Source organism: Fundulus heteroclitus, chromosome 23 (genome assembly GCF_011125445.2).
Source record: "Fundulus heteroclitus isolate FHET01 chromosome 23, MU-UCD_Fhet_4.1, whole genome shotgun sequence".
Classification (NCBI taxonomy): Eukaryota; Metazoa; Chordata; class Actinopteri; order Cyprinodontiformes; family Fundulidae; genus Fundulus; species Fundulus heteroclitus.
In genome coordinates this window covers 14,165,145-14,309,323 of record NC_046383.1, presented here as the reverse complement: position 1 = coordinate 14,309,323, position 144,179 = coordinate 14,165,145, and the positions used below count along the sequence as shown (strand labels likewise).

The 144,179-nt window shown below is 40.3% G+C and overlaps 1 protein-coding gene and 1 long non-coding RNA gene across 6 annotated transcripts; both read left to right on the top strand.

The window, feature by feature from the left end:
* Positions 1–34,054: 34,054 nt before the first annotated feature.
* On the top strand, positions 34,055–114,602 carry pitx2 (paired-like homeodomain 2). Of its 4 annotated transcripts, none has more exons than XM_021323768.2 (4): positions 34,055–34,161; positions 107,296–107,364; positions 111,887–112,086; positions 112,967–114,602. In XM_021323768.2, exons 2-4 carry the CDS (start codon positions 107,319–107,321, stop codon positions 113,522–113,524), a joined length of 804 nt encoding a protein of 267 aa, XP_021179443.1. In that variant the 5' UTR covers positions 34,055–34,161; positions 107,296–107,318; the 3' UTR covers positions 113,525–114,602. The 4 variants fall into 4 exon arrangements, with proteins under 4 accessions (XP_021179443.1, XP_012732373.1, XP_035983115.1 ...); XM_012876919.3 differs by lacking the exon at positions 34,055–34,161 and adding an exon at positions 104,824–105,243; XM_036127222.1 differs by lacking the exon at positions 34,055–34,161 and adding an exon at positions 105,912–105,935.
* Positions 114,603–115,767: 1,165 nt separating this feature from the next.
* LOC118557276 lies at positions 115,768–128,001 on the top strand. 2 transcript variants are annotated; one of them, XR_004927754.1, is made up of 4 exons: positions 115,768–115,863; positions 124,743–124,846; positions 126,125–126,197; positions 126,329–128,001. It is a non-coding gene; the product is annotated as an uncharacterized LOC118557276 (long non-coding RNA). The 2 variants fall into 2 exon arrangements; XR_004927753.1 differs by having other exon boundaries at positions 124,615–124,846.
* The last annotated feature ends 16,178 nt before the right edge of the window (positions 128,002–144,179 follow it).

The following is a 144,179-nucleotide window of genomic DNA, read 5'->3' as shown; positions in this document are numbered from 1 at the left end:
TGCCACTGGGCAATGCAAAGAGGGACTGAGAAATTAATGGATTACTCAGTCAGGAAAGAGGAGTCTCTTTTCTACTTTGTTGGGCTTAGCGACTAAGTCTTTGAATATGAAGCATAAAAGAATTGCTCAAAACTAACTGATTATTTTGGTTGCTCTCCTATAATTAGCTGTTTCTAGTGGAGGGTTGGGCAGGTTTGGTGCAGTTCAGGTATCCTGTGCAAACAGGAGGGACCGGGGTTTAGTGATGGGATGCCGCCAAAGCCGGGATCAGCAAAAATACTGTTAATTTTAGCTGAAGATTCAAGGAGCTATGGCACAACCACAAACGTTCTAGCAATCTTCCAACCCAACCCTTAATCTGAACAAACACAATTGGTTACTTAAACGGACTGTGCTTCATTACTTATTATTTATAGTAAGAACTTTTTGGTCTATAGTTAAAAAGGCCAATAGCAGAAAACAACAGAAAATAGGTTGAGAGGAACTTTAGCATCCTAGAATAATACAGCTGTGTTACAACCATTGAGTTCTGAGGTCCTGACTGAGTTCAGCACCGAGACAACAAATTGCAAACAGACTATCTTCTTTAGTAGCTGGTATGTTTGCTGGAATGTGTCCTTTCTGGTGAACTACAGAGGTAACCTCTCACAAGTCACAAGTCATAAGCTGAAATTAAAGGCAGTTTGTTTTCTCTAGCTGGGCCTGATTAGCAAAGGCAACAGCCGCTGCACATGCAGCATTTATAAACTTTCTTAAGAGCATAAGTGCAGTTTACTTAGTCTCTTGTCACAAAGGCAAAAGGTCAGCAAGAGTTTGAAGTTTGGAGAGGCACATTAAATGTTTGTTTACCCCTCAGAGTTATTTTTGAGTCTTTATTGACCACAGCTGGCTTTTGAATGAACAACAGAAAATAATACACAGGGATTAGACCAAGCCCAACAAGTTATCACATCCAATAACTCGGCCCTCTGAAACAAAAAAAGTTATGTCCAGATGTGTGCATATATATATATATATATATATATATATATATATATATATATATATATATATATATATATATATATATATAATAAAGATAATTTAGGTCATCAATTAATTAACGATTTCAACAACAGTGGCTTTTATGGTTATGTTTTGTTTTACTTTCAGGTAGTTTTAAAAAGCTGTGAAATTCAACATGTTGTGAATTGCGGCTGAATAAATAAAAATGAACTGAATTGAAATAAAACAACATAGAGCAGCTGTGCTTGATGTGACCAACAATTTTTTGACATTTGGCTAAAACAGCATCAAATCCTCTCTCCATTGTTGACTGTAAAGCGTCTGCAGTGCCAGGCAAGCACTGGGGGGTTGCTGCCACAATATATATATATATATATATATATATATATATATATATATATATATATATATATATATATATATATATATATATATATATATACACACACACACACACACACACACACACACACACACACACACACACACACACACACAAAGCATATGTTTATCTCTGTAGTATGTCTATAATTCAACATCAGACTTGTTACAAATGTGACATCTTAACGGGGAAGAAGGGTGAAAAATGTATAACAGTGCAATGGTATAAGGATTATTAGTAGTTATTGTTTCACAGGGTCTCGTCTTTTTCTTGTGAAAAGTGTTATTTGACCATCTTGGCCTGAAAGGTCTTTTTTCTGTACACAACAATCCTGGTATAACCTTTAGGTGTTAGGTTATAGTCCGATTTGTGTTAGTGCTCTCATAGTTTTCTTGTTGGGTTCTTATGTCTTTCTGTTCCTGCAGTATTCAGTTTTCTTTGTTGTTTGTTAGATTTTTGCCTTATTAGTTCAGTATCTTGAGCTTAGGTTTCAAATTTATTTCCTTTTGTTCTGTTCCTCTCATGTGAATTAGTCTCCTCCTTCCCTCAGCTTCTCTGCCATCTCTCTGTTTTACATAACCACCTGACTGCTCTCACAGGCACTGAAAAAAAAAAAAAAACTCTGGCACTATGCTTAATGCACAGCTTGGCATGTACAAACATCAATGTTGCATGAAGGACTGCAGTAAGCCACGCAAATTTTGACCTGCCATGAAAATGGGCGGCAGGAATGCAAACTTTTTCAAACAACAATAACAACCACTAAGTACTAAAAACTCATCCAAATACCCTGAAATACAACCCTATTCTGTTGTCTTTGACTCAAGGATCATCACACCTGATGTTTGCTTTGATGTTTAAACCTGTGCAAAAAATGGAATCACGTTTAGCCCCACACAACATAACACACCTAAAAAATGAAGAAAGCAACCTCAGTCAGATGTAAATTGTAAATATGTCTGTTTTTGTCACTTGTAGATGTAAATGAGCATCTTCTGTGCACCAATGCACATGAAGAGCATATAAATCATCTAAGGCAGGGGCTCCCAAACCTTTAAGTCTGTTACCCCCAATATAATGGTACATAATTTTATGAGAACTCTTACATAAAAGCAGTCTTTCCCCTGTACAAACAAGAAAATACTAAATATTTTTAGTACATCATCATCAAATTATTATTAGTATCAGGACTTGTGTTACTTTAGTCTCATAACAGTATTACAATTATATTTTTTAATGTTTATTCTGGTACACCTACAGCTTTATTCTCATACCTTACACATACAAAAAAAATGTTATTAGGGCAATAGCAAATTAAAGAAATAGATTATTGGCCATGAGGGATTAAATTGCCACAAAAGAACTCAAAGATGTAATTAATTTCAAATATTTCCGAGAAAGAATTCGGATGTCCTTCGATGTTGAAATGCTTTAAATATTCAAGAAAAAGCCTATAATTTTCCACGATGAAAGGCATATTTTTGCTATATTAATACTAGGATATTCTCTGACTTCTCATCATTGTAACCCCCACATGTTGTCTCACGACCCCCACATTGGGAGCCCCTGATCTAAGGGGCTCTTTAATTCTCACTGAAAAGGAAAATGGGGTCAGATAAGCAGATTAATTACCAACAAGTCAGGTGTGATGATTCCTAAGATGGAGACAATCACATGTCCATACATTTCTGCATAAAGTTGCCTGTAATTGTGGAACGGTGGCAGCGTTGGCTGCTGGCACATGATGATGATGATGATGATGATGATGATGAGTGGCTTATCAGTCGGTTTAGACTGCCCAGGGCAATTATTCTTGAACTAGCCCTAGCTTAAAATTTATAACATGGCAATCTTTTTTTTCTGCAAGAAAATAATGTAATGTTGACTTACAGTTTGTGTGGAAAATATAATGCTGTAAGAAAACAAAGAAATCTTCCAACCTTCAACAGTAAAAATGAGGGTGGAACAAAGAACAAGCGCTGAATCCCAAAGTCAAAGATCTTAAAGCATTTCATTCTGCATTTCTCCACATCCACATCCATCTGTCACACCTCCCACAGCATGATCCACTCATCATCACATGTAATTTGATTTTTCAATTGACAATGACAATGATGGAGATTGGGATAATCCCCACTATGCATTCCAAATGGAATATTTCCCAGTAGCCTGTATTGATCGGTACTGTTATTTGCCAAGAGGATCAGGGTGATAATTAAAATCTAAACACATTTAGCATCTGACTTTGAAGCTTTTATTACCTGGGATAGTTCAGTAGTGAAAAGAAAAGGTCATCTTTTGCACGAGAGGAAAGGATGCCGATGAGTTTGACAGTTCGGTTTGTTTAGGATATTACAGATTTTGATTTATTGCACGGAGAAAGATTAGTCGCTGATGATGTCTTTACTTTAGACATCCCCCCTAAATAAGCAAAGGTCATAAACTAGTGATTGGTGCTGAGAATCCAAAGATGAGGGGCGATTATGCAGACTTTGTCGGAGACCAGCAAGATAGTAAGCCAACGAGTTTAGCAAGTGTTTGTGCTTTGTTCAGAGGTGGAAAAAAGCAACATGTCAATTTAGAAGCAACAGCCAGTTATTAAAGGTTTGTTGGTGCAGTCTGGATGAGAGAACATGTCACCATTTCACGCTGAACACACCTCCTATAATGCAAAAAGAGATCCCAGTCATTCATGATTAACTGCTGCTTTACTGTTTTTAGCTTTCTGCAGTTTTTAGAGTTTTAATCCAAAGTAAAACATTCTCTCAAAGCAATGTCATGGGGGAAAAGTGACGGTTTGAGCCCAGTGGCAGGCGAGGGCTGGGCCTGGATATGCTAATTCTGGGCATCAGATTTGGCTCAAAATCAGAATAAATCCCCATTATTATGGATTGTTATGCTAGCAAAGTAAATTCCTGCATCAAGCTTTACCACCAATCCAAACTAGAGTTGCTTTTGTTTATTTCATTTCCCAGACTATATGCAGGTGCAAATACAGGAACGTTTATTTGTTATTGAGGCATAATTTAAAGGAAAAAAAAAAATCAACTCACAAATATTTATCAGGTTTTTGGAAAAAACAGGATGCAGACCACTTGAATGGGCCGGTGAAGACATGTTGCTTGCTGTTATTTGTTAGGCGGGGCCCTCAATCGCTCCCTGAAGACGCAACACTTGAGAGCGGAAAAAGGTGTCAGGGGCCCCGGCTTGAGCCCGATGTCAGAATGATAGATAAGCTCTGTAATTTCAAATAGCAGCTGTCAATGTTTTGTTACTGGAGACACAACGAGGGCCCAAAAGCTCCCACGGGTCAAAGCAAGAAAATAACTGTCACATCAGTTACTTTAATGAGAAGTATTTATTACTTTTGTAATAAATAAAAGTAATAATAAAGGACAAACAATTGGGAGGCACCTCATGTCTTATCAATAAAACCTGTTACTCAGTTATTAGCCGTTAAAGGAAGCAACGTGTTTGTGTTCTTTAATATGAGATAAAATTATGGCTTTGATATTTCTGTGTTGTTGGAAACTGCCGAATAATAAAGGAAGCAGCTAAGTTTGAAACTATTGGCACTTCTTCGTCTAAACACGCACAGAGTTGAGGTCGGGGCTGAGGTTATGTTGTTATTCATTTTTGCAAACGGCATCCTAATTCTGCACTTACAGAAAAAAGGCCAGGTCGTCAGCACAGAAGCAAACGTTGTGCTTTAAAAAGCAGCACACTTCAAAAATGTTATCTGTCATATAAATTAACCGAATGGCTACAGGCCCCACAACCGGAGCAAACACAAGCACTCCCCTGGGGGAGGCAATTTAAGCGAGGAGAGGAGGCGCACGGGGCGTCAGGCCACAGCCTGGGCACATCCAATCGACCCTAAAGACGATCTGCTGTGAGATGAGGCAGAAATTGATGGCCACATGTCAATGGGACGGAGACAATGAGGACGAAAGGTAAATGTCCCAGGGTGGATGTTTATACATGTGCATGGCTGAGGTTTACATTGGACCTCTCACCGAGTGTGTAAATCACAAACCTCCTCACACTCTGACACCTTTTAAGACCTCTTTGGAGGATTTCCCCCCGTTTTATTAAGCAGTAACGTTTTATGAAATTCAGTGGAAGTGGATCTATGGACCGCCGTTGGAACGGCACCTTTTATATGTGATCGAGACAAATGATAAATGTGTCATTACTAATGAAATTGTTTGTGCAGGCCACTGGGGAATCTGGCCAGAGAAAACTAGCTTTCTTTTTTTTTCTGAAATAGGTTCAAAATAGCAATAATATTGTTAGTCAATTACAGTTAATCAGAAAAAGCAGCTAGGAAGTGTATGGTGACTGTGGAGGAGCCACAGGGATCCACAGTTCAGGTGGGAAAAGTATTAGCTGTACCCTCAACAAATCTGGCATTTACAGAAGAGTGACAAGAGGAAAGAAGACACAAATTTAACTTTTTGGCTTACTTGCAAATGTACTGTGTAAAACTTCTGCACATAACCCTAAATCCACCGTCCTAACAGAGAAACATGGTGGCGGCTGCATCAGGCTGTGGGGAGGCGTTTATTCACCAGTTAGAAAAGCAGATTAGTTGTTGGGGAGATGGATGGAGCTAAATCCAGAAAAAAACATGCAAAATAAATTCCTGTTAGAGGTGACAGGAGAGCTGAGACTCAGGTGGAGATTTACCTTGTTGTGCAATTAAATACATTTAAGTTATTTAATCACATAACCTTCAGTCTGCCAGGGATTGTCCTGTCAATATTGTCCCAATTTGGCTCTGATTCTTTTGGCACATATGAAACAAATTAGTGATAATTTCTCTTCAAATATAAGAGTTTATTATCAAAATTAATTCACCTTGAAGTCAAACATATTTTAACCTTATAACTCATGAACTAGGTTAGTGAAATGTAACTACTAAGCAAAATTAAGATTAAAGGAACTAATGACCTTTGTACACACAAAAAGAACAAAACGTCAAATAAAAATGGTTCAAAGCCATTTCCATAAAATGAATTAATGATTTTAAAGTCCATTGCAGATGTTTAGAAAACCAAAGTTCATGATTAAAAGGTCAGGCCAAATTAGCCTATTATTTATTTGTAATCTTCAATAAAGGAGATTAGAAATAATTGTTCAAAAAATATATTTTTAGTACAGTTGCCAAACTTACACAGAGTCATAGCTCCGTTGATCTATCCATTCCCTTAGCTCTTAGCAGTAATGACTTTATGGGATTCTTCATAAATAAAATTTATTCCATTAAAAATAAAATAATTGGCATCCTCCCAAACATGATTACCTCGTCCTCAGTAAGTGAGGCAGCATTGGAGGAATCTTTAGAACCCGCGCAGTGTCTGAACTGTTTAAAAGCAGTAGAGCTTTCTGAGCTATCTAAAATTTTAGCTTCATCTAAACCTTCTACCTGCATGTTGGACCCAATCCCAACCAAGTTGTTTAAGGAGATATTCCCTCTCATCAGTGGTCCTATTTTAGACATGATTAATCTATCCTTGGTACATAGATATGTACCCCTTGCTTTTTAAGTAGCTGTTATTAAACCTTTAATTCAGAAACCATCTCTTGATGAAGATGAGTTAGTAAAATACAGACCTAAATCTAATCTCTTTCTTAATGTTTTGGTTCTGTAGCCTGTTAGTGCTAGCTTCAGGTTTTAGTTTTGACACACAACAAAAACAAATTATAAGGAAACGATACCCAAATTGTTTCATTCAAATTAGCTTTCCTTGTTCCTCTCTGCCAAACCTTAATACCTGGATTGGACCTCTGGTGACAAGGTGACATCCAAAGGCAATGAGCTTTCAGCGGCGCCTGGCTGAACCTTTTCTGGGGAACTTGTAAACCGGGCCATGAGCGATAAGGGGCTACTCTAGTTTTTACCAGCTCCAGGACGGTTTCTGTGCGGTTCTCGGCTTTCCTCGCGTTGGAACCTCTCCCTGTTAGGAGAAAGATCGCAGTCAGTTTGTTTCTGTTTGCTGTCTGCTTGTCCATTTCGTAAGAATTACACTGTACTCAATCTGGGAAATTCCAAGGTGTCGTTGCTCCCCAGCAGGTTGGGCCTTCATCTACGTTCCCCCGGTGTGAACCTGGCCATGGTACACTGTGTGGGTCCCAGGAGGGGAGTGAGCCCCCTCCCTTCTTGGGCGAGCTGTTATCTGTGCGTTATCCTTCCAGTGTTCCTGTTTCTCATGGCTGTGAGGCAGAACAACCTTTGAGCAGGACGACCACCCCAAGCATACAGCCAAAGCCGTGCAGTCATTTACATCACGGTATATTCATACCTGTGTTTGGGGGGTCTTTACATTTAGATTTTTTATTTTACAATTAGGGAATGCTTTTTGTTGATCCATCACATAAAAAGTTATGATAAAATTTGTGGCACAATTTTAAAAGCCTTAAAGGGGTATGGACATTGTGCTTTATTTTAATTTGTTTTCTGTCTCAGCTTGTGTCAGACTGACCAGTTTTAGTACAAACAAATAGTGTTAAATCAGTGGTTCACACATGGTTTCAATGCATGGGAAAAAGAAAGTACACCCTCTGTCAAATAAGTGCAAATTATCTGATTTTTACCAGGTTTAAATATTTATAAAACGAGACACTTTAGAGTCCACCACTGTTCATTATTTCTTAAGCCCAGTGGCCCCTAGTTCTGAGGAAGGAATTGAACCTTTTTTTCCCCTTTTTTTTAGGTTTATTACTGTAAATTCCCTTTGTTAAATATAGCAAATTTGGTATCCACAGATTAACTAAGATTAAACCAAGATTATTTAAATTGAGTTTGTAATTGCTGAATAAAACGTGATAAGATGTAAGCATATTATTTTAAGCAAAGTAAAAAAAAGGGGGGAGTAGCTACTGGAGTTCTGGTCTTTTGGAGGTAAAACAAAAATAAATTCAGGAGGGAAAGGTTTGTGGAAAAACTAAGTACACCCCGAAAGCTTGGATATGTACAAAATAGGTAAAACTCTAGAACTTAAAGGGGAAATATTTACTTTGACCAAATCTGTCCTTTTTTTCTATCATTACAATTACAATTCAACAACTGAAAGCTGGAATAACATGGATCAAAAACAAAAGCTGAAATATTTAATCAGTTTTGGATTAAACAATACAGTTTTATTTAATTAAAGCAAATAAAAAACTACAGTTTTAATTTCACTGAGTTATTTTAAGTACTCTCGACTGACAACCCTGGGAATTCACATTTTACATTTATTATATATTCAGTTTTGTCCTGGTAAAAAACAAAAAAATTGCCTAACTATAACTGCAGAAGCCTTCTGCTACTCATAGACAATCTTTATTTCACGGTTATTTCTCTAACTTTACAGACTATGAAGAAATGTAGACGGATTAATTGAAATCTGAATCACTAAAATGACTTCTTTGGGTCAGGCACACAGCATGTTTTAGTTGACATTTCAGTTGCTCCAGTCATTTGCATTGTGTTTGACTCCGGATGACACCCCCCATACTGAGGGCTCCGACATCAGTGTTTTTGATGAGCTCGGTTCAAAGAGGAGCCGGAAACACGACTTAATCATAGACCGCAGGACCCTTGTCAATCCCTGAAAGAAAAAAAGAAAAACCTCCAGCAAGGTGAGGTCTGCTTCCTTCAAATGACTAATGTGTCATAAAGCAAATCTCTGACACCTCCTATTAAAACAGATAACTGATATAACGTGTCTGTAGTCTGGCAATGTGTTAAAACACGATGAAAAATGATTGCTTTGTTGGGAAGGACTGCAGATTGTGAGGTTTAAATCCTGCTGCTAAGGTGATGTCACAAAAAAAAAACCTCACAACTTTCACAAGTTGACCCCACAGTCTGACATTCATGTGTTTATATCGTTATATATAGTTTTAATCAAATTACAATGGAAAGGTTTGCGTTATTCAACACACACATTTTATACACACTTATATGAATAAGTCATTCGTAAAGTCAGATTCTTGTCCAGTTCAACCCAAATTATAATATAACACAAACATATACAGTTCAGGATATAATGCCATCAGGTCTGAATTTATGTTTCTAATCTATCAGCTGATTGCAAGGAGTCTCTGATTTAGCAGCAGCCCACACTCAGGTAGAGAAGGGCTGTGATTGGCTGTTACCATTTACCAAATGATAGGATAGGTCATGATTATGGTCCAGGTGATGAAGTTTATGGGTGTCAAACTGCATCAGAACTGGATTTCCCCGCTCCACATGTGAACGTTCCCCTGGTTTCCCTCCACACTGGTTCTGAAATATAAAAAGTCGACTTTCAAAGTGTCAAAATAGGGGAATTCACCATTTTCCTTTTGTTAGAAGGCGTTAAATGTTTAAACAGGGACATAACTTCTCATGTATATTTGTCCCTTCATTAAAAATAACACAATTCTTAGAAAAAAACAAGTTAAAACCAAAGTGTTTAAACTTCCGTTTTTCAGCAAAGGATAAAAATCCTCTTCAGACATAAAGATGTCTGAAAAACACGCCATAATGTGGCTGAATTAAAACTATTTTGCAAAGAAGAAAGGCCAAAACTTCATAGACTCAATGCCACTTAAAATGAACACTTGTCAGTTAAGTAGAGAAACCCGTTATTGGGTTTAGGATAAATGTAATCGATTATATGAGGCCTGGATTGTTTAGCTTTTTACAAACAGAAATAAAAATCCTCATTTGAAAATGGATATTTGTTTTGAATGTGTTGTAGAATCTGACAAAAAAAAGACTGAGGAGCTTTTTATTTCCACAGCACCGTGTGCTTTAAGACAATATCAGTGGACAGAAAACATCAACAATGAAGCCAAACTTTGGACAGTCAGACTAAATTTATTTAAAGTGTTCAGTAAAATTAATGAATAGTCCACTTTGGGTTTTATCCATTTTAGGTCAGATTGTAAAAAGAAAATGCGAAAATATCAATTTCATTCATTGGGAAAGTTTTGTAAATTCTTGATTTATACTTAATTATCATTTTGTAATTAAAAATGGCCTCTTTGGACTATTCACAAATGCTTTGATTTATTTGTGTCTAACATGTGATTCCCATCTTATGAGGGCAATCTTCTACCTGAAACACAGTGATTCTTCACTGATAACCCATGTAAGGGTCTTTGTTCATCACTCCATCAGGGATCCAAAAGGATTGTTAGTTTTTCTTCTCTTCTTCTTTTTCATCAACTCTATCCTAATATGCACGGCAGATGTTTTTCACATGTCGTTGTAAAGTCGCTCCGGGTCTGATGTGCAGAACCACACTTACCTATTGCCTCAGCTCACAGAGCCAGGTACTCAGTTGTCACCTTTTTATCTATCGTCTCAAGGTCAGAACATGATGGGTGGACGGCCAGACACGAGACCGAGGTAATGAGTTTGGAATGGCATTTAGAGAAGTGCGAGGCTGCAGAATCACACCGGACTCATCACAGTATGGATTCAGAAAGAATGGGTAGTGTTAATGAAAGTGGATGGCTCAATCTTTGCAGCAGCCTGAAAATCTCCCCCCCTGTTAGCTGCAAAAATGAGAGCACAGAGCAAACATGTTAGGAATTAAATACATCTATGTGTGTTGGCTATTTTCCTGAGCGAAAAGAAAAGAAAATCTGATTAGTTGCTTTGAACGGCAGCATCAAAATCTTCTTTGCTTGAAGTCAGAAGAACTGCTGCAGTGAGGGGAAAGATACTGTTCGCTCACCAAACTCTTTTTTTAGCTAGCATTGTAAAAGGAGTTGCTTGCACAACGATTCCAGATTTCCAGTTTAATTGAGTGGAATATTTGCGCGAGTGGCGGTGCAGGGAGCTACGTTTGGCCTGAGTGTCCCGTTTGGGCAGAGGAAACGTGGCCAGGTTGCAAAAACAAACCAGGATTTGAGAAAAATGCAACCACTTTCATGCGTTCTGCACCGCTGTTTGTTCTTGTAAATGTCCCCTCGCACCCCGGGGCATATATCCGCTCTCATGGGCCGGCGCGACAAGAGAAACAATCATGTTTCGACCGTTCATGAATGATAGTTTTCAATTGTACTGTCAACAGCAGAGGAGAAAACAGATTTTCTTTTTTTCCCCGAGACTCCTTCTGCTCTCAATCTGCTGCTCTGCCATGAAAGGAGAAAATGCTTGTTTACCCAGAAACCAACTGGCCTCCCTGATTGCCATCCCAATGGTAATGGCCAAGGATGAGGGAGATCAATAGCTATCTGCACCCATTCCTGAAGCAATAACATTCAATAGGAAAACCCATTTACTTTTACTTAACTTTGCCTTATTTTGTTTTACCATAAGGAAAGCCAGTTCTGATGAAGATGGGATTTAAATGGACGGCAGGTTATGGATCTTTTACAACCATATTGCTTTTTTTTTTATTGGAAAGTGAGTAACAACGAGCATAATAACTGACACAGGAGAGGTGGAGTGGTGACTAAATCTGTCAGAAAATATTTTTAATCAACAGCACAGCGTCTCTGGTTCTGTGTGACTGACGCTCTTTATTGGCTTGTTTGACCTTGAAGAATGGACGCTGATCTAGCCCAGAAGCTTTGGTGTTATAGCCAAGCAGTGATCACTGCCATGTAAAGCTAACATCAATCCAAGAGCCAAAATAGCATAAATAAACTTAACAAAAAAGAGAAATGTTTCTTTTTACAACCTGCAGCTTTTTTTTTTTTGCGTATTTCTTCAAACCTTTTGGTTGTAAAATTAATTAAAGGGTACATTTGTGTGTTCTAGTATATATATGCGGCAGCACAGGCCTGTCCTTAGGTCTTACTGGGTGAAAACAGGAAGTTTAATAAGAGCTTGTGTGTTCTGCACAACTCACCCCAGAGCCACACTCGCAATCCTCCTGCAGTCAGAGCAGCCAACTTTCCCAGGTGAACCAGCCTCACGTCTAATTCTTCTCAGAGCTCCCAGATAAAGAATTTTTTTTTAAGTTGCTTTATTGCAAAAACCATATAACAACAGACCAATTTATATTATTTCATCACAGCGCTCTGCACGTGTAAGTGAACTGTAGCATGAGTTTCCACCTCAGCTGCTTTGCCCATGTTGTCGTGGTGCAAAGTGAATGAAGTTTCTGTGTTCTCTGAATTCTGTCGCTGTTGTTTGACTCCATCATTCAAACCAAACATCCATCCTGGCTGCCCTCCACATAACCTTGCATCTAACTCCAAAGACTTCCCCGAATCCTTCGGAAAGCTTCTGGGAATGATATTTCTTTACTTTGGCGCGGCGCTGATCTGCTCTAGATATTTATTTTCTTTTTTATGGCATCAACACATCCACCAGAACTACTGTGGACACTTTGGTGGATTAGCTTTGTGTCGCGTTTGCTCCCATTAGGTGATGCTTTGTTTCTGCTTCGTGAAAAACAATAAAAACTTACAACATTTTGAATAATTGCAGCTGTTTTAAGAGAAATATAAATTGTACCTTTCCTGTCTGGGCATTGAATTTGAGGACCCTTTGATGTCCCTGGTGAAATATGTATTAAAGGCCTTAAAAAGTCTCCTCATCTCTCCTGCAAATGTAATTTGTGTTCAACTGTTTAACCGGAGAAAAACATCTTATGTTAAGAGCTAAATGTTTTAAATAAAAGTCCCATAAAAAATACAACTGAGGGACTTTTGTAATTCATAAGTCACTTTTACATGTTTTTTTAATACTTTTAATAAGTAGTCCATGACTTCCCCGGGCCCCATGATGCTTAACTACCCAAAGAATTTGGAAAGACAAGAGATCATGTAATCGACACAAGGTGGATATGATCCTGATCTCCGCCAATCAGAGAATGGATACAAGAAAATAGAAGATTCAATAATCTGCATCCACAGCCAGACCTAAAACAAAGTAAAACAATGGCTCAAATCCACTCAAACCTGTCAACATTAGAGCAACTTTTGCACAACTTTTGTATTTAGTCTGTCTTACATTTTCTGTATATTTTTTATGATTATATTTCACTGCATGTATTTGTTTTGTTTTAGGGGCCTGGTCTGCAAGTTAGCTATTAGCTAGATGACTAATGGACACGGTTGCATTTCAAATTGTAACTATGTTGTTTTTTTTGTTCGCTCCCTGTCAAATAAACTTATTAACTTAATAATTATGACTTTTAAACAACTGAAACTAAATAAAGAGCTAAACACAACTTGTTTTAATCACCTTCAGGGATGTTTTCAGTCATCAAGTGTCCTTCCAGAGTTTAAATATGGAGGCACTTTTATTTTTTTAGTTTTTGCTGTAATATAGGAAAATAACTTTTTATGTAATCCCTCAGCTACACTGAGCCAGTTACCGACAAAGGTTAAACTTTTCCCATATTAATCAACACACTATAACAGTAGCAACACAGTGAGATTAATCATGGGATAAAGTTAACCCAGTCAACAAATGACGAGGCGGCCACAGCTGCAGTCGGAGTTCAGCACCTCTCTACGCTTCGCTGTAAAAGGTGATCAATCACGCTGCGTCTGCAGCGCAACAACTTTGCTTCCAAATTTATCATCATAGCGGCTTCTGCAGGCATCCGTTCCTGACATCATGCCATCCTTGTGCATACGGACGGAGACGGGGGATGTCAGCTGTAAATTAGGTGGCACTGAGTGTCCCCTCGCCGTTCCAGCTCCGGTTAATCCAAGCTGCTGCACACAGAGGACACCACAGGGTATTTAGATGGTGGGCTTAGCAGCAAATCAGTTCAGACATACTGTAGATGTAAATGGGCCATAAACAAGAACTGTGAGCTCCACAGTCTGCAGCGATGATGTCTCGCCAAACTTATTTATGTTTGGGTCAAAGCATGAATAATCTTAGCACTTTTTACCTCAGCGAATCTCTAGCTGGCACCAGCGTTGGTAAATGTGAGGCAGAGCCACTAAAATACAGTGGCGATGAAAGGTTTACGTCACCAGTGGACATGGGTGTCACATTTATTTGCGGCTTTTTATGATTTATTTTAACCATCCATTTTTCCATGCTGGGATAATTATCCAAAAAACATTGTCAGTTTATTGCATATTTTCTCAAGTCCACCAAGGTTTTATAATTGTGCATGCATGCAGCCCAATTAATATTAATTTAGCTAAATGAAGCTCACCAAAGCACATTTTTCAACCATTGTTACCTGCTGGCAAAATATTTGACCTCTTTTCTACGAACAGAGTTGATTTAAACTGGTTGGTTACCAGCACAAGGCCGGCTTTTTTAGAGTATGGACTAAGCTGATGATCTAGTTTTTCCCACAGTAAAATTCAAGCAGAAGGACACACACACACACACACACACACACACACACACACACACACACACACACACACACACACACACACACACACACACACACACACACACACCTGATCCTGAACAGTTCCTCAACTCTCAAACTAATGCAAATTTGTTACAGAAACCCAAGAACAACCAGGGCTGTCAAAAGTATTCCCATCTATCACTCAAGTGGAAGTATGGATACCCGGGTTTAAAAATAATTCTCTTCAACTCAAACTTTTACTCAAGTCAAAGTATAAAAGTCCTGGTTTCAAAACTACTTCAACTATAAAAGTCAAAGTGATTTCAGAAAAAAATGCCATTAAGGACAAAAGTTCAGATTGTCTGCCCTACGAGGGCCTATAGTGCACTACCCCCCCCCCCCCCCCCCCCACACACACACACACACACACATTATGATTATACTGTTATATTAAAATGTTGATGCTACCTGTTTCACCAACATATATGGCCACTGAAAATGAACCATTTTATTATTTGTTTAATTATTAGGATCCGCGTTAGTTTCCACCAAAGTGGTTACTAATCTTTCTGGGCTCCAATTGAAACAATACAAAGTTGTTCGTACACATAAGGCACATTTGACATTAACATATGATATGCACGTAATTTATCTGACATCACATTTTATAAATTGCACACATAGACTTGAGTTTAAACTTAAACTTAAAACATTAGATCTCAGTGCTCTTTTAAAAGAAGGTATGCTTTATAAATATCTAATGTTTTTAGGCAACTTGTTCCATTCTGCAACAAGTTTGTCTTAGCACAGTTTATAATAAATTTAGTGTCTGGGAAAATGATTATGTATCTGATCAGAATAAATAAGCTTTTCATAAAATGATTCAGGTCCCCTTGTTTAGTATGACTTTGTATAATGCACATATATTTAAGAACCTTATGTTGACTAGTATTAACATGGGTTTCATGGAGCAACGGTCTGATAACTGGATGCCTAAAAGTAATGTAATGGTGCAAAAAGTCAAACTGCAGAGCAATCAATAACATTTTATTTGTTCATCCATCCATCCATCCATTTTCTAAACCGCTTTATCCCTCATGGGGTCGCGGGGGGTGCTGGTGCCTATCTCCAACGTTCACTGGGCGAGAGGCAGGGTACACCCTGGACAGGTCGCCAGTCTGTCGCAGGGCAACACAGAGAGACAAACAGGACAAACAACCATTCACACACACACTCACACCTAAGGACAATTTGGAGAAGCCAATTAACCTAACAGTCATGTTTTTGGACTGTGGGAGGAAGCCGGAGTACCCGGAGAGAACCCACGCATGCACAGGGAGAACATGCAAACTCCATGCAGAAAGACCCAGGGGTGTACTCGAACCCAGGACCTTCTTGCTGCAAGGCAACAGCGCTACCCACTGCGCCACTGTGCCGCCCATTTTTATTTTATTTTATTTGTTATTGATTGTAAATGTACATCCAAGTTGAGCTGCAGAAATCTATGAGAGCAACAGATGTAAGATAACTAAACTGGACAAGAAAATTAGAGCGTCCTGGGCAGATTTAGTAACAATAACCCTCATGTGGTTGTCTTTAAACTTTGGATAAAACCATCTTGGAAAATTCTTCCAGTTCTTCAGGAGTCTGCCCTTCCTGCCTACTAACCTCCTTCTCCTGGTGCTTGGTTTGCACATTTAGCTCACATTCTCTCTATTCTCTGCTACAGACATCTTCACGGCAGCGGTAGCAATGTTCTGCATTAAGTAGGTGGAACACCATCTCCAAACTCTTACTTTAACAAATCAACAGCTAGATAGAGCTTTCCAGATGTTTCAAAAGGGAAGTCAACCCTACTGAAGATTTCTGAACTACATTGAGAAGTAAGAAGAGCGGTCAAATATTTCACCTGATTCATGCCACAGGCTTGTTGGTGTGTGTGTAGTTTCTCATCCACCAGCTGAAGTGCAGCCAACCATTAATTGGTGTGTATGTGTATACCATTGGTAAAATAGGCCATGAGCATCCTCACAGAAATGTAAGAAATACTTTGTGTAAAAGTCTGTCTTGCTGATGAGAAGCTCAAGATGTCTCCCGTGTAGAGAAACCAGTCACATATCTTGCTCAGCTGTGATTTAGACATCTTTCACACAAACTTTATTCACAGGAAGATAACTTTCTGTGATCTCCAGTTCCTACCAGGTTTTCAAATGGATTCAAGCCAGACTGGGCCATTCTAGCAGTTTTCTTTTTTTCCTCTAAAACCCATGACGTTGTCTTTGCAGTGTCTTTGGGACAATCGTCTTGCTTTGAATTTCACATCTACTCCTCCTTCAGATCCTGCCAGTGCCAGATGGCCACACCACACCTGCCAACTTAACTTTTGGTTCGGTGAACCACTCTTCCTTCACAGATTTCAGCTGTGGACTCACCGTAGCTAGTCCAGATCTCCTGCAGTAAACTGGAGCAACTTTCAACACCCTTTTTCTTCAGCAGTGGAGTCTTACGCAGTGAGTGTGTATAGAGGCTAATGTGGTTCAGTGCATTGCTAATTGTTAAATAAATAATTCTTCTTATTCCAGGTCTTTTTTTAGGCTGTTAATAAATACTATTGGATCCTGGAAAATAATTTCAATTTGTCTGTATGACTGACTTTGTAAAGTGCCTTGAGATGACATATGTTAAGATGAGATAGACTTTTTTGTTCTCACAGTGGAGAAATTCACGTGTCACATTGTCTACATTAGAGAAAGGAGTCCGTTCAGCATCAGTTTGCTTGAATGCTGGTGTTCTGTCAGAACAGCATATGTTGTCAGACCGTATTCAGCCATATGATATCCTGATTTTTTTAATTTACCATTTAGACCAGACGTTTTATCAGCCGTTTTATAAAAGGTGAATTAATGTAAAAACACGAGCAGTTTTGTTTTTTAATTTTAAAAAGAAAAAGAAAATTGGACCAAATGTAAATTCAAGCACAAATGTTTTTTACAATTAAAATCAACTTGCATTTCAAATTAATATTGCATAACTTATGTGTCTGTCAGTTTCCACTATCATCAAATAACAGAACAGTCAAAATTGATTTTCTCTTTAGAAAACTTTAATAAACGTCATGTACTGTTTTTGAAGATCAATATGCTGATCTGACTGTTCTAATACAAGAGGGAATAAATCTTCTTTGTGCATTAGAGCAATGTATGCCAATCTGACAAGTAGTCAGAGTTTATCTGCTTGGTTGTGTCTCTCTTCTTGATGAAGCCACTTCAGGAGGTGCAATTATGCTTTGGTGTGTCTACTCTGTCCTCTCAAATCCCCCGTCAGTATTCGCAGAAGGTCATTCACACAGGTTTCTTCCTGTTAAAAGAGGATTTTTCTCTCCACTGTTGCTTCATGCATGCTCGGTATGAGGTATTGCTACAAAGTCAATTAAATTAAATTTTATTTATATAGCGCCAATTTACAACACTTGTCATTTCAAGGCACTTTACAAAGTCAAATTCAAATCACTGAGTCGTGGAGGATTTGAAAGAACTGACTTTGTAGAATGCCTGAGACGATGTGTGGTGAATCAGCGCTATAAACTGGATTGAATTGATTTTCTTTTGAATCCAGCTTATTATTTGCAAGTATTTCTTTGCTTTTAGCTGTCATGTCCCTCTGTGTAATACTTTTGTAATGAGAAACCTTTCTATTTGTATCGGTCGCACATAGCAGCAGGAATGCTTTTTAAATACTAAATGATTTCAGCAGGGTTTTATTTTGTTTCTATGCTTCACTACTGTCATTGTTGCAGATATCTGGTGTGAATCTCCTGTTACTTGAAATATTAGAGATATATTTGCTTAAATAAACATAGACATGTTCAACACCTATTTAACAATCTGTGTTTTTGTCTCTACGTGCATCATTTTGAATCTGTTTGGACTAGATTCAAACTTGTTTTTTTGCAGATAGCGTCCCACCCTGGCTGTTATGTTGTGCAACATTATAGTGTCTAGATGGGCAATGATAACACCGCAACGATCTAAAGACTTTAATCAAAGATCATTGTTAAATATTTTAGTACTAAGTCCTAAATGAAAGACTAAATAGGGATCTAAGCAAGCATTTGTCTCTCGCTGCATTCCATGCCTTTAAATAAATAGTTCACAATCTTTAATAGCAAACTGCCGCCTAAACAGCTGCAGCCCTCCACCAGCAACCTTAGGACAGCTGGTTGTGCACACAAACTCTCACACGGTGCCATTTCCACACATGCACACGCACATTTCCTCTCAGCCTCCCTCAAATCCTCTTCTATCCATTCCAGGTGGAATTGGGTTGAACAATGGCATGATGGGAAGGGTGTTGTCTGCCGGGCTTGGTGGATAGTGGAATCCTCCCCAAGGTGACCTCTGAAGAGTGCTGAGGGAACGAGTTGAGGGCTTTGGTGGCGTAATGGACCGGTGTCACTCTGGCCAGAGGTGCTTCAGATAGTAATGGTTTCACAGAAACTGGTGGGAGGGAAAATAAAACTTCACCGTCACAGTTGTATTATTCTTGGTCTTTCTCTTAATCTTCTCATTGAAATCTTTTTAAATAATTTATAATAATCTATGCTTAACAATAAAGGATATCCTACGTGTAAAAATTACACATTTTATTGTTTTTTTCAGACAAGAAAGAGACAGAAAGTGATTAAACAAAAACCCAGATGCATTAAAAAAAACATGGACCTTGGCATCCGTGGCAAATGTGCAAAAAGTCCTGAAATAAAGTTTTAATGAAAGATCATAATTGCAAACTCAAAATTTTATTCAGAGCTAAAAAACAATCAAATTAAGTTATTTAAAAAAATCCTCCATGACTACTGATATGAAGGAAAATTAACTCAAGCATTTTCTAAATTTCAAATAATTTTTGTGTGTGTGTGAGCACAGTTTCTAAGAATTTCCTTTTAGTTTCCTTGGGGTATAAATATTTTATTAAAAATATAATTTAATCAGATAAAGGACCTGTTGAGATCAAGGCCTCTCATGCAAGGCTGACCTGGCCAAGAAAGGCAGCCACGCACGTCACGGCGAACAGCAACAAAACAACTAAACATGTAGTGTAAGCGGTTTGATGAATACAAGTCAGGAGCCACTGGTACAGCAACGATCTAAACTTTAAAACAATAAAACAGAAACAGTTTAAAAGTACCAACTGGTTATGTGAGAGTGACACCAGGAAAAGCCTTTTCCATCTGACCATCATGAGCTAAACTCTTCTGGGACTTTAACTGGAACTGTGTGGTTTGGTCAGATGAGGCTCAGCTGAAGGTTTTAGAAACAAACCGTCCAGGTGAGTCTGATGTGAAACAGACGATGACTATATGTGTGGAAATTAACCCCATTTAAAGTACAGTAGATGATCTGTGATGCTGCGGGCCTCTTTATGAACTCAGACTTATAAAAATACATAAAAACAAACAACACCGACATGATTAACTGAGCACAAAAATCCACCGTGTTCCATGGATTGAAGTAAAAGTTGATTTTTTGTAAGTTTTTCAGTGTGAGATGATGCTGCTGAGATAAAAGTGACTTGATTTCAACCCATATTACCCGTCTTAACATATTTGTCTGTCTGGTAGTATAACATTATTTATATTCTCCACACAAAAGTAGGAAAATATACTAAATGCTTTCAGAGAAGCCACAGGACCAAAAAGTAAATTATTAGAAGCAGAAATAAAATATGTTTTATCAAATTTGCTGCAATCGGCTTTATTTATTTATTTATGTTTACATTTTGCTAATTTTTGTTATTCATTGTTTATTCAGCAAATGTTATTTTTTAGTTTCCCTTGGCTCTGATCTTCACTGTCGTGTATTTTATCTGAATTTATGGCTGTTTATGATTTTTTAGAATGTAATGTTTTTTTTATGCAATGCACTACTTGTCATGTTTCTTTAATGCAAATACATTTTGATTCTTCAGCTTCTTTCCTTCCAGTGTCAACACTGATTTTTAGTTCATACATTCTGGGTCTGTATCTTCTCTGAAGCTCTTTCAGTTGAGTTCTCTTCTATGCAAAAATAAAAGTATCGTGTACTTCCTGGTTGAGCTCATATTCATGAATAAAAGCTGATCTGAACAAAGCCCCTCCCTGCTGAAACGTCGGACAAACTAAAACGTTCCTGTGTGTCGGCACATCTCCACTGACTCAATAACTCAGACTCTAATTACCTTGAAATAAGCAACTTTGAGGGGGGATCCTGGACTTTCATATATATTGATCTTAATTATTTCTGCCCCCAAAGGTTCAGCAGACACACAGAGTGAAAACAGTTTCTGCATCCCCCTCCCCTCCTCCTTCCTCTGAAAGAGATTTTACTCTCTGGTGTGGAGGTGCTTAAATAAGAAGAGAGGGAGAGAAAGAGAGCGCAGGAAAAATAGCCCGAGGCACCAGGCAGAGGATTTGACCTGTTCCCTTGCAGCCAGAAGCGGGGAGGAAGAAAAAGGCTCTTTTTCCCACACTAGCCATATTTAGGGCTTAAAGAGCAGAAGGTACAGAGGTGCCGCTATAGGTGGAAGCCTTCATCTCTCCCTCCCACTATGAAGGTGCGTGCAGCGTGGAACAATCTGGACATTGTGCTGACCCACCCCGTCTGCTCTCGGCTTACAGGCCCAAAATAAGATAAATAATAATAAAGGGTTTCCACGTTTATCAAGCGTCCCAGGGCCCGCTGCGCCACATTCATTTACTTTCAGCCTTACAGCATCACAGCCAGTCACGCAATGGTGTTTTAAGCCCCTTGATGAAGTCTTAAGCTGGATATATAATACGCCGTAACAGATGAAAGTAACTTCAAATGAAAACTTTTACTCTGCCTCTAGGTTTAGTTTCTTTAACTCTGTGTTATGAAGACCGTTCAGCTCATAGACATGAATTTCTCAATCATGAAAATCCTTAATTTGGCCACATAAACATACTTCTGCTACCCGTCTGGAGCCTTAAACACCTAATTATGAATTATTTTTCTTCCATTTTACAACATAAAGTCAAATACATATTTCTCCTGCCGAGGCCAAGTAGGTTTTTGCCACAGAAGAAAATGTATAAATAAAAATGTTCATGTCAATCACACAGCTATTTGACAGTAAGTCATGTTTTCCGCGATGGTTTTGGTTCCACGGGATAACGGCGTAATTCTACCGCGCAGCGCCGCACAATAACCATATTTCATATTTCTGAGAGGGGGAGCATACAGAATCGCTGACGGTGATTTTTCCTGCTCTGTTTTTTCACGGCGGAGTTGTGCCCGATGATGGTTATGATAATTTGATCTGAGAAGACACAGAGATTTGAACTAGCAGAAAGGAGGATGCAAATCCCCCAGTAAATCCCTACACTATATAGCTCCCAGCCTGCTGGGAGAGTTTAATATCTACTGCAATGATTAAACTGAAAAGGTGAAAGCAGTGCTGTAGTAATAAGAGGGAGGCCGGTGCAACAGGGGGCGGACAGCGGACTAATAGCTTCACTGTAACTTTGACCTCCAGTCCACCACGTCAGTCCAGAATGCTAATTTGCTCAGCATTTTTGCATTTGCCAAATCGTCTTTTTAACTCCGCCGTATTAAAATAGTGTGTTGTTAAAATCAAATGCAGTCGGAGCTGGCAGCCAGCATAATGTCAAAATCCAAATTCATTTAAAGAGTCTTAACGGAGCTCTTAAAAAGACTGCCGATTTACAATAATAATACAATACAATACATTTTCACGTTTTATGAAAGCGTCGCCAGAGAAGGAGGAAAACATCTCACTCTGGTTAATGTTTTATGCTGTTTTGAATCAAACTTTATTTACTTGAAAAAAAAAAAAAAAGTTTGTCGCTAATAAAAAGCCATTAAAGGAAATTTGCTGATTTGTTTGCAACCCCAATGCAATCCTCAGTAACTCAGCGTTTACCTTAACTAAAGTCAAACCGTTGTATATCAAAGATGAACTTTTATATTTCTAACTTTTCTTTAATATGACATAAAAGTTTTGGTCCAAAATGAGGTTGATAATCGACCCACTGCTGATGGATTAATTGAAGCAAACATTGAAAATGAATGAATTAATCATACCAACATGTTTCTGATGACTGAAAGGCTCAGCCAGCGTCCCGACATAAATCTGATGGATAATTTGTGGAGGGAACTAAAGATTAGGGTGATGGTAAGGAGTCCTTCCAACCTCACAGACTTGTAGCTCATCAGCAAAGATAAATGCTTAAAACAGAGAGGAAACATGAAAGAAGCTGCTCAGGAATTATAAAAGGTTTGGTTTGTTTGTAATTAAGAATGCTATAAATCTGGTTGCTACTTTTTGAGTAAAAAAAATAAATAAATCAAAATTTGTAAAAAGAAAAAAAGAAAACATTCCAAGATTGATGCTGGTTTAATATTGTGGTATTATGTTTTTGGAGATACCAGCTGTCTTATTTTTTTTTTTTTTATCACAAAACACTTGGCTGAGTGAAAATAATTGGAAGTCTGAATCCAGGTGGATGTGGGCAGTTTTTCTCCATGTAAACCAGTTTTGTCTTACACTGTTTGGCTAAACGTCGTTTTTAAATTGGTTTGAGGCGTGAATGTGTGTCTGCATGTGGTTGTCCTGTGTGGATCATTCACTAAAACCTTTCAGGGTTTAAGTAAATTATTTTTATGATAAAACTCCACTCATCTAAAAACATTTAAAGAAAATAAAATTTCTCATGATCATTTATCATCATCCGTGTAACTAATTAAGATTTTATTCAGTTTATTAGCTGGCTTGTGACATTTCTAAAGTTCCTGCTGGGAGATGATCTTTGTTTTTATTGGCGTCTGGCTTGGTTGGTCAACAAGATTAAATACGCAGCTGACGGAGCACTACCCAACACCACCATCGCCCTCATCTAAATGACTATTTATAGCATCAATAAGTGTGGACCTTTATGAAAGCCCATTAAGTTTTCATCACTACCAGATCTGTTGGCTAGAGCTCTTCATGAACAGCAACCCTGGAATTTGAAGCACACAGTGTCCTTGTACTATATATATATATATATATATATATATATATATATATATATATATATATATATATATATATATATGCAGAGGTGGGTAGAGTAGCCAAAAATACTACTCAAGGGCTTCAATATTTTTTTTTACTCAGGTAACAATAACAAATTCAGTAAGAAAGCTACTCAAGTACTGAGTAACTAAGTATATCAGTGGATGATTTAATATCTTAAGATAATGTAATCGGACAGACAAAAATATAAAATTATGTGCAAATTCTGTTTTTTTAAAGACTGGTGCATTTCTGGTTCAAAAAAGTTTGTTCTTTATTCATAAAGTTCACATTGGGAGGAGTAGCCAGAAATGTTATTAAAGTAAGAGTAGCGATACTTGAGTAATAATATTTCCATTTTATTTTTCAACACGTTTATCCCTATTGGGGTCGCGAGGGTTGTTGGTGCCTATGAGTAATAAAAGGACTCAAGTAAAAGTAAAAAGTACAGGCTAATTATAACAGCTGATGATTTAATATTTAAGATGCAATCGGACAGACAAAAATGTAAAGCTAGGTGCAAATTCTAGTATTTTAAAGACTAAAGAAACACTAAAGACAAAAGAAACACTTTTTATTAAAAAAAAACTTTCAACATAAAACTTGAAAGCAATACTTCCAGCAGTTAATGTATGTACAGTATGTTAGAACAGTACAAAGTACTTCCAATAACAATATCTACTATTTACTGTACGTTCATGTGACCTCCAAATGGCTCAATAATCTCAGCAGATAGAAAATAACATTAAAATAACAAAGCTGTATAAATAAGAAGTCTGACTTTAACATAAACTCCAGGTTGTTGTCCCTATGATGCATCTTTGGTTAAAAAAGTTTGTTCTTTATTCATAAAGTTACTTGCATTATATAGAGTAGCCAGAAATTTTACTCAAGTAACAGTAGTGATACTTGAGTAATAATATGACTGACTGATATGATATAAGTACATTTTGCTTAAAAGGTTACAAAAGTAAATGTAACTAATTACTACCTACCTCTGTAAAAGTATATATATATATATATATATATATATAGTGTGTGTGTGTGTGTGTGTGTGTGAAAGGTTCAATATGATACAAAAGTGACATTTTATTAACATTTCATATTTTGTATTCGATGTCACAGTGACAGACCAACACAAATTAGGTCAATATTGTTTAGTGCAAAGGAATTATTACAATTCCTTGAATATATTTATCAAATCTAAACAGTGTGGCATGCACCCCTTTGAATAAATACCTTGTGGGAACATCTTTTCTCACGACTGCACATCTTTTATGTCTCCACCAGCTTGGTAGAGCTAGAGTCTTAGATTGTTTGGTCCAAATTATTTTAAGCTCATATTTTTCTTGGATTTGGTAAGATCAGGGCGAGAGTAACGTTAGCGACGTTCCTCAAGTTCAGACCAACCGTCGCAGTTTTTCTAAAGTTCTCTGACAAACCTCTGAGCTCTTTACAGAACAGTTTTTACTGCAAATGAAGTACAAAAAGGGGAAATATGTCTAATATTTAGGTGACAGTTGGTTAACCTCATATCAGGGTCACCTCCTGGTCGTCACTCCCACTTCCCATTGAGCCACCATTATTACCCCCCCCCCCCCCCCCCCCCCCCCCCCCCCCCCCTCTAAGCTGACTTGCATGTTCACCTGTGACACAAGATAAAAATAATCTTTTTGCACAATCCTGCTCGCCAGAGTCCGAGCACAACAGGAGGCAAGTTGGCGGGAAAATGCAACAACTCATTGGTTCTCCACACACAGTAATTCTGGCCGAGCCCGTTTGTCTCTGCTGGCTAAAGCCTCTGTTAGAGATGGAGGCTGGGTTTGATCCCCAGCAGGATCTCAGTTTATCTCTCTTGCAAATCTGCTGCCAGATGACAGGGTTAGCATTTGTGGACTGCGACGGCCCGTTTTCCCCTTAAGATCCACTCCGTGCCTGGTGACGGCGCTTTAATATAGTGGAGCAGCCGGTCTTTGTGTCCAATGTGCGACGGAGATTGTTCCCTTTGTGTGTTACGGTTTTACGGATGACACTAGATAATAAGCCACACTGTATTAAAAAAACACTTTTTTCTCTCTCTGACATTAAAACCAAACATCATCTGAAGTTACCTGAGAAGACCGTCTTAACTTTGGAGTTATGAGGAGGCAGCCTCGTGTCATGGGGATCTTCTGCTGCTGGAGGGACTCGTGTGTTTCCCAAAATAAAACAACGTTACAAATATAATGTCAGAATATTGCAGCAGCATATTAATTCATCAGCCTTGAGGTCAGCTTGGACACACCTGGGACTTCCGCATGGACCCAAAGCTCACAACCGATTTAGTTAGAAAGTTAGAAAGATGCCTAACGACATCGTCACAAACCTCTGACCTCGTTATGATAAAACTGTGGCTGTCGTCCCTGGAAAGTTGTTTGTGACTAAGACAGCCTGACAGAATCACACCGGTTCTGTTTGGAGATGCGGGCCAGAACCTCTGCAAACTATTTTTAAATGCTTGTGGGAAGAATCAGAAATGTTTGACCCAAGTTATGCAGTTTAAAGGCAATTCTACCAAATTCTGAACTTCAGAATTTGAAGGTTAAATTAGAGAAATAATGTAAATCTCCAAATATTACTCTTTCTCTCATTTTTTTCTGGCAATTTATCAAATAGAAATTAACTTTGGTAAGCAAAATGCTTAACTGTGAATTATAATTGAGAGACAGGAATAATAAATCAAAAAGTAATTACCAAACAGAGAACAAATCAAGCTGGGACTGTGTTGCTTTATTGACTTTTGTTTAGAACAGGTCCAACTTTTACTCTCTGATCTTTTCTAATAAAAAACGAGGAGGAACAATCAGACCAAAAAGTAAACGTGTGTATATATTTTTACATTCTATGAAATCTTGCAGAGTGTTCCCCGTGCTGCAGCAGGTTGGGTTGTTCCCGTGTGGAGAAGCACACGTGTGTCTTGTGTCATGTCACCGGCACCGGGCGACCAGCTGCTGTTGCTGTTCGCTCGTTAAACATTTGCAGAGTCAACATGAATTCCATCAGGCTCCCTTCCTCAGGGTAAACACAGGGAAATACAGCGTGTAAACGTGCCACACTCATCCCTCACCCCTGCACAAAATAGAGCCATCTTCCCCTCCAACTGTATCAATAACTGGAGCGATGGTGCAGGGCTTCCCGGAGCAAACCTCAGCGATTCACTCCTGCAGATGAGGAGCCGACGCAGCTGTTTACGGCTCGCCGTGCCGAGGAGAGTCGCAGATCTTTGGTAAATGTCAGTGTGACATATCAAATCTGCACGGCAGAGTCCTGATGCTGAAGATCTAAAGCACCAGTTTCACATGTGAACTACTTTATGACCTTTAATTATTCAGGAAAACATTGATTGTTCCTGTTCAGATTCACGTGGGAAGCTTCCATGAAGAGTTTTTTTTTTTTTTTAATAGGATAGAAAGATCCTTTCTTCCTCCACTTTTTGGAAATGCAGGTGTTCCAGCAGCAAAGAGCAAATTTACAACAAAAGAAAAAGTGAAATAGCTTTAGTGTTGTAGAAGGAAAGGTTGACCGCTACAGAGGCTGTTTCCCTGTAGTCAGCAGCACGGCTGGGTCCTCTTCATGCTCCAGGTTTAGAGTTAAGGTTTCATTCATCTTGTTATTTAAGTGAGTTTTTAACACATAATTCACCACATTTGACGTGATGATATTATTCTAGCACCGTGTTTGTGAATTTGTTCTCCGCAGAACATAAAAACAACAATTTGTAAGGTAATAAAAAGGCTGCTCTACTGTGATAAGCCTTAAATAAAATCCAGGGAAGACACATTTTCCCTCAGAAGTCACTGAACTAGAAATCAGAGCCCACATCTGTGTGATTTAAACTCAGGCTACCTGCAGCTGTTCAGAGGTTTGTTGGAGAACTTCAGAGAGCGGTGAATATTCTCACTCTTCCAGGTCATGATCATTCCAAAAAAAGGAAAAAAGCAAAACAACTGGACTTTTTTCCGAAGTTTGAAGACGTTACGCTTCCCATCCAGAAAGCTTTCTCAATTCATAGACATAGATAGAGCTACCCGACCTACCATGGTGGTGGCAGCATCAAGCAGTGGAGATGTGTTTCTTCATCAGCGACAGGGAAGCGTTGATGTGAAGGCGGATGGAGCTGAAACCTGGACAATCCTGGAGAAAAGCTTATTGGGGGCTGCAGAGGAGCTGAGAGTGGGCTGGAGGTTTCGCCTTTTAGCAGGAATACCACCCTGAACACGCAGTCAGAGGTAGGTTGGGGTTTAGATCAAAGCAGATTAATTTGCTAGAATGGCCTAGTCAAAGTCCAGATTTAAATCCAATTAAATCCAAATGACAAGACTTTAAGTTGCATCTCCTTTTAATCTACTTTAGGTTCAGCTGTCGAGCAAATAAGAGCTGCAAAAAAAAAAAAGAAAGATTTTCTCTGGATGTGCAAAGCTGGTAGAGACTCACCTCTAAGCACTTTAGAGGGTTAGGGGTTAGATAATGGTGAATTCAGAGATTATAGAGAAAGAATACAGAGATTACAGAGAATGGTGGCTCTACAAAGCACTGCCTTCTCTGAGCAAAGAAGTAAGGCATGCCACACATTTCAGATTTTTTTATTTGTACAGGATTTTTCCTTCCTCTTAGAAACCAAACTCTACTTTGAGTTAGCTTAACACATAAAATCCACACCAGATTTATTAAAGTTTGCGCTTCTATTGCGACCAGAAGGGGAAAAGGTTCAGAAAACGTTTCCTAAGCATCTGAAGAACCAGTTTAATGTCGCTCTCTTTGCTCACCGTGGCAGGTTGACACACTGATGAAGATTTTAAACAAGGAGTTTCATTTATTTGTTCTCAAAAGTTTTAAAACACACAAGAAAGGTTATGCTTAATTCACTAAATAAATATTCATGTTTTTCTGTACAGTTTCATACAAAATTACTACAATAAAGTATCAATGAGAAAGGTTAAAAATAGATCAAATTTACTAAGAAAGATGCTGAAACTGTAACTTGTTTGAACAACAGCCTGCAGGGAGGATAAGCCCTCTGAGGTCTGAGGCTAATCAAACATCTTCCTGTGTCTCCAGGCCTTCTCCCTCCATCCTGTCACTCATCACCACCCTTAGAAAAACACTACAATAAACTCACAAGTGTCCCAGTATCAGAAAATATGAGAAATATTTACCAATTTGGCTAAAACAGGAATCTTCTTTTTTTTTTTATTACATGTTGATTTTAATCAAAGTCAAACAGAATCATGATTAATACATAGAACCACAACCATCAATTGTTGATTGAGTGTGAAAGTGTAATATTAGTAATTATGGATGTAGACACTCTGTTGCTCACAATCTCATATCTATAAAGTTGTCAAAGGCCAAAAGTAAAAGCTTGCTAGTTTAAGATATTTTGAAAAAAACACTTTTCTTTTCCCAACACTAGTTTAGTTTATGACATAAATTCTGTAAAAGGCGAAGAAGCAGACTCAGAGGATGTTGTATTGCTCTCTCCCTTTTCTCTCTCTTTCTCTTATATCCTTCCTCCGTTTTAACATTTTATCTCATCTGTTTCTCTCCTTTTTTCCTCGTCTATCTTCTCGTTTATGTGTCCATTGAACATGAAATAGTCCCAGAATAAAATCTATGCATGTATAAATCAAGCGGAGCACTATGGCGAAAGCAGTAAGACTCCACTTGTGAAAGTAACACCTGTTGGGCTCTTTTTTGGCATTTAGACAACAATTCTTAATGCTATATAACCATACAGGACACGATAAAATAAATAAATTCTGTAAAATCTGAAGTATGACAACAATGCATCACTGTCAGCTCACATGATGTTTTGTATCTATCATTTGCCTTTGAGGGTTTCTTCCTTAAAAAGCGTCGTTTTGCTGTCTTAAACTTAACCCGTCATGTCAGTTCAAACAAGATTTTCAAGATAACCGAAGCTTCACCCGATCATGAACTTTCAGCCATCATCTGACCCCCGGCGGCTCTAATCTTCATCAGCGTGAGACTAAATAAGTCCAGTGTGTGTGTCAGTGTAAATGTTTAATAAACCTATGTGTGAAAAATCGTGGTTTTCTTTTGATCTTATCGCACGTTTCATTACAGACACTCAAAGGCACATGCAGCAGAGGAAACCGTCAGATCTTAAAAGCCATAAATAGATCGGTTTGTTTAAACGCTCCGTCTGTTCAGGTGAGGCTGTGAGAAACTGCGCATGCGGAGCGCGGTGCCGGCCCCGCAGCACTTCACTCCTCCGAACAAAAGCAAACAGAGGCCAAAGATAGCTGATAGCTGTCAGTCAAAGCCATCCCCAGCTGCTCTGGCCTGTCAGCCATCACTCTTTTCCCATGGTTCCTGCGAGCCGCGGCGCCCCCGCCCGTGTTTTTGGACAAACAGATCAGATTCCTCCTCAAACAGGCTGCTGCCGTCCCTTTTGATAACAGCGTAATAATTCAAAACAAATGATTGGGCCCTTTGATGGGAGCACTTTTATAGGTCAGCGGGACTCACCCTCGGTCTGACATCTGTTTGATTTTATCTCTGTGAACTTTATCCGCCTGCGAGAAAATTTACTGGCTTTGACCGGAGCGGCGTGCTCAGGCCAGACGAAGGGCGGAAAACGAGATAACTGAGACAGCGGGCAACACGGGACATCCCAGCTCCTTTAGACTAGACTGAAAACTAGGAAGGCTGAGATTTCCTCCTGTCGCAGAAGTATTCCTACCCTTTGACACGTTCCACATCCTGTCATCTTACAACCGCAGACTTTACTGCCATTTATTCTGATTTTATGTGATGAACAGACACAATGTAGGGGAAGAATGTCATCTTAAATAAAAAGTGTGGCGATCATTTTTTCTAATCATTATAGATTCTCCAATGTGCCAAATTACAGCTGCAGGTTTAACCTAATCCTGACACTCAAGTTCTTCTTCACAAAACAGCCAGAGCTCAGTCCGATTGGACGTAAAGAACCGGTGAGCCTCAGTTGATTAGCTCTCTGGGCTGGGCTTTGACTAGGCCATTATAACACATGAAAATGCATTGATTTAATCCATCCAGAGTAGCTCTGGCTGCATGTTCAGGGTGGCTGTCCTGCTTCAGAGTGACCCTCCACCCCAGTCTCAGCTCTCAATGCTGACCAGCTTCACTGCTTCCCCTGCTGAAGAAAAGCTTCCCCTCAGCATGATGCAGCCGTTACCATGTTTCATTCTGGGGATGGTGGGCTCAGAATGATGTATGTATGTCAAAACTTAATATTTCGGTCAAATCTGAGCAGAGCACCTTTTACCAGATGTTTGCTGTGACCCTACACGGAGAACTGAACACTGAACTTCTTATTAGTTTCTTTCAACGACGGCTGTTTTCTTGCCACTCTTCCATGAAGCCCAGCTTTACTGGGAGCAGGACTAGTAATTGGCCTGTAAACAGATCCATTGGAGGATCTCTAGATCTCTGGAGCTCCTCCAGAGGCACCAACTGGCTGCCCAGCAGGACAACTGATTAGGTGGCCTTTAAAGACATGTGGTTGCATTGCATTTTGGGAGGTTTTATGAAAGTAAAGGGGTGTAAGCATGTATGTGTCCATGTATCCTTTTCCTGCCTCTTCACAGATGTGCACTACTTTGTGTTTGTCCGTCACCCAGTGCCTCCAAAAGACTTTGGATTTTTTTTTTTTTTTGATCTGCAAAAATTGAGACAGTATTATTACAATTACAGTAAACTGTGTGCAAACAAGTAAACAGCTTTTTAATTATAATTTTTCAACTTAACATAACAGCAGAAGAAATTTCTCTCACATTAGAAACACCTGTGAACACAGACAACAAGCAGGAAACTAAAACCTGACCCACTTATTTCCAGAAATCAACGCTAACTTCTCCTGCTTTTCTATATTTCTAGTTTCTACAAAGACCACTGGGGGGGTTGCTTCTTCTCCAGACTCCGGCCGTGGTTGGAGCTGTATGCTAAAGCCATGGTCAGGCCCCAGAGATTTCCAGCCTCTTAGATGCCTATAACTCATCTCTAGTCCTGCTTCTGAAGGGAGATTTTCCCCCCTCAATCCCAGGCCCCAAATATCCTTTCAAAGGCCGCAGACTGGAGACAGATATGTAGGTGTTTTAGATAACGCAGGAATTGCATTAAAGGATTTTTCTGTTTTAAAGCTGTTCCATCTTTTTTTGCCCTTTCCCATAGACCTAAAGAAGAGTAGCTGAGAGCGAATGGGAAGAGGGGTAAGGGATGTGCTCTGGGACGGGGCTAGTTTGTACATTTGCGGTCAGTTCACAGCTCATAAAAGACTAGTGCTAACCTCAGAAGATATTGAATAATGTAGAGAGACTAGAGGCAGTGCAGAACCCCGCTAAAGAATACTAAAGCTATTGACCCAAGTTTGGAGCAGAAGCCTCCCAGTTCATTGATATCCTCACCAGCTTAATTACAGGGCACCGAGATGAATTCACATGTGGAGGAAAACAGAAAATTTGAGCGATGAATTTTCAGACTGATGGGGATTCTTGCCAAATGCAACCATTAAATTAAAAGCTCTTGCCCAAAACCTCAGCGTGGGATAATTTTGTTTTTGCAAAGCGCAGTGTGGCCAAAAAGAGACGCAGAAACGTCAACAGAATTTCAGGCAGTGAAAAGTCATAGCACCCATCTGGGTGCAGAGCCTTGCAGAAATATTCACTCCCCCTCAGCTTTTTCTCTTTGTGTCAAACTACAGCCATGAGCTTTGGTTAATTTCAATAGGATATCATCTTAGAGACCCACACAGAGCATTATCTTGAAGTGGAAAGAAAATAAACACGTGCAAAAGTATTCAGCCCCACAGAGTCAACATTATGTGGAACCACCTTTTACTTTAGCAGCCTGTCTTTGCCGGCTTCAAACAACTACAGAGTGAACTAAAGTTTCTTGCACCGTTTGAGAAGTTTTCCTCCAGCATTTTTATTTATTTAGTGAATATATCCCCTTATCAGCTCTGACTAGCTTCCCTGTTCCTGCAAAAGAAAAGTATCCCTGCAGCATTATGCTGCCACCACCGTGTTTCATGACGGGGATGCCGTGTTAAAGATGTGTTCAGACATTTGTAATGAAGAGCGTTTTGCATGTAGGCCAAAAAAATCTGTTTTGGACTTGTTTGTTCATCTTCTTGCATCTCTTAGAGGAAAGTCGAGTTTAATGGCGGTCAAAACTAATAGTTGTCCATAGATTCAACGTATCTCTGAGGCAGCAGTTGCAGTTAGACTAAATTACATACAAACCATCTAGATTTACTATTAAGGTGCCTTCTTAAGGCAGGACACCACACTTTTTTGATTTTTACTCGTTAAATATGTAGAAACTACATATATTTTCCATCCACTGTCACAATTATTCTCCAGTTTGTGTTGCTGTTTCACACAAAATCCCAACAAAATACATGTAGGTTTGCAGTTGTGACGTGATAAGATTAAAAATAGTATGAATACTTTTACACGGCGCTGTAAATGTGTGTCTTCCTATGTTTTATTAAAGCGTACGCTTGACTTTGGCATTTAAACTTGATGATCACATGACCTCGGTTTCCCCAGCAGACAGTATTTACATTCGGCAGCTTAACATGAACACGGTCGGGTCCGAGAACACACAACTCCTCCACAGTCCACATGTCGTTGTGCAGCGCCGGTCGGGCTCAGCGGCTCAGAGATTAGCCGACTTGTTCCTTCTCGTTTTCCAAAGGCGAGGAAAAAAAAATCAAACTGAGGTTTTACTTTGCGTTGCAAATTCAGCTAAACTGTACTTTGACACATCGCTGTGAGACGTTGCGACATTCCACCATGTCGCATACAGTTTCTTAATTTACTGCAATAAAGTGAAGCATAAAATGAAAATTGAAGTGAAGGCACATCTTTAATACAATTTGTGGTTAGTGAAACAATAAAAAAAACATGCTTTGATTTTCATTCTGATTTATTAAAAAGAGAAGGAGAGAAATAAAGAAAGTGAAGAATTCAAAATGTTTCACCACTAAACTGGCAGTTATGATACAAAGAAAGATCCAGTCGTAAATCCCAGATTTCAAAACGCGCCTGAACCAAGCCCAGATATTTGCTGAAATAATACATCACATATCTCATATTCAGAAAATTACAGAGAAGCAGCAACACCCTACAGACGGGCGCTAGACCAGACAGGGACTAGGACCCACACGGTCAGAACCCACACATCACTGGATCCATAACAACAGCCTAAAATACCAACCAGAGAAGGAGAGAGGGGAAACGAGCCTGTGGCTGTGGCTCAAATCGAGGACGGAACGACTAAAAGCTGCAGCAGCTCTAAAATTAAATTCTCAGAAAACCTGAAGTGACTGCTGTCTGGTTCCTGTTCTGCCACCAGAATCTGGAAACCAGTTAATTAAACATCGCTAAGGTAAGCCGGGCTTCTTTTTTCCCCTCCCTCTGTGAATTCCAGCACAGATCCTCGCCTCATTTGTTGTTTGGTGGTGTACATTTTACTTATTGAGCAGTGGAGTTTTGTACAGCCTAGGCAGAGATTAAGACAAATTCTGATAAGGACTGGAAGTTGACTCTCAGCATTAAGGAGGATTAATGTTTAGCTCTGTGTGTCAGGGGCCTTCTCAGTGGCTGTGTTTACGCAGTGTTGCAGACCCCGCATTAATCCGAAATTAGTATAAAAGATCAGCTGTGGCCACTGATGCGAGCCTTCGGAGGGCTTAGGCCTGTAATCAAGTCTCACTTTTGGACAATGAGCGCCTGGAAGGTCAATGAGAGACGAGAGGTGGTGGGGATGGGAGACTGGAGGTGGGAGGGGGGGGCATCTTTTGGTGACCACATGGTTTAATTTAGGTGAGATGGGCACACAGACACAGCATGTGGCTTCTGCTTCTGAAAACGGCTGTTTCAGTTAGAGCTGAAAGAGAAAATCATGTTTATCACTCAACGCCTGAGAGACGTTTGTCCCTTTTTACTTGAAATCTTATCCATGTATGTGACGGCACAAGTTTAAAGTTCAGCACAGGACGCATTTGCTCTGTCACATATAATTAGAACGTGTGCCGAGGGATTATAGCAACAAGCAGCACGGAGCTGTGGAGCTGCATTTAGGGCAACATCCCTCCTGTTCCACTGCAGACCAACACCCAGCACAGCAGCATGGGAAGCCTCGGTCCTAAAGGACTTCTACAAAAACAAACAAAAACTAAAAGTGGCCGAAATTTAAAACAATAGAAGAAAAGAAATAATGCATTTTTTATTCTCTTGATTCTTAAAAAACATCAGTGAGTTTTCTACTAAAACGTTGTAAACCAATAAAACTTAGACCGAATCCTTCAATAAGGCATCGAGATACTAAGGACACACACACACACACACACACACACACACATATATATATATATATATATATATATATATATATATATATATATATATATATATATATATATATATATAAAATATTAATTATTTCTTACTTAATTTATTTCTGAATCTATTTATTTATTTTCAAAATGATGTCCTGTCCAACAGGAGAGGCAGCAAATCTGTTTTCACTTAGGAAATTAAAACTCTGAAATAAAATGTTCTATTTATTAGTTTATTTATTTATTTATGTATTTATTCTTTTGATATATTTTTTATTTTTTGTTTCTGTTTTTTTTTCTTTAAACTCTTCTTAATGTTTTCATTTCCCATAGCTAAACCTGGGCAACACAGGAGACAACTGTTCTTATTTTATATTTTTTTTATAATTTTTTTATATATCATTATTAACAAATGTATTTATTTTATCCTTTTTTCCACAGTTTTTTTTTTACTTCTAAATTAGTAAATGTTGATTCCCCACAATCTTAAAACTCGTTTTCTCCATATAATGTCATGAGAGCCGGCTGATGGGTGGATGGTTGGTTTTCCACGCGTTTTGTTAAGGAAACACAGAGCAGGGGTGTTTCCCGCAACAGATAATGATCCTGATGAGGTTCGGTCACAACATCTTGTTCACTGTTGATTTTATTCTAATAACCATGTTTTAAAAAAATCATTGAAATGTTTTTTTTTTCACTTTAACACTGGTGTATCTTTGATCATTTTGTTGTTTTCAGCATCAGGACCATTGGGGCGACAGGAAATATAGCCCAGCATAAACCACTAACCTTGGTTGATGATTAGTCGTCAAACTGTTGGAGTTCTGTATTATTTAGTATTTTTAAACCGATGCCACAGTCGAAAACGTTCCCAAAAGGAAACGATTTTATTGACATGTTTAAGAACGCTTACCAGGCCGCGAGAATTTCTTTGGCGCAGCGGATGAGTACAGGGGAGCTCGCCCTTGTAAATACTTTCCAAACTACATCACCGAAGCTTCTTAAATTATTTATTCAGTGGGATTTTTTTCAGCGCTCGGGTAAATCACGGTGCCCTTGGAAGACAACTGCCAAAATCATCTCCTAAATCAACTTCTTGGCACATGCCAGTCCTGAAGTTTTCCGCAGGAATCCAAACGTGTCGTGTGTACACACGTGTTCCCAGCATGGAAACTAACAACGCCCCCGACCGACACATACACAACAAAAGACAACAGGGGCAACAAAGCTAAAGGATAATTTGGGGGCATTTACACCCCGTTGTGGTAAGAGCAGTTCTCTTCATGTGCCATAAGGGTCCCAGCAGCCCCCTCACCCCCCCGACCCTAGCCACCCACGGCTTCTGCTAAGATTAGACAAATTAAACACTATTATTCACGTCACTCCTGCAGCTGGCCTTTAAAGTGGTTCTGTGTTAACTATCCGAACGGTTTGCTTTAGAAGCCACAGTCTTCTCCTTCGTTTATGATGTAAAAAAGCGTTTCTGGCCGACTCTGTGTTTTTTTTTTCTCCTCTCTTCTTCCTCGTGTTGCAGAGGAATAGAGTTCTTTTTCTTGTAATACTGGAGTTTCTGCTGCTTGGCTTGCTTTTCCAAAGCTCTAAATATTTCATCTACGCAGAATATAAAGTCCAAAACCTGAAAAGCTTTAATAACACCATATTAGTATTAGTTGTACTTTAACGGACTCCTATAACACAGCTGGTTAAATCTTTAATCTGTGTTCTTGCATGCAGTTATTCCTTTATAAGAAGACACTGCGGTGTTTATGCTCCGTTAAAAAGATAAAGTGTTGCTCAGTCAGCCTCTCACATCTGTCCATACGATTCTAATGCCGCCTCATATGGGGTAAAAGCCCCCCGCCCTCGCCTTATTTTCCCGGTTGTATTCCCACAACCTGATAATGGATGTGGTATTGGCCAGGGGCCCTTGGACCGAGGAGGACCGGTGATGGATAACCTTGTTTCAAACCCATCATCACTGTACAGCATGTGCCTTGTATGTGTAGCAAAATACCCCCCACCCCCTACCCACCCTGAACATGTTCCAGACACAGATTGGGCGAATAGACGGTCGGATTTTATAACTCATGAAACGATCATCTGTTTAATGTGTTCAATTAGCTAATTGCTGACTACTAATTACATTGGCTTAATGTAACTTATTCTGATTTATGGTTTTAATGCTTTACTATAGTACCTTGCAAAAGTGTTCACACCCCTTTTCACAAATCTAGACAGCATGAAGTGCTAATGTATTAAGTCCACTTCGCTCTGATACCCCTGAATAAAATCCATTGTAACCAGTTTGTAAATGTCGCCCACATGTTCGTGATTTAATCTCAGTTACAGATTTATTATGGAGACCATAGGGGACGCAGTGATGAGGCTGTGGAGGTGTTTAAAGCCCAGACACTGTGGGGATTCATTAAGCGTCTGGACATGGGACGATTAACGCTACACACCATACCAAACACTAAATCCCCAGTGAAACATGGCGATGGCAGCATCATGCTGCGGGCACATTTCAAAGGTTTCAGTCTCTAGATAAACAAATTTGTTCAGAAGCTGCAACTCCAGCAAATGGTGATTCTACAAATGTTGGCCCAGGGGGAATAAAGCACATGTTCACAGAATAAAGTATCCTTAAAAGACCAAGTGATGGAGCCACAAGTGTAAGATTTCTCCAGCTTGTGACTTAAACATTAAAATATGTTATTTATAAAATACTGTACAATAAAATGTTAATTATTAATTATCATACAATAAATTTGTAATTATTGTATTTAAAAATCTGAAAAATATCTTTAAATATAAATATATCTAAAAACATATCTTAACAGTGTGACTGTAAACATTAATTTTATAGATGGTAATCCTGTTCAGAAACACTTTTTGTTATACTGGGTGAAACGGTCCTTCCATCCTGAAAGTAGTCAATACATTATGTATTCACAAAAAGGAGGTTAAAAATAGATCTCTGTGGGAGCTGCAGGCCTGTAAAAATTATAACCAATCTCTGCCGTTCCGTCAGAGATTAGTCAAAGTTTTATTCTTGCTCTCACCCATTGGTTTCCTCCACTTGCTGGCTGCGCATGCATATTTCTACTGTCTGTGTATCGGGTTAGCTTAGCGGTTAGCTTAGCGGTTAGCTTAGCGGTTAGCTTAGCGGTTAGCTTAGCGCTTAGCTTCGTTGTTAGCTGTTCATTGTAGCGGTGCTGTTCTCACCGTATACTTTGAACATGGCTGAGAGTTGCAAGAAGCAAACTGCATTTAAGTTTATGAGAAGGAGAGGAAGGCCTCAGCAGAAAGAAATAAGACCAGAGTGGATTTGGGAGATTTTTTCACGCGATCCCCCTGAGGAGCGGAAGGTCTTGCTCATGCGCAATTATTCAGAAAAGGGACTTGGGGAAACTTCTGGAAAAATCCTTCAGGGAGAAGATGGTTTTAATCTCTTACGTATTTTCTGTGTGAGCCTGTAAACGTTTGGGTTTGAGATGTTTGATGTTACGTTTGCTCTGGTCATATAGCAGAGTAGGTAGACACAGATTTAGGGGAGAACAGGGCTGGGAGCAGACAAGAGGGCAGGCTGCAGCCTCGCCAGGGGTGTGATTACTTTGTCTCTGCTCTGGTTCTCAATAAAGTTCTGGAACTTGATGAATTCACTGTTTCCTTTTATTCAGTAAGTAACTGGGCAATCAGTTGTCATTATTTCCCACAACATAATTAGCATTCTCTGTAAACATCTGGAGATCAAAAGTGATAATTAAGTATTCGACTGAGTTGCTTTCTCTAAAATATGATTTGCATCTACAGCAGACCATTGTCACATGATCACACTTTACGTCTGAATATTCTCAACAAAATCAACTTTTGGAAAGCTCGTCTTCCGCTCCAACCCCTGTAATAACCAGCACCATGGCAGCAGGAGCCAGGGGAGCCGACTTCCTCCCAACATCGTTGTCTTCTGTGACTCTTGCACATCGACTTCAAATCCAACCACTCCTCCTAACTTTCTCGCAGAGGGCAAAAATGAGCAGCAGTTGAGATTGTATGTCTATAAAAACAGTGACAGGGCAGTTTGTGCCTGATGTGAAACAGGATAACGCCGTCTACAAGCTGCTCCAGCTCACTGAGGCACCATTTAGTGGGAGTTTCAGATTGGACGCTTGACTAATACTCCAATCCAAGAAGGCGTCGCATGGGGGGAAAAAATGATTGCCGTACTTCCAAACCATTTCACAGATTGATAATAGCAGCACTTTTCACTGCAGTTTCAGTTACTATAACCAATCATGTCAAAATGTTAAAAAATAAAGCATGTTTATGTCGATTCCTGGATCTAAACTTAAACTTCAGGCAGATTTTTGAGTATTTTGTCATAAACCTGAAGGAAATGTGACCAGCATCTTTAGTTGCTCGATTCTGAGTAAAACTAGGAAGGTTTTTTTTTCCGACCTGCTGATGAAAGCAACAGCGATGCAGGAGGTAATTATTCCAACCAAATTCAAAGCCGACGCGCAGTTTAAGGACAGCTGTACGACTCACTCTACACCACGAGTTTCTTTTTCTGAGCCCGAGTGTCTAAGGGAGCTGCTGAGGGCTGTTTCTCATCCTGGCTCACATGAGTTATACGTCTGACACATCTTAGAGTACACTAAAAAAGACTCAGCATACATGAAGAGAGAGAAGAAAAAAAATGATGTGCTTCACATTCACATGTTTTGCATTTCTTGCTGGGAGAGGGTGTCATCTCTTAAGAGCTAATTCAATTTAACCTCCAAGCTGTTTCCAATCCGCCTTCCCTTCTCAATATTTCACTCCATGGGTTCAAGGCTAGAACATTTGCTGTTGGATTGGCTTTTAATGGCAAATCGGGGAGCATTTTGTTGACGAAAATCTAAGGAAAACCGTCAAGTCCTTAAACGGCCGTTGTATTGTACTACAGCCTTTTGTTGCCTCCAGCAGGTCATCTGGGATTGTCCCGTGTTCAGCTCCTTCTATCTTCCCATCAGCTATGACCTGCTTCTCTGTCCCCGCTGAAGAAAATGCTTTGTCTAAGGAGATGCAGTGTTAGATTTCAGCCACATGGTGTTTTACATGTTGGCCAAAACATTCAGAGCTGGTCTCATCTGACCAGAGAACCTTCCTCAGCATGTCTGCTGTGTCTCTTTTGGCCAGCCTTAACCGGGAACTTTCATGGCTGTCTTTCAGGACTGACGTTCTTCTTGCCAGTCTTAGATTTGTAGAGAGTGGAGCTAATAGTTGTCCGTATCAACAGGTTCTCCCACCTGAGCTGTGGTTCTCTGCAGCTCCTCCAGAGCCACCATGGTCCTCCTGCTTCTCTGATCAATGCTCTTCTGGTCCAGCCTGTCAGTCCAGGTGGACGTCCATGTCCTGGTAGGTCTGCAGGAGGTCCATCCACTCTCCAGGTCCACATGATGATCAGAGCTCAGGGAGGTTCTGTAGAACCTGACCTGCTGTAAACTGGACCAGAACTTCCTCCCTGACCCGTCTGCTGGGTTCCTGGATCTCCCTGGTTGTTGGCTAATATCATCTAACACATCTTCTAGGCTTCCACATGTTAAATTGAACAAATATTGACCCTAAGTTAGTGTGGTAACTTCTGAATGTTACACTTTGTAATTATGCGCTGCTTTGTGTTAGTTGATTACACAAAATACCAATAAAATATCAAGGAGTCTGCGGTTGTGATGTGATGGAATAGAAAAGAGGTATGAATACTTTTGCAGAAAACTGTTCATAAGGTTTTTCAGACAGGAGAGCCTGTTACCTCTGCTATCGTCATGATTCCATGTCACCTTATTGCTGCCATGCATGAACTTCTCATGTCCTGAAGCCCTTTTCTCTGTGCAACATCTGTGCTTCGTCAGCATTTTCCTGAATTAGAGGGACAACATAGCGTTTAAATATTTGTATCAAATCTCTTAAAAACTAAAAAAATAAAAATACTACATTTGTGTGCACCCTTGTGCTACAAGACAGCTTCTCCTAGAATAGCAGAAGTTTTGCTGTCTACACTTCTATATTTAAGTGTTGTGGTCATGCACGATCCATTATGGGCTCAGCGAGGCACCCGTCATGCCAAAGCGTACGCCAAGCTGAAATATCAAACAACTGGCGCTGACTGTTGCCATGAGAGTTTCTCCACTCTTGCCACAATTCGCTTGCACTCTGCTCACCACTAACTGCCTTCTCAGGGTGATCCTCACCCACGTACGAACAGTGTGTGGGAACGTTTACTTGTCAAACTAACTTGTGAACATCTACTTTTAAGACGCTGCAACAGAGTTTTTTTTTCGGTGATCATGAAACAGGGTTTAAACTGTAAAAAGTCTATTAGGGCAAAACGCAGCAGATCACATTCTCTGGCTGACCGTGTCGCTTCCAAATCCACTTCAGTGAACGCTGGCCTTTGAACGGAGGTCTGTCTTTTAAAGGCTGCAGGAGGTTATGCCACAGCAGCTGTGCAGTGACTTTGGTATTTACAGAAGTCAACATTGTATCGCCGTGTGGTTCTAGGTTACATCAGCAGGCCGCAGAAGCAAAACTAAAAACGGTACATCGCACATTTATGAAGCTCCGAAGTCATCTTTAAGGAAATTACCCACATGTGCCTTGTATAAATAAATGCCACAGAAATATCTCAGTTTCCCTCCTCCACTGTTCAAACGTAGCAGAAGGCTTTATAGGAGAAACAAACTGAGAGTTCTGGTTCCCCTCACAGTGCAACAAGCCGTGGAAGAAGTTTTCTTTATTCGAGCCGTGCTGCACGCCATGTTTCTGCAGCATATTCTGCCCATTAACACATCAGCTGTGTGTGTATTCCCCATGTGAGGGAAATAGGAGGCAGATGGGTCTCGTAGCCACTCCAGTCGCAGCCAGCGGAGAGCCAGTCGGAGGGGAAATTTGTCTCACAGGGGTCACCCCACCGGGGGAGGGGGGGGGACTCTCGGGTCAGAATCCTTTAAGATGAGATGAGCAGATACTCCTCACTGCGAACCGTGTGATCCATCATCGCCGGCACGTTCTTCTGTTGGAAGACAGGGAGCATGCTGGGAGCTCCCACAGGCCTCCACTTGATCACAGTTAAGCTCAAATACACGAGGCACTGAAGATATTTGTCATTATGGAAACTCTGGGAAACTTCAGATAACCAATCATCTTATACAGTGACTTGCAAAAAGTATTCATGTATTCAGTATTTAGACTTTTTTCCACATTTTGTAACGCTGCAACCACAAGCTGTAATGTGTTTTACTGAGATTTGCTTCAGCAGATAATAACAAGGTAGAGCATACCTGTGAGGCCATAGGAACAGCATGTACTGTTTTCTTTTCTTTTTGTTTTTACAAATAAAATCCTGAAAAAAAAACAAGCCTGATGCATTCAAAAATGCCTCCAGAAGTTACCTAATAAGTGAATGTTTCACAAATATAAACTGTCAGTGTAAACTAGCTGGCAGGGCAAGGAAGTCATGTGGACGAGCAAACGTGGAAGATGGTGTTCTGGTCAAATGAGATCAAACTAAAACGGTTTACCTGCAAAATGCCAAAGCTGCACATTACTCTAATTAAACCATCCTCAGTGTGAGGCATGGTGGTGGCGGTATCATGCAGTGGGCAAGCATTCTTCAGCATGGATGCTTGTCAGAGTCGTTGGGAAGATGGATGGAGCTCAGGATGATACAATCCTGGAAGAAGAACTGCAAGAGGCTCCAGATGACTTGAGACTGGGTTGGAGCTTCACCTCCCAACAGGACAACCACCCTAAACAGATACAATGGAGCAGATCCATGTGTTCGAGTGGCCTAGTCAAAGTCCAGACCTAAGCACTGGTGCAAGACTTAAACACTGATGATCACAGATGTTGTTCATCCAGATTTGACTGAGACTGAAGCCCAGATGTGGACGGCCCGTACAGGCAGACCCGATAAAAAGGGAGGCAGCTGTGAAAGGTGGTTCTACAACTGAGCTGAGTGCAAATGTATGACTTTTCCAATTATCATTTGTAAAAGCTATAAACCATGCATAACTTTCATGCCCACTATGTAGGATCCAAATCAAACTACACATCCACATTAAATGTTTCTATATTATTATTAAGATGATTACAGAAACAATGTTGCTGCAATATTGCAAATTAGTTTAGTAGTAGGAGTCGTTGTTGGTAGATGCAATATAAGATTTTATGCTTGAAAATGACAAAAAAAATAGCTTGTTAAAGTCTAGCTAATAAAGGAGAACTGGGTGTTGCATTTAAAGTAATTATCCGCCATCACTTTCCCTGAATCCTACTCCAAACAAAAGCTGTTCTCTAGCAGCAGCGCTAATTTCACCTCCAACTTGCCAGACTAGAAGATCCTCTAGGTAGCAACATCCGTCTGTTCTGGAGCCAGGTCTGGCTCCGATTACCACCAGAGCTACTGCCTCAGCCTGAGAAAAATGCTGCCGCTTTAAAATAAATGTTATTGTTTGTCACAGGAAACCAATCTGATTACTGTTTCTTCTCTCATGTGCACACTTAACGCCGCACACCGGGCTGTATTTACGCATGTGGTTTTCATTCCACGGCCCCAGCCAGAGGGGAAATGGACACCTCGCATTTTCATCTTTATTAAGTCACAGTTTTTGGAAGGGGAAAGTGGGGGTTGTTTGCACAAAGTATTTGCCGATCTGTGGAAGACAATCTGTCTGCGCACATCAAACAATAGATTGGGTTTCTCGGCCGTGGCAGAAGCAACAGAAACTCCAAAGTGGCCGAGGGAGATGGAGAAGGACGACGGGTCTGATAGCTGTGACGTCTGTGTTTGCTCAACTTGACAGCGAAAGTGAGGAGCTGTTAAAGTGCGGTGCGAAGCTATTTTGGGTTCAGCGGGAATTGGCCATTTTGATGGTATCGTTTCACGTCGGCTGTGTGTACAGTTACAGCAGCCGTGTCGGCGTTAATGTACGTCTTATCAGACGCTGAGCGAAAACAGCGTCTCCGGGGGCTCGCTACCTTTTTTCTGATTTTGTCGTTGATTTTTCTGATGTTCCTCTGGAAAATATCAAAACATGCACGCAGGCCAGAAAGAAATAATGCCTGTACAATAACAGAATTAAGGACATGAAAGGCATCTGAGCGGAAAGCTGAGAAACCGTCAGCAGGGCCTTAGAAGTCAGGCTGTTTGTTTTGCTTCGTATGTCGGCGAGTCGCTCTCCTGCCCCCAGTGTGGTTCTGTCCTGCCATCATTCCCCATTAGGCTCCTCCAAATAAACTTTACCTCCTCTTCTTTACATCACACCCAGCAAGCCAGTAACACACACCTCCATCGAAATAAAAAAACAACAACGCACACACACACACACACACACACACACACACACAATATGTAAATGTTGTGAAAGGAGCCAATTAGAAAATTTATCTTGTTTGGAGGGCTCGTAATAGTTTAATTCCAAAAACATGTTTTCTGCCTCTCTGGTAATGTGTCACATGTGCGGCTGTGGCTTTCCGCAGAGCCGAGGTGGGCGAGCAGCTTCGCGGGGATGGGGCGGGCGGGGGGGGGGGGGGTTGAACGTGCTTGGTGGCGAACATTTGTTTATGTTTTCCTCCCAGCGCATCGTTTCAAAGGGCAGCATCACGGGCCTCACATCTCCCGCCGATTAGAAACACATGAAAAACTGTCAAACCGACAGTCGTGTTGAGTATGAGAAACGGGGGGGGGGGGGAGAGTTGTGTGATGCAATGTGTTTTTAAAGATAGAATAACTTCGGCATTTAATCAGGGAGACCTCGGCTCATTTGGTTTCACTTAAATCCACAACCCCCCCCACTCCCTGATGTGCAGAGATAGCTTGTGTTGCAGGACCCACCACTCCCATATGCTGTGTGTGGCTTTCTGTGTGTGTGTTTGAACATTGCTTTTATACAGAAAAAGAAGAAGTCATCAGGAGATTTTCTGTCACATCTATGTCTCATATCGATGTGAGTTAATAGCTTGATTTTTAAAAAACGCTGCAGACGTTTTCCCCTGGCTGATGAAAGAGGGGACACGCCATGTGTGTTTTTCCCATCTATTTATTTCCTGCTTCCTGTGCAGAGCCTGAGCACGTGGCTAAAAAGGCCTTTAATTGTTCCCATTACACACAGCTGAGGCATGCTACCAAAGCAATGACAGGCACAGTCCTTGAATAGACGTCCAACTGTAAACCCTGAAGAGGAGGCTCTCGTATTTCTTTTTAATTTCCTCCTCAGCCTGCCCCTCCCATGCGCGACCAATGCTTTATTCCTAATAGGAAAGAAACATCTCCCAGCTTGATGAAACTGTGAAACTGCGAGTATATATCAAGCTTTTGATATTTCGTTCGTTAACGTGTCTGCTTTTCCTCTAAATGGAATAATGTCAGTTTCAGCACATTCAAAAATTTAATTTAGACTCAGCACTTACAGGGAATGACATTTTCTGACATTTAGTAATTTCTCAACAAAGTTCATTGAGACATATAAACAGAACTGACGGCTCCTCCACCACAAAATTGATATTCGTATCTTTTAATTACTTTTGGATTAAGTAAATATGTATTTATCCAATTAATTTATATAGCTGATGTTGTTACCCATTAATACAATCATATCATAAAGTTGTGGTGTTGCAGTAATGATGAATCAACTACACTAGTTTGCATTACTTATCAGAATTTTGCAACTTTTCCCTTTCATTTGTGTTTATGCTTGTAGCTCAAATTAAATATCTTGATATCCACAGCTAAAGAAAAAATACAACACAAGCATTTGGCTGTCGAGACTCAAGAATCAATGCACAACACAAAGCTAAAGTAGAGATATCGTCCGAGTTTAAAGAGCTACCAAACCGGCACCCTATGGAGGGATTTAAAAGCTGCATGTGGCAGGAACTGTCCGTCTGTAATTCACCACAGTGCTAATTAAATGCCAGTGATGGAAACTACAATTTAAAACTCAAAATTACGGCACCAATCAAATAAACATTGTCATTTCTGCTTAGGTTTTGACCAACGATGTTACTCTGATGTCCATAGGCATGTCTCGACATGTTCCTCCCAACAACCTGTCATCAGACTAGCCTGCTTTAAATGTAAACCAGCTGTCACACCATTAGGGATGGGAATCAAAAACCGGTTCCTGTTCAGAACCGGTTCCGTGTTTTCCAATTCCATGGCACCGTTTGGCAGCTCGCTTAACGATTCTCTTTTCGATTCTGTCGTGCTGCGGCTGAGCAGCACAAAGGTAGCGTGACGTTTTATACGCAAGTTACGCACACGGCATTCAGTAAGCACGTGTGCGTAACTTGCGCACAACGTGACCAGGCTTAAAGCAAAACAAAAATAATGGCGCCCCATTGAGGAAAGTTTGGCTTCATTTTAAAGAAGAGAAAGATGGCAACAAAGCGCTTTGCAATCATTGCAAAGTGACAATTACATCCGCGGGAGGAAATAGATCCAACAGGCAGAAACACCTGTGCACACAACATGGCATACATTTTAACGAATGCCGTGTTTTTGATTCTTCCCGGACAGAAGCTAAAGTTACGACCAGCATGGAAGGCAACTCTGGTGGTAAGTAGCTAGTTTTACATCACTGCCTGTGCTTAACGTGGTTCCTAGTAAATCATATGCCATTTCTGGAAATAAAACCAGTTTCCTACCTATCTTTGGGGTTATTATGGGAGTGTGCCTTTATCGTTAATCCAGCCCTTAGCATGTTTAGTTAGAACTAGTGGTAGCTGGAATTCTTACATGATTCTAGCTATTGCAGTGGATGTAACGAAACATGCTACGAAGTTGCTCCGCAGTTCAGGGAGCGAGAGAAAGGTGACGCTCGTTTATTTAAATTAGCGTGAGATGAGTTTATTTCCCAAATTGTACAGTGATGCTTTTTCATTAAACTGATGCCTTCTCCGTTAGATTTAGATGACTGAGGTTATCTAAAGAGAGATTAATAAGCAACTGTCACAACAAACTTACATTTTTTTGTACTCTAAACAACTCATCTACTGTATTTAAGTTTGTTCTTATATTCCTTTTTTTATTTAAACAAATATAAATGTTACTCCAGTTGCACATTTGCTGTGGACATCTTGACCTTGTTAGTTTGTAAGGTTGTGTGATAGTTAAGTAAACAAAGTTGATGCTCATCATCAAACTGTTTGTTCTCCTTTTTTCCCCAAATTGGAATCGAAAAGAGAATTGATAAGGAATCGAATCGTTTCACAGAATCGATAAGGGAATCGGAATCGTGAAAATCTTATTAATTTCCAACCCTACACTCCATAAAAAACAAGTTCTCTCCAACTGAAGCAACGTGTTGTTTGACCCTAATAAAAGTTACTTAAGCTAATGCTAAACATGATGGATGGTAGGGAAGAGAAATATTGATACACAATCAGACAGCTAACGAGGATTATCATGGCTAAACCTGGCAGAGGATCATCTGAACAGAGAAGTTATTAATTTCACATAAAATTATAACAATGATTATAAAAAGGACATGTATATTGTATTAATGTTTCACACTTTGAATGTTTTAATGTTTTATGCTCTAAAATGTGTTGTTTGCACATTTTTCTTCCTATCGGTTACCAGTTAGCCTTTTATTGTCCATACCCATTTCTGATAAAACACATGCGTCTGATTTTACCTTGTTTGTCATAAGGAATTACACATTTACACTAACAATTTTGTCAATTAGTACATGAGTGACAGAAAATGTGTTAAATGCGATGAATTAGATTCAGGCTGCATTAAAGAAACATGATCATGCATTAAGAGCAGAAGCTATTTGATAATAGGTACAGGTGTAGGTTAATAAACTGCACCGTATTAAAAATATATTTTATTACCCTTAGTTTGTCTATAAAGGATCTCCACAAACAGAGAATATATGACTGATCAGGTGTTGTATGTGCGGACCATCATTAGGGAGGCAGTGGGCAGCCCAGGGTGAACACGGTGCTGGGCAGGGTGAGGCCTTATCGCTGCTTTAATTTTTCTCCCCAAGGTGAGCTGGGAAGAGATCAGTGGCACTAAACCCTGGGAATTACCCTAGATATTGGCCCCCTGTGGTCTGCAAATGAAATCCTGCTGTCGGCAGGAAGAACATGGTGGTTAACACTCTGAAAATCAGTTTTTGTGCAGACCACAGCTGCCGCGGAGGGACAACGGAGAGCAGCAGAGAAAGCTGAAGTAAGAAGGCAGAAAATGAGAGGGGGCAGGGGCAGTTTGGAGGAAAAAAAAGGATAACTCATAAAGAGAAAAATCTGAGGAAATGGCTTTGCTTTTCCCCTCTTTTAAGAATACCTGCTTAAAACTTACATATTCTCATTACTAACTGTCTTCAAAGCTCGTCTGGGTAATTTGGGAATCTGTATAAAAGCTAAGCCTTTGTGTTTTATGTAGAAAACTTAAAAAAGACATTAACATTTAAGAGCGGAGGCAGACAATTGTAGACGTTACATGCATGAACCAAACTGGGGTTGAAACCAAAGCCAGTGTCCAGCTGCTGGAAGGTCTGAGCAGGGTTGCTGGGGCCAAGACAAGTTGCCTGTGAGATAGAAATCAGTGTATGTAATCATAACCTGCACACACTGGCTGAGCAGCTGTCAGGCCGACGATGCTTATCAGGCTTTTTTTTGTAGCTGATTGAAAGTGGGCCTTTAACACAATTTTTCTGTCGAAATAAATAAACGTGCCATTTGAATATTTCGTTTTTAATGCAACTGTGGAGTGGCTCTTTGTAAAGAAGTTGACTCAGCCCGACATTTAGCCGACAGCATGTCAGATTTAAGGGGATAAAATAAAACAGTGGAGTGAAGGTCTCGTTAGGAACTGAACCTGCCAGGTAGGCGAGGCCATTCGGCCTTCTTTGAACGCTCCACATTCCCCGAGGGACTGAAGGGAAAGCAGTTCAAGGGTTTGCATGTGTTCAAAAATACAAATAGCATTGTTCACATTTCCATACAAGGGGGCGAGTGAGGTGAACCAACCTCCTCTGATTAACATTCCTTCATTTACATAGGGTTAGGAAGGCCTCAAAAGTAAAGAAGCTATCTTCCTGTGAGGGAAAATAGGGAATCTGTAATACAATCGGTGATTCTTAGGTGTAATTAACCAAAAAAATGGAGCTAATGACATGGAAAATTATACATCAGCTCGCTGAACACCAAGCTGACACCACACAGGCAGAAACTATATATGCTGTTACATTTCAACACTCACTTGAGTCAGTCTTAGCTTCTCTGCCTCACAGATATACACACAAACATGCGCACACACCCGCATACGCTCACATCTTCACCTATGTATTTAGCACTGACTCCCCTGCTGCCCTGTGACACAGAGATATTATTTATAGGCTCTTATAAGGGTGTAAAACAAGCCCTCCTCTCTTTAGAAAAATGCTCCCCATATCCTACCAGAAATAGCCGGTGCCCCGATCGCTTAACTAGGCTGGGGGGGGAATCAGAGCGTGGAAATAAAGAGAAGGATGTTTACTCGTTGCCAGAATGAAACCAGCGCTAATCTCCAATCAAGTCCAAAAGGCAGATAGTTAGCAAGGAGAACTTAAAAATATCCCAGAGGGTAACACATTCCCGATATGGTGGAGCTTAACTTTGATCATATTATACGCTGGGCAGCGTGCGCTGAAAATGATTAGCACTTCTGTACAGCGTCTCGGGAGATTCCTCATATAGATTCACTTAAAGGGCAAAGCCCGTGTTGCCCCATTCAGCGGCAATAACAAAAAATGGAGTAACACCGAGTGCTTGGAAACCTGACTGAAAGTTAAGTTTAATGGTTGGCTCAGACATATATGGGTCACGACTGACAAAAGTGTGACATTATTTTTCGTTTATTTATTTGTCAAATAGATTATAATCACCTAAACTGAATAATGGGAATGAAGTTGACCGTAGTGTTACTTTTACATGAAGCCTCTCCGTCATTTTTATTGCCTGTCTGTGTTGTGAGGCGCATCATTCCCTTCTGATGCATCACCTTCATGCTCACCTTTACAAACACCTGATTCACATTTCCTCACCCTTACACAGAAAGCTGCTATCACAGAAAATTCAACTTTTTACAAAATAAAAAAACCTCCTGTCACATTGTCAAGCCATGGTCACATGATGGTTTTGATCCATTCTACCAGATATTTAGAAATAGCACACAGTAGATTCACAAAGAACAAAAACAGCTAATATTTGCTTTTTAGTTTAAACATTATTCACATCCACATTGGTCTTGCTGCGCAGTAAACACTTTAATCTGTTTTCTTGGAATTTTATGTGACACACAAAAACAAAGCACATAATATCAGTGACATGAAAAAAAAAGTTAATTTGGGGTTTTCTTGATAAAAAGTGCAAACAGCAGTTTATGTTGCGTCAAACCTTTGGATGTTTTTCTCCCACAGCTTTGCTCATCAGGAGACTTTATCCCAGCCAGCATACTTATTGTTTTAGTAAATTAAAGAGAGTCACAAAAACTGTGTGTAGGTATTCAAAGTCTACTTTATTAACACGTTCATCTTTGTTTATTATAAATAGCTCTTTGCCTTGTCTCTGTTTATGTTAACATGTTCCTTGAAAATCTTTGTGTGTTTTTTTTGTCCTCTGTCAGATTTCTGTGGTGAATTTCTTTGTTTTTTGAGGTGACTGCTGTTAATTTATCCACCATCTTTAAATTCAAATATAATCTAATATTGTTTGCATTTAATTAGTTATAAGTGCGATATGAGTTGAACATTTCCCTCATTGACAATTTCCCCAGCAAAATCTGATGTCAGAAAGTTGTCCTAATGTTGAGAGAAATTTCTAGTTTCACTTTTTCCTACAGTTTTAAGCTATGTCTGATAAAGTCACACAGAAGTTTTTGAACATATGGAAACCTCAGACCGCACCTAATTCTTTGTGCCTCCAAATCCTGACACCTTCCTCCTGACACCCCACCTCGTCTGCAGTCCTCTTCCAGTAGGTCATCCTGCTTGTGCAACGTTTCAGATCATCACACACATTTTAACACCAGTGGAAGAAAATAATGATTTAGTTTGTTAGCTAAAAGACGCCCACACACTCAACATGTCTCGTCTATTTTTGGGACCAGATCTGTAGAATCCCAAAAACCAACTACTAATGCCCCAATACAAAGCAAATCAACAGCATATGAGAAACTCAGATATATATCAGCCTTAAAAGGGATACAAAGATAATTCTAAGGCTTATGGACTCCAGCAATCAACGCTGAGAGGCACGTTCAACGTGTCAAGAAACATGGAAGAGTGAGGAACTTTCGCAGGAGTGGCAAGCAAACCAAACAAATGAACCAAGAGCAACAGCTAAACACTGCAGACTTCACAACCCTTGGTTAAGAGCCATGTTCCTGATTCAAATATGAGAAAAAGAATCCGCAAAAATATCATCCATGACCAAGAAAAACTAATTCCAAAAAGCATTTCAGGAAAAGAACATTAATGAGCCATAGAACATGGTGGTGGTTGTACGATGGTCTGTGGTCGTATTGCCATTTTAGGACAAACGGACGGTTTAATTAGATGTAATTAATGCCATAATTAATTAGATGAACTTGCAGTGACTACATCTAATTAAGGCCGTCAGTTTGTGCCCTCAACCTTAAGCAAACCTTGATTATCAGGATAATGATCCGAAGCACACCAGCAGGTTGGCCTTTGAAAAGCTAAAAAAGAAACGACGACGAAAATATTTTACTTAAGTCTGTTTGAGAGGCTGTGGCATGAACTTTCCTTTGTATTTACTGAGGTAGTCTTTGTCTGGTATTCAAATGTGTTTGCTATACTGAAAAAATTACAGGTGACAAAGAATCTAAATGAAGAAATGTGTATGGGTGTAAATAATTTTTCATCAGCTCTGTAAAACTGAAAGCAGCAGAGCAAGTCTGCTTAACTATGAAGGACCAATCACTCCATTCTCGCTGAGCTCCACTGATTACCTATCCCAAAATTAAATGAGAATACAAATCTTTGTAGCCGTTGGGTCTAAACCACACCACAATACAGGCTTATGTTCCTTCTCGACAATTTAGTAAGTTTCCTTCATCAATTAAGATATGATTTTATGATTATAGCGTTACCAAATAAGTAACTGGAGCGGTTCTCCGTGTCTCGGTGAACAAACATGAACAAGAATCCATGTTGATGAATAAAAGCAATAATCATCCCTTACGCTTTGACTTTATGAGGCTTCTCTCTACTTAACTATTATAATTGAGTCTTATTACTTATTGTTCGCCGAGGATGTCATGTGCCTAATCCTCCCGACTAAAATTTTCCATTCATAAAGTCTTCCAATTCTTAGTTCAACACACTTTATTTACCCACATGACATACACGGACAGAAAAAAATCAGCAACAAGCACCAGCTCATAAATTTACAAGGACACAAAGAAGACTGTGTTCTTCTCACCTCGCACTAGTTTTAGCTCCACTATGCAGCAGATATTCACACCGCATATATATTTCAGTAATCCCAGTGTAAACAGATTGCTTCATATCTTCAGTAGCTTTAAAATGTCTTGCAATGGAATAAAGTGAGATTAACAAACCAAAATAGTTCCCGATGCGTTCGGTGTCTCAGCGTATGAGAAAAATGACAAATAGCTGCAGGCATTACTAAAATAAGTTGTTGCATGTGCAGTTTTAACGGCAGCACTGGGTGTAGTTAGAATTAAGCAATTTTACTATGAATCCTGGTACATATTTAGAGAGATTAGTGCATTACTGTAAAACCTTCTTCATGTTACATCATCAAAAATCAAATCACCTGCATTTTATTTGAGTCAAAGAGGAAAAAAAAAATACCATACAATTTATTGCCACTTGTCAGGGATATGAATGTTGATAATATTCTCCTTTTAACGATGCATTTAAACCAAGGGGCAAACATGTAAATACAAAAATATATTCAAAATGTAAACATAAATCAGTTGCACATGGATACTCTGCACGGATAAGCAGGAAATAGATGAATGGACTGATATAAATATACTCAACTTCCACTAGTATAGGTTGCTGAAAAACACAAATGTCTAATCACCAATGACCAGGTCCTAGCGTACTTCTTCTTGGATGGTTCACCTTTTTTCTCAATCGTTTTAGAGAGTAGAGAAACATTAGATATCCTCCTGTTTTAAACTTCAAGCTGTTGATTCTGAGGTGAAGTTGAAGAATTGACACATCAACTGTAAGGTCGTTCCAACCACACTGAAGTCTACCTTAGGTTCCTCTAACCCCGACAAACAAAGACGCTGTTCATGGTGGTGGCAGTGAAGCGTACAGTATCCAGAGGCAAAAAGACGGGGAAAGCATGTTCAAACAAGTCAGATCCTGCTGAGACATCAGTCTTTTAATCCTGGAAATGTTTTCAGGTGATAGAAAGCCAACCTTGTAATTGTCTTTAGATGCTTTTGGAGGTTCAGGTCTGAGTCCATCACTACTCCCAGATTTCAGGCTTAATCAGTGGTTTCTAGCTGAAGCAGCTGAAGCTGTGAGCTAACTCTTGATCTCTCCTCTATTGGTCCAAAAATGTTCACTGCAGTTTGTTTGTTTTTTTCCATTTCAGAACATTTTGGCTCATCCATGCATTGATTTCTTCTCAGCATTTACTCAGTACTAGAACTAGTTCATAGTCACCTGGTGACATGGTGATGTAGAGCTGTGTGTCGTCTGCATAGTTATGGAGCTGATGTTGTTTTTATGATCTGAGCTAGAGGGAGCATGTAGATATAGAATAGGAGGGGACCCAGGATGGACCTTTGGGGAACCTCACATGTGATTTTTGTCGTCTCTGATGTAAAGTTACCTACTGACACAAAACAGCCCCCGTCCTTTAAGTAGGACCTAAACCAGTGGAGATGTGTTGTGATACCAGCTCTGACAGATCAAGGACAACAAAGGTGACAGGAAGAGGACAGTGTAACGCCTATTTTATTAACAAATTAGTTAAGGAAACATCACAATGAGAGTGTATAGCAGTTTTAAGGACCTTGTCAGGTGGTTAAACAACAGAGTGAAAGCTAAATGAATGCTGGAAGGAAGTGATACATTTTTCTGGACACACAAGAAAGTCGTTTCTTTCAACAGAATATAATTCAGTGCTTTTAAAGGCAACAGCAAACTGTCCTGCAGTGGAGGAAGTGATGGATCAGTGGAGGCGTGCTGGGAGCGTAGGTTTTATCACAGGAGGATTGGCAAATTCAAACATGGTAGGGAAATGGTCTGAGCTACATGTGTCTCAGATCTCTTTAATAGAAACACAAAGACCGTGAGAGATAATTAAGTCCTGAGATGTGGCCATTTATGTCAAAGACAACAAAGAAAGGTCCGTCGATGAGGCCTTGTTTCCTCCAGGCAGATTGTGCACGATTTTGAGGCGTGTGTTCAGCCTCGTACACATCGACTGGTAGGAGACCAGGAGGGAGAGAAGGAGGGTTTCTCACAGGAGAAAAAACTGTTGGGGTGAGGCTTACAATTTAAACTAAACTTTTCTCCTCACTCACGGTTGGAATTTGTGCAAAATCAGGGCGAGTTCCTTTAAGCATTTCTGAACAAACACTGAGTTACCTTCAAACAGACCTGGGGTAGTTCCTGTCGATCAGTTCAGCTGCCCACGAGGTCGGCCACACGCTTTTATCCATCTTTTTGCATTTTTCAAGACTCCTTTTATTTTTTTGGGAAAATAATAAACTTTATACCACCCTCTAAACATTTGGGATGACGCATGTCTGAATTGTCCTTTTCCCACTGACAATATTTAACTATTTTTACTGGAGTTTTTTAAATGAAATCCCTGACAGCAAGGCATTCGTAACATAAAATCTCCCAGCTGGCTTGAGGAAAACTTCCACAGCCAAGGGGCATTTCACGTTGGGACAAATTGTGATCGCTGATTGGTCAGTTGCTGATGAACCTCCAAAAATTGATTGACAGGCGGCGTCATGTCGATTTGGATTGAGTCCTTCTGTATTATTCACCCACTTTGTGCAATGCACCAGTAGATCAAAACCAACCCTCAGCATAATGTTTCTACATCCATTAGTGTCTGTTGGTTTGGTGTTCTTAGGTTGTTAAAGCTTCATCTCGACTAATTAAAACAACATTCTTCCTTTTATTCTGGCCAAAACCTCAATTATTGTGTTTTCCTAAAAAATAGGCAGCAGGAACTTTAAGGTGCAGATTTTTGAGCAGTGCTTCTTTCTTAGTCCACACTCGGATAAATTGGCTTCAGTGTGGACATCGATAAAGTTAAATAAATTCTACCAATTGTGACATGAAGAGAAAAACAAATAGCCACTCATAAATATGACAGAAGCTTGTCGGCTGCTAAAGAAAGCATACCAAATATACCAAATGCCAGTGGTTGATGGATGTAATCTGGTACACATTTCTGTTCTAAGAGTGCATTAAGCTAACAGGAAAAATGTTAAGAAACTTATTCTTTAACTTTCTCTTTTCAAAAACTGCTCCCTGTCGATTGTTTCTTTTAGGAAATTCTTACATCTCAAATTGCTCACCATGAAACATGCACATGAAGAGGCCAGACATCGTAAAAAAAAAAAGAAAAAAAAAGACCTATCCACCTGTTGTTCTGGCACAGAAGGGGCATTTTGATCCCCACCTGCAATTTTTTTTATCCGGCAAGCTGTGACGTTTGTGTGCGTGTAAATGAGCGTGCGCTTTGGCCGAGAGCGTCTCCCCATAAACAGGTGGGGTTCTCCTCCGCAGATATCAGGTTCCCCTCTTTGATAACCCATTACAGACTTCATTAATTTCACTCACTCTGGCCAGGCATTCACGCCTGACAAACCCGCCGAGGAATTTCTGCGTGAGCACACCTCCTTGGACTTGTGTAGGTTTTACAAGCAGAGATTAACATGTGTGAAAACAAATGTAATTGAATCCTTTATTGTTTTAGGAAGGTGAAGCAGACGTGCCGATTTTAAGAAGAGATTTCTGTACACAAGTCTTCAGTCCTGTCCTCGGTGACTTTATGACGAGGCTGTTTCCATTGTTTGGGGAAAAAGCTAAACTCAACAAAAAAATGCGTTTAATTAGATTAGAAAAGAACATTAATCAAGGTTTACTATGTTTTACAAGCACACCATTGTACAAGATGAAGCCAAAGAGAGAAGAAAAAATGTAAGTGAGACATGTTCATCCTTTAAACTCACGCTAATAGGTCTCACGAGGGCTTTCTTTTATTCGGGGAACAGAGCTACAGCGATCTCCCATGTCCAGTTGTTCTGGACAAATTTCTGGTTTTCTTTGTTTCCTGACATTGATTGGTTATTCTCAAGCACACAGGACACCCGATACCGCAGCCTGCCTGATTCCAGTTGTGCAGTGAGTCACCTCTATGTCTGGCAGATGACAGAGTGTTACAGGGTGAACTTGGACTCGTCCTCGCTCTGTCCACGCTGAAACCCCGAGACGAGCGCCCCTGTCCAAAAGCATATCTAGAATTGCTCCAAACTCTCAGAACAATGCAGGGGATTATGATGCTGTGCTAAATTTAACCTCGCAAAGGAATTCATGCAAAAGCACACAGACAACTCATTTGTCTTCCTGGATGGCAGATGCAATTTGCACCATGCCACAAGCGATGCCACAAACAACCGATGTTTGGTTTGCAGCCGAGCCAGCTCCGTGTACCTGCTCACAGTGTCGGCCTGCTCCACCCTCTCCCTGAATTAGTGTGAAGTTCAGTTAAAACGAAGCTACTCAATCCATGCTCACTCATCATAAATTCATATATAGATTGTTAGTCCCATATGTTTTACCAGGAAATGTCTAAATTTTTGCACAAAATAATAATGATAATGCCCAACTACACCCTCCCCCCGCCCCTACGACCGTGAATGGATAAGTGGGTACCGACAATTGGCCTGGTCAGCCAGACTGACTTACGCCATGTGTATTCAATACAAAGCTTGTCAGTCTGGGTAGGACTCTACGTTTTAAAACTTATCAGACCAATCACAATGCAGCAGACAGGAGTTGATGATGTGTCACTCCTTACCCATAATGCAGCAGTGCTTTTCTGTAACCATAACAGTCAAGATGGCATCCACAAAAGAGCGATGTTTTAATGACGGCCTTTATTATGTGCTGAATGAGCAGGATATATCTTTAAAGACTTAACTCTAAAAGCTAAAACAGAGGGAGTTGCTTGGCGTTTGAGTCACATTTGTGGTTCTCTGATTGGTTCTAACCCTGAGCCGTCTCTACGTTTGGGGCCAGTGGGTCCTGGACCCGCCAGATGTCGCTGTGGAGCTCTGGGTTCACAATAATCAGCGGGACATGATTGTTCTTTATAGAGTAATGTTGTAAAAAACATAGATTCCCGTACCAATAAAGTTCTGGTATAAACATTTATGTCTATATATATATAATTCTGCCAGAAATCTGACAAGTTCAGTAGCTAAATCCTCCTGAGGCGCCTTATGGGGCCGGCCTACCAATGTTTGTTTAAATAATGAACATCTGAAATGGTAGTGTGCATGCCCAACACGCTCTCATGGGACACCCGAGCTCGGATCGTCCAATCAAAATACTGGAAAAGCACGCGTTACGTTTAAGTTCTGCCGTAAAGTGTGCGACCATCTAGTGTTGGTTGTCCTTGCTAGCTGATGGAAGGATTGATGTGAATATTTTCTCTTCAATAAATGAACATTATGAGTGAGCGTTTATTTGTAATTTTAAGTATAGAAATTTAATTACACTTAGCTTATCTAAAATGACATTTCCAGTGTGTTGGTTTATGCTAATTTATCTGTTTCATTTAACATTGATCAAAGTCAGGTTTTATGCATCACATAAAAATAGTTGCTGCTGATAGGTGTTGACTTTTTGCACCCCACTTAACTTATCATGCAGGAGACGCCGCTGCTCTGACCTGTTTCCACTGACCATGTCTGTCCTGCCTTTGATATCAGGCTCTACACCCTGATATGCTACGCCTCTGCAGTCAAGATTATCTGCTGCACCTGTGAGCCATCGCCCTTGGCAGCTCAATCAAGCTCATCTCTTTCACCTGTTTATCTTCCTAAACATTAAACTTATGGAGTCAGGGAGTTGCCAGTAAGTCTGCAGCATTTTTTCTGCCTGACCTTGACCTCGTTCCACAGATCTTCCTGCTTTGCCAAGCCCCTGTCGGACGTCTACCCTGCCTTCTGTTTTCTGTACAATGACCCAGGCTGTTTTCTTGACCTGTCCTGCTAATTCTAGACCTGTGGTGATCTGCATTTATCGGTCATCCTGCCGATCCTCTCTTGCTGCTCCCAGGGTTCTGGGTTTCATTAATCAACCGTCTGAAGCACAACACAGTATCTGGTTTGAATATTGGGTTCCCGGATTAGGCTACTGCATAACAGAATAATCTGGCCATTATGAACCTGTTTATGATCCAGGATGGTGGTTCCACTTCCTGAAATCAGTCCTGGATGCAACCACACCCCTCCGTCTATTTGGCGCAAGCAGAAATCTCATCAATGAGGAGGCCGGTGTCCGCAGACAGCTTCCAGCCCTGATCCTCCGTGTCAAAAAACATTCTCCATGCGGCGGCCACAGCTTTTATTTCTATCCCTGCAACACACCGCAGAAGAGTCCATGTCCACATCCACCACACCTGCTACACCCACGTCATCCTGCCACTGCAGAGGAGGCCCACCTGGAACAGCTTCCTCGTCCCTTTGAATCGTCTTGTTACTTAAAAGGGCTTTAGAAATAAACTTGCCTTGCCTTGCCTTGTCCCTGTCCACGCCCTCATCGGGTGTTATGATATTTTTATTTATTTATTTTTCTATATGATTTTTTTTAAGTGGAGGATAATTTTTATCTTGTTTGGATCAAAGAAAAAATAATTTTTTGCAGTCAGTTCTTGTTTGTTTTTTTAATCCAGAGAAGTTACTTGTTGTGTATTGATACAAACCTTATAAAAGTCATCACTGAAAACTGAAAAAATAAATGTTGCACCATGCTAATGATAAATATATGTATATGTCTGACTCATATTTATAATTATTTAACTATTTACATAGATTTTCAATTAATCAACTGGTTTGGGTAATCCCAGAACGCAACAAAATGCAAAACAGGTCAAATTCACATTTAATGAAATCTACAGTGACTCTGTTTAGTTTATTCTTGTATATTGAATTCACTCTAATAAAATCCAGTCAAAACTCAATTCACAATAGTCAAGGTCAGATTAAGTTCTAATACATACAGTCCCATTGATCCAAACCAGAACACATGACAGTCAGATTTATTAAAATAGCAATATAACAGTACAAAGTTGCCTGTCTAAAGAAAAAACAGCTATTGAATCAAATGTTATTTGAAACATTTGATTCAAAGACGGGACCATCTTTCCTACATAACAGTTTACAGTATATACTGTTTTAAACTTCTATTTATTAAATTTACTTATTTTGTTCTGTACTGTAAACCAGCTGCACGGCGGCGTCCTTCTGAAGGGTCTTGACAAGGATTGATGGGAAAAATGACACCTTCTCTATAACTAAGCAAATAGGTGCCATCTGTGCCACATTGTTTGAAAGGATACCAGAGTCATTTATTTTTAGAAACCTGCACCAACTATTTAAAAATGTCCTCGTAATGTTCGTACTCAGGTCACTGAAGCCATTTTTTCTTGCTGCATAGACCAATCTCTGTGTGGCTACAGGTTTTATTCTGGACCGACATGCTTGTCCATTAAACACAAGACAATAAAAGTTGGAGGTATTTTTGGCCACATTGAGCAACTGGATGTTTGAATTGCAGATGATTCCCAACGCTGAGGCATCTATAAATCCATAATGAAGAGAAAATACAAACATTGCACGGGAGTAGCCACTCAACAGTGGGAGTGGGAAGTTGTGGACAGAAAACCAAACAAAACCATTTCATCAAGCAATATTTGATCCTTCTCTCGCTTCAGCATTGATTTTTGGGGTTTGCTGTGTAAGTTTGTGTGCGATCTTTAACAGTTCAATGCCACGAGTGGTATCCGTTCTCATTTAATTAACAAGGTCAATCATTACCTCAAACACGTTGAAGCCCGCCTCTGTATGCATGTTATTTTATTTCAGCTGTTTCTTATGTGAATTATATCAGAGACGGAGGAGATGTGAGCAGAAATGTCTCCCTAATCATTCAGTTTGGGGTTTAGAGCAAAAAAATAAAAATGTTTGAGTCAAAATGATATTGATCTTTGCTTCTTTTGATCCAACCAGGTAAATAAGCGCACAAACAACTTCTCTTTTAGAAGATTTTTTTCACAGGATTTACAGATTCTGACCATGTAGCAGATCTTGTTCTTGGAACATCTAATTTCTAAATGGTTTTCTCATTGAAATGATGCATTATGTGCGTCCTGAGCGAGATCGGGGCAATGAAAAATAGTAGAGCATCCTGAACCGCATCAGTTTCAGCAACTCAAAGGGAAACATCTGGTTGGACTCGACTCCAACGAACACAAACTGTGCCAAAGAGGCTGCGTATGTAGAGAGCAGACAGCCTTCAAAACAAGCACCACCAGCTTCGTTGGCTACCGTCACCGCTTCCTCGTTGGGTTTTATAGCCCCAGCTCGATCATCTCCATGTGCAGAAGAAAGCTAAAAGGTTCCCAATAAAAGAGAAAAGGTGAAAAAACGGTCCTGTAACTGTGTGCGATAACAGATATGAGTATGCTACATTGTTACCGCTTTGAGCACTGTACATAGTTTGGCTTTAGAGTAATCCATCAACCCCGGGTGAGAAATAGCCTTCTATATTTGTCCCCTACATCTTTAGCTTGTGCTCTCAGTTGGTACGGAGGCAGCTGAGAAGACAACCATCTCCATCATTCATAACTGCTGGCTCAGAGCCTGGGGTTCCTGTCACTATGAGGCTTAAAGCAAAGACTCTTCCTGCTCATTCAAATAAAAGCCCAGCAGGTCAAAAGGTTCCAAAATGATTTGCATGACCTGGGAGGTTCTGACTTTATGACTGCTGTGTACAATTTACACTAAATTGTGGTTCTCTCTGAGGGCTAACCTGTTTTTTTTTTTTTTTATTCCTAAAGACACTGCAGTGATCAGTCCTGAAATTCAAATTCGCTAAAAGCTACTCGACTTTCTAGAAAAACTGACAAGCGGCAACTTCAGCTCTGGACAAGCTGTGCACAGTAATTTCAGTAATCTCTCCAATTGCCGTCAGATTTCAAGTCTCTAAATGTCGCTTTAAGCTGAGAATACGAGACCTATAAAATGCAAGTGGAAGAGCGGGCGAAAGGAAAACATTTGAGGAAAGAGGTTGGAAGCTGGGAATTGCTTCTGTAACACACAGCCGTGTGACCACAAAAATCTGTCTGAGAACCACGTCAAGACTGTGATCATTATTTCACTCTTTTCTGCAGCTTTTCGTCTGCATCCGCTTACCACCACATCAGCACTTTTGCTCCAGATGAAATGTGAAGGCATTCCTCTCCCTCTCCGCACCCCTTTTTGAAGCTCTAATCAACCCCGATGGAGCTTTCCGAACCTCAGCGGCTGATGTTACACAACTGCTGTTTTCTCGCTTTAATGAAATCAAGCTTATCAGCAACAAAACACGACTGTGAGTCATCTTAAACTAAGTTTTAAGACTATCACTGATTAAAAATTGGCTTGTAAGATTTAGAATGATCACCGGTTTATATAGAGTTAAGCAGTAATGGCTCTTAAACTTTCAGATATGGTGAACTCACTGAAAAAAAGGAGTTCTGGGCTGGAAAACACAGTTAATGTTCACTGGAAAAGGCTCCTATTTTGTGGTTGACGAACTTCTCCCACAAAACCCCTCATGGCTAAAGTGACTGACATGTTAGCTTTAAATGGTGGTGTTATCCCGTCAAAGCGTCCCAAGTCTTTGCAACTTGTTCACTTTCTGAAACGCTCAAAAGTCTTCACAGTCTGCTTCGTCAGTGGGGTCAGCACACAACTAGATGCTGGGAGATGCAGTGAAAAACAACGCTCCGTTTTCACCTGATGTGTTTTTCTCACAGCGTCATCTGAAAAACATCAGATAGACCTACAATATTCTAATAGCGTTTTACACTTTCTAAACATCACTGGGTCGATATTAGAGGTGGTGTTCTACATCTTGCATTGGTATTTTGGTAGGCCAACACAGACAACACAGAAGGAAAATTATAAATGGCTTTTACAAAATAAAAATCAGAGCTGCATGGTAGCCATGGGAAGGTCTTGGGTTTGAATACAGGCTTTGGATCTTTCTGTATAGAGTCAGCATGTTCTCCCTGTGCATGCATGGGTTCTCTCTGGGTACTCTGCCTTTCTCTCACGGTCTAAAAACACAACTATTAGGTTAATTAGCCTCTCTAACTTATCCCATGACTGTGTTTGTGTATGTCGGTATTTCTCTGGGATGGACCGGCAACCTTTCCAGGGGGTACTCCACCTCTTGCCCAATGACTGCAGGACACCTGTTCACAAGTTTAAATAGTGTTTTATTTGCATGTTCTCTCCTAAATTGCTCCACTAAACAAACAAAAAAGGAAAAGTATTTAGTTGAAAACTAAGGTTTCCTCTCATTGGAAGCACTAAATCAGTGTTTCTGCATGAAGTTGCCACAGTGCCGAAATTATTTAGGGGGTCTTCCAGTATTTGATCCCTTTTAGCCTCCTTTTCTCTCTTCTCTCCTTTATAACCACTATAGCTCACAAAACATGAAAAACCCTGTCTTTGATTCATCCATCCATCCATCCACTGACTTCTGCCTATCCAAGACCAGGTCGCAGGGGCAACAGGTCCAGCAGAAACACCCAGACATCACCAGCAACACCCTTTAGCTCATTCTGGAGGATTCCCAGGACAGATGGGATATATAGTCGCTCCAGCAATGTCTGGGACATGTTCACTTACCAATATGTGTCCACGTTCTTTGCTAGCTTCCTCATGCAGCGCACTTCTAGTGTTTATGTATCCAGTTAGCTTCGGTGTTAGCCGTTAGCTTCCCTGCTCTCACAGTATCCTTTGAAAATAACTGAGAGTTGTAAACAGCAAACCGTGTTCGTGTTCGAGGAGAAGAGGAGGGCCTCAGTAGAAAGAAATAAGACCAGATGGTATTTTGGATATTCTTTCACAAGCAGAAGACAAGGTTATTCAAAAAGCCACTTGGACGTTTATTATCTAAATTTCCAGAAAAAAATCATCCCCTCTACATTTAACATTTACTAATGTCCAAATAATAATAAAAGCCCTAGAAATACTAAATATATTGAGACCAAAAAGTATTTTCCTATTGTTGCACCACACAGCACTTATGATTCACGATGGACGTTTTTCTCCGCTCATGTTAAACCATAACCTAAGAGGGGTTGTATGAAGTCATCAGTAGACTTAAAAGCTACTGTACCACAGAGATGTTGTTCAAGGAGGGAAGAAAAGTTGGCAGAAACTCAACGTGTCACTGGAAAGGTTTTGCAAGTGGGAGAAGGACGAATGAGGGATAGTAGGGAGAGAGGGATTAAGAGGTGGATGCCTTGGAGAGACTTACAAAGAGAGCAAGGGAATGAATAAAGAGGAAGACGGAGATAAAAAGAAAGGTTAAAGGGAGTGGAGGAAGGTAAAATAGACTTGTGACTGTGCAGGAGAGAGAACGCGGGCGTTGATAGAGGAGGTGAAAGACATTTTCTCTGGCTCCAGGCCCAGCTGGTGTCTGCAGCGGACCGCTGCGGGTGTCAGATCTTTATTCCAACCCTGGAGACAGCTGGAGGTGTCAACACTGTTCTGGCCACAGTTATACTCTTGAACTGAGCTGTGTGTTTGTGCACTCAGAAGCCCCACTGTCACAACAAGCTGATATCATGTTGACACAGGGTCTCCCTCGTCTTATGACTGTTGGAAGAATATTCCTGAATCTGTGGTTTGATTTGCTACTCTACTACCTTATAACTGCAGAATAAAAGCTGCTTTTAGCTGCAAGACTTTAATACAACCACTTGAAAACCAAGAGTCGCTTGTGGAGTGTATAATAAAGCATGACAGGACCCTCAAGAAAAGTTATGGCGGGGGTTTCATGGCCCATTTACATTGAAACAATCACTCAGTACTGGGGTTTCAAATTCTCGAGAGCCACAGAAAGACATTTAAGGGGTTAACCCTTAACTACAAATCAAACTGGTAGGAAGGCACTTTATTCTTGTATTAATGTTCCAGAAAATATCTAGCTCTGACTACCTTTATGTGTCTTTTGAAAGCTGCTCTTAGATAATCTGTTAAAAGGTTAAAGTTTGGAAAGACAAAACAATCCATCTTTAAGATTCACATTTTTTTTTACCCTAATTTTAGTCTGAAAAGTTTGAACATCAGTCCGATGCACAGCAGAGGAGGGGAGGCTGCAGTGTGTGTGAGAAACCTACATTCCTCAGTAATGAGGTTAGTTCTGGTCCGATAGGTGAGTGAGGATGATATGAGGGTCTCTACAGGAATCCAGTTACAGATAATTCAATGCAAAACAGATATGAGAAATGCAAAATTCACAAAGTAAATTCATTTCTTAAAATGGTTTGAATTGTTGAATTCAAACAAAGCCTTTCACTAAGTAATTACTTAATGGGTATTTCCTTTGTTGATGATTCATCTGTGTTTGGCTTCATAGCTCATTACATTTATATTCATTATGGTGTCCTAAATCACAATACACGGAAATATTAAAGATAGCACAAGGTGAGAATTGAGCCGAATGTAGCTGAATGTTGATGAAAAATGCAGAACTAAGCCATAAGTTCATTAAACAAGATACACTCTAGAGCAAAGTAATGATGCAGCCCAATTTAAGCTGAGGATATGTCCATTTATATGGCTATCCAATGAAAAAGAGAAAATCATGAGATGACAGCAGTAGCTTGGAGATCTAACAAACCAGCACCCTACAGGGGAATTTAAAAGCTTCCTTTTGAAAGCCTGATCTACCTGAAATTTTTCACAGCATTAAATGGGAGCATTTATACAGATTTCTGAGCTGTTACTATAAAGTGCACGGACATGAGCATTCATTTGTCTAGGAAACCGAGCCACCATAACACTTTACCATTGATAAACATGCAGGAGGAATGTTTGGAGAGATACTTTATAGAATGGAAGTAAGAAACCAATCTGTGAAAATCATCAGATGTCTTATATTGACAGAGGTTAGATAGAAAGTAAAACCCTCTGTTAAAGAAAGCATTTTCTTACCCAATAAACATTATGCTCACAAACAACACCTACATATTTCTGGGAGAAAAATGTGTTGCCAGCAGAAAGAAACTGTCTTGGTGGGTCAAGAGAAACCCCCCCCTCTTCACTTCTTTACCTCCACAGAGCTCCCTCGTGTTCTTTGTAGCAAAAGTACTTGTTCATCCTTCATCCTTTTTATTTTTAGTAATAAGCGGCCACACATTCATTCCACATGTTGCTGTAACAGCTGTATATGAGAACTGGCTTTTAGAAAGTGTGGTTAAATATCCTGCGTAATCAATGCATATACTGTTAGCGCCGTCTAGTTTAAGAAGGTGCGACTAAAACGCTTTATGTGTCAGAATTATGTGAGTCACAAATGGAAAAGGCTGGTTGTGATTGAGTTATGTTTCACATTCTCAACAATTTTAGGCTTTGAGGTTTTAAGATTTGTTGATGTTTTGCCTCTAATATAAAGATGAACATGTGTCAAAAATGGTTAAATGCAATAAAATTAGATTTTTTTTTTCCTTAAGCAAATAGGTTAGGAATGTTTTCAGTATTGTGGACTAAAATCCAAGCAAGCAGATGTGTTTATGGGAAATGGGATTCCTAATAAATATGTGGCATAATGTTATTGAATTAGTAAGGACTTAGGACCTGATACCATATTAAGCCCCGTCTTTTCCAGTTCACTGCTTTTGATTGCAATATATTAAAGTCCCACATGATATACTTGCGTACCTACCTTCACATTTCATCACCTCTGCTGAGGCATTGGCGAAGGGGTGACAATGAATAATAAATGAGCCTGAATCTTTGATGGAATTTCCATTTGCGCTGTGAACAATTCTCAGCAATAGGATTTAGACTTAATCTCACACAGTGCCCCCTCCAACAGTTGCTGTTTGTAGCACAGATTAATGGTGAGATCTCCAACTCTTCCGTGGCATGATGTGATATTTGCTGCCATTTAAAGACACTTATTAGTCTGCAGACTCAAATCTCCCATCTTCACGGTGAATTAAAGCGGCTATGGCAGGAAAAAGGAAAAGTAAAGCAGCACTTCTGCAAATGCACAAGTTTAACGCACTGTAAGTAAATCCAAACAATATTTCTTTATCAGTATAAATCTTATGAAGATTGTGTATCTAGTTCTAAGTAGCTTTGACTGTACTTGTGGCAATGGAGGATGTAGTGATGAAATTATCAGCGTTTCTTGTAAATAGCAGGTCTGAGGCATTGGTTTGTTAACTAACCCGGCTTTAATGAATCGATAGATCATACCCGAACCCCAGCGTAGGGTTCATCATCTTTCCCAAAGGAAGTCTGACTTGTAAAGTGATGTAGAAGGGATCCAACACCCACCTTCCATCTGGCGTTTCCAACTGGCTCACCAGCAATTATGAAGTATCCTGATGTGCATCTTCAGGAGAAAGCCACTGATAATTTAGCAATAGTAATAGTAATATCATCTTTATTGTCATTGAAACATACATTACAACGAAATTTGTTCTCTGCTTTTAACCCATCACCCTTGGGGAGCAGTGGGCTGCCATGTGCGACGCCCGGGAAGTGTTCTGGGGTTAAGGGTCTTGCTCAGGGAACCAGTGTGCAGGCGCTAGGGATCGAACCGGGTACTTGCCACCACTCCCCATACACCGAGACACAGCTCGGTAGGCAATTTGGGGTTAAGTGCCTTGCCCAGGTGCACATCGACATGTGGCAAGGGGAAGCTGGAATGTAACCCACAACCTTCTGATTGCCAGACAACTATTTGCATTTGAGCTAATAGAAGAGAAGGCATGGAAAAAGCAGACATAGTCCTTATGCACTAATCTTCTCAGAAAGGTATTTTTTTCCATATTTTTATTAGGAAGTAATGCACATTACAACAATAGAGATGTGTATCCTATATGTACATCCTTTTCACATAGGGTATCCTAGATTCAATTGGTTTTGTTCAAAATGTGCATAAACCGACGCACTCTCGGCTCCATACTTTAGACCTTGTGCTGACATATGGCATTGATTGTGAAGAATTAACAGTATTCTCTCACAACCCTGTCCTGTCTGATCATTTTTTAATAACATTTGAGTTTAATCTAACTGAATTCTCCACCCCCAAAAGAGGGTTCCATTATAGTAGATTTTTATCGGATAATGCTGTATCAAAACTTAAAGAGTCTGTCCCCTTCTTAATATCCTCAGTATTGCAGAAATGCCCTGTAGATGGCAGCATTGCTGTTTCTTCCCATTCACAAATCGATACCTTTGCTAACAATGTGACTTCCTCATTGCGTTCTGCATTAGACAATGTAGCTCCCTTGAAAAAGAAGGTGATTATTCACAGGAAGCTGGCTCCTTGGTTTAATTCAGAGCTGCGTTCCTTGAAGCACAATGTTAGGAAATTGGAGAGAAAATGGCGCTCTACACACCAAGAGGAATCCTACTTAATCTGGAGGGACAGACTATTGTTGTATAACAAGACCCTCCGCAGAGTTAGAGTAGCATATTTTTCATCATTAATTGAAGAGAATAAAAATAATCCTAGATTTCTCTTTAGTACAGTTGCCAAACTTACCCAGAGCCACAGCTCTGTTGATCCATCCATTCCCTTAGCTCTTAGTAGTAATGATTTTATGGGATTCTTCATAAATAAAATTGATGCCATTAAAAATAAAATAATTGGCATCCTCCCAAACATGATTACCTCGTCCTCAGTAAGTGAGGCAGCATTGGAGGAATCTTTAGAATCTGCGCAGTGTTTGAACTGTTTAGAAGCAGTAGAGCTTTCTGAGCTATGTAAAATTTTAGCTTCATCTAAACCTTCTACCTGTATGTTAGACCCAATCCCAACCAAGTTGTTTAAGGAGATATTCCCTTTGATCAGTGGCACTATTTTAGACATGATTAATCTATCCTTAGTAAATGGATATGTACCACAGGTTTTGAAAGTAGCTGTTATTAAACCTTTACTTAAGAAACCTTCTCTTGATCAAGATGAGTTAGTAAATTACAGACCTATATCTAATCTTCTTTTCTTATCTAAAATTCTTGAGAAAGTAGTTGCTAATCAACTTTGTGAACATTTACAAAGTAATGACCTACTTGAGGAGTTTCAGTCAGGCTTCAGAGCTCATCATAGCACTGAAACAGCTCTGGTGAAGGTCACTAATGATATTCTCATGGCCTCAGATAATGGACTTGTGTCTATACTTGTCCTGTTAGATCTCAGTGCTGCGTTTGATACAGTTGATCACAATATTCTCCTACAAAGACTTGAACATACTGTAGGGATTAAGGGGAAAGCATTAGGCTGGTTTAAATCTTATCTGTCAGACAGATTCCAATTTGTTCATGTTAATAATAAATCTTCCTCAAACTCTAGGGTCACCTGTGGAGTACCACAGGGTTCAGTCCTTGGACCAATTCTCTTTACTATATATATGCTTCCGATTGGCAAAATTATCAGACAGCATGGGATTAATTTCCACTGTTATGCTGATGATACTCAGCTATATTTATCCATAAATCCTGATGAATCCAATCAATTACTTCGACTGCAGTCATGTCTTGATGACATCAAAAGCTGGATGACTTTAAATTTCCTGCATCTAAATTCTGACAAGACCGAAGTTTTAATCTTTGGGCCAGAGTCCTCAAAAAATAAACTTCTTAACCAATCACTTAATCTGGGTGGCATTAACCTGGCCTCTGGTAATAAAGTAAAAAATCTTGGTGTTATTTTTGACCAAGACATGTCATTTAAATCCCATATTAAACAGGTTTCCAGAGTTTCCTTTTTTCACCTCCGGAATATCGCCAAAATTAGAAACATTCTGTCCAGGAGTGATGCTGAAAAACTGGTCCATGCATTTGTTACTTCAAGGCTGGACTATTGTAATTCTTTACTATCAGGAAGTCCACAAAATGCAGTTCAAAGCCTTCAGCTGATCCAAAATGCTGCAGCAAGAGTTCTGATGAAAATCAACAAGAGGGATCATATTTCTCCAATTTTAGCTTCCCTTCATTGGCTTCGTGTTAAATCAAGAATAGAATTTAAAATTCTCCTTCTAACGTATAAAGCCCTTCATAATCAAACTCCATCATATATCAGAGCTCTGATTACCCCGTATGTTCCTAACAGAGCACTTCGCTCTCAGACCGCAGGTCTGCTGGTGGTTCCTAGAGTCTCTAAAAGTAGAATGGGAGGCAGATCCTTTAGCTATCAGGCTCCTCTCCTGTGGAACCAACTCCCAGTTTTGGTCCGTGAGGCAGACACCCTGTCTACTTTTAAGACTAGGCTTAAAACTTTTCTTTTTGACAAAAATTATAACTAGTGACTCATGTTACTCTCAGCTAGTTTTACTGCTATAGGCTTAGGTTACTGGAGTATATCAGGATCTAATTTTCTCACTATATTGAGTTCTACTGTTCTTCAATTATGCATTATGTGTTGTCATTTCTGCTTTAACTTTTGCTCTCTCTCTTTTTCTTCATAGTAGGTACACCTGGTCTGGCGTTCTGTTAACTGTGACATCATCCAGAGAAGACGGCTCACCCGCTACTACCATCTAATGTAGAACAGATTACTAGATCAATGTGTGCTTCTGTGCTTCTTTGTTTCTCTTGTTGTGTCTCTGTTCTGTCTTCTGTAACCCCAGTCGGTCGAGGCAGATGACCGTTCATACTGAGCCCGGTTCTGCCGGAGGTTTTTTTTCCCGTTAATGGGTGGTTTTTCTTCCCACTGTCGCTTCATGCTTGCTCAGTATGAGGGATTGCAGCAAAGCCATGTACAATGCAGATGACTCTTCCTGTGGCTCTACGGTTCCCCAGGAGTGAATGCTGCTTGTCGGGACTTTGATGCAATCAACTGGTTTCCTTATATAGGAAATTTTTGACCAATCTGTATAATCTGACCCAATCTGTATAATATGATTGAACTTGACTTTGTAAAGTGCCTTGAGATGACATGTTTCATGATTTGGCGCTATATAAATAAAATTGAATTGAAAATTGAATTGAATAGCAAGCAACAATATGTACATATTGACACCATAAAGGTACTGTGCATAAATAAGCCCCTCAGAAAAGAATAAATAAATAAATAAATAAAATAAAATCTAAACAAAAAATAAAAAAAATAAAAATCCAAAATTAAATAAACAAAAGCAAACAAACAACCCAACAAAAGGAGGAGGGAGAAGTGAATCAGAAGGAAAGGACTGAAGAGAGCGGAAAAATGTAATAAAGGGAAGTCATTTGTCATAAAATTTACCTGAATTACCTTTCACTGAATATCGGATCTTTTCTAGCTTCAGAAAAGACTTGGTGTCATTGAGCCATTGGGTAATAGAAGGGGCTTTAGTAGAACGGTAATTTTTTGTCACAAAAAATAATACTCATGTTCCACATACAAAAATATTAGACTGTCAACAAAGAGGAATTAGCAAAGTCATTCACTTAGTGCTTAGTGAGTGGGGCTAAAGCGTTGTCGTCAGCGGATCATACTAACCTCTCAAAAAGTCATCCACAGTCAAGTGCACCAAATTTGGGGCAGATCCAATAATGTATTAGGGAGATGCAAACTTTTAAGTGTCCTAAGGGGGCGCCCTTGATCCAAATTCCAATGTAATCCAACAGAGCTATTGGTAGGTTGACAAAGATAAGTAATGTCCAGTTTAAAGCCAATTGGATCATGCATGTATGATTTAGATCCAAAAATACACAAACGGCGAGCTATGGAAATTCGCTGCTCAGTCAAGCCCATACTGTCCAGCCAATGGTTACTTTTCAGAGCAAGATTCAGCATCAACATCTGTTGGATCACACTGTGCTTGAAAGTTGTGAGTCACAATGGTAAATGAATGGTAAACTAATGTAAAATAAAGAAATCCATCAGTGGAACTGGCAAATTCCTGTTGGCTGGGCTACAATTATGTCATCAAATAAGCACATGACTATGTTTGGAAGTTTGGTGCTACTGCGACTTTGTGTGTTGAAGTTATTGCAGTTTCATCTTTTATGGTGAGATGTAAGCCTTTGAGGCTTGGCCACGCCTGCATGTTTAATGTAGCAGACAGCTTTTGATAACTTTGGATCCCCAAGGGGTGATGACTATGATGAGAGATTTTTAAGTCTGTAACTCAAAAGCTGTAGGAGAAGTTCACTCAAATACAACAGAAAATGGAAGCTTTGATTCAAAACGGCCGATTTCCTGTGGTGTTTGGTGCATTGTGTAGGTCCTGAGAATTCCAAAAAAAGGTAAAAAACAAAGCAACTGGACTTGTTTCCCGTAGTTGAACGGGTCCAGTTGCTTTGTTTTTTACCTTTTTTTGGAATGACCATGACCTGGATGACTGAGAATCTTCACCAGCACTAGGTCCTGAGAAGTTACATATGTGTACCCAATTTCATAATTCTCAGACAGAGCATGGCTTGGGGCTGATTCTTTAAGTGCTACGAAGGGGCGTTGTGGAGGAAATAGGCCACAGCCATCAAATATTGGACTAGATTCCTGTGTAGGGTTGGACTAGAATTAATCACATTGACTTCAGTGATGTTCCAGTGATCTTTATATGAAATTAGATCCAAATTTAGTGTCACGCTGTGACTCCGCACTTCACCAGGGAATGTGCCTTTGATGTCAGCATTTGACCACACACAATTGTTGGTCACCTGACAGCGATCGATAATACCAAGTTTGGTTAAATTATCCTTTTTAGTGTGAGGTTAAAGCATTTGGAATTTTAGGGCAAGAAGGTCAACTTTGAGACTTAGCTCCGCCCCTTCACCATGCACCAAAATTCAAGATTTTGGTAACTTTTAATCCCCGCCCCTGAACTGCACACTGAACAAACATGAAGCTGATAGCTCATAATCCGTAGTTGGAGTTTGTTAAAGTTGAACATGTATGAAAATGAAAAAAAAAAGCCAAAAATCCCACTTTGAACCAAAATGGCCGACTTCCTGTTTGCTTTAGGGCATACCTCCAAGAGACTTTTTTCTTGAATGCAGAAGGTCTACCTATTTACCACATTTGAAATCTCCAGGACTTACCAGTTTTTCTATGTCACTTTGGGGGGTGCTTGGCTACCCTCACATCAGTTCTATTAAAATACATCAATTTCACACGGGGGAAAATTTTAGGTAAAGTTTGGTGACTTTTCGTATATGTTTAGTCCTCCAAACAGGCACCTCTTTTCGGAGGAGAATTGTAAAATAATAAAATAATAAACATTTGCATTACAATAGGCCTTCACGCTGCTTAGCTGCTCGGGCCTAATTAAAGGCGGTAGGGTTAGGGTTACACAGTGGTGCACTGTTTTCAGAAAAAAATGTCAATACTAGTGTCTCTGTTTTGAAACAATGAGAGCCAACAATGGGACTCGACTGCATTAAGAAGTAAAGTAAGATGAAAACAGCTAAAACAATATTTTTGTGAAGCCATTACTCTTACTGCTGTAATCTCTGGGTATGTATACTGACAGCCTGGAAGAGAAGTAAATCGTGGACAAATGTTTTGAATGTTATCACACTTACAGATTAACGAAACCCAATAAAATGGAATTAGCTTGAATGATAATAAAACAGAATGATGATAATAAAACTCCCACAATTATCTACAGTATTTTTGTATTATCGCCACTTTGCCCATCACTGGACATTATATTATGTTTATGTATTTGACAGTCTTATTTTGAATTAAGAAAGGAAATAGCTCTTCAGTTTTCGTCATAGGTTGACAATAACTAGTGGGTTCTAAGACTAAGAACGTAGAGAACATGGACCCGGTTCTGAAGTCCTCACTAAGACTAAGAACGTAGAGAACATGGACCCGGTTCTGAAGTCCTTCCACTAAGACTAAGAACGTAGAGAACATGGACCCAGTTCTGAAGTCCTTCCACTAAGACTAAGAACGTAGAGAACATGGACCCAGTTCTGAAGTCCTTCCACTAAGACTAAGAACGTAGAGAACATGGACCCGGTTCTGAAGTCCTCACTAAGACTAAGAACGTAGAGAACATGGACCCAGTTCTGAAGTCCTTCCACTAAGACTAAGAACGTAGAGAACATGGACCCGGTTCTGAAGTCCTCACTAAGACTAAGAACGTAGAGAACATGGACCCGGTTCTGAAGTCCTCACTAAGACTAAGAACGTAGAGAACATGGACCCGGTTCTGAAGTCCTCACTAAGCCTAAGAACATAGAGAACATGGACCCGGTTCTGAAGTCCTCACTAAGACTAAGAACATAGAGAACATGGACCCGGTTCTAAAGTCCTTACACTGGCTCTCTGTATCTCAGAGAATAGACTTTAAAATCCTTCTGTTAGTTTATAAATTCCTGAATGGCTTAGCACCTAAATCCATCACAGACTTGTTATCAGAGCATCAACCCTCCAGACCACTCAGGTCTTCTGGCTCTATCCTACTCTACACACCCAAAACCAGAAAAAAAAAAACATGGAGAAGCAGCATTTAGCTCTTAGTCTCCACTTATCTGGAACAAACTCCCAGAAGACTGTAAAAGTGTTATAACCCAGAGTTCCTTTAAATCAAGGTTAAAAACCTATTTGTTTAGAGTTGTCTTTAAATTTGAATGTGGAAGTTTGTATTGTCTTATCTTGACCTTCTACTACTATTCCACTGCAATGTACTTTCTTCTGTGATGTTTTCTTTTCTTTGATCTGTTCACGTACAGCACTTTGCATCATCTTGTTACTGATAGGTGCCACACAAATAGACTTGCCTAACTTTGCCTCTGTTGAATTTGCATTGAAGCAGCTCCTATAATTTAAATAGTTTGTAGTTTTGTCATAATACCAAATTTTTACCTCAATTCTGACACTGAGAGAAATAATTATTTTTTGTTAGAATATTCAAACTACACAAAGTTCTTTTAAAGATGGAAGATCAGAAAATTATACTAATCACAGTATGAAAATAATTTCACTGTCTTAAGTAGACCACCAAACACCAAAGGGCAACTGGTAATTCCGTTCTTGTTCTGTGAAAAAATATTTTAAATATCCATTTCCAGAAGAGCAACACATTAGACAAGTTATTTATGGTAGTAATTACATGGGATTGAGATGTGCAGTACGTTAGAAAATATATTTTTTTACAATAGTAACTGGATCTGGTCCATGCAATATTTACTCAGCAGCAGCCCTGTTCACTTTTTGTGGATCTGGTAATTAGTAATTTAGTGTTTATTTATGCATCATATTTTCTTCTGTGATCAACTGCAGTACAGTTAGCAGAGAATGTCAGAGTTCTGACAAATTTTGTCAGATTCTGTCAGGGACTGAATCTACCACAGTAACACTGTGGTGGTATCTGTCATGGCTTGGTTTTCCATGACGACCCAGAAGCAACAAACACAGAGGCAGTATTAATGGTAAAAGATGATTTACTGAGTACAGAGGTAACTGGGGAGATATGATAGGGGTGAGTGAATCTGGCCTGCTTGGAAGGCTCTTATCTCAGACTGTGTGGGAAGAAAAAGAGAGAGTGAGCACTGGCAAGCAATAGGCTGGAGTGGTCGTGAGCAAAGGTTGACTTACGAAGCTGATTGTAGGAGAAGCACCTGGGAAAGTTAGTCAGGCCGTGGCTTTCAGTGACAGGCCGAGGTGTGGTTGCAGACCGGATGATGTGTTTTCACGACGGAGGATGGACAGGCCAGCAGAAGAGGAGGGGCAGGTCGACTGGAGTTTCAGGAAGACTTGTGGGATTTGGATCTTTCAGAGGATCAGGATGGAGATGACCAAGAGAAGGCTGGATAGAACCAAGCAGGAACAAGAGTGGATCTAGGAGGAGAGACATGGATGATTAGAGAGCGGTAATCACACAGAACCAGGAACATCTGGGAGATTGGTTAAGGTCAGGTACCGCTCAGATGAGCTAATGCTCTGACGCCTTCCTTCTGTCTCCAGTCGTCTTAAATGCTCCTCTTGATTAGCAGGAATGGGAAACACCTGCTGCCGGCATCTACCTGTCGCACCCTGTAGAAGAAAGGTAAGAACAACATACACAACGGCTTATCAAAACCACATACCAGGCATTGGAACAGATGAGTTGGAAGATTAAGATTTCTCAAAGTCTGATATGAGCGTAGGATCCATGATAAAACGGCCAGGAATCCATGAGCACAACCCTCCCAGTCGACCAGGTACTACACTCCTCCACCTCTGGGGCGGGAGTGAAGGATATGGCAGACAGTGTAGATGGGATGTCTATCAATGAACTGGATGAAAGGATGGGGCTTGGCCAGAGGTCACAATGTGCTGGACAGGACCGGCTTGATCTGGGAGAGACAGGATGGACTTGAAGATGATCAGGTCATTTAAGATGAACAGAAGATGGACTGATAATGGAGTCAAAACACAATGGACCCAATGGGGAAAGTTCTTAGAAGACAGCCACACCTCCTGACCGGGTTGGTAGGTGGGAGAATGCCGACTTTTATCTGACTACTTCTTATTCTGAGCAGTTGAATGATTGAGAGCAGGCCTGGTTTGGTCCCAAGCTTTCTTTCAAGCCCGCAGATGACTCTTGACAGATGGTAAGATGGTCTCAGGGAAGGTAGATGGTAGTAATGGCGGCTGGTACCTAAGCGAAGCTTCAAATGGAGATTTTTCTGTGGTGGCATAGATGATGACTCCAGGAAGTTGGACTTTTAACACAAAGACAGTGAAGGATGTTTTCAAGCTTCTGGTTCATCCACTCACATTGGCCGTTGGTCTGGGGATGGAAACCGGATGAGGGCTGGACCTTGGCCCCAAGGGTGGAACGCAAATCTCACCAGACCTAGGAGAAAAACAAGGGGCCTCTGTCGGAAACATCTTCTGTGGGAAAGCCATGTAATCTTAAGATTGGGTGAAAAAGGAATCGGGCAGTCACATGAGCCGATGGGAGTTTGGACAAACTGATTAAATTGCAAACCTGTCAATGATGGAGAGAAAAACGGTTTACCTTTGGCTGAGCGGTAAACTGGTTAGTTCTTGTTCTTAGCAAACACAGGACAGGTTAAAACATATTCCCAGACATCTTTTGTGGGGCACTACACAGCGAGCGACTTGGACAGCTCTACCTGGCGCATGTATTTTTTTGTTTTTCTAAGTCTTCCTAAGTATGTGCTAACAACACGGATCACAATGGTACGCATGGACTTTATTCTCCTAAATCTACCTGGATCTGTGGACATAATATCAAAGCCTGCTTCAGTGCTCTGATGGGGAGAATCGTCGGGAGAAGAAGGTGCAGGGCTGGAGATGGTTGTTGGAGCTGGAATGTTGGGAAAGGATGGCTCCCACCCTGTCGTCTGAAGTGCCGAGCTCAAGGACAAAATGTTTATTATCTGGGTGGATGAGGATGGGAACAGAAGCAAAGGAGTCCTTGAGTTTTTTGAAGGCAGTTTCATCTGTTGGTGTCCAGATGAATATGGTCTTGGTGGCGGTGATAGCCACCAAAGATCTAACCCAGGAGAACATTTGATGGATTGTGGAACTAAAATTTGTCTTCCTTCACAAACAGCCAATTCTCCAGCAACCTCTGCAAAACGAATCTGACATGTTGCCGTTGCAAGCTCAGGTTCAGAGGTTCTTTTTTAGTTACGAAGAAAAACACTGCACTGACTGGAGAGGTGGATGGTCTTATGATGCTTGCTTTTAGGGAGTCATTGATGTAATTGACCAATATGGACAGTAAGGAGGGCTAAGTCTTCACTGAAAATGGTTTGTAAATCATGTTACTGGTAGGGACATTAGAAATGTCGGGGGCTACAACAGAGTTGGACTGATATGAAGGTGAACAGGAAGCAGGAGCTGAGTGAAGGCAGGTCTACAGGCAAAAGGAACTCCAGGCTGCAGGTAAAAGTACAAACTTAGATTAGATTTGTTAAGAATGGATTCAGCCTGGTGTAGCGCTGGTCTGCTTAATAGCCGAATGATAGAAGATATTTTAGTAGAATCGTCTGGAAAAGAATGGGGAGGCTGATGGAAAAACTACGGCTCACTGCAGGATGAAACATCTACATTTCTCAGTTTGTCCAAAAAATGGCTCTAGTGCATGAGAGGATGATTCCTGACCAGCAGGGGGAAGTAAGTTCAGTCACAATGACAGAAACTTGGGCAGAAGGAGGAGCTAAGGACAAACCTGGAAGCTGTGTCATTACATCAGCTGACTGAACCAATATTTTCAAAGTTTGAACTATGGAGTCTTGCTGACTGCACATGGAGTGGAGGAGAACGTTATGTCCTACCGGAGTACACCCTGGGTGTAGACAGCGCTCCGTATTTGTGCTTCCACCCTGAAAGCAGTCAATACATTATGTATTCAGAAAAAGGAGGTTAAAAAATCCATCTCTGTGGGAGCTGCAGGATGTAAAATCTCTGACCAAGCTCTGCCGTTCGGTCCGATGGGCAGGGATCGGTTAGAGTTTTGGTCCTGCCCTCACCCCCACCCCTCTGTCCCTCAGGTTCTGGGGGAATTGCTTTATTTTCAATACAATTAAATTTTATTTATATAGAGCCAATTCATGATACATGTCATCACAAGGCACTTTCCAGTCAAATTCCCTCAAATCCTCCAGGTTGGTGAGAAAGTTTCCTCTCTAAGGAAACCCAGCAGGTTGCATCAAGTCTCTCCAAGCAGCATTCACTCCTCCTGAAAGAGCGTAGAGCCACAGTGGACAGTCGTCTGCATTGTTGATGGCTTTGCAGCAATCCCTCATACTGAGCACTTTATCTATTGGTTGTCCCACATGCCAATCATTCTAACGCGCTCACGTAATGCCAGTGTGCGTGCACGTTCCTTGTTAGTTTCCACTTGCTGGCTGCGTATGCACACTTCTAGTAGCCGGTTAGCTCCGGTGTTAGCCGTAAATTTGAACATGGCTGAGAGTTGCAAGAAGTGAACCGCGTACAGGTTTATGAGAAAAAGAGAAAGGCCTCAGTAGAAAGAAATAAGACCCGATTGGATTTGGGGGATTATTTTCAGAAGATCCTCCTGAGGAGCAGAAGAGCGGGTAAGACGGTCTTGCTCATGCACGTTTATTCAAAAAGGGACTTGGGGAAACTTCGGGAAAAATCCCAGACTCTACCTTTAATGTTTAGGCATAATGTTAGTTATCGCCGTCAAGTATGTTTATTAATTTGCTGTTGGAGATACAGGCTAAATTTATCTTTTTCATTTCCTTTAATAAATCAAAGCATCAATCTTTAAGATACCACCAGGGTTGTATCGTTAGTCAGCTTTATAGCACCACAAGCATCAGAGCGTATCAACACTTTCACTCTTTGACTTTTCTTGTTCGTCTGCTTTATAGGCCCCTTTGTCTTTCCTGGTAAAGACACAAAATGTTTTCTCCGTAGACAGTTGTCATGTTAGTTAACCTTTTCTTAAAGGCTTTTGTGGCACCAGTAGCCTTTATTTGCGATATTCCGACAGGAAACGGGAAGAGAGATATGACCTCAGTTTCTCAAGGATATTTTTGCCCAGTTTGTTACTGTGCAAAATCTAAACTATTTAGTAGGGCTGGGCAACGATTAAAATATTTAATCGCGATTAATCGCCCTGATTAATCGCCCTGATTAATCGCCCTGATTAATCGCGATTAATCGCATTGTATTTACAAACTCCAAGAATGAATTCAAAAGTAGTGTAAAGAGCACTCTTATTTTAATGTTCTGCTGCCATATGAACAAAAGTGTTGTAACATTTGTAGCACTTATTTTATACTGGATATTTTCAACCCATCTATTGAATTTAGTGCACTAGTTGATCTTTTCTTCATAAGAGAACAGCAAGCACTGCAGCCAAAATATGGCCTTTTTTGACCTGCTGTATATTAGCCAGTCCCTAAGCTTGATGTATCATGAAACTGTTGACCTTTTGGGTTTTGTGGTTTTTATTATTACACTTAAATAATAATAATAATAATAATAATAATAATAATAATAATAATAATAATAATAATAATAATAATAATGTTATGTTCAGTGTTTTTTCGCTAATCCACCTCTTATATATTTCAATCCTTATGTAATTTTGTCTGTGTTGTGTGCACCTGCCTGTTGCTTTAATCCTATAAATTTCCCCGTCGTGGGATAAAAAAAGGATTAGCTAATGTTATCTTATCTTAAATAACACTTTTTAATATATGTACTGGGTTCTTTCAAGGTCTTAATTACATGTTATGTGTGGGCTCCAGTAACATCCATCCATCCATCCATCCATCCATCCATCCATCCACTGATCTACCTGGATGTTCCCTGGAGGACTGAAACGCCTCAGTCAGAGACGTCTGTGGGTCTGTCGGGGCAATGAGAGAAGTTTCGTCTCCTCTCTCCGTTTCTGGGGCTCGACGTTTTCATGTTTTTTCACGTGCTTAGATAAATTTGTTGTGTTTCCACTGAAATGAACCGGCTTTTTACAAAATATACAGCTTGATTTCATTTACGGTATTAAAATAAAGCCAAACGGTGCTACTTCCCCTGTTCATGTTTTTCTGCTGCTGCGGTCTCTCTCAGCTGTTTGTTTGTTAAGTTTGTGTGAGAGCTGAGTGGGCGGGCCAGGCTGAGCCTGCGTGCTGATTGGCTGGCGCCGCTGAGCCATGTACGAGAGGGGAGGGGGAGCGGGAGAGTGCTGCCGTGACAGCGCGCTGTAGTCAGCGCGCCTGCTGACTGACACTGACTGAAAGCATGTGAGCAACATGCGTTAATGCGCGATAAAATAAATATCGCCGTTAATAGTCTAATGAATTAACGCGAAATTAACGCGTTAACTTGCCCAGCCCTACTATTTAGACAAGCCAAACCTGAATCAGGTAATTATAAACTGATTAAAATTAGTTTTAAACACAGTTTCAGCTTTATCAAAGTTTCATTCTATTCGATGATTTTTTAAATCTTTATTTTTTAGAAGAATAATCTTGAACTTTGAATCCAGTTTTGTTTATCGTCTCCTCCCCCAAACTGGATGTATCGCTGCACCCCTATTATATAACCAAATCAAAAAGAGAATATATTTTCTGTCTATGTATTGTTGTAAACGTTCATAAACAAGAGCAATGAGCTCATGAACACCAGCATTGCTGTCCTGAAATCTGGACCAAACAAGTGTTGTATCTTTCTGATATTTCAGGATAATAAAGATCTTCAACACATTGAGTAGCTTTAATTTTGTTAAACAGCTTAGTGATGGAGAAAGAAACTATTAGGTTACCTCTTCTACAAACCGCTGATAACCAAAACGACATTGTGGTTTTCTGTGCAGGTGTGTTAAAAATGGAGATAAAGTGGTGCTGATGGTCACTTGAGGACCTCAGACTTATTAACAACTCAGGAAAGTGTCTCTAAACAGAACCCAGGAGCAAAACTCAAGATCTCTGCTAAAAAGTTTAATGTTCTAGAAACAAGTGAGCCCCTTATCAAAAACCTCAACCTTCAAGGCTGCTTGGTGGAGACCCCGCCTTGAAGGGTAACTTCCATGCTGTGGGATTTGGACCCTACATAACCAGGGTTGTGTTAAATGCTTACTCTACCTTAATACCTTTTTAAACATTTGTTTCTTTTCCATTCCTCTCTCTGTGATGTTCTGAATCGTCTTTGCAGGCTGTTTACCCCACCGCTCCGTTAGATGAAAGCAGAGGTTAAATGCAAACTCGCTGCTGCACTCAGATGGCACATCGTTCCTTTCTTTCTGACATAGCTTGTAATCCGAGGCCTGGATGCCCCTCTCCATCCCTCATTACCCAGCATTCCTAAGGGCTGCATGCTGAGGGTGTGGCAGAGCGACTGGTGTGAGTTTGGCGCGGGGCCAGGTGACAGTGATTGATCAGAGTATGACTGATGGCTACAGCTGATGCATCAGATCTGCTTCCAGTTGCCCTGCATCAGACACTTCTCACCCTGTAAAGGAGCTTTGGCTGTAGATGAGGAGGATGAGGATGTCAAGCTGGCGAAGAGGTCAAGAGGAATGTCGCTCAAGACTTTCTCAACATAAACTTTTGCTTTTGTTTTACGACGTTTTCATATGTGCAGAGTTGGCGTGTTTAAAACCACTGCTGGTGAAACACTAAACCAAAGCATATATGTTGTCACCATGACAACACCTCACCATGCTTTATTGCTAGATAACTATTTAAGAAATTTTAAATAACTTTTAAAACCTAACCTTTACACACCTACAGCGTTTGGCATTCACCTGCAACAGTACAGCAGCTTTATTCAGTCATCTCCCTCTAAAAAACAATTTCCTTCTTTTTGACATTTATTTTCATCACATGGCATTTATGAGTTATGGTGAAGCGTAATCGACCGTGGATTGGCTTGTTAGGGTGGATTGTTGGGCTGAATGCATTTACATATCTGCTGCTTTTTATTGGAATCATCAACAGGTCAAAATGTATTTATAATTGTCTTTTACTTCTCTTAACCAAAAGTGTCAATTAGCAAGTAGTGACATGTTCACACTGTGAACTGTGGAATGGGTTGGGAAAGTATTCACACCCCTTGAACTTTTTTCTTGTTCTGAAATTTTACAACAAATTTCAATAGAACTTAAATTAAACATTATTTTCATTATTACTAGATAATTATATCTAAAATGGGCATCTGAGGAGGGTGCCTTTTTCACTCTGAAACCCCAAAATAGCATCATGAAGACCAAGGAACCCAGCAGGCAGGTCAGCAAGAAAGTTCTGGTTCAGTTTAAAAGCAGCGTCAGGTTCTGAAACAACATCCCAAGCTTTGAACATTTCCCAGAGCTCCGTTCAGGCCAACATCTGAACACGGGGAGAGGATGGACCAACTAGCAAGAAATGGACGTGCACCTAAAATGACCAGGATGGTGTTAATCAGACAAGAAGCTAAGAGGCCTATGTTAGCTCTGGAGGAGCTGCAGAGAACCACAGCTCAGCTGGGAAAACCTATTAGCATCTCAACCTTTAGCCATGAACTCCACAAGCCATAAAAAAAAAGACATTGTTGAAAGAAAGCCACTAAAAAGTCAAACATAGGTCGTTTGTCTCAAGTCATGGGGGACAGGAAAACATGTGGAAAGGGTCATTGGGTTCAGATGAAAGAAATATAGAATGTTTTGGCCAACATGCAAAGTACTATGTATTAAAGAAAACCAATATTGAACAAAACGTCTCCATGGTGAAACATGGTGGTGGCAGCATCATGCTTTGGAGATATTTTCTTCAGCAGAGACAAAGAAGCTTGTCACTATTGATTGGAAAACAGAGGCAACGAAGTACAAGGAAATGCTGGGGGAAAATGTATTGGGGGCAAAAAAAAGCTGCAATTTAATGGTCAATAAAAAAATGGATTCCTATTCTGAAGCTGGAGACGTTTTGGTTCCCATCCAGGAAGCTTCCTCAATTCAGAATTTGAGAAAAGTTTCTGGATGAGAAGCAAATCGACTTCAGCTTCAGAATAGAAATCAAGTTGTTTTATTTTTTAACTTTTTTTGGATTGATCATGACCTTTATGACTGAGAATCTTCACCAACATATTGGATGGTTTTGATCAATTTGTGTTGGGATCTTTATTTTTGGCAAAATTAAGACCGAAGTCCCAGTGAGAGTTTGTGACAGGAAGTGAAAATGGTGCGCACAAATGTTCTCCATCCAGCTTGAGACGTACTGCAAAGAAATATGGGATAACAAATGTTAGTGTCTAGATATGGAAGACTTGCAGCTGTTTTTGCAATGTTGTTGTCATTATACTGACTCAGGGAGCAGAATTTACATGCAGGCTGGACCTTTATTTACAAATTTGAAAACCCTATTTTGCGTTTGTTGGTCACTTTAAATTACAAGAAAATACAGTAAGATAGGAGGTTGTAATATGAACAAACTAAGGGGCATAAATACTTTGAAGCAGAGCAGCTGCAGGACAACACACCATAAAAATGTGATCTGACAATTGGGTATTGCATTAAAAAGCCTCTTTGTTTAAATGTTATGAAATATCAAAGTATGCTGTACTTAAGCAGCCTTTATACTCATGATAAATATCAGCCTCCAACCCAACCTTTTTTATTCAAAGTCATGTTGTGTAATAAATAGACATCTATGCTTAATGCATCTGAGTTTAAAACACAGAGCTAATTGGACAAATACCTAGTTGGCTGTTGGAAAATAAAGGAGTGTGTTCCCCTCTTAAATCTGTATTTATTTATTAGAACTGCAAAGATGAACCAAGAAATGCTGTTTTTATTGTTTGATATTATTTTGTTTGTTTTTTAGAGAAACATACATTTCTAAATTATTGCAAAATTTGAGCATTTTGATCAAATGTAATTAATATTTTAAACCAGTCATTTCATTTCCCTGGTTTTCTCCCTAACTGGGTGAACATCTCTGTATTACAGGTTTATTATGGGAAGCGGCACATGTTGAGTTTTCTCTTCTACACTGCCATACAGCAGTTACGGAGCAGGAACTGATCGATTTGTTTCCCACCAAAGATCCTTGAAATTGTTTGGGATTGGTGGCAAAGCCTCGGTTCTGTTAATATTGGCCCCCAATGACCTGGTGGTATTTGAACTGCCCCTCAGGTCCGCTGATCAGAATGCTCTGTCTTATAACCATGAGTGCCACAGAAGGGGTTAAGACTTGGTTGGTCCTCCAGGGCCAAGCCTCTACATACTACCGGATCAGCACAGTTCTCTTTGCAAGCATCGTGGACATGCAACCTGGTAACCTCTGCTGGTCCCACAGCCCAGTGGAAAATACCAATCAGTCATTATTTGTCCACCACTCAACGGCAGCAAACCTTCTAAAGCGTTTCATCTTCTTGGGAAACATGACAATCCTTTAAAACATCTACTTTCAGTTTTTCTCAGGAGTTAGCGTTTCACAATAGATTGGAGACGGTTCTGGTGTAGCTGTGTACAGTTTGCCAACTTTATTGAGACATGGCAAATTTTAGAAATGTTTCTGTAACATAATTTACCGTCAAATGTCTCCAATCTGTATTGTTCAATCCAAAATGTTGTTTTCCATAAAAATATTAAAGGTTTAGCCGTAATTTAATGCAGGGGTTTTCCATCCTGGTCCTCAGGACCCAAAGTCCTGCCTATTTTAGATATGTCGCTGCTCCACCACACCTGAATCAAATGCCTGCATTACGTCCCCAGCAGGAATCAAGGGCAGCAGAGGCCTCTTCATCACCAATTTATTTAGGTGAGTAGTGCAAAGGCAGAGAAACTCCTAAAATCTGCAGGATGGCGGGACATGTTGGCCTGTGCTGAAAACCACTGATTTAATGTCCCCATGCAGCTCAATAACCCTGGTCAAAAAAAATTAGCGGTTGAGTAGGTTCTCTGGGCGGGTTCTTAATAGTTGAAACGTTTCATCTCTTCCCCAAGAGATTTCTTCAGTGTGAAGAGTTAAACTCAGCCTTTTGAGCGGTGGCTTTGCATAGTGGCTCAGTGAATTAATTGGGACAATCAAAACTTGTTCTCACATGCAAAGGAGCTGCATCAGGCTGGTAACCGATCATTAATGTGCTGATGGCCACCTGCGGTTCCCAGGAGGCTGAGTCATGCTTGCAATAACAGTATCGTAAGATATTCAAACTAGAGGGCCCCACCCTTGTTGAACGATGGTGGGTCTCCTTTCACAGAAATGGCTTCGTTCGCACCCCTCTCAAACCAACGTTCCTCTCTGTCCGGTATGCAAACCTCTTAAACCCTAAAACAGTAACGCTGGCCTGCAGATCAGTGCAAACTGCAGAATCGTGTCTCCTTTGTTTCTCCGTTGTAGGTCCTGCTCAAAAGGCTGAGTTTATCCTTGTTTCTTCAGACTGAAGAAGTCTATTGGAGAAGAGACTAAATGTTTCAACTAAGAACAACCTGTACAAAGGTTGCTTAGCACCTAAATACATTACAGACTTGTTATCAGTGTATCAATCATCAAGACCACTAAGGTCTTCTGGCTCCAGCCTACTCTGCATACCGAGAACCAGAACCAGACATGGAGAAGCAGCATTTAGTTCCTATGCTCCACTTATCTGGAACAAACTTCCAGAAAATTGTAAAGGTGCCGGAAAGCCTGAGTTCCTTTAAATCAAGATTAAAAACACATTTGTTTAGGATTGCCTTCAACTGTTCTAGTTAACTGAAGCATCACTTTTTTGTTCTATTTTCTATCTACATTTTATTCCTACTTGCTTTTATTCTGTTTTATTTTGCTATATTTTAACCATGTAAAGCACTTTGCATTGTCCTTGTGCTGAATTGTGCTATATCAATAAATTTGCCTTGCCTTGACTTACAGAGGACCTACTTCTTTATCACTGATTTAATCCACCAGCAACATGTAGAATAACAACTCAATGTGTGTAAAATGAGAGATTTTAAATGCTTTAGGTCTTTAAGGCACTGACTGGTTCTGGTTGGATCTCAGAGTTACTGTCTGATATAAACCATGTAGACCCCGAAGGTTACCAGAGACCCAACTACTCAGTGATCCGTGACCAGAACTGAACAAGTTCCTCTGCCCTTAGCTGTAGAAGCAACTCACTGAAAACCGGCGATTTTATCTAGAAACTCAAAACATTACTGTGCACTGCAGATTACCCATAAAGATTATTATCTTATCAGTTCACTTTAATTATATTATGACATGTTTTGGTTTTTTAATGATGAAAGATCTCTGTTATTTTCAGAATATATTTCTTGTTTTTTTTTTTTTTGTATAATTTTCTTTACCTTTGATCCTTTGGTTTAATATAAAATAAATTTAATTTCCTTCTGTAAGCATGGTGCTATACAAATAAACTTGGTTTGTATGAAGATGGGTCGGCCATATCTCTACCAGGTCAGTCTAAGGTCTGGCATTAACAGAGTAATATGCTAACAGTGAGACATGCAAGAGAGATAAGCTTTACTGAGCAGTGCCATGTTATACTGCTGGGTTCTGTTAAACTTCTCTAACTGTAGTTCCAGCTAGACTCAAATAAAAATAAAATCTTGGTGGAAAATAGTGTATTCTTTTCTATGTAGTTGAAACTGGTTTGCATATCGTCATAAAAAAGATGCAATGACTTTTGTTCCTCACAATCTAATCTACTTTTTCCTGTTTTAGTTAAGTAAGGATCACCAAAATTCAGTTTTACAGCAAAAATCACATACTGTGATGTTGTCCCATAAAAAATATTTTACAGCAAAATCTGTTTTTTTGCAGCACTTTTTAGTTAACAGGTACCATTCAGTCTGAAAAAATACCTTCAAACAATCAATCAATACCGTTTAATCGTTCTGTTTTGTACTTACAAATCAAATAGCCTTCATTATATATTTGTGTTTCAACAAAACCCCAACTTTATCATTTTATTCACATCTTATTTACTGTAACTCTAACAACGTTGCACATTTACCAGTTTGGAAACTGCAGAATCTGACAGAAATGGAATGTAAGACTGATTAAAGGTGCATAGCCACATTATTTGACTTTTTTATTTATTTATACCTCCGTAGCTCACTCTGGTTGTATACAAAGGTTTTATGAAAGATAATCACGTCCTGCTTGTGTTTTAGTTATTATTTTTTGGTGTTTTATGCTTTGCTTTTGTTAATTTGTTAGTAAATAAAGCCTTTTGTGTTTTTTACAATATTTACCAAAGTACATACTGGCCATGCGCAGCAGGGGTTAAAATAAGGAAGCAGCTAATGGCTATTAGCATCTCCCAGAGAAACAATCAAGAATGGTCCAAGATCCAGTGAAAAAAAGTTGTAAAAAAATATGATTCCAAGATGGAAAAGACTGGAATGTCTCTGGGAATACAGTCTGAACGTTGGTGTTCACTGAATCAGACGCTAAACCAGCCGAGGCTCAGATGTGACGCAGAGTTGACTGACGTAAGTAAATATTCTGATATGAGGCTCTTAAAGTTGTTGTAGATCGGTTTATTTAATTAATAACGGTTGATGTTCGATCACACTGAGCTGCCGCTTTAATGTGAAGCATAGCAGAGGCTCAGGCTCGGTCCGGCGATATTTAATTCTGATTTATGAATTAAGCAAACCTGCATTATGATAGTTCTGTGATACTGACGCTAGATGGCGCCACCCACCGCTGTGGCTACATTTAGCCACAAAAAGGCCCATAAAACAATATCATGATGTGAGCTTGTTGTATACAGCTTTATTTTATCATGATCAAACGGTTTTGGTCTTTTTTTATAAGCACCTAACGTGGCTATATATCTTTTTGCAACTATATGTTGATTGTGTTATATTTGTTAAAGTCACATTTGAAAAACATGAACTAAAGCAAAAAGAGACTCTGAAAGTGCTTCAGCATTTAGTTCAAGCCTACCAGTTGTATTAAACGGGACAGGACATGTTGCATTTGGGTACCAGGACAAAGAAGCAAACACAAAGGTCACAATACATGGACTAAGCAGGGATCAATGTTAAAAGAAATAGTGTTTGTTGCGCCACACATGCACTATAAAGTCGTAAACACCACCAAAGAAGCTTCAACGTGATCCATCACATCAGCGTTTATCTGTCATAAGACAAACTCTTTGGTTTGATTCCCATTATTCTCCTTTTTCTCACTCTCCTTGAACTTTTTAATTCCAATTAATACCTCATGCAGTTTGATTACAAAGTTTTCCAGCACCAGGGAGCCTATGGATGGCCAACATTTCTCATGGCCAAAATTTAATTTTAAAGAATCTCCTTAATTGAGCGCAAACAGATTTCTGTGATGTAATCCTTGGCAATGCATTCCCTGTAAAAGTGCAACAAGGGGGATAATTAATCCAAACTTTGGAGACAGAATCATAGCGGAACTCTTTGTGATACTTAAAACGTGTTAATCTCCCACTTCAGGGTGGAGGCATGGATAGGTGGGGGGGCGGTGGGAGAAAACTCGTTTGAAAAGATATGAAACGATTTAAACTCTTCTAGTCACATCTATCAACACTGGTGGCTTGGAAGTCGGTGCAAATGTGTTTCATGTTAACTAAACACAGTTCGTGACAGCCCAGCAAATTAATTAAAACGTTTGAGAGAGTGGGGAAATGCTCCTGGGCTCATGTGGCCTTGGTTGACGCGCCACATGTCCTGCAGCTCCCAAACGGCACAGAAATCCTCAGCAGTCCAGTCACCGCTGGTTGTAGCCTCGGTGTCAGCAGGCTAGCCTTCATCCCACTCAGGGGGGACCAGATGCAACGCTGAACCCATCATTAACACATGGATCATGTAGGAGCAGCCGCCACACAAACATCCCTTTCATGAGCAGGTTATTCCTCTGTCGTATTTTGGAGCATTGCTAGAATTTAGGATCAAAGAGCTGAAATTCAAGGTGTCTGGTTTCTGGTCAGCTCTGAGGCGTGGCAGAATAACCGGATCCGTTCGCAGCTTATGTGTCTTAAAAAAGACAATTTAAGCAATACACACATGTCAGAGATGTGACTTCAGAATTTATCGGTTTTTTTATTTATTATATTTAGGTTAATTGGGGTGGTGTGGACTGATAATGTGTAAAACTAGAACTAGCTACACAATTTTATGGATTTTCCCCAGTCTAATAGTCAGAAGTTATCCAGACAGCTGTATATACTGTACATAGTGCCCCGCAGATATTTGAATAAACCTAACTTAGCAAGGTGCAGGGAAACAGGTTCTCTCTGCAGCCATCAACGGGGTTCTGGCATAATTCTGACTAAACATCTGAACACGGCCAGTTGGCATCCCGGCCCAGACTCTGCTTTTTATCGTAGGCCATAAACCTTCAGCAGGATTGAGGTTGGAGCAGTTCAAAACGTGTTTTCAAGACCAGTTTGGGTTCATTGTCCTGGTAAACCACACTGTCCCAGCTTAGGCCATCCAACCCAAACTGTTACTGTCAGGTGAAGGAAACGGGTTAGGATGCTGAAGTAAGACAGCTCCATCCTATCTATCTATCTATCTATCTATCTATCTATCTATCTATCTATCTATCTATCTATCTATCTATCTATCTATCTATCTATCTATCTATCTATCTATCTATCTATCTATCTATCTATCTATCTATCTATCTATCTATCTATCTATCTATCTATAAGCTGGCAGACTGATCTTTTTTCAGTTTGAACGCGTATCTTTGATGATAGGAAAACTCAGTGGAAGTCATCTCCTGAAGTGTGTAACTTTTCCATTGGTTCATTACAATGGAAACTCTTGTGTGACATTCACAGCATGCCAGGGGTCAGCAGCGTCACACCAGAGCAAGCTGGCATGTCCGTCAAAGAACGTACTTGGAAACAATCTTAAGTATTATTTACGAGTCTGGCAACTGTCTTTTCATTGAACAATGACATCACCTAAGCTTAGCCCATTAAGCATTTATTTGTAGCAATGTGGCACCTCACACATCAATCTGTCCGCCTTATAGTCCCTGTGCCACAAGCAGCCCGCAGTTAATTACATGATCTGACGGTCACCCAAGAAGGGCCATGACTGGCTGCTCGCTGCTGGATGGTCCATTTTGTTGAGAGAGCTCATCCCTACCTCCACAGAAAACAACAGCTGCTGTGCCCTTGAGCAAAGGGTTAACTAACTAAAGAGAAGCTGTTGTGTAAAAATACACTTATTTAGGCCAAAGCACTAAAGGCCATAACAAGGACTATTAAAATTCAAATGTTTTATTAATTTTCTTACACAAAGTAAAACATTTTTTACCAAAACTCAAAGATTCCTAAATGCTTACTAAATTTAGCACATGCATCAGAGCAGATTTAGATCTGTGTGTATTAAAAGTTCTATATCAAGCTTTTTTAAGCCTGTCAAAGTCAACTATAGGCAAATATATGAGGGAAATATTGCTATTGCCACTACAGAGTATTCATTTGCTACAAATTATTAATTGTTTTCTGGTACTATTTTTCCAACCTGGAAGAAAGACATTTGCCTTCACTGCAATTAAGCTTCTCCTCATGTGGGGGCATCCTAGAGTCGCTGCAGCATGGTATCAAAAAGAGGATAGCTGCTGTCACAGTGTAGATTAGGTGCTAAAATAGCCAGTTTGTTCCAACGTTGAGTAGAAATGATTGCGCTCTGCCTGACATCGCCGCTCGATGGCCGTGTTGTTTACTGGGTAGGGGTAGCGCGGTCAAGGCAGGTACTTCCTGGGGGGGGGCAGGTCATTATCCCTCTACGTAGACCCGGTCATGGCTGCTCATTTACTAGGTCAGGAAAGGGCTGATGCTCAGAGAACAGCGTTCACGATTACTCAGACATGGAAGGATCAAGCAAAATACCACTTTGGGCCTGATTTTGATGAGTGGATAGCATCATAACAGTTAAGAACTCAAAAAGGTTGATTTTGCATGTCATAGGCCCTTTAAAGGTTGTAGAACGCATAGAAAACTGCTCACCAGCGCCCCCTAAACTGCAGCTTCTTAGACCAGATTCATGTGGAGCCATGCAACTTGTAACCCCCGAGGAAGTGAAGCTTCCAGCATTGCTTGAAGTACTGGGAAAATACTTTATTACCATCATCAGAGTCCAAAAGCCCAAATGTGCAAAAAATAAAATCTGTGTCCTTTGTGCATTTTTTGTTTGTTTGTTTTTGGCTTTGAGATTCATTCAAAATGCATGTTTTGGTCATGCTTCCATTTCAGTTTGATTCCCTGGTGTTGAAATGAGTTCAAAATGTCATGTTTTATTATGAAGCTATTTTCCATGTAGAGTAAATCTACTTATTTCCGTATGAGGGACACAGGGATTAACCTTTCATGAGTATTACTTTGTACAAAATATAAACATTTATCAGAATCAATGTTGATGCCAGTTTTGACACTTCCAAGCTCAGATAATCCTCAACCAACAAACAAAATCCTCATTTCCTTTCTCAAAAAATGCCTAATTGCATTTCAAGCCGTATTTAACTTGTTTCTTTGTTTCTTTTTCTAAAAACCAAGACACTAAAACGCATTTAGGAGGTAAACAAGTCACAAATAGTTGTTAGGAATGGTGATGCCTAAAGTCCATAATGTCAGTTTCAGCAAAAACTAACAACCTAATAACCCACAAATTATATTAGTCATTATTTTTCAGAGGCAGTTTTGCCAAAGGACAATAAAACTTATAATTATAATTTGTAATAAAAATCAGGTTTGGAAAAAACAGTCACAGTTGGAAAAATAACGTTCCACCTCCAGTCTAAATGCTACAAGAAGTCAGGCATTTTGGATCAAACCCACCACAGAATTTAGACACATTCACCGGGGCAAATTTCTCCTGCAGATTTGAACTGATAACTTGAAAGTGATTCTGTAGGTTCCTGAGGGATTTGTGACTAAAAGTTACCCAGAGACTGACTCGTTAACAAAGCTTGTGGGCGCGGCTGTGCCTCAGAGTCTGACTTCTCGCCATAAAACAGGAAATACCTAAATAAAACGGATGGGGTGTTTTTACTGGTGGATGTCTCCTTTTACACCTTTCAAACATATCACTTTCAAACCGTCTCAGATAACATAAGTTGATGTATAATTTACAACACAGATTTTAGCCAGTCCTTCACCACCAAACAGCAAGTCTGTGTGGCTCTAAGACAAAAGCTTTCATTTCCTACAGCTTCTTTTGTTTTTTCTGCTTCTACAGACGTTTGTTGAATGTAATAAAATGTCGTTTTAAGGTGTTTTTTTTTTACTCAGGGTGTCTGGGAGGAAAGGCATCAAGGCGGAGGTGCTTAAACCCTGCAGTCACAACCCAGGCTGGAGGACCGCTGAGTTGTCTAAGACCGCTCCAGCTTTGATTTCTTTTAGTATTTCTCTTTGCAATCATTGAAAAATTATGTAATCATCCTCCTTTAATCTTTACAATTAAAATTTTCAAGTAAAGCAAGTGTTTCTTTGATCTTTGAATATGAGCAGACACAAGCTTTGATTAGCTGTTGCCCAACCGGGTAACACCACTCTCCATTATGAAAAGAAGTAACCCCGGAGCCTTTTTCAGTTAGACGGACAAGAACAAACATGATTTCTGCTCAACTGAACCTGGAAGTTCACGGACAGGTGCTGTTCAGGAGCACTGAGGGGCAATAATGCCGTTACTGTGCCAAATTATGGAACCATCTGCTGCTATTGAGAAGACTGTGCTGTTGTCTTTTCAGCCATTAAGTGAATAAAAAAAAGCATCTGCACAAACGTTGGCAGCCCTGAAGCTACAGCGTTTTGTTGAGATGTGGGTTCTGAAGTCTGAAAGCCTTTAAAACGTCCCCTAACAGTCTTTTAAACACACATTAAAGAGTTCAGTTACCGTTCTGGTTTCTCCACATGGAATAAGAGTTTAAAAGGAATTAAAAAACAGCCACACAGCACAACCTGCCGCCTGTAAAAACACAGGAGAGGAGGAGGCCACGATTTCAGAAGATCAGTGTACCAAAATCTAGGAAAACTTTTTGTGTTTCTGTCGTTGGAGTGAAACTGTGGAAAAAAAACGATTTAAAGATATTTTGTTACAACGGTATTTAGCTGAGGAGGGCCTGACCTCATAGGTCATGTGTTTGTATCCATTGTTTGGTGTGTGTGTACAAAGTTGAGTTTTACTGTGAATGTAGGTGTGAGAAAGGATATAATTGTCCCTTGCAGCTTCATAATTAACCTGTTTTGTCATAAATTATATAAAAACACGTTTGATGCCCAGTGACTACAGACAACATGTTGAGACGTGGAAAGGTTTGGCATTGAGGTGCTGGGGTAGGATTTAACCCATTTAACCCATTTGAGACAAACAATTAAGCTGCTATGCTGTGAATAATGTAAAATCTTTGTAGATTATACATGTTATTTTATTTTTATGCTTCCTTTACTCTTTTAATTTCCAATGACATACAAAATAAACTAACAAAAATGGAGCAATTCCTTTTGTATTGGTTTCAGTTTTGACATCAGTCAAATTAGTATTTCTATCAATGTCTGTGTTTGAATAAACGCCTTCAAAATGTTTGCATTGATTCCTAGAAGTTCCCACGTCTATGCCAAGCTCGCGTGGTTCTGAAGAGTTCTGTGATCCGGAGTAAGTGGTTCCCTAAAGACAGCACACAGTTATTTGCCAACCAAACACATCAGTGAACAGTTAGTACTGAGCGGTGTCTTCCCGCATGCCTGCAGTATCAAACCTAAATCCCAGTTAACAACCTGCCATGTTTATTTGTGCATGTGCAAGAGCCTGCGCTGAGCACAATCAAATGTCTCTGGCTGCCTGAGAGTCATTGTCGTGTTGTTGCCCCCCGACGGCGGCTGCTGCACCGTGGACATTCACAAAACCCGTAAAAAAGGTCAGAATTAGGGAAGAAAATAAGTTTTTATTTTTGTGGGGGGTTTTCAGGGTGTTATATTTTAGGTTAACTTGTTCTGAGCCAGATTACGGAGTGAAACTTCAATGTATTTCATGTGGATATTTTCTAATAGGCCGACACAAATTAGTGCATTATTGTCATGTAGATGGAGAACGAAGCATTATTCTTTGAAATGTAGGGCAACCATTTTCCTTCCAGTCACCTAATTAGTGAATCAACTCTAGGGATACAGCAGACGGGTCAGGGATGAAGACGGAGAAGCTTAAAGTTAGAAGACTTACATTAGACAACAATGTCCACTTTCAGCAGGACAATGAGTCTAACCATCCAGTTAAAGCTACAACAGCTTGACTCAAAGCATATCATCTTAAAATAACCCAGTCAAAGTCCAGACCTAAACCAAACAGTACAGTTTTGGCAAGACTTGAAAGTGAGTGTTCTTCATCCAATAGGACCAAGCCAGAGCCTTCAACAACACCTGAAAATTTCCTTCAGATGTGCAGAGCAGGTGAAGAGATACCCAAAAAAAGGTGCAATAATTAGAGCAAATGGTGGTTCTACAAAAATGAAAAAATGTTTTAGGGGTATAAATACTCACTAGATTTCTATTTACCTTTGCTGATCTCATCCTTGGCTGTTTGTTTCATGGCTTCATTCTGCTGCCTGTGTGGCTGCCAACCCTGTTTAAAACGAATCATCCAGACAGATCAGGCAGAAACAACACGCCCCGCCTGTCAGCAGACCATCCCGCTACCGTCGCCTGTGCCTGAAAATTTTCCCAAACTTTTGCTTTTGGTCGCAAATCAATTACGAACCTAGAAAAAAAAATGCTTCAGTTATAGTTAAGGAATGCCCCTGCTGCAGCAACTTCAGTAAATCAATAGATAATGTGAAACTGTAGGCTTGAAAACACTAAACTTGTCATAAATACAGACCTAAAGAGATGGTTAAATGAAAATCTGTAGAGAAAACATGTTTTTCTAATAAAAAAATATGATTATGAGACTCCTGGTGTTGGACTGAAAACATGCTTCCTAATTAGAGGTGAAAGGTTAATTATTTCAGATCCACCATTAACCAAACCATGTGTCATTGGGACTTTCTGGGTCTGTTTGACAAGAACAGTTATTGTTGCAATTTCTGCATTTTAATTGTTTTATTTTCCTCTTCCATTTCTGACTGAAAGAGCTAAAAACCAGGACAGAACGCCTTGATCTCTGCTCATTTTAAGGCCCACTGGCCCCTACTGTGCTCAGGCCATAACTCCATTGTGTTCAGGGAAATCAAAGCTGACAGCGGAGACAAAAAATTGTGAATATGTATGCCTTTAATCCCTCTTATCCTGATGTTAGGTCAGGGTGTGTCCCCCGGACTTCCATAATAGTCTGCAATGAGCAGCTTGAGTAAACACAATCAATGAAAGACACTAGCATATGCACCACAGAGACCACAGAGTCCGGCCCCTTTCCTGCTGTTGGATGGAGCAATCCCACTTTCATATTTTTATGACCATAAAGGTCAATTTATAACTGGGTAGAAATGATCTCCAATGTTGCCTCGATCCCATGTCTGTGTTTGGGGTGGGGGGGGGGGGAGAGCCTCATTTTGTAAGAGTGTGGCCCTCCCTGTGGCCCGTCTCCCTCTGTACGATATTCCTACATGCTCTCTTACTCCTGGATTACAATCTCTTCATCCATTATTAATGAAGTTAAACTACTAGTGGCATGCTGAATGTGCTGCATGGGAGATTTGTAGCTAATCCAGCGCAAAACAGCCCCAGTCACATAATGAAGGGAAAAAAAGAACAAATGTCAACAGTTTCACACTGGGACTGGATTAGACACCCCCACCCTCCTCATTCACGCACCACCTCGCCCCCTACCTTCCTCCTCCTCCTCCTCCTCCACTCTCACACAGGAAGCCCTGCACACTCGCACTTACACACATACACACCAGTCTTGCTTCCCCCATTAAAAGAAATCCGAGCATCCACGCACGCCTCCCTCCGTCACCTTTCCTGCGCCGTTCCCTCTCTCCCCGGATTAAAACCTGAAGCGGAGACGTGAAGGAAAAGGCCAAAGAGCTGCAGAGGTCTGCGTGAGACGCCCTCCACACGGCCGTCCAGGATTAACAGCTGCACTGCTGTTCCTTAAAATCTGTCACACGTGCGCTCTATGATGATGTTTGGAAAGCGACGCTGCGATGAGCGGTACGGAGGGATGCTGACCCAGCCGGCTCTCTGAGGTCACCGGCAGTGTAGTCGCTGCCCGGCCTGCGGTGGAATACCGCATGCGGTGCAGCCAAGCGATGTGGCTCCGTGAAAAGGACAGACGAGCATGAAAGACTGGAACTAATCGCGACACGTGACATGGGACCAGCATCCTGATTACAAATTAGCCACGTCGTACCCACCCTCCCTCCTGCTCTCTCTTTCATGGCTTCTCTTCCCTGTTATATCTTCTATCCTCATTCAGTCCTTGTCTCGTCTCATTGTGAATATTTTCCTAATTTCAATAGCAACTGTCTAACATCTGTCTCATTTTTTTTTTCAGTCCAACATCTCATCATAACTGTCTTTTATGTGTTAGGTCTTTAACTGTGCCTTGAGGGGAAAAATGTCCTCAAAAGATTTGTAAAAGAGATGAAAGACTATCATCCATAATATGTTTTGACCAATCAGAGCCACCTATGCTGATCTGAACATGGGGTTTTGGTAAAAAAGAAAAAAACTAGGGGAAAGCCCTAAACAGGTTGGTGCTTATTGGTTTTATTATAATAGTAGGAAAGAAACGTCCATATAAAAGCAGAACTGGTGAATGTGTTCATCATTTTCTGGTTCTGATTAGCAGGTAATGCCTGACTGGAGCTCCAAAAATGTTCCATTTAGAGCTGTCACACATTTACATTACATTGTAACACAAATTAATTTTAATCAATCGATCAGTCAATAAAATTTCACTCATACATCACTTTTCAGACAGTCAAATGTAGGACACACTGGATAGGTCAAACAACTACGCACACATTCACACCTAAGGAGAATTGAGAGACCAATTAACCTAACCTATCCATTGTTTGGTGTGTTTGTACAAAGCTGGGTTTTACTGTGAATGTAGGTGTGAGAAAGGATATAATTGTCTCTTGCAGCTTCATAATGAACATGTTTTGTCATAAATTATATAAAATTCAGGATGTTTAAACACGTTTGATGCCCAGTTACTACAGACAACATGTTGAGACGTGGAAAGGTTTGGCATTGAGGTGCTGGGGTAGGATTTAACCCATTTAACCCATTTGAGACAAACAATTAAGATGCTATGCTGTGAATAATGTAAAATCTTTGTAGATTATACATGTTATTTTATTTTTATGCTTCCTTTACTCTTTTAATTCCCAACGACATACAAAATAAACCCTAACCTAAGAGCCACGTTTCTGAACTGTGGGAGGAAGCTGAAGTACCCGGAGAGAACCCACTCAGGCACAGGGAGAACATGCAACCTCCATGCAGAAAGACCCCAGACTGGGATTTGAACCCAGGACCTTCTTGCTGCAGGGCAGGAAGGTGTGATCAGGAACTGTGGAATCGCAGGAAACACACGAGATAGAGTAGATTGGTGTTTTTTTTTTTTTTTATAAAAAAAAGATAATGAAATGCATTTTATAAAAAACACCAAAATTAATTACTCGGAGCACACAGTTTATGAAGCCGAAACATAATTCTAGATCCTAATTCTTTGCATGAACGAGTCACACGGGCAGCTTTTACCGACGGTGGTGCAGAAAGCTGCATGTCTGTCGACCTTCACATGAAATTCATGTCAGTCAGCCCTGAGCCTGGAAAAGAGCTGTTCCTGCTTCCAAATGCATTTTATAAAAAACACCAAAATTAAGACCAGGCATGAAACATAAACAACAAAGGATCAAATCTATTGTAGTAAAAAAAATTATTGTTAAAAATATAACTTTATGTCCCATAATAAACTGCAATTTAATAATAAAATATAGACAGAGAATATGAGAGTAATAACAGCTGGAACTAACTGCACTACAGGAGAAAATAAATAACAATAAACTTGAACTAAACATGAGACCCTTTATTTTATTAAAACATCTAAACTTACCACTGCCTTCAGGCCTTCAGGACACAGCTGAGGAACGCCTCTTATATTATTATGTATTTATTATTAATATGTTTACTTGATAACACATTTCCCATTAATACCTGCTACTCGGAGCACACAGCTTATGAAGCCGAAACATAATTCTAGATCCTAATTCTTTGCATGAACGAGTCACACGGGCAGCTTTTACCGACGGTGGTGCAGAAAGCTGCATGTCTGTCGACCTTCACATGAAATTCATGTCAGTCAGCCCTGAGCCTGGAAAAGAGCTGTTCCTGCTTCCAACTGTTCAATTATGAGTAAAAAAGTCCACACAGAACATTTAAAGAACGTGTGACAATAACTGCAGCTCTGAACCTGCATGTAAACTGGGCTTTAAACCACTGAAAGCAAACCAGGGCAGCCTGTGCATCTTTAAATAGAAATAGAAGTTTTAGGTCACACATGGCGTTAGGTTTGTGTGTAGCTTTCAAAAACTGTTTCCAATTCTCATTTAGTCACATTTAAATTCCACCCAGGTTGTATAAATCACAAAGTCCAGTTTAATCTGTTGGGATTATCTGGGATAAAACAAAGTGAAATTGATGCTTGGATTAAAATCTGAAAAGTTGGCTGTGCATTTTTATTCAGCCATCTTTTCACCCTGATATGCCTAAATACATTTCTGTGGAACCAGTTGCCTTCAGAAATGAAACGGATTACTAAAAATATTGCATTTTTTGCCAATATTTAATATGCCGATATTCCAAACACTGAATTTCCAATTCCGATATAAGCCGATACTGATATAAACTAATTTCACATCATGCCAGTCACAAAATTTAAGCATAACGCACCTTCACTGTGACGCACCACTAGATACTGTCATCAGGGAGCGTTGCATGTTGGCAAAAGGGCTCGTTTCAGCATATTTCCCAAAATCTAGGCATTATATTATCGGCTTTTCATTATCGGGGGGAAAACCCGATAAGGATATGGACAGATATTACATAATCATGCTAATATCAGGCGATAATATCGGGCGGCTGATATTATCGGGCATCGCTAATGAAAATCTCCCAGCGCTCAGTCCAGTCCAACTAATCATGGACCAACTGTGGACCCGCAGAGATTTACCAAACTTGGCTTTCTGCTTTTATTTAAAAAAACTTTCTCCAAGCTTCTAACTGTGAAAAGCAAAAAAATATATATAGATTTGCACTGCATGTAGATGTCTTAGTTATATTATTTACTGAAGTAAAATAAAAGTCTAAAGGAACCGTTAGCTTGTAGGCTGCAAACTGCAGCTTTAACTGTTCACTTGAAGCTTTAACTTAAAGAAACTTTGCAGCCTGCAAAGTTCTTCAGAGCACCAGGTTCATGTTTGCTGCTTGCATCTTAATTAACGAGTCCAAGCAACACAACAGGAAGTGACCCAAACTTAGTTTACCTTCTAAAAAAAAGTCAAAAATCTTTCTAAAAACTACACCCATCACAACTGAAACATAGACTTTGATGTCATTACCGTATTTTTTGGGCTATAAGTCGCCCATTTTTTTGTTATAGTTTGGCCAAACTTGTGACTTATAGTCAGGTGCGACTAATGTATGAATTTTAAATGGTAAATCCTTTTGACCAACATGAACCAAGTAGTAAACATTATCGTCTATAGCCACAAGAGGGCGCTCCAGGTTTGTCAAAACTATCCTGTTCCAATACCACATAAAAAATGTATTGAAACATTAACTTATAGACAACAAAGACTGAACACATCTGTATGATGTTTCTCTGTCTCAGTCTGTATTCACACAGCGGAGCGTTACGTGGTGCAGCTCTAAGGACCCAGACCGAGACAGAACCTGTTATTAAGCTGCCTGTGAAGCTAACAACAGCTAGCGCTAGCTTACAGCTCTGTTGTCTGGGCGGTTTACAACTTCGCTGATGAATGTGAGCTTTATGTTGCTCTCAAACATGTGTCGTACTGTTAGCTTAACACGTAGCACCGTTATGCTCACAGTCTAGTTTCAGTGTAATTTTGACAACTTTCAGCATGAAATGCGCCTTATAGTGCGAAGAATTTGGTATGTAGGACACATTTGGGGGGGAAAACGCGGTTATAATGGCACTCCACACAAACTGACAATCAGAGAAGCAGCCAATACTAACTCAGGAGGAGACACATTTGCTAGAAAAGCTATTAGTTGTGTACTCTACAAATATGGCCTTTGTGGAAGAATGCATCGGTCAAAACACAGTCATGTGCTAGAATGGCTCAGTTAAAGTTCTGATCTATTTAAGCAGATAGTTTGTGGCAGAAATCTAGAAATAGACGTTCTTCTCCATCCAATCCAGCTGAGTTTGAGCGTAGAGAGAAATCTGCTAAAGGTTTCAGCCTCTTTTCAGATTTTTATTTGTAAAAAAAAAAATTCAAAGCCATGCATCCTTTTTCCTTTCACTTTAAAATTGTGAAAGGAAAAATTGCAAAACTTTGTGCCGGCCTGTTGCATAAATGAAAGGCCTTGATGTTTGTAGTTGTAATGTTACAAAATGTTTAATGGGTGTGAATACTTTTGTAATGCATTGTAGATGGAAGCCTTTATGTGATGGATAAATATTACTTTAGAGGAGAAGATTATCTATTTGCAGAAAGGTTAATATTTAGTTTCTTTTTTCCCCTCAAAGCAACAGTTCTTATTTGCACACGCTGAAAAAGCCCCTATATCCATTTTTTTGGATGAAGTTGTGCATTAAGGGGTTGATTTCCACCAGTCACACAGCCTGTGTTTTAGCTGCTTTCTGAAATCAGCCTTCTGTGTGTCTCTGTGGTTTTTTTTAGTTTTTTCCCCCTCTCACCCTCCTTCTCTGCAGAAGAGGACCAATTAGAGAGAAGCTGATTGTGACCTTTGAGTCCACCTCAGGTCTGCTGACGGGAGAGTTAGCATGTAGCCAGACTGTTTTACATGTTATCGACGGGCTGGCTCGGCATCATAGTCATTTTATCACACCAATTTCATTCTTGGCCGATTTCCCCTTAGGCAGGTTAGTGGCAGCTTCCCATTGATTTTTCATGTAATTGATCAGAGACTTGCTCAAGCAATTTATTGGCCCACTCGCACCTGTGATTAAGGCTGAGGCCACATGTGTTTATGCATGCGCCCGCAGCTGCTTTCCCTGAGAGCAACCTCTGCACCGTGAAACGCCACGGCCCCTCTGCGCGCTACCTGCCGGCCTTAATGGAAGCCGTCCTGGTCTCAGGGACGTTTCCAATCAGGCTTGACCGACGCCGTGTCACGTGCAAAGTCAAGAGCCGTCAGAGCTGACAGGCCTCACAAGGAACCATGGAGCAGAGTTTAATTCAGAGTGATCTGTATTCATCCGAAGCCGCTTCATTCATGGAATTAAATATGAGAGCGCCCGGGGGGCCCGAAACCACGATGACATCAGCTACGCATTTCTCTTGGTAGCCGAGGATGAGATAATTGCAGAAGAAGACAAAGACGAAGAGCTGAGTACTTTTTAAATATACGCCATGTTAGCTGGGCATGTGAGGAGCAGAGAGGCGAGCGATGGAAGTCATTTACAGGCCTTACTCACTGCGCTCTAAACCACAAGCTGAGTTGGAGTGCTTAGCGTTGGTGCAGCTCATCTCCCTTTGGTACTGTGACAGAGCTGGAATAGTACGGATCAGGCATAAAGCCGCTCAACAAGCTCAAGAGCTATCAAAGATCCACCCTTTTAATTTGGTTAATTTACAGGCAGCTTTTTCACTAATAACGTTCTTGGAGTGCTACTTGACAAATGGAAATACACACAGGATGTTTCTGACTTGGAGGAGAAACTCTCAGCTAATGTTTTGTCTTTTTTTTTTTTTTTTTTTTGTAGACGTTTGTCCAACTGCCGTCCCAACGATCCCGCTTTCAATTAAGCTAAATGAAACCAAACGTCTGGTCATTACCACACGTCGGCCGTATTAGCAGATCTGTTCACAGACGCGTGGCTTTGGAAGCAACACTTGCAGCTTCAAGTTTTACTGCGTGACCCGCAGAGTGTTGGTCGGGCAGAACACGGTGAAAATTATACGTGGTTTCAGGCTAAATCTGGGGGGAAAAAAGCATGGAAGAAACTGTATTCACAGGCAAACCCGGAGCAATGAAACCGTTTCATATCTACTAAAGCTCTCTGATGCAATCTAATATATTGGGCGATGCTGTGGGAATATATGGGAATTCATTTAAGAATTACTGTGCTGAAGGAAGAGGCATTCCTTTGTGATTTGACTGTAATATGAGTTATCTATCGAGGCACGTTCAGGATGCAAAGATGGGAAAAGGATATAAAAAAAAACACAACAAACAGTGAGGAAATTAAATAGGACAATTTTGCTACTGTGTCAGATTTTATTAAACAAAGCAGCTGCACAGTTTGCAGATTCAACAACCAAGAGATGAGACTCAAGTCTGCAGAAATCATGATGCATGGGGTGATTTCAGAGCACCTGTAGGCCTTCTGGTTATAAATCTCCACATATACAGGAGCGTCTCTAAAAAAATTGTAACATCATGGTACTTTGGTTCAAATGTCAGGCTTATAGAAAGATGTGATCTATATAAAAATGTGTTTTACTACAGAAATGTTCTGGCCATGTTGAGGCCTGGAAAGATTTGCCAGCGGTTCATTGGGGAGTGACTGACACCCTCCACAAGCAGCGTCAGCCACTGCCGAAGAAACTCCCAGTTTATAAGAATTTTACTGGAAAATTCCGTGGAAGGAAAAAGTCTGGTAGAAAAAGGAGAACAGGATGTGTGGAAAACCTTAACCTCAACAGGCATGACTGGGAAAAACACGTCTCCTCGAGTTGTTTCGCTTTCCGAGGCTCCAGCCTGCTTTGGCCTTCTCTCTTGTGCTTTTGTCAAGAGGAAGATTGGCAACAATGCAGACGAGCATAAGGCCGCTGTTAAAACAACCCCTCAGTCTGACCCGGGCAGATTGCCTGCAAGTTATGAAGCAATGATGCAGTCATTTATACAAAAAGGAGTTAATTGTGTGAACCTACTTTTCAGCCATTTAAGTCACTATCATGAAAATAAACAGAATATGTTTGAAATATATCAACTTGTGTCTGGAAGTTTCACTTTTTGCATTAGTAAAATTACTTTGACATGATATTCTAATTTACTGTAATCTCAATAAAACGCCCAGACAGTAGATATGTGCATCTATCTGGTAACAAATTGAACGTTTTTGCAAATTAAAGAAGCAAAATTGCTGCAGGTTTTAAAAGAACTCCAGATCAAGCTTGGTTAATGGCCGTCTGGCTGGGTAGTCTATCATCTCTCCTCCCTGAAGTGCGGGCTTGGATGCCGCGCTGATATACATAAAAAGCTGCAGAGAGTGTGTTGAAATCCTCTCCGGCGCATGCAGGAGGAGGGAAAAGTTGAAGTGTCCAAACTGCGCTGACACAGGCGGGCTGATGTGCTCGTTAAGAATCAGGAGAGAGCGCCAGCGGAGCAGGTCACCCTGCTTCTCACATCACAGCCCCATCAGAAATTCTTTCAAGTGTCCTTCTGCGTCGCCAAAGATGACAACGGCAAATCGATAAGCGCTTGAAATGAAAAGAAGCCGCCGGTTTGCCCCCGAGGCGAAAGATTTCATACCCGCCAGCCTTGTCTGAACTTCAGGCATTCCTCTGCATCTTTCTGCGTGAGAAAGAGGAGGCTGCTCTCTCCCCTTTTTCTTCCTTTCTTTGTATAAGAAGAGAGGCATGCGGCCGAGCCGGGGAGCGTCTCCAGACGCTGCGCACCCCCTTCCCGTCTCTGCTTGCAGGCGGGGCGTGATGTGGAGATCTCTGTGATGTGACGCGCGGCTGATGCTTTCTTCTTTTATTGGCGTTTTCTGTCACTTTGCACTCGTTCGGTATGTTTTTGCTTGTCAAGTCGGTAACACCTAAACGTGTAAGTTAAATCCCGAGAAACCGGACCATTAGATGTTTCCCATGATTTTGCCATCGTTCACTCTGTCGGCCTGAATTAGGAACTTTAAATCACAGCTGATTAGATTATTTTAATCGGTCTGCCCTGAACACATCCAATCTACCCAAAGAGGTCAGATTCGCAGTTTAGTCTTCCAGAAAATTGTTTTTAATGTAACAATTAAATTTTGTTTAAATAAATGTCCAATTTGATTTGAACTCCAGTCTCATATTATTATTTTTTTGTTTGTATGCGTGTGGAGGAACAAGCGACGCGCACGTCTTGCTTCAGTGTCCCCCTTCTTGCCTGGAAATTCCCGTGTGGGTGCGCGCATTAATTACTGGTTTAATGGGAGTATGACTAAAAATGTAAAAGACGGATTATGTGCCGGGTGCTGGGTTGGCGGTGAGGAGAGCCTGCCTGCCTGCCTGCGTCCGGTCTCGCTAAAGATGCGGATAGAACACGCACGCAGTCTGCATCAAACGCCACGGACCCATAAAGAACATTTGCATCCGAGCCAGCTGTTCGCTCCATCCGCACATAAATCCGCAACACGATAGCGCTCTGTCTGGCGCAAAAAGAGGCCAGCGCATCTCGACTTTTATTGGAAATCTTGTGTTTTTTGTGAGTGTATTAAATCGGCTATATGAGAGGTTTTCTGTTATCAAAAATGCTTCATAATTACCTTAGTTCGTTACAGAAAAGAGGGAAATGTGTTTATTATCTGAATTGAATGTAGATGAGCTTCTCGCTGTCAGCTGCGGTGATGTCGCGTTTATTTTGCGCGCAGTTTACAAAAAAATATATAAATAGCCCAGTACGGCCTTTTCGTGCGCAAATGTGCCATTCAAGTTTTTTTTTCTCGCCTAAAAAGCCATTTTCATCAATAAAGACGCATCAACATTTTTGGGATTGCTGGTGAAAGTTGAGAGTTGCCCTCTGCTCTGCGCAAACATACACACCCCTTTGTGAGCGGACACACACACGCACACACACACATGCACACACATGCACACACACACGCCGAGTTCCCCTCTGAGCTCAAAAGCTGGAAAAATTGCGCCACTCTTGGATCGTCTTTCAAGGCAGGAAAAAAGTTGAAGAAGACAGAGGAGGACGAGCCAAGGGGAGACTCGGATGAAAGCGCCTCCTTCGCACTTTCTCCGCACGCTGTAAACAGACGCTCATTTATGCGCATAAATGAGGCAAACCTAACGGCTGCGCTGGCTCTCTTGTTTTTTCTCTGGATACGCGCGGCGTAAGGGAGCACCTCCATGCGACACGCACGTTTACGGACAGAAAGTTGACCGCGGCTGGACTCCGAGGTTGTTTTGAGTTTTCGCTCTGAGCGCAGCTCCTCTGCGTGTGTGGACGGTGGGATTTTATCTCCTCGCTTTACAAGAAAACGCCGACGGCTTGGACACAGAAATAAAAAAAAATCCCTAAACCGTCCGGTGACCGCAGCTGGTGAGTACAGGGGGAGCCGGAGCACTCCGCTTAAAACAGGAGAACCGGAGTGTGAGTTCATGCAAGTGAGGGAATTTGTTCCACTTTGCGCGTTCCCTGACGCTTGTTTCAGGGAACGTGGAGTGGGAGATGTGAGGGCACGGTTTGGCGCACAGGCCGACCGGCTGATCATGAGGTCTACAGCTGTGATGGAGAGCTGGAACATGAGAGCGCGGAGTAAAACATGCAGGGCTATTGTGGGAGAGATTGTGCAACAACTGTCAAAAGAAGTGAAAATGACAACATTCAGAACAGCTAAAGTGTCTTTTATTATTATTATTATTAATTCAGGTTGTTGTCTTTGATTGATAAAATAATCCGGTAATATAGATGGAAAAAACTGTTAAAGGGAAAGCGCTGATAGCCCCGCGTCTTTAATTAATACAGGACCATATGATGGAGGTTAGTGGACTCATCGTGCCGGTGGCGGCTGCAGCCTCATGCTCACGCTGTGCTAATTTCACGAGTAAAGCCTGCGTGGGGCGATGCCAGCTTTCTGTCTGCACTGGGCCCGATGCCATGAGACTCACTGATCCACGTCAACTGACGGCGGTGAGAAGCGCCGGGCTCCGTGGCCTGAGGGTGACTGCATGGACGGGATGGAAAGAAGCCGCGCTGATCCGATGCGTCTATCTTTACGCTGATGCCATTGGGTAATTTATCTAAAATAGATAAGACCAAAGGCCTGTAGCGAACAAGGCGCAATTACCCCTTAACCTCCATTAATGTCAAAACCTATTATTGTAATTAATACGAAACGTTATTATTATTATTATTATTATTATTATTATTATTATTATTATTATTATTATTATTATTATTATTATTATTATTATTACATTTTAATCAGGGTAATAGTATTTATTTGAATTTAAGTATTTTAAGCATTTATTTTTTCTTCATCTTGCTTTCATTTATTTTCTTTTATTTTTGTTTGCTTTATTTGATCTATTATTTTTAGTTCTATTTTTTGGTGGTGATTTTTTTTCTTTAATGGCAAAAATGAACGAATAAATGAGGATTTTTTTTTTAATAGCTGTTGATTTATGAAGGTTTTGTTTGATTTTACTGCCTTAAAATCTAAATATCCTAAATGAAACCTAACCAGGCGCGCCTTCAGAGGCCGCAGAAGAGCCGGGGCTGGACGCAGGGAGGCTCTCATTAAATCTCCAGCACGACCGGGCCTGCAATAACCTTCCACCTTCCGGCCTGGCCCCCCACTATTTCATTTTGCTGCTGAAATACAGAGCAGGGCTTCTGGAAAATTGTCGCGCAGGTACACACCGTGTAAAACTTAACCTCCAATATCTGCTTCCTTTTGAATAAAAAAAAAGGCAGTGAAGATGTAGAGCAGGTGAGGAGGAGAACTGGGGGAAATGCTTAACAGCATGGCTGCATGCAAATTTCCTCCCGCCTCGAATTATCATAAGCAAACAGTGTGAGCCTGGACTAATAAAAACCCATCTGTGTAACTTCATATCGAGGTAGTATGAGGGGTTGCGATAATGAATTTTGTAATATCCCACCGACAGACATCTCAATCAGACTCTAATCCCGTGATTTTACCACGGAATCACTCCACTTCCAACTGCTGCAGACAGCAGCAAAACACGCCAGCCGGCTCAGGCACAACGCGCCGCGTTTTACGCTCTGCACAAAAATAAGACAATGCAGTAAAACTCGCTCAAATATGTCCGACAGCAAAGAAGGAGGGCGTCTCAATCCTTTGCCCCTGCGTCTTATCCAGCTGTAATTTCTGACAAAAAACATCTGGTCACCGATTAGAACTCCGCAGACAGACGTCAGTGGCGCTTTATTCATTTACCTCCATAAATTGAGTAGGACCATGTCTTGCAATTGTATGTTTTGAGTAATTTCATAGTGTTTCAGGTTGTCATCTGAGGACAACCCAGTTTATGTCTTATTTATACTTCAGAATAAAGTATAGGATAGTTGAACGTTTTTCCATCCGCACATAATCGTTCTTATTGTGTTTTCTCTTCTAAATCGCAGAACAGTGACCCTAAAGTGCCACAATGGAGTCCCACTGCCGCAAACTGGCCACCACCTGCGCACAGATCGGTGAGTATCATCATCAGGGTCAGTTTTATTTAGAAATAATAATAATAATTTAAAAAACGGGAAAAGAATGACTGACATTTAAAACTAACATGTGTTGCAAACTCAATCATGCACAAAATCATTCAAATAGATATTTACGAATATACAAGAACCACAGGATACTCCTGATTAAAGAAAACAAATAACAAATTGAATCATATAATAATAATAATAATAATAATAATAATAATAATAATAATAATAATAATAATAATAATAATAATAATAATAACTATGAAATAGATGTAGTAAATCGGATTTTAAAAGACTAAAGCGTACTTTAATGCGGCGTCATGAATGAGTGAAAACCTATTTGTCTAATTTCTGAGATTTTCAGTGTTCGGTGATAAAATCAAAGATGCTGTGGGTAAATATTTTCTGCTAATTTCAGCAGTCTGATGACAATGTGAGGACATGACTTCTCTGTTGATTCCTCTTTTTTGTCTTAGAGCGACGCCTAGTGGCCAGATCTGTTCTTCATGATTATCACTGGTGTTCTGTCGCTATTATTTCAAGCCAGTTATTTTTTATCTAATTTATTTATAAATTTATTTACAGTCACTGAAGTAAATCGCGTCTTTGTAAAATGTATTTTAACGCCTCAACTTTAAATTGTGTTCTGTTCAGATGGTTTTATGTATCGCTCTGTATTTGGACTTGAAAATCACATTTGACTGTAAAGGAACAGTTACCGTTATTGTGTTATATGGCGAACACCGATGCGCCTGCTAGGTCCAAACCACCATAAATTAGAATAATATGATTAATGGAAGCAGAAATGGCGAACGGGAGCAGCAGATCAGAGGGACACAGGCGTCATCTGCGCCGCGCAGTAATATATGCAGCGCTCGGTGGACTGGCTCCTGGGAAAACTAAATGTATAATGAAAGCCTATTCGTGAGCAGGAATACGCTAATGGTGGAATCTGATGTCTTCTTAATCCTATGTAAAAAGCCTTGTCGTCTCCCGCTATATTGACTGAATTGCTAATTAATGGCCCTCTATGGCGGAGGCCCGTTGCACGCAGTAATCCGCAGAAGAGAGATAAAGCATTCAGAAGGTAGAAATGAAGAGGAAACCGATAATCCACTTCAAGTTTAGTATTACAATATGCCTGGAAGGAGAAAAAAAGGAGCATCAGACTGTTTGATGTGTGCCATTATTATTATTATTATTATTATTATTATTATTATTATTATTATTATTATTATTATTATTATTATTATCATTATCATTATTATTATTATTATTATTATTATTATTATTATTATTATTATTATTATTTCGATGCAGTGAAATCAGATTTTTTTTTATTGATTTACATTTACATCACAAGTGCGTCTTAATACTTGTACTTTCACAACGCACTGCCACCCTTTCTTCATCTGCATGTCCGCTGAATGCCTGTAGCTGCGGGCGCTGGAAGCCAAGTCAGATTCCTTGGTGGTGCGCACAATCAGGGCGGGATGGAGCTGGCTCTGATAAATAGTTCCGCTCCAGTTGATTTGTCATGTAATCGGCCTGCATGAGTGGTGACTGATGTCTTGTCGGTGTTCTGCTGGTATTAATAAATGTATAGGGGGGGTCACAGGAATACTGCACCAAGTCCAAATGTGCTGCATGGACGCGTTCGCTTGGCCACCTGTAAGATAAAGGCTCTTTTTCAGTGTTTTCTTGTTGTTGTTTTTTCAAAGATGAAGATGACATTGATGGTGATGAGGGCACGCAGCTTTAACCTGTACACCAATAATGTTTTTCCAACACTGTTCGCTTTTCTCTGTTGCTTCACAGTCACCAAATGAACGGGATGAAAATCAGATTTAGAAAAAAAAAACAGTCACACAGACTCTAGGATTGAGCAGCAAAGCGAGGCCAGCTCTGGTGTAGGCGCGCAGATGAAGTCATCCGTCGTCACCAAACTGAGTCTGCGCGGCCGCTGGAGGCTTGTGCGCCTCTGCCCTGGTCCGTCTAATGAATACGAGGACCTCAGCACTGAGGAGGTCAAGAGAACCCCTTTATTGGACAGCCAGTGTGAATGTCTCTTTTGCATGTCGGGAATCAGAAAGCTCACGCTTAAAGTCCATGAGGTCGTGGTTTGTGCAACTTAGATTGAATTTGCTGGAGGCTGTTTTCCTTTTATCGCCTTTTACACCGAAAACCACTCCGACTCCAGAATTTAACCAATTAAAGCTGTTAAAGCAATTTACATCTATTTTATTTTAATGATGTCAATTTAACAGCTGCAATGTACGCAAATAAAAAAGTTATATCAAAATCATAAAGATATTTTTGCACATTGGGACCTGGGATTAAGACATAACACACTGCTGATATATCAAAAAGTTTCACATCTCTAAGAAGGTTTTAATGTAACCCCCCCCCCCCCCCCCCACACACACACACACACACACCCCCAACAACCCCAGTGAAGATGCACAAGTTTAGCTTCAACATTAACTCTGTCACTAATCCAGTTCAAGATGGACACAAGCTTAAAGCCTCCCTCCAACACACACCCGGTCCAGACCCATGTTACCGGGACACATATCTTGTGTCTCAGAGTTATTCCTAATCAAAATTCAACAAAACACTGTGAGTTTGCCTGAATTGAAAAGAAGGATATGAGAGCCAGACAGATTGGATGAAGACTAAATAAAGCCTTATGCGCCGTAGCCTTGTTTTGTAAACGTGGTGGCATTGTTAGTTTGGCTTTAAAATGCAGCTTAACGATTTCTGTGTTGTTGATCATATGTCCAGTGGCAGTAATGCGTTTGTTAAAATGTCTGGGGAAACATGGCGGCGGCAGCATCATGCTGCGGGGATGCTTTTACCGTGATAAGTAAGCGGGTCATGGTTGATGATATGTTTGGTTTTCCGGGTCTCTGGAGGACAGCGCACAGAACCTACACGGGTTACCGCCGACTGGCGCAACATTTGCCCAAATCAGTGTTAAAGGAACTGTTGTTGGGTTTTATGGCTCTCTATGACTCTTTTCCCTCTGCGTCGCCGTTCAGCGCTTCTGTGCGAACAGCACAGGCGGCACGTGCGCACTTTTTCACATAGCGCGCGTGTCTGGCAGTTAGCGTCAGTTGACAAGTGCGCGCGGAGAGTTTTGGAGCGCGCCGGCGCCAGCGCTGCCCTCCTTTGAAGTTAACATTTGTTTGTCCTTTCGCGGGACCTCTACGGTGCGCAAGGTGTTTGTCTTTGATATTCGGCGCGCATCTATTTTCTTTGCGCCTTTCAATAAGAGCCGCTTTATCCACTGAGTAAACTGCAGCGACAGAGCCTGAGAGCGCGCAGCTCAGCCCGGGTTTCAGCGGCACTACATCTCTTTACTGGGCCACTGGACCCGTCTCATAAAATGAGGCCAAACTCTGTTATTTTCATTTTATTTGGTCTTGGGCTGCTGCGCAGCAGCGGCTCGTAGCGCCGCTGGGTACACCGCGCGTCTCATCTCTCTTTACATGCTTTTATTTGGAAGAGGAAAAATAAGCGCCAGCCCCGGCATAAATACACTGGCAGACATATCTCGTTTCTGCGAGCTCCGGTTGGCTGGACACATCCACATGGACGCGCCTGTCAGAGAGAATCAGGGCGGGCGCAAAGCGGTGACGTGGAGGTGTGGAGAGAGGCGCAGTTGGGTGGGCAGAGCGCAGGCAACAGCTGAAATGAGCAGAGGGCGCTGGAGTGTGTGTAAGCCTCTGGATCTAATATCACCTACCTGTCCTTGTCACTCTGATAGTCAGCCAAGGTAGCCGCAGTTTTCCACCGATGCTGTGACAAAACTCAATGGCCGGTTTTAAAGCGTCCTCCAGTTTAAACAGAAGGAGGGCTTCACCCCAGCAAGAGGAACCGAGCTGCTGTGCGCTTTTTGGACTGCTGAACATATCCCGGAGTTGGACTTTCCGCTCTGCCTGTGTGTGCTAGAAGCCTGTGAGACCTTTCACCGATGAGCTCTATGAGGGATCCATTAAATATAGACCACCACCTCACGGGGAATAAACTCGCCTCCACGCACCACACGGCTTTGGCGATGGCTTCTAGTTTGCAGCCGCTGCAGCGCTCCGTGGACTCTAAGCACCGGTTAGAGGTGCACACCGTGTCGGACACGTCGAGCCCGGAGTCCGTGGGTAAGAGCCGGCCGGGTTTTCAGAGGGATCTATGGTTCTAAAACAATCGGTGCTTCTCAGCGCTCAGCATGGCCGCGTAAACCGTAGCTGTCATTTTATTAGCGCCTCATTTGTTTCTTTGGTTTGACAGGGCAAATTAGTGTCATTTTTTATTTTTATTTTTCTTACTAAAACAAGCCGTTTCCTATATTCTTAGAATTACTATTAAATGTCAATTTAATCAAAAATAGTTACATTTATTTCATCCATAAATTATTTCTGTTTCTAAAAAATTCCACACAATAGGGGAAAAATCTGTTATATTTTTCTGAAAAATTTAAACATTGATCTGAAAATATTTTTTTCTCTTACAGAAAAAGAAAAGATACAAAATAAAAACGACGACTCCTCGGACGACCCGTCCAAAAAGAAGAGGCAGCGGCGGCAGAGGACTCATTTCACCAGCCAGCAGCTGCAGGAGCTGGAGGCCACCTTCCAGAGGAACCGCTACCCGGACATGAGCACCAGGGAGGAGATAGCCGTGTGGACCAACCTCACGGAGGCCAGAGTCCGGGTCAGTAGAACAACGCGCACCAAGAGCAGGGATTTTTAAAAATATATATATTATTATCTCTGCACAATAACTACATAGAATTATTTGTTTAGTTATTTTTTTAATCTGCGTCTATTTGGCTCAGTATGCGTGCGTTAATAAAACGCTATGCATTGTTCAAAAGTGGTAAAAGTTGTAAATATAATACTGGTAAATAATTATTATTTACCAGTATTACATTTAAAAAAACTGCAGCATAAAACTACATTTAATTTGACTTTATTCCAAAAACATGATCTATTAGGACACAATGCACCAATATTTACCTTAGAACCAATCATGGTCGCTAGGAAATCATTAAAAAAAAATCATCAGTTAGCCCATTTATTATTTGCCCATTAGGCGTAATTAGGCTGTGATGACGCTGTTAACAGTTGAGGCTATTGACATGCCACTCGTGTTCTTCTCTCCGTGTAAAAGAGGTGCAAAGCTCGTATTTTGCGATTGTCGCCCTGACGTTGTGTGATTAAGGTCAGAGTGTTTGTGGAAGCATGCGGGGGAATACACATCCACCTCCCTGCACGTCGAGATGCGCCACTGAGACCGCGGTGTGTATTCTGCGCAGACAGGGGCGCCTTTAATCTGGAATTATCTGCGCATTAACCGGCAAGGGAGCGTTTCATTTTGGGATTTTAGATCTACAAAATAATAAAATGCACAACGATGCCGTAGGGACAAGTTTAACCAAACACGAGGAGAAAAAAATGCACGAATTGTACAAAATTATAATAATAATAATAATAATAATAATAATAATAATAATAATAATAATAATAATAATAATAATAATAATTAAAAAAATCTGAATTGAATCTCTAATTGTTCGTCTTTTGTGCTCCAGGTCTGGTTCAAGAACCGACGAGCCAAGTGGAGGAAACGGGAGAGAAACCAGCAAGCTGAGCTGTGCAAGAACGGCTTCGGCCCGCAGTTCAATGGACTCATGCAGCCCTACGACGACATGTACCCCAGCTACACGTACAACAACTGGGCCGCCAAGGGCCTCACGTCCGCCTCCCTGTCCACAAAAAGCTTCCCCTTCTTCAACTCCATGAACGTCAACCCTTTATCCTCGCAGACCATGTTCTCGCCGCCCAACTCCATCTCCTCCATGACCTCCAGCATGGTGCCGTCCGCGGTGACCGGCGTGCCGGGATCCAGCCTCAACAGCCTCAATAACTTGAACAACCTCAGTAACCCTTCCCTCAACTCGGGGGTGCCCACGCCGGCGTGTCCCTACGCGCCGCCGACCCCTCCCTACGTGTACAGAGACACTTGTAACTCCAGCCTGGCCAGCCTGAGACTGAAAGCCAAGCAGCACTCGAGTTTTGGATACGCCGGGGTGCAGAATCCAGCCACCAACCTGAGCGCTTGCCAGTACGCCGTGGACAGGCCGGTCTAATTGCTACCTGCACTGCAAAAAATCCCCACCGCTGTTAGAGGATGAAGCGACGCTTAAAGCATTTTTTTAAATCCTACAAAAGATCATTTTGAACTGTTTGAAGTGTTAAAGGAAATTTATTGCTCGGCTGGTAACCCATTTCCCCCCAAGACTGCCATTCGAGACACTTTTCCATCAAATGATAAGAAAAATGTGATTAAATCCCCTCCTATTGGCACATTGACTTTCATTCATCTTTACGCAGGGAATTCTAAGTTAGAGGGTTACGTTTGTGACGGTGGTTATTTTTTGCAGTGTGCGGACAATTAAAAGCAGCCGTCCACAGGAACAAGAGACTACTACAGCTACTTTTCTCATTTTTATTTGATTTTTTTTTTTTTTTTTTTTTTTTTTTTTGAAAAAAGGGCACTAGAAGACTGAACCACTGAAACAAACTCAGCTCCTCCTCGGAGGGAGTCAAACTGAACCGGGAGTTTCTTCCTCTCTGATGAGCGCCGGCCTCGTTCAGTTAAAATAAAAACATTAAAAAAATAAAGGCCTGCTTCACTTTTCACAGCTCGTCATGAGGGCTTTTTTTTTCTCCTGGTGGATTCTGGACGTTAACTGTTGACTGAAAAGGTTCGTGTAAATATATTTGAGTGATCATCTCCTGTGTGTTGAAGCGGCTGCGCTCCAACACCGCGACTCCTCTCCAGGTTCCAACTTATCGACGCATGTGGATAAAAAATAAGAAAAAAAAATAAATACAAGTCCTAAAAAAAAAAGGAACCATGTTTTGCTTGCAAACAAAAAGGGAATGTACATACTAAAACGCACCGGTTGTGTGTTTCGAACATATTATAAATTTATTATTAATGTCTGTGTGAATATCGATTTAGAATAGCAATTCTGGATTAAAAAAAATAACAATAATAAGCATCCAAAAATGTTCCTGCGACAAATGATTTGGGTTTTTTTTTTTTTTTTTTTTGCTCTGTGTATACTATTTGGTACGGAATTATGTTGTTTTTTTTCCGAAACATCCCAAAAAAATATTGTGTTTTATTTAATGGAAGTAAATATATTGTTCCAAAAACAATCTACTGGGCGACTTTTATTGAATCTTTGTGCAAGAAGTCTGTTAGCGGAGTGCAAAGCAGTGACAGTCTGTCTATAGCCTTTCGATTGTTTGAGGTGCTTGTGCGGCTAATCTATAGAGGAAAACAATGGGCCGCTCCAATACACATGGCACCGGGATGCTCCGGCAGATTAGCCGCTGAATGCGTGTCTGTCTGCCTGCCTGCGTCCAGCCAGGAGCCGCGGCTGCTCGCTGGGGCTTGAAATAACACAGGAATCAACAAAAAGGTGCGCGGCGCTGCGCCCAGCAGAGACAGCAATCCATTAAGTTTGGTTCTCTGAAGTGGATTCTTAGTCAATGCAACCTCAGAATAAGGTTTAGAAACACGCGTAAAAAGAAGTAATGCGCCAAATCATCCCTCCTTTGTTGGACGCTTATGTGCGCCTTTAATATTTATTTCTTTTGGTTTTGTTTCCAGTGAGTCCTCTTTTGTAGACACGCAACCGACCTCATCTGTTTGCCTTTTTTATATATTGTTTCCACTTGTGATTTTTCTTTCTCGGTCATGCGTTAAATGTGCAAACAAACTATGATTGGAAAGCTTGAGCAAACAGGCGGAGTTGCAGAGCTTTGAGGGCCGGGATGTCTGCAGGAGGAAGCGGGGAATGAGTGCAGCGTTCACCGAAGACATCGCGGAGGAAACACCGCCACATTTCCATGGGAAATAAATGAAATGCGGGCAACGTGCATGCGTCAGAACGTCAAATATTTATTTGGTTTGCGTCTATATTCCAACTAAATGCAACTATGAGATGTAAGAGTGCAGCGTTTGCACCGTTTTCAGCACAGAGGTGGTCCGGCTGGCCTGATTCAAAAAGATCCAACGTGAGACTCGCCTGAGGTCGCCTCTCATGGGGCTTTATTATGAGCAGAAATAAATCTCAGTAAGTCCCGAGTGTTGTTTTTACAAAACTGCCAAATAACAAACACCAGCGAAGCGTTCATCCGTTGCCCTGTATGCCGGCGCTGCTGTGCGCGCAGCTGCAAACCCTTTAAGATTTTCCACAAGTGTCACCTTTTGATGGAGTTGGTAAGGCGCAGAAATAATCATCCTGCAGGGGTGGGGTGGGGGGGATAAACCCGGGCGAATACACAAGTCTGCAGTCTGAATACACATCGACACAATCAACATGAGACCTGAAGAGGCATCAGTGGGAAGCTGTTCATTTGGCTGACACGGTGATCAGGACTGCACACTCCTCATATCCGCCTCTGCTCAAAGGTAAGAATCAAGCTATATTTAATGACGAGGATGCTTTTGTGATTACTACATATGGAAGCTGGCGTTGCATTTTAAAAAAATATATTTTTTGTTCATATTCTTGTTGAAATTTAGGCTTTCAGTTGCACAGAATAGTTTAAATTGTCTTGAGTTGTCGCATAAAGTCTGGTTTGGTTTTATTTGAAATAATTATCCCAACTCCAGAGTCCCTGATGCGTCAAAGAAAACTAATTTCTAAGGGATTAATAACAAACCTTTCTAATAATACATGTAAAATAATGTGTTTGTGTTGGTGCAATGCGTGAGCAAAGATGTGGTTTTCAATCTCAGCTCAAAAGACCCCCCCCCCCCACCACCACCTTAAATTTACCTAAAACACAGCAGTACATGCTGATGGGAAATTTGTTCCACTTGCTGATTTTAGAAGAAAAAAAATAATCCAAAGTAAAGTCTTGCTGCTCTCAGCAGAATTTAAATGAAAAAGCCAACAAATGCATGCATGCATGAAAAACATGTATCTCTGCACCTCCAGTGTAACAATAATTACAGCCTCTAAAGATGAATGCAGATGAAATATGTTGCAGTTTGGCAATGATTGTAGTCTTCATGGAAGCTTTGTATGGCCTTTAGGGATATTTGATTACACTTAATGTCAGGAAAGCATTTTTAGTGTATAATAGAGCTATAAAATGTGGATCGGCATTGTTTTTTTTAAATGTATTTATGGATGGTACATACAAATTAAGAGGAACTTTTTTCTCCTTCCTTCGTTTCATCTGTTCTAATGGGTCTTTAGTTGTGTCGTCCCTCTATGTTGATATTACAAGCTGGAAATGTGGGACTTGGAGGGATGTGGGTTAAGATAATGAACACAGATTCCGGATGTTTCAGAGCAGGCAGGGTGGCTCGGATCAATAGTTTATTATTTGTGGGAGGCAATGGAGCAACAGAGGCAAATTAAATCACAGCAGGACTCCGAGGGGACAGCGACACCCAGCTTGGTAAGGTCAGAGCTGTGCGTAGGTGAGATAAGATGGGAAAGCAGAAAACACACGTATGCTAGCACACGGGTTTGCATGCAGGTGTGGTTCGCAGTAAGACAGTTGGGAGAGAGTTGTGCCAACATGCAGGAGCTCTGCAGCAAAGAGGACTCCTGTGTCTGGGGGAGGTGGAGATTTAGGCTCTGAACCAATGGAGGCCCTGCAGCTTCAGCTAAAGGTCACATGGTGTGACCTCACACATTCTCACCCTCACCTAAGGCCTGAAGAGAGGTTTTCCGCAAGATTCATTACAATCCATCTAAACTAACACTCTAGCAGGGGGGAAAAAAACAACAGCTCTTCTTTTGCAAACTTTTAGAATAAATTGGAGAAGATGCCTCGATTTACTGCAACATTTGTGTCTGTTTACTCAGCTCAGAATGAGAAAAAAAATTAAATATATAAACGCCTTTTTTTCCACAAAAGCGCAGATTTAAAACCGGGTGAAAGTATTTTATCTGTGTGAGCTTGGCGGAGGGTAGGTGTGCTGTGGGGAGTTCAAGCCCCGCTCAGCGCTGCTGTCTGCGGCGTGTTTGTTCAGCATACATGTGCCGTTCGTGCAGCCGTGTAGAAGCCCCTCTCACTGTGGAGGCTCGCAGCAGTTGGAGGGCAGGCGGCAGGCGAGAGCGTGTGAAAGCAGATAACCAGGACGGATTTCATGACGCACACACTTCCTGCCCTCTGAAGTTCTATTAAAGGGGGATGAAAACAAAACACACACACACACAGATCTGAGTTGTTTTCTCTCCAAATCAATTTCTGCACATTGAGCATGATGAAAAGATCAGCGGTGCCACGCTCATGGAGCTTGGAGGGAGAGAAAGAGGCTCCATCATGGGAGACTTGAGAATTTCTATGATACGGTTGATGTTTAAAGACTTTAAGGGTGAACGTCACCTGTTGTTTCCCCCCACAGAAGGAAAAAAAAATAAAAAAACTAAAACAGAAGATTTGCTTCTATCTCCTCAAACCAAAAACATCTTCAGGATTCACAGAGGAGGATTTTGCATTAAAGGGACAGTTTGGAAAATTCCAAGATCAGCAAAGGTTCCCTCACCTCATGTTGTCAGTTCTAATAAAAAAGTCCTCAGACTAGTATTAGGCTAACAAGCTAATCAGATGACCCCCCCCCCCCACACACACACACACACATGCTTTACTGCAGGTTTCACACATCAGAAACAACTGAAGCCGGCCTATGGTTGTAGGAAGCCTTTTAATTGACCCAATAATAAATAAATTATATATTTAATAAGCTGCTTGGTGACCTGATGCATTAACTATGTAGTGTTTTTGAAGCTTATTATTACATTAGCTTTACATTTAATGTTTTTACTATGCCTTGGGAATTGTGAAGGTTTTTCTCAGTGTGTGTAACAACCAGGGCCAGTTTTTGCTTTTCATACGGGCAATACGGCTCTCTGGCCAGGGCGCCATTCTGTGGGGGCAGCACAAGTGCTCAGCAAATAAAAAGATGATGGCAGACACACCCCAAAGGACTTTTCTCTGTGTTACTTACACCCCCCCCCCCTCCCTCCCCCCCTACACTATGCAAAACCACAGTGTATGACCAGCAGGGGGCAAAGACTGCAGAAGCTGGAATCTGATTTGTGGGTTTTTACCTTTATGGGCTGGTTTTATAATAAAAATCTAAACATTTTAAAACTTTACAGTAACTTTATTAAATTTACCTAAAAGCAGCCCATAACATGTTCAGTGCTACTTTCAGGCATTTTCTGTCTTAGATGGAGATTAGTATGAAAACCCATATTAATAATCACATTAATAAGTCAAACATGGACTGAATTTTCCTGCACTGCTTACAGTTTTTTTTTTTTTTTTAAACACAGTTTGTGATTAATTAGAACTAAAAGGTGGATTCCAGGTGTAGAAGGAACGTCCCCATTCGTACTTGACCCAGTTGTCCAAATGTCAACATGTCCACAGTGAAGCCTGCATTGTCCTCCATGCTGGACATATGCAACTCATCCTGGGCAATAATTACATTTTTGATGGAATAACAATCAAAATAAGCAGAAGATCTGCAGGTTTTCTAAGAGAGGAATTGGTTTCTTGCTGACAGCATGGCTTTCTGAAGCCTTCCTCACGCCCCGTCCTGTTAAATCTGACAAGTCCGAAGCTGCTAACATTTTAGCCTCATCGGATGCATCGTGTTCAGACACCTGCAGTTTACACAGGCCGCCCCGCCCTCTGCGCTGTCGTCTGTTTTCTTTGGGCCTGTCATCTTCTGTAACAGCTTAATTGACGTTTACCTCAGCTTGTGGCTGTCAGCCACCCAGAGTCAGAGTCTGGAGAGCCGCTCTCCGCCGCTGTTTCCCAGGCTCCGCTTTAGCTACAAAATTACACCTGAGCACCCGTGTTTGCTTTGGTGCTTCTCTCATTTCATGTCCCACAATCTTCACAATCCAAGGTGAGTCAAAAAAAAGAAAAAAAAAGCAGAGGGAAATTGTGGAGAAAGAATATCATCTGCCCTTTTTTAACGTGAGCTTGAGATAAAATAAATAGATAAAAGGAAGAACAAACAAAGTCAGTATGACTGAATCAAAGTACGAGACGTTCTTCAACACAATTTCAACTTCTCTTCATGGATTTAAGCTACTAACGTAAGACTGAACATCTCAGCTCAGGCATTTCTTCAGTTTTGCTCTAACGGTCATGTTCAGTCATGCAAAATATCCAAATGTGCCGTATTTCTGCACCGTAGCTGGATATGAGGGCAGGAACAAAGGCTGCAGCGCCTGCAGAGTTAATGTCACACTTTACAGACGTTCCAGCTGTACAAACACGTCGCTGAGCATAAAACGAGCAATACTACCGAGACGCCAAGTAAAGAAAAAACACAATATCACAATTTATTCACCTAATTCCAACTTCAGTTCAATTCCTGAGGCCAAACACAAATGTTTTCCAAGTGAAATCTCTGCGCTTTCATGTTGTGTGGTTACGGGACAGATTCTGCCGGAATATGGACGCCCGCGTGATTTTAGTCATACTGAGTAAATTCGTGTCTCTTTATTTTCTCATCCTTGTTTGGTGACTGGCCTTTCTGTTCGGCAGCTTGACTTAAACTGTGTGCAGAAGTGCTTAGCACACAGGTGGGCGCGCGCATGAACTCCAGTTGAATGCTGAGAGTTTAACTTAAACGTATTTGGATCTGATCCCGCCTGGTGTTTAGTTGACTGTGGCTCAGTCGTCTTGACTTCTGAGCGTTTTGGGTTTGATTCCAGCCTCCCACTGTCACATGCTGACGTGCCCCTGGGCAAGGCACGTAACCCCAGGTTGCTACAGCTCTGTGTGCGTGTTTTGGAGTGATGGGGCGAAGCGCTTTGAGCGCTCAGCGTGGCTGGAGAGGCTCTGCACAAACCATTACAACGAGGCGCTACCTCGTCCTCAGCAGGCCTGAAAGGTGCAGTCAGAACACGGCCGGTCATTTTACGTTTGACTTTGTTATTAAATAGATTTCAGAGGAAGACATCTCACTGAAAATGGGCTTGGCTGGGATTTACAGAGCTTTGAAAAAAGTATTCACTCCTGCTGAACTTTTTCCACGTAACACATCGGGATTTCTACATGACAGACCAACACAGATGATAGAGTAGATGTGAGATGAAATGAAAATGAAACATGGTTCAAATCTTTTAATAAATTAATTTCTGGAAAGTTTGAAAAGCCTCAATTATTCTGATGCCCCTAAATACAGTCCAGTGATGTTAATTTCCTTCTAAAGTCACTTTTTTAAAGTCCACTTGTGTGTAACCTAATCTACGTATAAATGTTCTGTTTCTGGCTTCAGAGCTTTGTCAGAGAACATGATGAAGAACCAGGAACCCAGCAGACAGGTTAGAGAGAAGGCTCTGGAGAAGTGAGCTGAATGCAGAACAATCCTGGAAGAAAACCAGTTTATCGTCATTATTTATTCATTCACAAAGTGCTTTACAATCCAAAAGGCGACCAAAGTGCTGAATGAACGGTGTTTGAGGCTGACACTGGGGTGGAGGTTCATCATCCAGCAGAATAACCACCCTGAACATGCAGCCAGAGATGCTATGGAACGGTTTAGATCAAAACAGAATCATGTGCCAGATCGGCCTAGTCAAAGTCCAGAAATCAATTTACTGAGGATATGTGGCAGGGCCTGAAAATATAAGTTCACAGACGCTCTCCATCCAGTCTAACTGACGTTGAGCCGTTTTACTCAGAGTAAAGTTCAAAAGTTTGAGTCTCTAGAAGTTTAAAGCTGGTAGATAAACTCCCCACAGACCTGCAGCCACAGCACAGTTCCCCTGGTTGCTCTGACCTGTTTCAACAAACGGGGATCCACTCAGTTGTCAGCGGAGCAAAAGACACAAATGTGTTGACTCTTTCTCATTGAATTTCCAATTTATTTTTACAAAACAGCTGACAGATGTCATTCAGGCAGAAACTCCATTGTTTACCTACGGTAACCAAACAGAAACCTCTACTCCCAACCAGCTGGACCAGGATGAAATCAAGAGCCTGTTTGACTCTCAGATGTTCAATTAGCGATCACTCTGCAGCTCTTTCTGTATGTCTGGGTTGTTTTTCACATCATGGATGGAGGAGGTCTGAGGAAGAGGAGTCTGAGGAAGAGGAGTCTGAGGAAGAGGAGTCTGTGTGCGAGGTGGAGGTGGAGAGGGAAGGGCTCAAGTTTCAGAGTTTCAAATTTAGGCAACTATAACAGCAAAATTCACATCGAAGCTTTTCAGATTCTGGTTCCAATTCTTTGCAAAAATGAAAATTTAACAAAGCCCATGTGGAAAATAATAAAAATAACTTGGATTAAAGTTATGTAACCAGCTACTAATGGCACCAGTGATTCGCTGATTGTAGTGCTGTGATTTGTTGTCCATTGTGTATAGATTGATTGAAGGAGCTCACAGACTTGGTGGCAGGTTTTGTTATTTGAAGGCAATGTCATTTTTTTTATTTTTTACATTTCATTTATATTTTACATGTTCAGGCACAACCAGAGCCTTTTGCAAACAAAATGTGTCACTTAGACCATGAGTACCACTGTTTAAGCCTGTGTGTGTTAACTGTTGACGCCTGAAAATGTGGAGTTTGAGTTGACTGTAGCATGAAGGAAATTAAGAAAAACCAGGGCCAGTTATATGCACAGCACACACTTCTTCTTATTTATGCTTGTAAAATAATATTACAAACTATCCTTCCTCTTCTTTCCACTTCACAGTTATTTGTTACTTTGTGTTGGTCTAAAATGGAATATGTATAAAATACATTATAGTTTGGGGTTATAATGTCATGGAAAAAGGAAAATGTTAAGGGTGTGAATACTTTTGCCCTGTACATTAGTCATAGTGTAATTATTTCAGAGTTGCACGAGGCAGCAGTGTAATAATTACACTGGCAGTTTTCAAACTCTGTAACTAAACCCATTTTTGGCAGAGTCAGCACAAGTGACTGCTGCCACACTTTTCATAACTTCAACGGAACAACTTGGATAGAAGCAACATTTCTGAGAACACTTTTGTCACTTGTTTATTTTTATTTTATTTTATTTTATCAGCAGCAGACCGTGCACACAAGCAGTTTGCAGCGGGGGGGGGGGGGGGGGGGGGGGGGGATGTTATCTGGCTGCTCTGTTTAGAGACGAAACTCAAACACTTTGATGAGCAGCAGAAGCTCATATAAAAGTGCAGAACTGGTTGGTTTAAAGTCATTTAAGGTTAGGTTTATATCAGCAAACATTTTGAAACATTTCCAATAACTTTTCCCAATTTAACTTCATATTAGAATTGTCTAATTTTTAAAAGATCAGTGTAAAGTCAACTTATGTAAACAATCAGCACAAAAATTATACTGATATTATTTTTGTTTTATTTTAAATGTCCATGGCTGTTACTACACTCAGATATTATATTTGTTAATAAATGTAATCTCTTGGTGGAGTCAGAAATGTGTGGTTTATAAATACCTGTAAAATAAATAGAAAGTTTTTTTTGTTTAAATAAGGAATAAAAAAATAATCAGCACATCAGTTTGCAGCAAAATCAAATATTTCTTGAATCACTGATGTTGTTCTACTGTGGAAAATCGGTGCTAACTGCATGTAAGCAGATATAAGAAGATCTTAAACCGATGTTTTCTTATTGCTTTTATGTTTAGAGAAACTGCTCAGTTTGTTTTTATGTAAGACCAGAATTATTAAGAGCAGCTGAGGAGGACGTAAAGATCCAGATGAAGCTACAGAGCAGGGGTGTCCAAAAGCAGCCCGGGGGCCATACTTAGCCCTGTGAACTATTCTGGGGGGCCCCGACCGCTCTTCAACAATTTCATGTTAGATTTAAATTTTTACTGATGTGAGGCCTTTCAAAAAGAGACAAATCAAAATATTCTTCAAATGGAAAATATAAGGTGAAACCCAAAGTATTGGGTTTATCAGAAATGTTTTTGCTTTTGATATAGATTAATAGTAAATAGAACCACAAATATGCAGCAACTTTTCCTAACAAGCAGACTAGGCTGAGCCCACATATTTAACCTGGCTAGCTAAAGCAAGAGTTAGTAGATGTCCAGGTCTTGTTGCTGAAAAGACACAAAACAAAGCAATCTAGAAAAAGGTGATCAGCCCAAAAAATTTAGGATATCATTTTCTGTTTATTTTTTTATATATATAGATCCCTGTTTATGTTTTAAGTCCACAATGATTTACAGGTCCCTTTCTACAGAAATCAGACTCCTTTGCTTGGTTAATTTAGATATTGTTTTTATTGTTGAGCAGGTAGAATACTTTTTGCAATTCTGAGACCCCTAAGTACATTCAACTTGACATTTTTGGCCCCCATGACCACAAGTTTGGACCGCATTGCTTTAGAGCCACAGATCCTGCTCAAACTTGTCCTTCAAAAGGCTTTCAACTCAATTTCCTGCCACAGTTGTTTCATCTTTGATATTTCATAAACCATTATTGGCTCATAAAAAAGTCAAGTTAAATTTCAAACCTTCCTCTGAAACCCAACATCTGTAAGGGTTCTGCACTGCTTTGTTAAAGGTGCATTGAGCAATTTTTGAAGATAAATGTTATTTATTTTCTTTTGAGTTTTCCCCTTTTTATCACAGTAGTCTATAGAGTGACTAAGTCAGTTCATGAGAAAGTGATTCAGGCCGAATCCTGTGGGTGTGATGTGCTGCCCGCTTTCGTTCACCTGGCTACTTTGCTGGGTCTCCTCTGTAATCGTAATAAGTGAAAGAACACGAGCTAACTTTAATATTTATAACTTTCTTACCTCAGAAGAAATCACGTCTTTAAACTAAAGACCTGTTCTCCTTGCATGTGCACAACACTGGTGTCATTTCAACTTGTCACCAGAGGGGGCAGACGTTTGCAAAAACTCTGGAACTTGCACTATGCTCCTTTAAATGCTTTCAAGTAATTATCCTAAAAATACATTCCTGTTGGACACTTTTTCAGCCTCCCTTTCTGTTTGAAGATTAACATTCATAAATCTTATTGACCTTTCAGAAATATCTAGCTGTGGGAACTAGAGCAAGCTGGACAAATGTAGTGCAAACAAGTTTCTGACAGGCCACAATACGTTTTGTGTCTATTTGTTTCCACAGTGTGTTTCCAGACCATCAAACATTTGATCCCGTAGCACTCAGAGAGTTTATTGCTCCACATTTAAAATCCATCTCTGCCTCCACACAGACTCGGTGCCTGGCGTCGCGTCTTACTGGAGTGAAATCATCGACTCGTCGCTCTGCTAACTGATTTGCTGTGTGTTGTTGCATTGCACATGGAGACCAACGGGGGGTTTCTCTCCACTGCTCATGCAGGCCTGCTGCTGTGAGGGAGCGTCCAGGCCAGCAGCCGTCTGGCATTGCAGCATTCACACTGGGAAACACCACGGCCAGTTCATCAGCTGACAGAAGAAATCACAGTAAGTTTTCAATGTTTACACCTCGTAAAAAAAATTATTTGTTGGCTGCCACTTTTATAGACTCCAGATGTTGTAAATCCCAGTTTTCCCAACAGAACTTTTATTTCTACTCCATCACTGAGGACATTTTTCTGTCTTTGACTTTCTTTTTTCATGACTAAAGTTTATTCTCCCAATGGGCAGTTTTTTTTTTTTTTTTTTTTTTTTTTAGTTTTTGTACAGTTGTTAAAACTCAAACAATGCAGTGGCTCTTGTGTGTGCATAATGCCAAATAATATCTGATGTTTACATTGAACTTCTTCAACTTTCAATTCAATTCAATTTTATTTATATACAGTCAATTAACAACACAAAGTCATATTCAATCATACCATCCAGACAGTTTGCTCTACAGAAATAGCTCAGGGTAACATGAGCCACTCTGACTAGAAGCTTTGTCAAAAAGGAAAGTTTTAAGATTAGTCTTAAAAGTAGACGGGGTGTCTGCCTCACGGACCAAAACTGGGAGTTGGTTCCACAGGAGAGGAGCCTGATAGCTAAAGGATCTGCCTCCCATTCTACTTTTAGAGACTCTAGGAACCACCAGCAGACCTGCAGTCTGAGAGCGAAGTGCTCTGTTAGGAACATACGGGGTAATCAGAGCTCTGATATACTTTCAAAGTTAACATTAATTTCAATGCTTATCTGAAATAATCAGTATGTTGTATCATTCAGTTAATTCATTTCCGCTTTTAGTAAAACATTTAATTTGTAGTATGATTCCAGATTTCCGGTAAAAGGTAATTAAAAGTCAGTTTTTGGACCTCTGTACTTCCTGGCTCTGGTTGCCTGTAGTCTGGTGAAGAGAACAAGACTTGAAATCAAACTAAAATCTGGAGGAGTTTGAACAAATGTCCTCTGATGCTGCTCAGTATTTGATTTTCTTTTAAAAAGACTAACAAAAAGATTCTATTTTTTTGTGCTGAGATGACAAGACGGGGCCGATCTCCTCACTGCAAAAACGGATCTAAAAATAAGTAAAATGTTGTTAAAGTTTGTGTTTTTGTCCCAGATTTGAGCAGGTAAATAATATTATCTGCCAATGGAATAAGTATTTTTCCCATAAAATAGGATAATTAGACATCCTGCACTTGAAATAAGATGATGAAGATGAGTTGTTCCTATTTTAAGTGCAAAAATCTTATTCCATTGGCAGATCATCTTATTTACCTGCTCAAATCAAGGACAGATACACTGATTTTAAGAACATTTTACTTATTTTTAGTTCTGTTTTTGCAGTGCTGCAGTCAAGTACACCTTGGAGAGGTTCGCAGTCCATCATAGTGTGACAAAACGAGCAAAAGTGGAACGGGTAAGAACGCTTTTGCTTTAACGTTTCTTTTTGTAATCAAGTTCAAACAGTTATTGTATCATTTGAATTTTCTACTGTGCGCTAAATGAATACCTGTTAATTCTTGTCTTCTCGTTGGTGATTCGCTGCAGGAAAAGGACCATCAACATTTTTTAAGCACCTGTTGTACCTCATGGCCTCCTGGGTCTGGTCGACTTTTGGTCTCATGAAGATAAGAAGACGTGAAACCAAATGATGCATAAAAGGAAAACCTTCCTGATTCAGAGGGTAGATCTGCTCTGGCTGTGATCATTCATTCCTGCTATCACAGCATAATTATTTATAAACAGCAGAAAGAGATTACCGAACTGCAAAGGGCAATAAAAAAAACTGAACCGCTGTGACAAAAAGGAAAAAAAAAGGGACTGCTCCACCTGGTGCCGCTACCTGGTGCCTCTGCTCATCCACCTCTCTGAGCCCATTCAGCATTTCCAACCCAACAAGAACAGACGGTGTGAAGAGCGACTTATTGGATTGGATCCCATCCAGCAGTGACTTATACGCTCAACCTATATGTCACAGATGGTAGGATTTCTGTGTGGTTGATATAGGAAATCCACTAAGGAGTATTGATCTCGCTGAGATCTGCTCTCTCCGCCTGATCTTGCCGGATCTGAACAACCAGAGAGACCTGCAGGGGAGTCGAGCCGCTGGAATCTTGTTCTAGCCTTAAAAGCTAAAACAGAGAGATTTCTGTTCAAATATTCAGGTAGAAAATGATTCTATGCCACGTTTTGCTGTCGCTAAATGAATACATACATACAGATGGGGAACGGACCATTTTTTACAACCTGTTTCAGCGCAACGGATAAAAATAGTTTATGCATCTTACGTTGCTCAAACTGTGCCAACAGAAAACTGAAGGAAACTACTTGTTGACTCACTGTTTGCTTGCAGACTCCTCTTCAGGTAGATTAGGTTCAGACCACAGCAAGGAGCCGGCTTTACCTCAAAGATTTCCCCAGCACAAAGTAGGCGGACGATAATCCACTCAATCATGGCTTGAAGATGAACATAAACACGATGTCTTTGTGACGTGTCAGGAGATCTCCAACCACAAATAGGCATCCAAACACAAACATCAGCGCTGGTTTTGTGTGCATATATGACAGAATTACAGTAGATGTAGGCTTCTCCAATGCAAAGACAGAATCCCACCTTTCCGGTGCACATCTACGGGCCTCAGGTGTGCCTGGCAGGTATGTGCCCATCAGCCTGCACACATCCACATCGCTTTTTCCATTTCTGACAACTAATATTACCACTGGCATTGTTTCGGTAACTAAAACGCTTAAAGCAGTTATTTCCTAATGCATTTGTGGAGATTATCTCAAGATGTTCAGTTTAGTGTTTCATGGCCCCAAACTTTAGGAGTCCCCAAATCCAAGAGTTTAATTTTTCAGATTAGATGAACTGTAAAAACTATTGTTAACTAATTATTAACCACGTTGACTTTCACCAGACAGTAGAGTGGAACCGATGTTTCTATGCTAAACAGCGCCGATCAATGCAGCAGCTACAGCTGGGACCAGACACAGTAAAAATGGACGTATTACCTTTATACTCACTGTCTGACGTGAAATCAGTCTAAATCTTTCCTGGTTTAGGCTACTTAGGTTTAACAAACACTTCTGTAATATTTGGTCTTTTAAACTGCAGGATTTGGATCAAAGGTTTTGGCTTTCTGTCCAGGGGAACCGGTACAACTAGGTTGGGTTTGTGGGCCGTCTTGCTCACACACACCTTTGAGTGACTGAGATATGTACATATATATAAAATAAACCACTTTTTAATTGAGTTGGTGGTATGCTTAATGTCTGTCCAGTCGTAAAACACAATTTACAGCTAGGCTTTAACTTCATTGCTGGTTTCTCGAGTTGTTGCTTCCGTATTTCTACATATTAATATTTCCTCATGGTGCTGTAGTTAATCAAGTCTAGCAGTTGCTCCAGTAGAAAAAAACGCACCCTGACAATCTTATGCTGCAACACCCCTATTCCCCGCTTTGCCTCCAAATGTAATGGTGATCATTTTAGTCAGACAATGCATTTTAGGTTTGATTAGATCACAAGATAAAAATCAACTTCTCTGTTCCTGAGTGACTTTTCAAACTGTGATCGGGCTTTTTTTCTCACTTCTGGAGTAATGGCTTCTTCCTTTGTGAGTGGCTGTTCAGGCCATGTTGGTACAAGACTCATTTCACACGCAGGGATGACGCTGTCTCACCAAGGCAGTATCGTCACAAGCTCCTCAGCTTTGGTTCTAAGGTTTATAGAAACCACAGAACATGTGGAACCCGTCTCCTTTCCTGAACAGAATGACATAATTGAAAAAAACAACAAACTAAAAACTCATTATTTTGGCAATTAGCAAGTAGATCCAAACATGATTAAAAACAGAAAAGGTCTGATTTAAAGTCAGAGAGAGGGAAAATGATGATGCGTTGTTTTGCCAGTTTATTTAAGAGCAGCCATCGTCCATATTCTGCTAATGCCCCAGGTTGGGGTCACTATCCAGACATCAGGAGCCGCTGAGCGGTCCTCAGACTGGACTGCAACCAATTAAACAATCACCTTTGACTCAGTCTTCCTTCACTTTCTGAGCAGTTGTTCTGGGATCTGCTGCTTAAGTGGACCGCCAAGTCAACAAGTGCATCAGCCTCTGCCAGCAGCCCCCCCTTCCTCGTCTCAGACAGTTTTAATCTGCGGCTATGCCGTCACGTTCAGAGCTGTTATCTGCTCCGGTGAAAGAAGAGAAACCTGCAGCCTCCACAGCCCCGCTTCATTACGGCTCACGGTGGGAGAGCCCGAGCACACGGTGCGGTAATCCCTGCTGGGGAAGCCGCCATACTGTCATTAATGAAACGGATGCCACTCCTAACGCCAACGTGCACACAGGCGAAGGGCTGTCGACGCTGCATATAGACTGTAAGGAGAATTATGTTCTCCACAGGACATGCTATGCCGCGGCCGATTTATCCTCTGTTGAGAATCAGAGGCATGATTTGTGGTATTTGTTGTTGTTGATGTCATATGCTGTGAGATATGAAATGAGACTCTCTGCTGTGAGGTTTAATGCTGTTTGCAGAGGGTGCATTCATATACAGTTCAGACTGGAAGCTTACAGACGCATCTCCAGCACAAATGCCTTTCTAATTTGACCAGTTTGGGGCTTTCAATGAGATACTGAAATGCTTCTTTTATGCGTTAAGGAATGGTGACAGTATCCAGCTTCAGAGGTTTCTTTTAGACTCATGTCCCTCAACAGGTTACAGAGGAAGGACCCTTCTTATGTGGGCATCGACACGGTTCTGGTATATTTCTGTCTGGAGATCTGACCACTCTCCTCACCTGAAATGATCTTTTAAATTAGCCGACTTCCATGCTCAGACACAGCTCTAGAAAGCATCCATGGAATCACAGTGAGATTGAGATCATGCAGATGTTTTATGTTGGCCAGCTTTGGTCATTCCAAAACCAGCATTGTGTGTCTCTGGGGACATTTCTCTGATGGAAGCTCCAACGGTTCAGCCATCTAGCCGTCTTGACGGTAGAGATCAAGATTTTAAAGGTAGTCCTCTTCATTATTTCATCCAGCACCTCTAGTAAAAAACAACAGACCCCTGGCATGATGGTACCACCTCTGTGCTTCACAGCTGTAATGTCTGACCATTTCATATTTCTCCAATGAACATTTGGCTTGTAGGCAGCCCCAAAATTTCAGCTGTGCTTCGAGGCGTCCGTTTTGAAACAGGGGCTTCGTTCATGATCTGAAGCATGAATCTGGAGCTGTCGCTTCGTTAAGGACAGTGACACAGGCTCCTTCTTAAGCTGTGGTGCTTTCTGGGAGATGGTAAATGATATATGGATTGAATTTATAGTTACTTCTAGTCTCTTTCCCAGCAGGGGCGATGTTAAGTCAGATCAATAAAACTTAGACATAAATGGATGTTCTGAAAAGTTGCTACCATGGTAAAAATAATAAAAAAACAAAAACAAGTCTACCATTTCTGCCTTGGACAGTTGTCAAAAATTCAGACAGAATTATGTTAGAAGGTTGTTGGTAGCTACAAAAAGTATGTGGTTGAGTTACTGAAGGTCGTTTTAGTATATATATATTTTTTCCTTTCAACTGATTTTTCTAATCTAGGAACAATGCAAGATAATCATGGCTCTGCAAAGACTAGTTTAATGCTGCAAAAAACATGACACCATTTAGAAACATGTTGTTGTTTGAAATTATTAGCGATAGTTTATCCTTTTAAGAATCTATTTAATCAAGTATAAAAGAGGAAAATTAGATTTCTGACTTTCTGAAGCTGCATATTTAACCTAAATCCTTTTCTGTCTTATTTGTGAAGTTTAGTTTGAAACAACCACCAGAGGTCAGTAGAGAAGATTAGTTTGATTAAAGCAGCAGTTGTTGCAGCTGAAGGAGTTTTTATTACAGTAATATAGAACAGGCTCAGTCCTCGTTGCTGATTACACACTAAATACTAAATCTTCCATCAGATTGAATCAGCCTCCAGTTAAAATCATTCTCACAGTGATAACAGGTCATTTTCCTGATTTCCCCCCAATGTTTTCCAGTAATTAGTCATTAAGAAAATTAAATCACAGTATTATTGACTCACCTTAAGTTGGAGTTTGTTCAGCACGTACAATTATCAATTCAGTATATGAAAAAGTATCAAAAATAAGATACATCTGACTGAATTTGACAGAGGAAAGAAAGGATCCCTCTGGATGTGTCAGCAGGCTTCTATTTTCCTGAATTTATGAGGTATCATGGGGGGTAATGAAGCGGAAAGGTCAGCAGGAATGTGTTTTTATCCGCTCTAAACCAGTGGGTCAGATTCCCACTTTTCACGCCCCGGCTCTGCGCCTGCACCTGCTGCCCTTTTGGTTAAAACAATACATATAGCACACTCACTCATACATCAGATCACCAATTTTCCATCTTATTGGCAATGTCACTCAGAGGACTGGGATGTAGTGCGGAATAGATTTACTGCCGGGGCTTTTTCTCAGCCTCAGACATGATATAAACAGGTTGTAATGTAAGCCATACATTATGAATCCAATTTGTTTGGTGAGATCAAGTATTGGAGGGACAAGGTGAAAATCGACAGTCACCACTAGATGGCAGTATACTTCACTATTTACACAAAAAGACATTCGCTGACAAAGTAGCCTTTTTAATAATGATGATAATAACAACTTAGCTGCTATATATATATATATATATATATATATATATATATATATATATATATATATATATATATATATATATATCTATCTATCTATCTATCTATCTATCTATCTATCTATCTATCTATATATATATATATATATATATATATATATATATATATATATATATATATATATATACCCTTGTTGCTGAATTTACTTATATGGTAATTTATTCTTTAAATGTAAAACATTCCTGTGTTCTTGAGTAAAGGTTTAGGAAGTTATATGAAGTTTTTTATATATAATACTAATCATTCATCATCAGTCCACAATTTCACCTTTTTCACAGAAATGTGTACAAGTTTAGTTTGATTGATGCGAGTCTCACCTGTTGAGACTCATAGGAAATTAGTGGTTGTCCTCTATGTGGACGGTTCAACACAGAGGAGGCGGGACAAGAGGAAATTCCTGGCCTTCTATGCACATCTCTGCAGATAAACATCAGTAATTTAATTTGCATTACGTCAGCAGGAAATTTCATTGTCGCCGGTTATCATGAGAGATCACTGGGACTGATAACGCCGCCCGTCTGGGATTCAGACACGCCGCCAACATTTCAACTTCCTTTTGAAATACTTTGACGTCTGAACTAAACTCATTGTCCAAAGTCCACCTCAGTGGGCCGAAGTTAACGCTTTTCTCATGCTTGTGTAAATGTTGCATATCTAAAAGCTTTTAGTATCATCAGAGCTGAACAACTGTCCATGAGGGAGCAGGTATCTCTGAGCTCATGCTGTGTTTCTGTATGTTCATTAGTTCTGCTGCATTCATTTCAGATTACAGGATATCCTCATCAAAGTCAAACATCTAGCAGATGATCCTGTCTTCTGAGCGCATTATGAATCCTCTCAGGGTATTTTCACATAGCATCTGAGAGTCATCTGATCATTTCTAGCCTTCATTGTGTGAAGGCAAAGCTTACATGAAGCCACTGAGGTGTTCAGCGCTACAGTGATCCAGTTCTTCTACATGTCCAACAACATGCAGGATAAATCCCAGCAGCAACAAAAAGTGGCATCTAGTGACTCCTGAAGCAGTCGGTTTTATAGATGCTTCATTTCCTGCTGATTAAGAAATCTCTGGGTGTGTTGGCCTCCTCGGTCAAAACAAGCTTCAGAAACCTTGGCATCACTAAAGTGTCAAAATCTGCGTCTGTCAGCTAAGAAATATTTCTAAGCTTTGATCTTTGGTCAATAAACACTGACTCAGAGATGATTATTTGTGCTTTTATTTCATCTCGTCTAGAATAACAGCCTTTTTATATGTTTTGACTTAGAAAGATCTTGGTCTTCTGCAGTTAGTGCAGAATGCTGCTACAAGGCGTTTAACCAACAGAAGAAAAAAAACAGAACATTACGGCTGTTTCAATCTCTTTACATTGGCAACCAGAACATTTTAGAGTTTATCTTAAAATTTTAGTCTTTACTTTTAGAGCCCTGAGTGACCAAGCTCCAGCTTTTATTACCGACCTTTAACAACCATATTCTCCTTTTCGTAGCTTGAGATCCTGCAGCCAAAGGCTGTTAATTGTTCCAGGAACTAATTTCAGGACCAGAGGGGACCGGTCTGTTAAAGCTGTGGAACCCAGACTGAGGAAGGTGTTGCCTTCATCCTTTTTTTTTTTTTTTTACCTTCATCTTTACGCTGTCTGGACTCTGTTCATTCCTTAACAAGAAGAAGACCCACTTGCTCCTAATCCTACCCATAACCCTTTGGACCTTTTCCTTCTCAGGCATCTCCGTCCATCATTTTATTTTAATATATCTAACAGGAAATGTTGTAATGACTGGTATATGAATCGTAGAGCTATGGCTTTGGGCAGACTGATGAAGAATTGGATGGAAACGTTGGCGTGAACCAAAGTCTAAGAAGAAAAAGAGAGATTTTATTAAAATTATTAGTTGATTTTAGAGTTCAAAATAATTCATATGATAGAAAATTACTTGAAGCAACTCTTTATTAATAGTATTTCCCAACACATAAAGTATACAGTCTAAACATGAGTCTCCCTGGTTACAACTGTCTGAAAAAAATGACAATAATAAAGATAATTTCTAATTTAATTTAATTATATGATCATATGAGGTTTAGCCAAAAAAATTATGAAAATAAAACATCCCTTTATTTGGATGAAGTATTTGCTGCGTGCGCATGTTTGATTTTATGGTGGAATTTCTATAATTCATACCGACATAAAATTACACAGGCTCAAATATATACATACAGTTATTATTGGTTTTATGACCTTAGCCGGAAAACTTGCAGAGAGATCATTCCTCTTGCTGCTGCAGTGGAGTATGCTTAATATTTAAGAAGTAATATGCAAACTGTACCTCTGTGTGTCGGCAGGTGTGACCAACACTCATCATTTTGATCACAAAATGTACCGTTACTATTACCTCAAGCTGCCGATAACATAGTACTACGGCAGTTTCTGGTAGCAACACTGTTTTATCAGTTTTCCAAGGCGACGCAATGTTTTAGTTTGTATGGTGGGATTCAAAGCTGATGAAGGGAAAGAATCAGAGCTGCGATGATAATAGTTTTGTTTAAAGTCGGCTGCCAAGATTTAAAAGTGCTCAACACGTGTGGGTTCAGATGAAAAACCCTACGCTGAATCTCTGGGACTTCTGCCTCCCCAATCATTGCAAGGTGGGTGTTGTACAACGGTTGTTCAAATATTGAACGTTTTTAAATTAACCTCCCATAAACCGTGTGTGAGACACAGAAAAACTATGTATTCTTCTCTCAAACGATCACACCAGCTGAGCGATGCACTTCTGAGGAACAGTTTTGGATGTTTTAGACGCTAAAATGGTCAGAGAAGAGGAAAAAGTCTTCAAAATGTGATCATAGATGTGATCTAATGGGAGTTTTCATGTTTTCTCCACCTCCTGCTTCTTGTTCAGGAAACATTCTTTTGTGCTGATGTGGCTGTAGGGTTGAGTGTGCCTGGTTGATTTCTCATCTGTCTCTGTACTAACAGAATGATTTATCCTGCCTTCAGGATGGGCTTCTGCCCCCCATAACGCAGAGAGTGAATAAATGACAGGCCTTTTAACATCAATCTTATTCAAACACTTAGTTTAATGTTCGATATGCCTAAATATGTTACAGCAGGCTAATCACTCCTCCTGTCTGCCCTAAAGTCAAAATGATATAATATATAAGAAGAAATGTTGATGTTTGCAGAGTTTGAGAAATGAAGTCAAATATTAGCTGACTTTGCAAAATATGACTTGTTTGATGCGGACATGATGAAATGCTCGCAGCTGAAAGCATGCACAGCCGCGGCCAGCAGCCGATGATCTGCAAGGAGCTGTTTGGACGGAGAGGTGAGAGGTTGCATCGTCCTCTCCTGCAGCACTTAAACAGCCAAAACTGATGATGAAATTCAGATGGTGGACATACTGATGTGATGAGGCAAAGATTAAAAAGGTGGAAAAAGACAGATTTAGTCAGTTGGCCCAGAGAGATTTATTATATGGAAACATTGAGGATTCTGGCAGTTTGCCTCGTCACTCCAAAAAAAGCTTGGACATGGATTTTTAACCTCACACAGAGGAAACTAGGTTATATACACAAAATGAGGAGCCAGTACATCATTTATTAGCTGATGTTTTTTTTTTCTATTTTCAATGATTGCATCATCTGCCCCTGTCAAAGTATGACAAGATTAATATTTGTTATACGGCAGATGTTGCATGGCAGAGATGTAGCAATACTTACTGGTGTCCCCGTTTGTGACGTCTCTGCATGTGGGGCCCCACCAGGTGTCGCTGTGGAGCTCAATGTTCACAATAATCAGTGGGACATGATCTATTTACAGTAATATTGTAAAAAAGACTGATTCCCTTACCAATAAAGTTCTGTTAGAAACATGTGTCTATATATCCAAGTGTGCCAGAAAACTAACAAGCTCAGTAGCTAAATCCTCCTGAGGCGCCTTTATATCGGGGCCGGCCCACCAACGTTTGCTTAAATAATGAACATCTGCACTGCAAAAACCGATCTAAAAATAAGTAAAACGTTCTTAAAGTTAATGTATTTTCCTTGATTTGAGCAGGTAAATAATATTATCTGCCAATGGAATGAGTATTTCGACCCCTATAATAAGATGATTAGGCACCCTGCACTTGAAATAAGATGATGGAGATGAGTTGTTCCTATGTTAAGTGCAAAAATCTTATTCCATTGGCAAATCATCTTATTTACCTGCTCAAATCAAGGGTAAATACACTCATTTTAAGAACATTTTTACTTATTTTTAGTTCCGTTTTTGCAGTGTGAAATCGCTGTGTTATGCTCAGTACGCTCTCATTAGATAGCCGTGGGGCACAAATCCTACGGCCCCACGCTCTGATCGTCCAATCAAAATACTACGTTTAAGTTCTGCTGGATAGTGTTGTTGTCCTTGCTAGCTCGCTGAAGGATTGATGTGAATCTTTTCTGTTCGATAAATGAACAATATGAGTGAGCCTTTATTTAGAATTTTGTGTGTAAAAATTTAATTATATTTAGCTTATATAAAATGGCATTTATAATGTATTGGTTTATGCAAATGTATCTGTTTCATTTAAAATTGATCAAAGTCCGGTTGAAATTAATCACACACAAAAAAAGTTGCTGCTAATAGTTTTTAGAGTTAGTTTTTGTGCCCCACTTAACTTATCATGCCTGAGACGCCCCTGGTTGTGAATATACTAAATCAGTAAAATGTTAAATATCATGAATGTTTGAAGGATGCATTATAACAAAATAAATACAGTATGATGGGTGCATGGTGGCACAGATGGTAGCCCCCCCCCCCCCAAAAAAAAACAAAAAACAAAAAAACAACCAAAATAAACACCAAAGAACAACAAAAAATAGCAAATAAAGCAGTATTGTACAAGTTTGTTTGTCTCCGTTGGGCGCACATGTGCAGTCGGGTCAGTTTGCCACATTTGGAATAACTTTATCCTGACAAGCTTTTATATGAACATCAATTAGCATAAGCCACTCCTCTCATTCAAAACACAATTTAATTCTGATTGGCTTGTTTACTTGATGCATTTTTATTCCAATCGGCCCTTTATTCCGATTATTTTGTTCATGTAGACGTAGCCACTCATGGCCAAATGAAGCTGGTTCTGATTCTGATCACACATAGGAACTTAACAGCGAAGGTCTATTCCTTTAGGGGGGAAGTGGAACACTTTGTCTCTGTTTAATGATACTTCTTAAAAAAGTCTTAACATTTGTTTTTTCTTACTGATGCAGTGCATAAATCTAAATCACTTCCATTTTTGAAAATCCTGGAGGAAAACCTGGAGATTGTGACTTTTTGGTCTTTTCTGGTAAAACGGGACCTTTTCACTGCTGTCTGGATCTCCGAAGATTTCTAAAGTGAACCATTCTTAGTTTGGGCATCGCTTAAAGTGAAGAAAACCAAACATTGTACCACCGAAGGATCCTTATATGGTTAACCATATTGAAACACTGATGATGATTAAGATTATTGCTTGTAAAACCAGAACATCACTGTATTTAAATATAATCCACACATGAGGAGAAAGAACAGATATGTCAGTTTAATGATGGAGGTATGATAAAATCACAGCAGGTAACATGTGGTGAGCCTGCATGCTTCCCTGTCACCAGTATCCAGGTGAGAGGTGGTTTGGGTGGTGCCCCAGTGGCTCACACCACCTAATTGTCCGATGGAGACGTGTCTTTCCCATTCACAGCCCGATAAAATCAGCCGTCGTTCAAAGTGTTTGATTGGAGTAAAGTCCTGAGGTATAAGGTAGGAAGTCCTATTGGTTGGACTTAAGGCACAACAGCATAGAAAAAAAAGAGAAGTAAAAGTCTCAGTTTACCCAGCAGTAAAACAATGACCTTACTAAGATAAGATAATGAACCTTCCCGTAGTAAAGCAGGGAAACATGTGCAGCACCTGCTGAGTCATACATGACTGCATGTTATGAAAGCCTCTTTTGTAACTAGTTGTAATTTAATTTTACCTGTTATACAACGCTGTGTTGTTCTGGCAAAGGCGCTTTAAAGATAAACTTTGCCTACTTACTTTTAAATAACGGAGTATGTCGAAACCAAATTTATGCAAACTAAGAGAAGATGACAGAACGTTAACATAACCACCATCAAATTCAGCGCTGTATGATTGGCTTTGTAAAATGATCAAACACTTAACATGGATTTCCCTGGTAGAGAAGGAAGGATCTGCAACAAATACAAAATAAACATGTAAATATATGAAATATCACAGAGACAGGCTCACATTTTAATGAGTTTTTCCCCTTTGCATGATAGGCATTTCTTTGTTACAATTAAATGTATATTTTTTTAATCAAGACTGATCTTGATTAAAAAAAATTCGGACTGCAGTTACGGGTAAGGTGAGCGGTTGAAGCGACGGCTTTCTTCTTTAGATTTAAACTTTCCCCAATAGCTAATTTCTTTTCTCCAGGTCCCTTCAAAATCAAAATGTCCTTGTTCCTCTGATTCCAAGAAGGTGGCACCTCTGGTATCAAAACATGAGCATCAACTGACTTTAATTAATTATTTCCATAAATATATAAGTATATTCCATAAATAATTAAAACAAATCACCAAGTAAAAACCAAAAAACAAACTCATCCATCACAAAACAGACAGTCATTCCAATAAGACAGAGTCTTTACTGTAAAGTTGTTTGAGATATCCAAGCGGCACCTAAATTCGTTCATGTAGTTTATCAGCAAGGTGCGAAAAATTTTACAGGTTCAGCAGTTTTATGCCTGTCGAAATCCTGGCTGCATCCAAAATGTTCAAATTATGGCGCCTAGCTCCTCTTCCTCGACCGTTCATGAGGTCAGTGGTATCGTGGACCGCAAAGGAGCTTTAGACTGCTGTGCTGATTTCTGACAGCATTTAACTTCTACGTAGTTACGCAATGGAAACACACATGGAGTATCTGGTTAAATCCGGGCCTACAGCCTCCCGGAAAACAACTACAAAGTGTGTGCTTATATGACATGTCACGCAAAGGATTGTGGGATGCACCGGTGAGGTAGCCTCGTGAGACCATCCTGATCTCGCGAGCTTTCAAGGTTTCACTCGCAGATCAGTCTGGCTACTCTCCGTTAAAGAAAATTTGGAGCCGTTCACCAAACGAACGTCCAATCAGCGTTGGCTTTGAGGCGGGTTGAGGTGTGACGCAACGGGAAGCGCGACAATTCAGTCTAAAGAACATGGCGGCTTCAGCCGATGAAACTAGCGTTAGCGTGGCTATCGAGCAAGTTTTATCGGAATTACAGAGTATTTCTTTGCTGAGCTAACGAGCCTTTACCTGCAGCAGCAAGAGTAGCTTGGCTTGTGGTTGTGTTTTCGTCGTCGCTCTGTTACGAATCTGATTGGTCCATTTGGCCCGTCTATCACCAACATAGGCCAATCAGCTAACTGGTATTTTCGCCCCTTCCCAAAATTACTTCAACGGAAGGTTTCCAGATGGATATGCGGAGCAAATCTATCTGGCGGAGTCAGGTAACCGGTGAGGGGCATTGTTAGCTCCCTATGCTAAAGGAGATATGACAGGAAGCATACAGGCTCCTTTTCCTACCTCCTTCCTTACCACTGAAGCACTTGGCTCCTTGCTAACTAGACCCTTTCTGATACGGTGTCTGATTATGTGGTTAATCTGATTTTGATCATTCTTTGGGCTGTCTGGTGACAAATACTTGATCAGCCCAGGATGCACACTTTACTGAGTTCCTGAGTTTAGGCTCAGACTAAATCTGAGCTTCATCTAGAAAGCTTCTCCTGACTGGGTCAAAGAGGACAGATCTACTGCTGAGATGTAGGTTTTGAATCCTTCCCTAATGCAGCATTTCCACTAAAAATGCCCTGAGCAACATCCTTCCAGTACTTTCTCTCCTGACAGCTTCTAAGTTACGCTGAGTGCGTTTTTCCATCGGCGCTACAAAGCTGCAGCGTTCATGTAAATTATGGCGACAGACGCCGAGCAACTAACTTGTTTGTGTCGAGACGTTCCCGTCAGGCTTATTGAGAAACAGGATTTAGAACCACATATTCTGCAGAGGTGCAGCCAGTTTGGTTAGTCATGGAAAAGTTTTTTTTTAGCCTTTGTTTTACCAGGTATTATGCTTTAGAACTAGGTCACATTTACAAATGTTGGCGGGATGAGAGGCCTCAATAAAACGTTTGATTAGGATCAAAGCTAGACGCCTAATTCTATCCATTTTGGTTGTTCTGGTGCAAAAAGTTGGTCCTAAATCTGTTGTAGATCCCTTTACATACCCTCTAATGTTAGACCTTGGAACTTAGAAATCAACCTTAAGGCCTTTTGTTTAGTTTGATATTATCTTGATAATTCTTAGACGTTTAAACGTCCTCGTCTAACTTGTGCTTGGATTAATTAGCCACTTGCAGTGGGGGCTCCAGAGATTAATTTCTGCAGGTGCTGAGGGGGTCTAAGCATTTTATTGAGGGTGTAATGAAGGATAAGTTATTTTCACATTTCTCAACACGCATAGATGGAAGCACGAGCAAAGGTGCACCCAGACACCTGCAACAGTCCCCAATAAAGTGTAGAATGAATAGGTGGTATTCTGCTGCTCAGTTAAAGCATACACCAACATGAACTGCAACAATGAATTCACTGTATTCTTTTTCCACAGATGCATCTGTAGAAATTCATGCAGAACACAATGATCAGTTTTTGCATTAAACAATCCTTTCAATCAGCACTTTCAATGGAAAAAATAGTGCCAGTACTGCCCCTAATGTCATACAAATATGAGACAGAGACAAGGGTAATATTTTATATAGATCTATCTATCAATCTATAAATCAATAGTTTTATTGTACAGAAATGACAAAAAATGAAGAATAAAGGCAATTCTAGGTCAAATCCACAATATTCCAAATTCAAAGTGTCATGAAGCCACTTCTATTAACTTCAAGACTCACGGTGTTAATATGGTCATGAAAAATAACATCACAAACTAAAACTATAAAACAAATAATCCTTAAAACATCAGTAAGTGATAAGTTTTAGACTTAAACTTTCAATAAGCTCATTTACTGTTAGTTTCCCTCTGTAACATTTATTTGGCCTGGCCTCAACCAACCCATGCCACCTTATAAACTTACCTTTAATCTGAAAATATGTTATTATCTTCAAAATATTAATGCATTCACCAGCCAACACAGGGTCTCTGCATACATATTTAGATATTTAATCATAATTAACATCAAATTGTCCATCGGGTAATATGAGCTGCATACTAAAATGTATGAAATGTAAAAGTCATCAGGCCTGAACTTGTGTAGTTGACTGGAGGAGAACAAAAACCGGCTTTTTCCGCTTCCATCACACAGAGGAATATTTATGGACAGGAGATAGCAGAGGCTGAAAGAGAAAACAACAAGAAGCAGAGAACATTTCAGTCTGTCAGGAATTTACAAGTGCCAGGATGTTATAAGAATTATTATTTTGAAGTCACTATGGCCTCACACCACTCGGACAGAGGAGGCCCGGAGACCTGATGTCTGTGTATAAGTTCCACTGTTTGCCGAGTGCAAGGCTGAATGCTGCGTAGAATGATTATTGTCTATGATAGACTGTCTTTGTTATGTCTCTAGCCAAGGTCACCGTGCAGTATTAGGGGAAGCCCGAAAAGCGAGGCAGACAGAGACAGGACAGACGCAGACTGCAGCGGGACCGTGGGGTGCGATTTACTTCCCAACTGGCCACTTGTCTGTCCGTCAGATTATTTATTATCCTATTGCTTTACAGGCATCTTTTGCATATTTAGCTGTATGTAACTAGAATAAATATAACTGTTTATTATATTAGTGCAAAGCTTTTAAAATGTTTTAATAATCTTCCTCTGAAGAGGCAATCTTAGCGCTCATTGTGAATAAATATGTTTTTCCACAGATATAAATAGATTCCCCTCTCATGTGAGAGGAATTCCTAATGGAAAACGTTAAAATTTTATTTCTCATTGTGATTGTGCAAGATAATAATAAGATTAATTTGTCCTCTTGAGCCTTTTGGTCAAAATAGCTTCGTATAGTCAACATTAGGCCAAAAATCTTCTTCCCAGATAGCAGTTTTGATGAGAGCCCAGAATGCACTGGTCTTAAATAAGATTATCTAGCTGTACTTTAGAGTCCAAAGCCTTTGTGCAACCTGTAGATTGAAAATTAGGGTTATTCTTAAAAATGTTTGATGACTTGTAAAGTCTTAATAAATTGTTAATAATTGTTGCACTGCATGTCCACTATTCAAACTTACATTTTAAAGCACTTGTTTTCCTCTTCTTTGATTGGTAATATTTTGGCTTATAGGTTTAGCAGTAAGTAATTTCCCTCGATTCTCTACTACTTCGGTAAAGGGGTTTAATTGGATCAGAGCTGTGGAAACAGATACTAATAAACTGACATAATAGCACATATCTCTCTGTGGGAGATAGGACCCAGATTTAAAGTTTCATGTAAATCATTTCAGTAGATTATCAGATTATGGTCAGCTATGAACAGATGCCCCCTCCCACCTTCCATCCCCAACCAAAGTCCTCAATCTGCTGCCATGATTGACATTTTCTCTATTCCAAAGAAGCTAAACCTAAGCCTTGATTGGTAAATATAGTCAAGACCTGATGCTGGATGTGAGCTGTCTTACTGGACAGGATGACAGGAGTGTGGCACGGTACACTCATGACACCGTCTCTATTTTATCAAAGAACCAAGCCAAAGTCACTTATGAATACAATGACTCTTTGAAATCAGCAGGTATGGCGTTGTTTGTACTCTGGGAGGAAGACAAGTTGCCCAGAGAACACACATGCAGATGGAAAAACATGCAAATTCACCCAGGCGAGAGTCAAATCAGCACCTTTCCTTCTGTGTGAATATAAATGTGCAGAGAAAAGCTCTTTCTAATAAAATAAAAATGGATAATTAAGGTAATGGTTGCATCTAACTGGGTGACAGTTTTAGGGCTTGAAGATATTGTTTAAAGTGGAGCATTCAGTTTGACTTTCTTATAATTTTTAACATGTAACTGAGTAAAGAGATAAATAAACAAATTAAGTAAGACCTTTTTAAATGATTTAATAACTTACTTAAGCTGAAACGGGTTTTGAAACAGATTAATATCAGACAAAGATAAGCACAGTAAATACAAATTGCTGTCCTTAAACAATGATTTCATTTATTTAGGGGGGGGGGGGGGAAGTTATGCAAACTAACCTGGGCTGATGTTCAAGGTTCAGGGTTCCTTTATTTGTCATCGTGGTAGATCTATTTTTTAAAAAAAAATGCGTCCTGACCATGAACCTTTTACATCACTGTAGAGGAATTTTGACACAGTTGTCTTTAATTCAGCCACATTTGAAGTGAGTGTCCGGGTTTTGACTAGGCCACTCCAAAGCCCAGGGTCATGAACTGATGTTGGAATATTCTCCTTCAGCATTTTGTGTTAAGGAGCAGAATTCATGGATCTCTTAATTACTTAATTACTTAATTAAGTAATTCAGGCCCTGAAGAAGCAAAACAGCAGAAGACCATCACAGCAGCACCACCATTTTTCACTGTCAGGAAGACCTTCTTCTTCTGAAAATTGCATCTAAATTGTTAGTTTTATGACAAATTTACCACAACATGCACCTTTCAAAAAGTTCCTCCTTTGTTATTATTTTTTTTATTCTTGGGGACACCAAGATGTCTTTAAGTAAATGTGAAACAGTCCTTTGAGTTCTCCTTGTGAAGTGTCTGGGAACTCTTCCATGGAGGCCATTTTTGCCCAGTCTTTTTAAAAGTGTTGAAACATGAGCACTGATTTTAAATTGTTGTTTGAGATCTTTTTTTCCTAACCTGACCAGCCAGCTTGATAATGTGTAGCACCCTTTGTTCTGCACATTATTAGTCTGGGACTGCTCCCATCGAATCCGCTTAGGGAAAGGAGCAGAAATCTTCAAGCTGATTGGGTGAAGCCACACCAACGGTTGGTTTTAGCCAATAACGGTATCAAACTAAAATGATAAATGATGTGATAACGAAACCACAAGAAGGTACGCTAGTCAAGGCACGTCTTGCTATTCTATTACCAAAAAAGAAATTATGTATTCTGACCAAACAGATGTGATGCAGATGTGATACAGATGTTACGCGTGCGTCTTCCTGCCCTGCCTTGTTCATGTTATTTCATCTGCAGGGCTCGGCTCTTGCTTTCGTTGTCCCGCCTTAAACCACAACACTGCAACGTGATTGGCCCGAACTGTTTTTGGTTTGGTCACAAACGGTTGAGGCTCAAGCGGTACAAGATGAATTCCTGTGTCCCTGATCACCTCCAGACCAGTACAATCAAAAAAGAAAAAAAAATCACTGAAACATTCAAAGGCTACAATTACACTTGATTAAAAAAAGAAGGTCTGTCTCAAATATTCCATAAATATCTTGATGATGAATAAGACATTGTGAAAAATAGTCTAGGAACTTAAAACATTAATTAAACCATTCGGAAGGTGTGCGTTATATCTCATTTTACCTGCATTTGAACATGACGATGGGATTGTGATGATTTGGGTTCCCTTTGCTCCATTGGAATCAGTGGAACCATAAATTCTGCTCTCTACTTGAAAATCCTGCAGGAGAATGACCCGGTCATCAGGGATCT

Excerpts from the sequence above, each read along its gene's own strand:
- pitx2 (XM_012876918.3), top strand. The coding sequence starts at position 111,353 with ATGAGCTCTATGAGGGATCCATTAAATATAGACCACCACCTCACGGGG. Across the intron at positions 111,534-111,886 it reads GTCGAGCCCGGAGTCCGTGG|AAAAAGAAAAGATACAAAAT; the intron begins GTAAGAGCCGGC and ends TTTCTCTTACAG. Across the intron at positions 112,087-112,966 it reads TCACGGAGGCCAGAGTCCGG|GTCTGGTTCAAGAACCGACG; the intron begins GTCAGTAGAACA and ends TTTGTGCTCCAG.